At 42.1% G+C, this 144,179-nt stretch overlaps 1 protein-coding gene and 1 non-coding gene across 2 annotated transcripts; one reads left to right on the forward strand and one right to left on the reverse strand.

Moving 5' to 3' along the window:
- Positions 1–15,769: 15,769 nt before the first annotated feature.
- Positions 15,770–112,156, forward strand: FOXO1 (forkhead box O1). The gene is made up of 3 exons (XM_013049291.2): positions 15,770–16,870; positions 107,022–108,376; positions 108,828–112,156. The coding sequence occupies exons 1-2, from the start codon at positions 16,220–16,222 to the stop codon at positions 108,357–108,359; spliced, it is 1,989 nt and encodes a 662-aa protein (XP_012904745.2). The 5' UTR covers positions 15,770–16,219; the 3' UTR covers positions 108,360–108,376; positions 108,828–112,156.
- LOC123389775 lies at positions 78,910–79,016 on the reverse strand. Its single transcript, XR_006604409.1, has one exon. It is a non-coding gene; the product is annotated as a U6 spliceosomal RNA (small nuclear RNA).
- Positions 112,157–144,179: the final 32,023 nt, after the last annotated feature.

Consider the following 144,179-nt stretch of genomic DNA (forward strand, 5'->3'; position numbering starts at 1 on the left):
TCTAGAATAAGCCACTTCGGAAAATACTAGATTGTAGTAGCCTTCAGATAAATGATAGCTTAGGCTTGGAACATTTAGCTGTCCACTTGAAGTGTGGGAAGAGTCCATGGTGAAGAATGACCAAATGGCCTTCTTGGGTGGGGTGTTGTATTCACCTGGGAAGGCTGGGCTGCTGGGGGCCTTGACTACTGGCTTGGACAACCAACAGTGGGAGGTAAATGACCATTAGATCTTTAAACAGTGAGTGAAACACTTACTTTCTTGGAGTGTTTATTTCCATGAGAACAGAGGGAAAAGTAAGCCCATGCACTTCCCTTTGGCTGTGCCACAGAGCTAGAGAATGTGCACAGCATTTAGCCCAGCCTGTGGCATTTTTGTCCTTTGTTTTGCAAATGTTTGTAGTATAGAAAGAAGCCAACAGCACAGGGAAAAAATTCCTATGGCTCTGAATATGTGAAGATTTATCTTCAATATGGGCCCCAGCCCAGCTAGTCTCTTGTGGGGTAAGCTTGATGCTCTGTCCCTGCCAAGATTTACAGGGCTTTCTCCGAAAGGTAAATTAGCTGCTCCACACATGGGATGAGCTGGATTTGGATCCTGACATGGGAGCAGCAGCAGGAATGGAGCTGAGGGGAATGCAAGCTTCGGTGGGGAGTGTCGATTTCAAAAGCCGGTTCTTGAAAGAGTCTTTCTCTTGAAAGAGGCTTGTGCTAAGATCAAGAGTAGGCAGGAAATTAATGAAATGTTGTCATTTAATTAATTATTGCACCCCAACAGGTGCATGGCAAGGCATGGACACCGCTGCCGAGGCCGAGTGTCACGGATGGGGGTGACTGACAACTTACGAAGTGTGATTCCAGAAGGCCCAAGCTGTGGGGGGGGGCCTGGGAGGAAGCGACAGGTATTAACCTGGAGGGCCAGGGTTTACAATTGGTGTGAACCGAGTCTAACACGGACATCTGAGGCCTGTCCCAGGGAAGACTGGTGGCCTTCCCATGCCTCACAGCCACAGGCACCATAGCGGGCAATGAGTGTGAGTGCACTGAGGACGGCTGGCGGTGGGAGGGAGGAGGTTTCCCGCGGGCCTGCAGGGAGCTGTGGTCAGATCTGGTCTTGTGTTTGCCTTATTCAATAGGCTGGCTTTCCCTTTCTTTCTTTTTTATTTTTTAAAGAATTTATTGGGCGCCTGGGTGGCTCAGTGGGTTAAGCCGCTGCCTTCGGCTCGGGTCATGATCTCAGGGTCCTGGGATGGAGTCCCACATCAGGCTCTCTGCTCAACAGGGGCCTGCTTCCCTTCCTCTCTCTCTGCCTACTTGTGATCTCTCTCTCTGTCAAATAAATAAATAAAATCTTAAAAAAAAAAAAAAAGAATTTATTTATTTATTTGTTTTTAAATTTTTATTTATTTATATTTTAGAGAATGAAAGAAAGAGAGAACACAAGCAAGAGGAGCAGCGGGTAGGGGGAGAGGAAGAAGCAGATTCCCTGCTGAGCAGGGAGATCAACCCTGGGCTCGATCCCAGGGTCCCAGGATCACAACCTGAGCCAAAGGCAGACACTCAACTGAATGAGTCACCCGGGCACCCCAATATTTTATTTTTAAATAAATTCTACACCCAAGGTGGGGCCCGAGCTCACAACCCCGAGATCAAGAGTCCCATGCTGTACTGACTGAGCCAGCCAGGGGCCCGGCCTTCCCTTTAGTCCAGAGCCCCACTCACATATGTTTTTCATCTAAAGACTCTGCATGTCCTAAACACGGTGTTTCTAAGGGCTCTGGGAAAACTTGGAAGGCAGGAGAGAAAGCTCCAGAGGCTAGGGGAAGTGAGTGGGGATCTCTCTTTTCTCCCATGCTTACTTGTCCACAGAATGGTTTACAGAAGGCAGGGTTGGAGCTGTGTGGACGGCATTGAAGAGCCCTCACGGACTGTAGATACAAGACCGACTGGGGGCACCTGGCTGGCCCAGTTGGAGGACTCTTGATCTTGGGGTCCTGAGTTCGAGCCCCACGTTGGTTATAGAGATTATTAAAACATAAATAAACTTAAAAAAAAAAAAAAAAGGAACCATCAGTGGGGAATATACGGCCCTGATGGAACTAAGGCCATGGTAGATTCCCACTCTTCTGAGAACCCCTCTAAATGTTTCCAGAAGGGGGGGCGCCTGGGTGGCTCAGGCTGTTAAGGGGGTTAAGGTCATGGTCTCAGGGTCCTGGGATCAAGCCCCGCATTGGGCTCCCTGCTCAGCGGGAAGGCTGCTTCCTCCTCTCTCTCTGTTTGTCTCTCTGCCTACTTGTGATCTCTCTCTGTGTATCAAATAAACAAATAAAATCCTTTTTTAAAAAAAGGACTATAAAAAAAAATTTCCAGAAGGAATCTCAGCCCCTTTAATCAAGCCTACAATGCCTGGGGCTAATCCCACCTGCAAAGCACCTTTCTGTGATCAGCTCAGTTGGCCCCCACAGTGGATAGGCATTATCAGGCCCATAAGAAGTACTATTATCATTCAGATAAGGAAGGTACCGAGAGGGCTAAGGGGTAGAGTGAGAATTTGAATTCAGGTCTTTTTTTTTTTTTTTTAAAGATTTAAAAAAATTTATTTACTTGACAAAAAGAGAGATCACAAGTAGGCAGAGTGGCAAGCAAAGGGTGAGGGAGAAGCGGGCAACTCTCCCAGGACCCTGGGATCAGGACCTGAGCCAAAGGCAGACACCCAACTGTCTGAGCCACCCAGGCGTCCCAAGTAGTAGACTTACTAATTAAGGATGCCACATGGCTTAATGGTCAAGGGCAAAGACTCTGGACTCCCTCAGTTAGTATCCCAGCTCTCATACTTGCTAGCAGGTGGCCTTGTGCAAGTGACTCTACCTTCTGGACTCACCTGTAAGACAGTCAAACCTCCCCGCAAGGCGGTGAAGATGAAATGAGTTTGTACAGTCCAGTGCTTAGAACAACACCTAGGGCTTGATTTCCCTCTAACGCTGGCTGTGCCACTTGATAATAACCCCAGCATTAGCAGGTGGGTTCGGATGAAACTCTGGCTCTCAAATTAGTGTTTTATTTGCTTAACTGTCTTTCTGGGTTAGGGCCTTTAGTTCCTCAATGGAATATTAAAAATCTAACTTATGCTCTGCAAAAACATAGCTGATCATTTAGTCAGTGTATTCGTTTGCTTGGGCTTCCACAGCACAGACGGCGGTGGGAGTGTGAGGGGTGTTGGGGTGAATAGGTCCTAGGGAGGGGACTGGGGAGGGCTTCAACAGCTTTAATTTTCTCATAGATCTGGAGGCTGAAGTCCAAGATGATCAAGGCGCCCTCAGGATTGTTTGCATGTTTGTTTGTGTTTGTGTTTTTGTTTTAAGGCCTCTTTCCTGTGCTGGCAGAAGGCCTGCTTCTCTCAGTGTCCTCATATCATATGCCTCTGGGGTCTCTCCTGTGTCCAAATTTCCAATTCTTAGAAGAAAACTAATCAGATTGGATCTGGACCCACCATAATGACTGGATTTAACTTTATTGCCTCTTTAAAGACATTATCTCCAAATGCAGTCACATTCTGAGGTTCTGGGGGCTTCAATACATGGGAGAGGGGGGCTTAATTCAGTCCATAATAGATTCCTCAAGCAAAAAAAAAAAAAAAAGAAATCCAGATGTGTTAACATCAATCAAAGAATGAGATAGGTGCCATCTAAAGGGAGAAGTTGAGAGCTTGGTATCTGATGGTTGGTGAATGCTAGCAGGAGTACCATCCCATGACCAGGAGAATGTTCAGGCATCAAAGTAGACTCCAGATTGTGGACTAGGTAGGATATCATGATTTAGAATTTTCCCCTAGCTTCTCTCTTCTCTCTCTCTCAGCTGGCCACCAGAAGCAAAGTGGTCAGGGATAGCAGAGGGAAATTCGTGATGACTGAGGAGAGCTTCTTCAGGAAAACTGACGTCCTGTCCTTGTTACCACCTGCCCCCATGCACACACACCTGTCCTACTCAAGAAAGGCCTGGGACTTACTGAGAGATAAGGGAGAGTGCTTTACCCATTACTACTATTTTTTAAAAGATTTATTTTTAAGCAATCTCTACACCTAACATGGGGCTCAAACTCACAACCCCAAGGTTAAGAATTGTACACTTTATTTTTATTTTATTTTATTTTATTAAGATTTTATTTATTTGACAGAGAGAGGTCACAAGTAGGCAGAGAGGCAGGCAGAGAGAGAGGAGGAAGCAGGCACCCTGCCAAGCAGAGAGCCCGATATGGGACTTGATCCCAGGACCCTGAGATCATGACCTGAGCCGAAGCAGAGGCTTATCCCACTGAGCCACCCAGGCGCCCCAAGAATTGCACACTTTAACCACTGAGCCAGACAGGCACCCCTACCTGGGGTATTAAAATTACTATTTTAATAATTTCTCCATCCTGACCCATTTAAAAATAATTTTTCCATCACGATCAGTTTAAGAGTTTATTAGCAAAGGCCCTTGCTAATAAAAAACGTCCACATCTTTAAATGTTTTGGGATAACATTCTTACCTTGACTGCTTAATTTTCTCAAAAAAATCTTTTTTTTGTCTTTCAGGTCCACCTGATTTCTAAATTAGGAGGTTTCCATGGTTCTCACCAACTTTTATTAGTGACTAAATTTGCTGTATGTTTTCATTTGACTGTAAAAATAAGGTGGCGATTTGTGATCTTTTAATAGAATCCTGGTGTGTACACATAGGAACGTGCGTGCGCACACACACTAGTATACATACACACACACTGACACGTGATTTTACAGCACAGCTGCCAATAATAACTTATCTAGGAATAACTGCAAAATCTCATAATACAGGTGGTGTTTCTTGTTAGAAATAATTTGTCTACGTGAGCAGACATGAGTCCTTTTTAATTTTAAAAGTGAATATTAGATGACTCCTTTCTCAATAAACTATAAAAATAGTTTAAAAAAAATTATACCTTAAAAAAGAAAATCCAGGGCGCCTGGGTGGCTCAGTGGGTTAAGCCACTGCCTTCGGCTCGGGTCATGATCTCAGGGTCCGGGGATCGAGGCCCGCATCGGGCTCTCTGCTCGGCGGGGAGTCAGCTTCCCTCTCTCTCTCTCTCTGCCTGCCTCTCCATCTACTTGTGATTTCTCTCTGTCAAATAAATAAATAAAATCTTAAAAAAAAAAAATATCCAGGACTTAGAAGCAGCTATATTCTATTTCCATTTAAGTAGAATACTTGTTGTCACTCTTGTTCTGTAGGATTCCTTTTCTTTTTTTGAGAGAAGTATTTTGAGAGAGGTATTTTTTTTGAGAGAGGTATTTTGTTTGTTTGTTTGTTTGTTTTTTCTTCATGAGAAAGTCACTGGTCTTCAGTTTCTATGTTTCTTAGAAGCACATCTACCTGTTATAAAATATGTTGGAATGTCTGAGTGGGTTTCATTTTTAAGAATTTTACCTTAAGGTGCCTGGTTGGCTCAGTGGGTTAAGCCTCTGCCTTTGGCTCAGGTCATGATCTCAGGGTCCTGGGATCAAGCCCCGCATTGGGCTCTCTGCTCGGCGGGGAGCCTGCTTCCCCCCCTCTCTCTACCTGCCTCTCTGCCTACTTGTGATCTCTGTCAAATGAATAAATAAAATCTTAAAAAAAAAAAAAAGAATTTTACCCTAAAGAACCACAGAAAACCAAAGAATAAATTGTATCAGTTCTCTGTTGAAATTATTTTAGAAAAATCTTCTCTATTGTTAAGTTGGGCTGCCTTCTGTGATAACATTATCTGTTGAAGTTGAAGCTGCCAGTAACATCATCAACTACACTCCGCAAATGAGTCAGCTAACTTTATTTTTAACTGCTTTTTAATAGTCTACTGAGACTGTCAAGAATAATAGGATTTTTAAGGTCTTTATAGCAAAGCTTTGATATTATCAGACCATATGAAGGTTTAGAATTCTCAAGTCCTTTTTATGTACTGCTTTCTTTTTAACCTCAGCTGTGGGCCATTGATAGGTAGTGAAGATCCCTAATTTGAGACTTCTCCTAAATGCTTGCTATGATATTCCATGGATATTACACACATTACTTCTGAATTCACAAAGAATCAGCTGGAATTAGCAAGCCATGTTCATAACGCTTGAATACGAAGGAGCCATGGTAGGATTTAGTGATTTAGAAATCATATGTTTACCTTCCTTAAAGTAATTCATAGTGTAACAAAAACCTACCCACGAGGTTGTACCAATGTCAAAGAACAAACATTTTATCCCTGCTTCAAAGCGTTTTAAGACATTATTTTAATCCTTATAATACCTTATTGAGGTATGTAGGTGGCAAGTCATACCGAAATAAAAATTCATAATGCAGAATAAATTGAACATTGCATAGGGAAGAAAAGAGCTCCTCGTTGATCATGCCTTGTTGATTTTCAGCTTTTCTTGGAAGATCCATTGGTGATTTCCCTTTATCATATTTTGCATGTGGGGCCAACAAACATCAGGGTGGCATTCTTGATAAAAAGGCTGTCAAATCCATGTCACTGTGGTTTCCTACTCCCTCAGGCCCTGCCTTGGAAACAACCCCAGGGACACAGCCTGGAGGGCTTTCAGATTCAAGAGGAGGCATTCTGTTCCTTGCTCCCCCTGAAATGTTTCCCCAGGCCCTGTCAGCCTTCTCATACGGCCCTATCTATAATGAAAAGTGAAAACTCAGACCCAAACTCGGATATACGGCTATTGAAGAAAAGAGATGATATATTTGGATGATTGACTGACCTAACTTAATTATCACACAAAGGCTGGCCTTCATCTTCAAATTTGCAGACTCCTACAGCAACTGGATGGATTGGGGACAGTTCAGTGGGTGACTAAAATGAGGCCATCTCCTGGAGATTAGAAAGCACTGAGGAGTGATTTTCCTTTTTGTGATTCATTGGCAATTGAAATGATTCCTGGCTGAAAGGAAGGTAGCCACAGATAAGTTCTTCTGACTAATACTGACCGGGAGTCTGTGGTTTGTAGAGGTTGCCTATACTTCCTTGGGTTGTGAGGCAAAAGGCAAGAGAACACACCCTAAACCCTTAGCTGAAGAGAACTGGGGAGATGAAGATATGCCCCTGTACATTCCCACAGTCACTTTCTTTTCTTTTTTTTAAGATTTTATTTATTTGACAGACAGAGATCACAAGTAGGCAGAGAGAGAGAGAGAGAGAGAGAGAGAGAGGGACTCAGACTCCCTGCTGAGCAGAGAGCCTGATATGGACCTCGATCCTAGGACCCTGGGATCATGACCTGAGCCTAAGGCAGAGGCTTAACCCTCTAAGCCACCCTGGTGCCTCTCCACAGTCGTTTTCTAAAGGTGCTTTAAAAATGTTTCTGATAGCAGAGGTAGCACCTTCCGATTCCTTTTGAGGTTGACTTAAAAATAGAAGGGAACACAGGATTTTATTTGTTTGACTTGTAGTTTTGTTTACTGTCTCCAGAAAGGAGACCTGAAGGCTCTCACCAGCCCCCAGCAGGTTCAGCAATAGAGCTGGGTTTTAAATACTATAGGAGTAAGGCTTCCTTGAACTGTAAAGTAGACGTTCATGTGTTCTCATCTAAACCCAAGCTTCTGAAACTCATATGAAGGAAGGCTTTAAGGTAAAAATCCAATGCAAATAACCTTCTTTGGTGGGGAGAGAGCTCGAGCTAGAACTAGCCGTTCAATTTGTCTTCATGTGCTTTTCTTCAGCATAGGACAAGCTGTGGAAAGAGTTCCAGAGAAACCAACCGTTCCGGAAGGGCAGGTTGCTCTTACTGTATATGGTTGGTTCAAATAAGCAAGTGTTAATGGCTTGACATCCCCCACATCATTTGCGTTATACAAATGCAAATATCAGCATTATTATTGTTATTTATGGTCTATCTCTAGGCTTCTTCTTTAACATAAACTGAACTGGTTTCAGGCAGAGCTGGCTGCAAGTAACCACCCCCACCGCCCTCCCCCCCTCCCCCCACCCAGAATCACCAGAAAAAGTCCAAAAGTCAATTTTCTGGGGGAAAAAAATGGAATCATTGAATTAATCTCTGGCTAATTTCTATTTCTCTTTTTAAAATCTTCAACATTTTATGGAGGCAGAAAGTTAGTGTTAAACAGGAGACAAACTCTGGATTTTGATCATGGTAGGCTCAAGTCTGCCCAGAAGTGGATAAACTTGTAAGGTAAGCCCTTGGGTCAATTGCTTAGGTCTTTGTACCTCAGTTTCAATTTCTGTAAAATGCGAATCATACTATCTCCCACCTTATTTGGGTGGTTTGAGGGCTAATTCAGATGACAGCCATAAAATGCTTAGTCCATAATAGTTGAAAAAATAGTTGTTTTTATTAATCCTGGGGCACAAAGAAAATAACTTTCATGTATATGTTTGATTCTGGGTAAATAGTGATCTGTGGTTTATAACTGAAAACATTTTGAAATAAGAAGTATATACTTACATTTGTCAATTTATGTAACATCTTGTTTCAGATCATACATAAATCTGAAAAACAGGAGGAAGGGATTTCACCAAGCCTAGTCTTGGACTGTGAAAAGAGTTTTTCCAGGTTGGGTTCTTCCAGAGTGCAGGCATGCAATATAGCTGTCAAATGTTCTGTTTTTAGTTTGTTGTTCAAACACAAAATTATTTAAAGCACACTGGCATCCTATGAGACAAATCAATTCTTCCTCCAGCATGATATCAGCGATCAGCTAATTAGAAATTCCATTTTTAAATGTTAAACCTTAGAATATAGAATATTTCAGTGTGTTTTAAAAGGCTGTATTTACCACCAAATAGAAACCTGATTTCCTGCAGAAATACTCACTATCCATCTATGTTTACTCTTTGGCACAGCCGACTTTGCAGATGGGTGGGCCCTGTGAGTCAGCCAAATCTGAAATTTGATAAAACTCTTACCTCCTGTTTTCACACCGTAACTGACACAGTCGGTGACTATACGTATCATTAAAAGCACATGTACTCTACACAGTCATTACCTCTTGTTACTGATTTTTATCAACCAATGACAAGCAACATGGTTATTTACCATAAAACGCAAATAGTTTCTTCTTCATTCTTTTATTGCTGTCACAACTCTCTTGGGGGTTGCTTTCCAATCACATTTGACTCCCTTTCCTTACTAATGGTATGGAAATAGGGTGATTGGATTTGGAAAAAAAAATTTGTTGTAAAACAGCAATTAATTCTTACTGCTTAACTTGAACATTCATACATATTAGTTTTCCAAGTAAATAAGTAAAATGCCTCGTTAAACTTCCTTTCTGCCAAAAATGTACTACCATCTGTGTTCTACATGGCAGCATTTTCTTATTTAATACATATGTCCCCCCTTTTTGGGAAGCATGTTAAGAGTTTTAATATGACATGAAACAGAAATAAAATAGTGAAAACACATTGTGTTTAAGCAGGGATGCAAAATTCAGATTTGTGACATTCAAAGATTTTGGGATTTCATGTGCCATCCATGAATCGTATGGCAATTCCATGAGTTCTTAATGTCAGAAAAAAATTTAATGGTAACATTTGTACAGTTTGGAGTTTGGGAGAGTTATTTTATCGTCTCAAAGATAAAGACCTAGTGTTTAAAATAGGTTGAATTTGAGGGGCAGTTGGCTCAGTTGGTAAAGCATGCAACTCTTGATCTCTGGGTGGTCAGGTCAAGCCCCACATTGGGTGTAGAGCTTATTTAAAAAAAAAAAAAAAGTTGATTGCAAATAAATAAATAAATAAATAAAATAAAGTAGGTTGAATGTGTCATCAAATAGTCTGAAAATCCCAGTTAGGAAAAGTCCTGCCATGAGAAGCAATGCGATAGACCTCAGTTATGGCCCGAATGTTAATATGTCCGCGTTCTGGTCCCAGTGCTTCACTAACTATACAGCCTTGGGCCAGTCATTTAAGTTCTTTTTTTTTTTTTTTTTTAATTTTATTTATTTATTTGACAGACAGAGATCACAAGTAGGCAGAGAGGCAGGCAGAGAGAGAGGAGAAAGCAGGCTCCCCGCTGAGCAAAGAGCCCGATGTGGGGCTTGATCCCAGGACCCTGGGATCATGACCTGAGCCAAAGGCAGAGGCTTTAACCCACTGAGCCACCCAGGTGCCCCCATTTAAGTTCTTAGTGTCTCTGTTTTCTGACCTGTAAAAGGAAGAGTTTGTGTTAGACCAATAATGATCACCTATAAATCCATCACCCAGATACAACCACTGCTAACATTTTTAGCTGACAGGAGTGCCTTCTAATCTTTTAAGTATTGTTATCATCAGCATCGTTGCAATGCCACTACAAATGCTTTGTCCACTTTATTTGAAATGATCCCCTAAGTTTCTACCTTACAGATAATCATTATTTATTTAACCATTCTCTATAATTGGTCATTTAAATTACCTTCAAATATATTTCAGTATTCCTGTAGAGACCCACAAGCAGTCTCTTACTAACACTTCAAGTGAGGGAACAGAATATGTGGAAGGAGACAAACATTAGCTCTTTACTGGGGCGCCTGGGTGGCTCAATGGGTTAAGCCTCTGCCTTTGGCTCAGGTCATGATCTCAGGGTCCTGGGATGAAGCCCCGCATCAGGCTCTCTCCTTAGTGGGGAGCCTGCTTCCCCCTCTTCTCTCTGCCTGCCTCTCTGCCTACCTGTGATCTTTCTCTGTAAGTATATAAATAAAATCTTTTTTTTAAAAAATTGGCTCTTTGTAACTGAAAATATTGATCACCTGGTTCATGACTGGCCCAATGCCTCTCTCTTCAGTTATAGGTTAGTAAGCATTGTCTTTCTTTGCGATAGGCAAATAGACTAATGTAGTTTGTGTCTTTTGTCATCTAAACTCCAAGGGCTGGTAACCAGAGCTCATACTCCCAATGCCTGTGAATTGCACATTTATTTACCTTTTCGACCTCACCTTATAATTTTTCTTCAAAATCGGTAATATTCCAGTTTTTCCCTGACTTAGCATTCTTTGTACCAAATGCTGTGTGTGTGTGTGTGTTGGTGTGTGTGTGTGTGTGTGTGTGTGTGTGATTCCTCCACATAAATATTGTTAATATGCATTGGTTATTTAAGAGTATCATTGGCCCCGGGGTGCCAGGGTGGTTCAGTCCTTGGGTGTCTGCCCTCCACTCATGTCATGATCCTGGGTCCTGGGATCGAGTCCTACATTGGGCTCTCTACTCAGTGGGAAGCCTGCTTCTCCCTCTCCCACTCTCCCTGCTTGTGTTTCCTCTCTCCCTGCCTCTGTCTTTCTGTCAGATAAATAAATAAATGAATAAAAAATAAGAGTATCATCATCCTAAGTCTGACATCAAAATCATATAAAGGAAAGTACAAAAAAAAAAAAAAGTCATTTGTGAACTCAAGCAATTTGCCATCAAAACTTAGTACCCTGAGAAGCACAATACCTGGCATATGTATAACAGGTGCTCTATACATTTTTGTTGAAAGGATATTCAAATCCCATGGAATTTATCCCTCAAGAAAAATGAGTGACTCCTTTTACTATTGTTAGAGCTACCACTTAATATGTCAGGTTTCCGGATATTGGCTTAAGAACCTGAAGCTGTGGTTTTTCAGATTATTTTCTAGGGGCAAAGTAAAGAAAGGCCAATTTAGGCTGAAAGCAGTACCCATAATAATTCAGACAGAATATCAGAATCGGGCAGTTCTTGAGGAAAGGGAAGGCAAAGTATGAAGCGAAATGTCATAACTAAAAAATAGATGTTCTACTTTTTACTTACTCATTAAATTGGACTTAAAGGGGTGCCTGGGTGGCTCAGTGGGTTAAAGCCTCTGCCTTTGGTTCAGGTCATGATCCCAGGGTCCTGGGATGGAGCCCCATGTGGGGCTCTCTGCTCGGCACAGGGCCTTCTTCCTCCTCTCTGCCTACTTGTGATCTCTGTCTGTCAAATAAATGGGTAAAATCTTAAAAAATAATAATAATAAAATAAATAAATTGGACTTAAGTTACTTATTTTGACAAGTAAGAATTTAAACCAGAGATCAGTATGCTGGTAGTGAGGGGCAAATGCAGAAGTTTCTGCCAAGGAACTGATGGAAAGGAACCATCCCTCAGTCTTCCTGTCAAGGGTGGTGTGATAACTACTCTGAAAAGCAGGCAGAGGAAAGAACACCATATAGGTTTGTGAGATGGAGTCTGTGAGGATAAATTTCCTCTTTCAGTTTAGTTGTTCTTACCTGACATGAAACATTTTTCTTCCCAGTTGGGATATATGCACCAGCTAGTAAGCGATAATCATTAGAATCTGCCTTCCAAGCAAACAGGTACCACAAAAAATACTAAAGAAATGAACTTCTTTCTCTTAAGCAGAGCGAGTGCCAATCTAAATACTTTGGCAATCTTTAAAGAGAGAAAACATTTGTATTTTTGACTAAAAAAAAACCCAAATCACTTCTTTTGTAATCTTTTTTCTTTCATTTTCTTACTGTCACTCTCATCTTTTTTATGTCTGCTTTTTCAGTCTCCCAAATCCAAACTTCGATTAGTTCAGTGGAGTTCATCCAGCTAAAATTTACTAAAATCCGTGTGGTGGACTGGAAGGAAATATACGATCAAGTTTTAGAGTGGTTATTACTATATAGGAATAGCAGATATTTCTTATTTTCTGTTTGTGTTTTGAAGCGATTATTGATGGGAAAGCAGAAAATTCCAGCCATGGCAGCAGCACTCGCTACTTTGTGACGTTGGGCAAATCAGCCTCTCTGTGCTCCGATTTCCTTATGGAGAAATTAAAGGAGGCCACCAAGGTGATCTCTGTCTATTTTCAATTTTAACATTAATTTAACAAATTTAACATCAATTTTAACATTAACATTCTGCAGATCTAGCTGAAAAGAACCTTTAGGGATTAGCTTGATACAACTCTTATGGAATGCAATTTGACAGTGTGTCTCAAAATTGCAAATGCATTTAACTGCTGACCCAGTGATCTCTTTTCTGGAAATTCCTCCTGTGTATATACTTACACAGATGCGAAATGAGTTATGTATGGTTATTCATTACAGAATAGCTTGTGCAAGCTGAAGATTGGAAAGAGGCTAAATGTTCACCAGCACCCTAAGGTTCAGTAAGTAGAGTAGGCAGCTGGAAGCTAGAAACACCTTAAACATACGTTCAGTGTTTTTGGAACTGTTGTTTCAGGGACGTTGGCCCTCTAGGTACTCTGTGCCTACTTTGAGTCAAATTTCATAACAAGGCCAACGAAAAGCAAACTACAACAATTAAAACAATTAGGCAGGACAGTTCAGATTTCAAGGGCCTGAGTAAAGTCTGTAAGAAAACTTCCTTCACCAAGTACTGTCCTCTCATTGAAGCCATGAAAAACCGGAATTGAAAGGAAGGCAAAGCCAAATTTGCAGCTGGTTTCCTTTGCCAAGAATGATCCACTAGGGCACCGCCTATTTGCAGGGTGCGGCCATCTGAATGGGGGCTGCCTCTGCAGAGCTTGATTGGCGAGGTGGAGGGTATCAACAGTTCCACATTAACCTCCTTCCTTTGAGCTAATCATCTGGGTTACTGAGGTCCCCTAGCGGCTGGCAGAGGAGGCCCAAACTGTCCAAGTTTGATAGTACATACAGAGACCACAGGTGGAGGAGGGTGGGAACTAACCTGATCCTTCATCCATCAGGCTCAGGACCTTCTCCCCCAGGCCCCCATTATCCGTGGGAAGCTCTTGCGATAAGTGTATTATGAAGAAATAGGGGTCTGAACTAGGGAGATGATAGTGAGAAGGTAAAGGAAGAAATAAATCTCTAAGTTCTTTCAAACTTTTGTAAAGGAGGCCCAAGTTGTTTTAGACACGACTTTTTTTTTTTTTAATTTTATTTATTTATTTGACAGAGAGAAATCACAAGTAGATGGAGAGGCAGGCAGAGAGAGAGAGAGAGAGGGAAGCAGGCTCCCTGCTGAGCAGAGAGCCCGATGCGGGACTGGATCCCAGGCCCCTGAGATCCTGACCTGAGCTGAAGGCAGCGGCTTAACCCACTGAGCCACCCAGGCGCCCCTAGACACGACTTTTTTAATTGAAGAATTAAACCTGTAAGGAAAAGGGGATTTTAAAAGTAATTGGGAGCTGTCATTTTGCTTTTCTTTCTTTCTTTTTTAAAAAAAATATTTTATTTATTTATTTGACAGAGAGATCACAAGTAGGCAAAGAGGCAGGCAGAGGCAGAGCGGGAAGCAGGCTCCTTGCCTAGCAGAGAGCCCCAAATCGGACTCATCCCATGACCCTAAGACCATGACCCCAGCGGAAGGCAGAGGTTTAATCCACTGAGCCCTCATTTTGCACAAGATATTTAAGACTCTGTCAATCTTCCAACCTGAGGGATCCCATCCCGAGGAAAGGAAATGCCTTCCATATTCTTCCTAAAAAACCAAACCAAACCAACCAAACAAAAAAAAAACCCTGTTTCTTGAAAACTGCTTCTTTTGCTCCGTAGCACACAGGAACACTGTCTTCCTACTTTTGGCCCCACTGATCTCCACAGGACCGGGAGCCCAAACGTGGGGTTGGGTGAGTGATGGGCTTACTGACACTCGAGGCGAACAGTTTAGAGGAAACTGGGTTTGGGGCAGGGCTGAGCCCCAAGGCTTTCGTCTTACCCTTTGGGCGCTTTTACTTCTCGACCGACACCTTGCCAATTCCATCTTCCACAGCAAGGAAATAACAAGCAAATAGTGGAAGTGTATTAGGGGTAAGTAATAAAGTGACGAGGTTCTGTCTACATGCTCTTCTCTGATTCCTCCCCCGCCGCCCCTGGATTATTAGAGTCTGAGGTTCCCGCCGAGGGGAAGATGTTCCCACAGAGGGAATGAGGTCTAGGATGCTTGAGTCTGGGTGTGCATGTGAAATAGGATTGTCTTCGGCCGCGCTGAGTCCCCTCTCCCTCATTTCTAGCCTTTTAGGTCAAGAATGGAGTGAACCCAGCTGGCGGCTGGTGGGCTGGACGCCTGGCCCTCGGCCAGAGGAAACCGCAGAGGCTCCGCTTGGGGTCGCGGACAGGTGGGTTCCGGGCTCGGAGGCGTGGGGAGGGCGGCCGCCGCGCGGACTCCACCGCCGGGACCCTGGTGCGGGGGGAGGTTTGCTGTGCAGCCCGCGTGGGGGCTGGAGAATTTGACAGGTCGCAGGGAAAGAGAACAAAAAACAAACACAAAACCCACCGATTTCCCCACGTTTCTCTGCAAAAGAATCGTGGGTGGAGCCGAAAAGGGGGGCGACTGAATAGAATTCCGCGAGGCCACCTCCGCCGCCCACCTAGCGCCTGGCGGAGCGAGGAGCGTTCCCCCGGCCCCCGCCCCGCCCCACGCTGGGCCCCGAGAGGAGGTCGAGGCGAAGCAAGACACTCGTTCCACTCGAGCTTCCCGAGTACTCGGCTTTGCTCCTCAGTAGTAAACAAAGTGTCGCCGCCGCCTCCACGCTGGTTTGCCTCCTAGCAATCAAAACACTGAGAGGGCGAGAGACTCACAGAAACACTTGAGAATTACCAGAAAATAAACACAGAGATCCAAAAAAAAAAAAAAGAAAAAGGAGAGAGAGAGAAAGAAAGAGAGAGAGAGAGAGAGAGAGAGAGAGTGAAAGAGAAAAACACCCCACTACCCCCCACCAAACCACTGCCGCCTCCCGGTGGAAAACCGGCCCCCGCCCAGGCGGGCGACCATTGGCTGCCTGGGCGGCGGCGCCGCGCGCTCATTGGTAGCGCGCGCTGTCCGTCAGGGGCGGGCCGGCGCGCGCGCCGCCGCGGGCGGGGGGCGGCGGCAGATCCCGTAAGTCGGGCGGCAGCGTAGTCGCTGCAGCCGCCGCCGCCGCCGCCGCCACATTCAACAGGCAGCAGCGCCGCGGTCGCGCCGCGGGGAGAGCGAGCGGCCCGCTGCGTCCGTCCGTCCTCCTGTCTGCGGGCCCTGTCAGCAGGAGTACGACGCCGACCGCTGTCCGGCCCAGTGACTCTGGCCTGCAGTCCTGCGGGTGCAGCGGACCTGGAAGAGCCTAGATGTTGATGGACCCGCGAAGTTAAGTTCTGGGCTCGCGCTTCCACTCCGTCGCGCCTTCCTCCCGGTTTTCGTCGGCCCGAGGCACGGACCTCGCCCCCCCAAATCTCGGACCGGCTCTTCGCACCCCCTCCCCCTCGGCCCCGTGTGGTGCGCTCGACCCCTTTGGTTCTCCCGCGGCTGGGGGAGGGGTGGGGGTCACCATGGCCGAAGCGCCCCAGGTGGTGGAGATCGACCCGGACTTCGAGCCGCTGCCGCGGCCGCGCTCGTGCACCTGGCCGCTGCCCAGGCCGGAGTTTAGCCAGTCCAACTCGGCCACCTCCAGCCCGGCGCCGTCGGGCGGCGCGGCCGCGAACCCCGACGCCGCCGCGGGCCTGCCCTCGGCCTCGGCGGCCGCTGTCAACGCTGACTTCATGAGCAACCTGAGCCTGCTGGAGGAGCCCGGGGACTTCCCGCAGGCGCCCGGCTCCGTGGCGGCGGCCGCAGCGGCGGCCGCAGCGGTGGCGGCGGCGGCGGCCGCTGCTGCTGCCACCGGGGGTCTTTGCGGGGACTTCCAGAGCCCGGAGGCGGGCTGCCTGCACCCGGCGCCGCCGCAGCCTCCGCCGCCTGGGCCGCTGTCTCAGCACCCGCCGGTGCCCCCAGCCGCCGCCGGGCCGCTTGCCGGGCAGCCGCGAAAGAGCAGCTCGTCCCGCCGCAACGCGTGGGGCAACCTGTCCTACGCCGACCTCATCACCAAGGCCATCGAGAGCTCAGCGGAGAAGCGGCTCACGCTGTCGCAGATCTACGAGTGGATGGTCAAGAGCGTGCCCTACTTCAAGGATAAGGGTGACAGCAACAGCTCGGCGGGCTGGAAGGTGAGTGGCCTCGGGGCGCAAGGCTGGACGGAGCGAGGGGGCGCGGGGAGCCCTGCCTCCACCCGAGGTCGTGGTGGGGCACATGACGGGGCGACTGTGGAAGTTTGCTTGCCCTCAAAGTGCAAGGCATGCGGGCGGCGCGTGCAGAGAGAGCGCGAGAAGTGGCAGAAGTGAGTGGTGGGCTTGCCCGGGACCCGTCGGGGGACAGGAGTAAGTGTGTGTGAGCGCGCTCAAGTGAGAGTTCGAGTGGGACGGGGAAGGGGGCTCACTTGGGAATTAGGAGTGAAAAAAGTACAGTAAGAAGTGGACATCAGAGAAGGCAGAAAAGTTCGCCGGTGGGGGGAGGAAGGGGTTCACTGGGGTCTGCTCCCCCACGACTGGAGGGGACTCGTGCCATTACTCCTTTTCCTCCAGGACCTTGGGGGGTGAGGGCGGCTCCTCTCGGTCTCCTGCGGTGCGCGTCCCACCAGCTTTGGGCTACGCAGCAGAGCAGTTTCCGCCGCGCTGGGCGGAGGAGGGTGCGGCGGGGCTCTTCGGGGGCCCCGCCGCCCAAGCACCGAGCTGTAGGTGGAGGGGACAGACAGGTCGCCAGCCGGCCCCTGGGGGCAGGCAGCGCAGTTTTTGGAGGCCGGTGTGCATTTTGCTTTGTTTTTATTTTATCCGAAGTGGCCGCGAGTGCAGGGGGCCAGGCGAGCCGAGCTGGAGGTAGTGCATCCGACACGTGCGAAGAGGCGGCCACCGCTTGCGGAGCGCGGGCGCTGGGCCGCGCGGGGAGAGCTAAAGTTCAAGTGTGACCCTCGGCGGGGGCGGGGGCGGGGGCGGGAGCTGGAGCTGCGACGGAGAGGGAGGGGCCGCAGGCGTAGGAAGAGAGCGCCTTTAAAGGGCCAGCGCGCGCCCCGCGGCGGTGCGCAGCTCCCGGCCCGGCCGCGGGGCTGCGTGGCCGGCGCTCCTCTGCGCAAGAAATGCCCCCAAACTTGGCCTCGCCCCTGCTCCGAGGCCTTTAATTAGGCATGGAGAGGCTGCTCTGGGTGACGAGAGTTGGAGATGTGTGTACCTTCTCTCTCGCTTTGCCACCTCAGTGTTACCGAGCGTGGAAGTACAGACGTGGCAGGGGTCTTTGTGACAAGTGTTTCGGGCGAGTGGGAGTGGAGGTGCGCGTGAAAGGAATGTGTGGGGACGTCCTGCTTCAATAGAGGACTATAGATGAGGCGCCTCTGGTTCTTTTTTAGTTTTCAGAGAGAGGAGACTCAGGTTCTCAGGGCCGGGACAGGTACTTCCCTACTTGCGGGTCGAAAAGACCCGGGGGCTCTCAGGACAGGCTGTGGGCAGGCTTACCGGTGGTCCGTTCGCAGTGTGGCCTTCTGAAGCTGACGGTTTCTCAGTGTCGCAGGTGAAGGGATCGATACGAAAGTTAAGTTGAGAACTTCCTCATCCCTTATCCTGACTGTGTAGCATAATCAAGATTGATCTTTGCTACGCAGTTGGTTACAACACGATGGTTTTACATATGCTGTCATGTTTGTGGTTAATGTGTGTCAAAAAGGTTAACTTACTCATATCTCATTGAAGTTCCTGGAGGAGGAGCCAGGATTTTATTTTTTTCCAACGTGTGTTTTAGAGTAAAAGTAACCACTTACAATCTCATTCCTAGGCATTACGTGCAGTTTTACTGTTTCAAAAAGCTTGGTATGTATTCTTTCAAGTCACAAAATCCAGATCCAGTTTTACTTAACATTTGAGTTTAAGTATTTGACTTGCTCATCTGGCAACCCTGCTTGAGCTATTTATTATAAAGTATTTGCCATTAAATTTTTTTTTTTTTTTGAACATTGAAAGTACCGTGTGTACTTAAACCATTCTTTTATGTCCTTGGAAATGGATACAATCTACTTAAGTTTGCTGGAGTGCTTTCCTTCAAAGATGGAGAAGGGCATTGTTTGGGGATTATATTTAGTTTTGCCTCTCATAGGGTCTTAAATCAGAGTATTCTTCTTAAACTAGGAGTATAACCTAGACTTTTAAGATTAAGTGCTTTTTTAAAAAAAATAGATATTAAGGCCAAATCAAAGCCCCAAACTTTTTTTTATTAGGTTCTTTCTTGTTATAATTTTTTTTTTTTACCTAAATGGAATTCTAATTTTTTCTTTAAAAATATACTTATTGTAGGTAGAAGATCCATCAAGTGATAGTAAGAATTGTTACTATCTGTTCAGAATTGGAGGCCCAGTGACAGCTCCTGGTGGAAACCAAGTGGGGCATTGGGAGGGAGTGGGCTGCTGTTCTCAAGTTTCAGGTGTAGTGAGAGTCCGTTGGTACAAGTCAGATTACAGCAAGTGCATTTTCACTTTGAGTAAAAGGATATTTTAAGAAGAAAAGAAACAACCTTAAGTATTCTAACTCATAACTGGTCTTCTGGTTAGAGTTTTCATAAAAATGAGTTAGTTGTTAAAACCAAGTTTCTCAGATTTGAAAGACTCATCTGTTACAGATTCATAAAAGGGACACATTTTACTATGACTTTTAGCTTAAAAAAGAAATCGAATTCTAAAATGCAAATCAACCCAAACCTAACTTTTAGAACTGAGGAGAGGCTGGTTTGGAACTAAATATTTCCTGTGATTTACTACTGGGAATTAGACTGAATCTTTAATTAAATGCAGTTTCTTGTGCTTTAACTTCCTGGGGCCTGCCAGAGATTTTGAAAGCCATTTGCATAGGACAGAATAGTTGAAAAGCTGATAAAGAGTTCATAAACTTCTAGTTCCTTAGACACTAGTTGTATTTGTGGGATGTGCATTTTATGTTTGTAGGGATGGTATATTACATCTGTTTTACACTTGCTTTGTTATTGGCCATAAGTGTCATAAGGTTACATCAAAGTGGAAGCTAAAACTTGGAAAACCCGGGATCTTTTAAAGCATGTACAGTATTTATAAATAGTGAAACTTCATTTCCATGACCTGTCCCCCTCCCCCACCCTCCCACCCACAGAGAGCTTTCTAGAGCTTGGGAAGTAGTATTGTGAGCTCTGGTTCCACTTCCCCTCCCCCCTTTTAATGGCAGTTTTAAGTTGACTCTTGTTTTTTGTTTTGACATTATTTGGAACACCTGGGTTAAAAGAATGTTTCAACAATAAGACTTGATACCTAAAGAAAATTTTAAATTGTTTTATATATCTCAGATATTTGGTTTGGAATGACTTTTCTTAATTTAGCCTATGAACTGACAGTACTTTAAAAAAATTTTTTTATTTTAAAATTCACATTTTGGAGGTGAGTGATTTAAATCCTACAGAGTCCTTGGCACAGGGATGACAGATGTTTTCTTGCTGCATACTCACATTTGACTTAAAGAATGGCCTCTTGGTGAGGCTAATTTCAGCTTATTACTGAAGTTACCTTAAAGAAAACCTTGTTTTACAGTGGAGTGACAATTTCCGTATATGTATTTGGGGAAGGGAGCATGAGGTAAGAGAATTAAAAATGAGTAGGGGAATTAATGCAGCAAAATTGATAAGCATATTTGCTGAAGACTGAAAAAGGTGTGTGGGACTAATGGGACAGTTCTTACGGCTGGTACTTTTTTCCCAGAAATTCCAAAATTGGTGTCGGTGTCAAGTGTGAATCCCTTCATTGGTGATTATCAGAATTTTATTTTTATTTTACCTATGTTTTTATGGCAGGTCCTTGGGAGAGATGTGGCCAGAGTGGCGACTTCTATTTTTGTTTGTGCCCCCCCCCCCATTTTATTTTCTCAGAGTGGCAAATATTTGGATACTGGAAAGAAGACATTTTTAATTCTCATGTAAATTTTTAAAAAAGGTTAAAGTACATTGAGACCCTTTTCCCCCTGCCCCACAATAACTTAGAAGCTATTACATTAGCAGTGGGCACAAATACGGCTAGATACCATATACTGCACAGAGAATCTTTTAAGGGACATATAAACTGGGGGGTGGGGATGGAATACTCAGTGGTGAGTTAGAATCCCTGATAGCTTGAAAGTGTTTTGCCTATTTTTGTGCGTTACCATCCGAGCTCCCTAAACTACTATTCTGTATGATTTTCTAAGACAGCAGCTGTCTGTATTTGCCTGGAATTTCTTTGGAGAGCCTGAATTATTTGCATTTTTCTAGAACACTCTGCCCTTGGAAACTACCCAGTAAACTGGCATCATGGGAATTTAATCAGCTGTTTTTTTTTTCCTCCCCCCGTATGTGCCATAACTTTGGGGCTTCCTGGAATCCTTTTGGAGAAGCACTGTAAACCCAGTGGTGACTGGCGAGGGCAAAGGAGTATTTAGTTGTACAGAGCATTGGAACATTGAGTAGAGTGGATCTAGCCTTGGTTCTTTCAACATTTGCCTTGGCCTTCATAATAACAACTTGTAGAGACCTGCCCTTGGCCCAGCGTCGAGGACCTCCTTTGGGTCAGATAACTACCTTTTCTTGCTGTGTACAAGATTCTGAAGTTAGTATGGGTTCCTTCTCAGTTGTCAGAGGATTGGATGAACTTGGAAAGTTTTTATTTTGTTGTCTAAGGGGTGAGGGCTTGTGTTCCAATGAATATGCTGTATATAAGAGCACTAAAGTTTGGAGGAATTCACCCTTTTTGCTAAATTCCTGATAAGGACTAACAGAACTCATGTCAGTGGTGCAGAAATTCTTTGCAGAGAATTACTGCTTGTTATCTGTGGTCTTCTAAGGAACATATGAAATGTGAAAATGGATTTTTATATATTAGTGATTTCACATGGTTCAGGTTTTTAATAAACCACCCTCTTCATGGCATCCCACTTTATTCCACTCAGTCTATGTATGGTTTATAAACTTGTGGGGTAAGCACTGCAATTACTGAGACTTGATTTGAATTATTCTTGCCACTTGGAAGGCTTTTTGGGGGGATGCTTTTCTCCCCCCTCTTTTTCTTTTTTATTCATCCTTGTATAGCTTTGACATAAGCTCTTAAGAAGAGCGAACTAGTTTTGATATTATGCCAAATAAGATCAGAAAGCTAAATTTGCTGTCCCTTTCCAGTTTATTATGTAGTGAATTTTCACCTTAATGCATTACTTTAAATAAGGACAGAAATTCAACAAGTGTCCTTTATTTCAGGCTGTATTTATTACAGGAAAAAAAAAAAGTGAGGTAGAGCTGTGTGATGAGCTTCTGTAGCCCCCAGTTTTTGGTTTCTGATGATTGCTGAAGCTTGCCGTCTTTTTATGGTCAGAGGTCACTAAAGCTGACAGGGGAGTGTCCAGGTCTTCCCCTTTTGCAGTTTTCCATTGACCACCCAGTCCATTCTGACTGGGCACTCAGTTATATGGACAGTATGGCTTCTCCTCCAGTTGGTTCACTTATTTATAATTTTTTTCTTCTATGCTCAAACCTAAAGATACCCCAGGACAAGGTGCAGACTTTTTCTCATTTTTTCCCCCCTAGATAATTTAACCCCTCTATTGTCCTGGTCTCCAGTTACTTAAAGGCCATAAATGTCCCACTTTCACCTCAAATTGAACATTTAAACCCAAGCATGCTGTATTTCCTCTTACTCTGAGATGAGGTTCCCATCTTGAGTTTCCGGATTTGGTTAGTGGTCTAGTTAGTTAACCATTTACCTAGTTTTCAGACTTGGACGTCCTCTTCAGCACACTTTTTTCATGCTGTTCAGTGCCCAGAGTATCTCCCCTCTTCTTTCTTAGTCTGCTGAGACATTGACTTCCTGATCCCTACCTGTTACAGGTTAGGTCTCTTCTTTAAGTTCTAAAAAACCATCATGTCCCCAGGACTTGGATCATTTTGTGCCTTTACTGGAGGTTTTGAAAATTTTGCTTAGTATGCAAAGTTCACACATCTGTTTGCCAACTTCCAGTCTTGGTTCCTGCCTGAAGGCATTTTTGCCTTCTCATAGTGAATGCCTGGTGATCTCTTGATTTCATGCTGCTTTGTATTATAACTTAACTTTAATGCCTGCAGTTATATTGTAAATATATGGTTGGGAAAAAGTTTTTCTTGAACTACGGATCTTTTCTATTTTAGCTTTCTGTGTTTTCACAATGTGATAATGTTTATATTAGTATAACTATAAAGTTCTGTGATGGTTTTATTTTCTGGAGATGGTCACAGTATCTTATTTTTTCTCCATTTGTTGTATGATTATTGGATTATTGGTGTAACGAATGTTTACAGGATGTTGTATTAGATGTATCTGAATGATAGAAAAATGATTTAAACATGGATCCTGTAGGGATATATGAGGTATGACAAGTAAGTAACTATATAATACACTGTAGAAAGGGTTATGTGCCTTCAAGAAAAACTGAGTTCTGTGTTGGCTATTGAGATGGACCTTGAAAATGGGATGTTAGTCTCCCATGATTTCATTATAAAATTTTCAAATGTTAAGCAAAGTTGAAAGAATTCTACATTGAACACCTGTATACCTGCCATCTAGTTTCTATGACTAACATTTTATTGTACTTGCTTCACTGTGTATCTGTTGTTGGCACATCCATTTTTCTATCCATCATGTTATTATGCTTTTAAAGATTCCATTTATTTATTAGAGCACAAGAAGAGGGAGAAGCAGGCTTGCCAGTGAGTGGGGAGCCCGATGTGGGGCTCAGTCCCAGGTCTCTGGGACCATAACCTGAGCTGAAGGCAGACACTTAGCTGACGGAGCCACCTGGGTGCCTCCCATCAGATTATTTTTTAAATTGATTTTCTAAATGATGGTTTGGCATTCATAAAGGCATGCAAATAGGGGAGCATCAGTTTCTCTGAGTGATATGTAAAACCTAGGAAGTTTGAAAAAGTATAGGTAGACTATTGTCAGATTGAAATTGGACTTGGTATATAGTATGAAAATAATGTTACAGAGGTGCCTGGGTGGCTCAGTCATTAAGTGTCTGCCTTTGGCTCAGGTCGTGACCCCAGAGTCCTGGGATAGAGCCCCACATTGGCATTGGGCTCCCTGCTCAGCAGGAAGCCTGCTTCTTCCTCTCCCACTCACCCTGCTTGTGTTCCCTCTCTCACCGTGTCTTCTATCAAATAAATAAATAAAATATTAAAAAAAAAATCCTCTTGGGGCCCCTGGGTGACTCAGTGGGTTAAGGCCTCAGCCTTTGGCTCAGGTCATGATCTCAGGGTCCTGGGATTGAGCCCTGCATCGGGCTTTCTGCTCAGCAGGGAGCCTGCTTCCTCCTTTCTCTCTTCGCCTGCCTCTCTGCCTATTTGTGATTTGTCAAATAAATAAATAGAATCTTTAAAAAAAAATCCTCTTAAAAAAGTTATAGATTAAATTTTTCTATGAAATTATATTTTTTAATAAAATAAGAAATTATGAAAATATGGTCACATTTTTAGTTCTTAAAATTCAATTTCTTCGGGGGCACCTGGGCGGCTCAGTCGTTAAGTGTCTGCTTCAGCTTGGGTCATGATTCCAGAGTCCTGCTATGGAGCCCTGCATCTGGCTCCCTGCATAGAAGGAAGCCTGCTTCTTCCTCTCCCGCTCCTGCTGTTTTGTGTTCCTTCTCTTGCTGTGTCTTTGTCAAATAAATAAATAAAAACTTTTAAAAAATCCAATTTCTTAGAGATGCTCATATAAATATAGAAACCCATGGAATGCAAATAAAGACAAGGTATTACATTTGGTTTAAAATTCATACATAGAATTTGGTGATGGAACACATTATATAATTAATTTAATATGAATAGTAGGCATGGGACTCCTGGGTGGTACAGTCAGTTAAGTGTCTGACTCTTGGTTTTTGTTTGTTTTTTTAATATTTTATTTATTTATTTGACAGAGAGAGACCTTGAGAGGGGGAACACAAGCAGGGGGTGAGGGCGAGGGAGAAGCAGACTCACAGTGGAGCAGGGAGCTCACTGCCAGGCTCAATCCCAGGATCTTGGATCACAACCCGAGGCAAAGACAGATGCTTAACAACTGAGCCACCCAGGTGCCCCAAGTGTCTGACTCTTGAAACAGACTCTTGGTTTCAGCTGGGTTCATAATTTGAGGAGAAATCTTAGGCTCTCAGGATCGTGTCTGTCTGGCTCTGTGCTCAGGGCAGAGTCTGTTTGGGATTCTCTTCTTCTGTACCCCTTCCCTGTGCCCCCCGCTAAAAAAATAAGAAAAGTATATGAACAGTAGGCATTTACATAATATTTAGCTTTTTGTTTGGTCTGCTCTTTAAAACTAATATTTAGGGGCTGCCTGGCTGGCTCAGTATGGTGGAGCGTGTAATTCCTGATCTCATGGTGGTGAATTTGCGCCCCACCTTGGGGGTAGAGTTTATTTAAAACAAAAAAACAAAAACCTGAACTTCATACTTTTGTGTCCTGGGAGAGTGATTTAAACAAGGAAAGCTCATTGTTGTTGGTTTTATCTTTTTAAAATATTTTACTTACTTAATAGAGAGAGTGAGAGAGAGAAGACGAGCGGTGGCAAAGGCAGAGGGAGAAGCAGATTCCCAGGTCATGGGATCATGACTGGAGCCAAAGGCAGATGCCCAGCTGATTGAGCCAACTAGGTACACCGCACCCCCCACCTCTTTTTCAAAGATTTTACTCATCCATTTCAGAGAGAGCAAGAATGAGGAGGGGGGGAAGGGTTAGAGAGAGAGAGAACCATACACCCCCCACCCCCCACCTTGTGCTGAGCAGGAAGCCCAACACAGGCCTCAGGCCTCACCCCGCCCTGATCCCAGGACCCAGAGATAATGATCTGAGCTGAAGGCAGATGCCCAACTGACTGAGCCACCCAGGTGCTCCAGAAAGCTCATTGTTACATATTATTATTATTATTATTTTAAATGAGAAATCCTAAAGCTGGAGTTAGCAATCTCAAAATATACCTAGGGCAATTGTGAGGCAAAGTTATATTGGCTTAAAAAGATGCCTTAAAATTTACATCAGTTCTAGTATTGCATTAGCGAAATACTAGAAATTCTTGAGAGCTTTCTCATTTTAATATGTTTATCCCCGGGGGAGGGGGGGGCTGGGTGGCTCAGTGGATTAAAGCCTCTACCTTTGGCTCAGGTAGTGATCCTGCTTCCTCTGCTCTCTCTGCCTGCCTCTCTGCCTCTCTGCCTACTTGTGATCTCTGTCAAATAAATAAATAAAATCTTAAAAAAAAAAAAAGTCTTTACCCACTGACCTTAGTATAGGATGAAGGTAATAATGAGAGACTTCAGTGGGTCCAAAGGGAGTTAAATTTTGATGTGCTAAACCTAAAAGTGATATCAGGCAGACAGACATGGAACTGAGTGCATCCTGAATCCTTGTGTGAGTGAGCCTGGCTAGCTCATGGAGAACTTAAAGATCTATGCAGTATAAAATGTACTCAGTTATAGCAATTGGCACAAATTTACACCTATTAGAACTTATTAGCCATGTTAGAAATAACAAGTGTTGAAGAAATGCAGAAGGCTATTTTAGTATTATATACATACCTGTGGTAGCAGACAGCATATCATTTAAAAGGTACCTTGCTTTGGGGAGTGAGGGACAGGGAATCAAAAACAAAGAGCTCACTACTATGAGGTTTTATTAAATGTGTAAGTTACATTCCACGTGGACAAAATAGCTTTCGTAGCACACCAGGATACACTTGTGAGATCAAGTGAGGTTCAGAATTGTAGCTCATCTTTGGTCTTTTCATTCTGTAAGTTGAGAGAGATGTAAAATACCTTCATCCTTTAACTTGTGTCTTATCTTAGTTGTGATCACGAAGGACAGCAATGTGGGGTCTTAGCTCCTAAGAGGAGAGGCAGAGTCAATTTGTAGATCTGTGGGAGGGCAGGTCATTTTTTTCCAAGGTAGCTTATCCCTACTGACACTAAGTCACAGGAGTTCTTGAATTCTTAGGGATGGTGGATGGCACATTTCTCCAGAAGAGAATGCCACTTCTAAAGCCTGTGGTGCATTGGTGTGCAACTGTAGTGATGTTGGGATGTGTGCTCTTATCTCCTACAACCCATGCTCCTTGTACACTCTCCTGTTGGCCATGTATGTGGGAGTCCCCAGGCTGCCACCTTTGTGAGTGTGGCTGGTTCCCACATCTCTGTATGGACTTTTGAGACCTGAAAACAGAATCTTTTTCAGCCTTGAAAAAGATTTCAGCCTTACCTTCTCCCCCTAGTTGATGCTGGTTTTAATTACAGTGTGTCACTTTGTGTGGCTTAAGTTAGGAACTGATCCTGATGCTAAATCCTGTGACCTTAATGGCTGTGGAGATGCTGCTTACCTCTTCTGATTAAAGGAGAGCTGTTATGCAAAAGAGGGTGGGAAGAAGGGGTGGCCTGTATTCTTTTGTTGGATTAAACACATTTCTTGGATAAACAGAGTTTTCTTAATTGCCATTCCTCATGAATCTAGAAAATGGGTCATAGTTTCCTGAATCTCTTCTTTTTATTGTACCAACTCTGATAAACATCAGAGTTGAGAAAAAATGTTTTTCTCCTTATAACGGGGATCCCGAAGTTGTTACAGAGCTGCCTGTGCACTGCTGGTGAGAGGCCTCCAATTACTGGTTTTCTGAGTTAACAGTCTGAAAGTAGCTCAAGGAACCTGACTTCAGGAAGGGGAGGGGACCTCAGTGGTTGCATTTTATAACTGCAGTAGAAAAGTCTTGAAGAGCAGGATTAACCCTCTCAGTTTTACTTGGACTCCAGCTAAGAGAGAGGCCTAATGAAGGAAGGAGGAAGAGGAGAACCAGCATGGATTCTTTGGGCAGATAAAGATCTTTTCATTTCAGTATCTCGCAAATGGTTATCTGAGGCCGGGAGGCACCTACCATTTAGCTTTGCTTCCCTTGTTCCTCCCTGTGCAACACCCTCCACCCCACAAGTTTTCCTTTTTTTTTTTTTTTTTGTAGTCTTTGTGCCCACCATGGATGGGGCTTGGGCTCACAAACCCTAGTTCAAGAGTCGCATGCTCTACTGACTGAGCCATATAGGCGCCCCCAGTTTTCCTTTTTTTAATCTAGAAAATTAGTGCTTTTCCTCTACCAGTTTCATGCTGCAGAAAGCCTGCCATGCAGGTGTCTTTAGAGAGGAATCTTGTTGTCTAGGTGAGAAATCCCTGCATATAGAATGGGAGAATACATACAGCCTGCATACAGAATGGATTTCAGATCCAGTTTGAAGAGAAATTAAAATGAATTGCATAATTCCTAGGGTTGTAAATATTGTGTCCTTCAAAGCTTGAAAACAAAATAACCACATATGTATTTGGGAATGGTCTGTACAAGTACATATCAAATACCTTAGACAGTTTGGTTGCTTGGAAGCAAGGTCAAAGGAAATGGTTTGCATATGGTTTAGCTAGAGGCTCTTATTTTGGCAGATTCTTGAGGTAGTGATAAGTCAAAATGTGGATGTTATTGTACTATTTTGACATGAAAGGAATTTTTTTTACCTGTTGTTCTCATATAACCTTAAATGTAGGGTTGCATCAGGATAAATCAGTCAAATTTTTTTTCAGAGATGATGTAGTTTCTTGAATTTGGGACTTGTAATTTGCAGAATCATCAATTTGTCACACCAGTGAAGTTTCAATGTCCAGTTCAGCCCACCATACTGTGATTTGAATGTAGGAGAAACCCACCTACCTGAAGGCAATTGTTACATCACCTGTCTGCATCTGGAACCTCTCTGTCTCTCAGTCTGAGGGGCCAGCTCTGAAGTGGGGGGAGGAGAACTTGCCAAACTTGTAAATACTACCTAAGGTTGTTTGTGTACTGGGTACCAAGCTGGTTGCATCTCTCTAAATTTGAATGTAAACCTTTTTTCTCTGGATGGGTAGATATGCATGCCATCTTGAAATTTACATGCAGTGAATGTGAAAGCTTCCTGTGGACATCCTGCTGACTTTTATGTAATCTGTGGCACTGAATTGGTTTCTCCTTTCTTTTTAATGTCCCATTATAACATTTGCATATACTGAATGTGAAAGATTCCTACACCTCTGTTACTGGTTTGTCTTAAATGGCTTCTTAAACCTCTTAGAATTCATAAAATAGAATTGATTATATAGAGCCTAGATTTATGTCTATTATATATATTTGCATTAACAGGTGGCAAATTTGTGTATTTGGCGGGGAGGGGGGGGAATGGTATGTATATGACACTGATTTCAAACACAGTATTTGATGGCTTTACATTTTAGAAGAGATCACCAAATGGTTTTTATTGCTATTTTCTGAAGTATTGGGGAAAGTTAAAAAAATAAACACTAAGGAAAGGTGTTAGGGTTAAAAATTCCGGTAATTAGTTGTGTCTTGATGTGATTTACATCATCTTTTTTGGTTCTGTAATGGGTACTTCCCCAGCTATGATCTCAGTGCTTTCTAGTAGCACTGTAATACTATATCCTAGTATTCCTGGATATTTCCTTAAGGTGCTTTGTATTTCATGAAATGCTGTTTGATATCTTTGAATAGTTACATAGAGGACATTCTAAAAACAAACAAACAAACCCTCCACAAAACCCCCAGAGCACAAGAAAGCAGATTTAGAATTACCAAAAAAGAAATTTTAGAATCATGGCTGCATGGTTGTAACAGCTTTCATAAGCTTACACTTTGATGTTTAGATGGGTCCTGTGTATTTGGGGGCTAGTCCCCACACTGTCTGTTTTCACTTTTTCAGAGACAGACCTTCTGTATGATCCTTTTAGCCTGTGATGTTTAACTCAGAAGTAAATATTCTGGAATCATCTTTCCAGGTTAGTTGGGTTTCAAGCCATTTAATAAGAAGTTTGAATATTGTCATTGCATTCCTTAGTGTAATTGCTTTATTTTTGCTTTATTTTGAGCTAAAGGTAGAGGTTGTGGGAGAGAGATACAGGATAAAATGGAGAGAATATTATAGTGATACATATGTAGCTCACATTACTTGTTCATTCTGCTCTGCAGACTAAGGGAAGGTGCATGTTTGTGAGTCAGTTTCAGAATTCATTACCATTGGATGGCATGGTTTATAAATTATATTTCTAAGAAATATAAAATTATATTTTCTTTAAAAACACTAAAATAATGGCTATTGTGCCATGTGATTCTGTTGAACAGTGTAAATGACCTTGGGTTATATCATTTGCTGAATTCATTCGTAGAAAGACCCTTTTTAATTTCTTTTGCGATGAAATTTTGGAGACATTTTAATCAAAGACAAGCTGTTGAAGGCTATGGTTCTTAGACTAACCATGACTTCCGCCTGTGTTTGTATAAAAGGAAAGAAGAGAAAAAAGGAAAACCTCTGTAGTCACGGAAGTCAAGAGCTGAGGTCATTCTCCTTCGATTGACAGCTCGGGGCCTCCAGTTAAGCTCTTTCACACTTCCCACCCCCATTTGTGTTTCAGATAACTTTTAAAGAGGACCGGGAGAAAGAGTAAAGGTGTCAGAGGCATAAAGTGAAAACTTTAAACATCTCAGATTTTAAGGTACTGCATCAGAGGAATTCCTTTCCTGATAAAATTCTTTTTGTGATCCTTAACTGTGAATATTACATCTGGGATTTGAAATGGAGAGCCCTCCTTTAGTTACATGCCTTTTTAAGCTGAGACTGTTTTAGGGACTCACTTAAATAAAAAAAAAAATGACATTGAATTTTATTAAACAAACTTTGGAGTCTTGTGACTTGCCTTTTGCACAAAGCGCATCTCTCCTGGTGAGGTCGGCCTGCTCCCTCAGGCTATTTTGTTACTCTGGCTTGAAACAAGTGAGCAGCGGCTTTCCTGCAGACCTTCGCAGGGCTAGTCCTGTCAGGGGCACACTGATAAGAGCTTAATGACTTGTTAGACCGTATTTATTTTGCAGATGAGCTTGGAGGTCGCCAGGACTGCATGCGCGTGTAGGCTTAAAAACTTCTGAATTTAATGCCTCTTCCATCTTTACTCAGGTTATAGTTTTTGAATTTTAGTTATTCGTTCTAGCTATAAATATATTAGTAGTATTTTTCTTTGGCCAAATATGGGGTATGACCTTTGACATCCTGCTTGGCTGTGCCTGGGAATTTAACATCCTTCAGTTTAGATGGAATTCCCTTGCTTTGTTTCCTGTGATAGTGTGGGGAATACACATTTTGGCTCTTTCAACCAGTGGTGGAGGAAGACAGGAAAAAAATAAAAATTGAACCACACAAAGAGGATCTTAATTATTTCTGCTGGGTGTGGTTCAAAAACAAGCGTGCTCTTTACAGGAGTTTGAGCCTACAAAATTATTTAGTGCAGAATATTAGGAAAATATTATAATGATATTTAGTTTTATTTATTTTTTTGATCTGGCTTTAATTTTTTGACTAGTTAGATATTTTAGGGTCTTTGAAATCTTGTATTTATAGTAGTATATAAACTATATAGTATATTATATATACTGTATATATATAATATGTATATATTATATATATTATACTATACTGTATTATATAGTCTTGGGGTGCCTGGGTGGCTCAGTGGGTTAAAGCCTCTGCCTTGGGCTCAGGTCATGATCCCAGGGTCCTGGGATCGAGCCCCAAATCGGCCTCCCTGCTCAACAGGGAGCCTGTTTCCTTTCTAACCTCTCTGCCTACTTGTGATCTCTTTCTTTCAAATAAATAAATAAAATCTTTAAAAAAGGAGAAAGGAAGAAAGAAAATCTCTTTTTGTGATGCTTTTATATGTCTTAAGTATGCTATCAATAGCAGAGAAAGCTGCAAAAGGGAACATATCTCTCCTCTCCCCTGAGCAGGAGAGCGTTTTGCTGTTACTAAGTTTACATGTGTGATTGTTTTCCTGAACCACTGTTAGAGCCTCCATCAAAAATTATTCCTTCCGAATTGTCATAAAATTCAGTACCTAAAATTTGTTGAGGTAAAGAGAAGTGTTGAAGCCAGACTTTTGCAGTATTCCCTTTTTAGAAGTCACAGAATTCCACTTTTGCCTTAAGTGCTTTAAACAGAAAATCATGACACCCTGTTTATGACACCCTTCTTGGCTACTGCCCTCCCACCCCCCAGCCCCTGCATTAAAAGGCTTTTTGTTCATTAATTTTCTCGTGGCCCATCTAAGGCTGATACCTGGGGTAGATTAGTTAAAAATGTGGGATGTAGGGAATCTTATCTGATCTGGTCTCAATTAATTCACTAAGTGAAGAATGCCACATAATCTTCTGAACTTTTGAGGGTACAGATCTAAATGGCTTATATTAAAAGGGTCTTTTTGATCATCTCCTACTTCTCCCCTCCTTATATTTTCATTTCCTTTTTGCATTCTTATTTTCAGTCCCCTAATTTATTTAATTTGAATAAATTTCTCCAACCTATTAATGTAAATCGGGTGAAACATTTATTCCAAGGTTATTGCTGGTTACTGGTACATTTTTACTTCGTTAAAACAACCCTATTGTATCAATTACTGCCATGGGAAATGGTCACTAAATTATTAATAGATCTAATCCCATTCAAAAGTATTTATAAGTAGAATATTTAATGTCTGACAAATTCTATAGGAGTTAGGTTAAAGTGTTTGGATTCTCATTTATTTCCTAGTTCTTGAATTTTGGCTTGGGCTTTCAAGTTCCTTTCAAGTTTGTGTAATGAAGGTATGAAGAATCATGGAGACTATTTTTTTTTAAAGTAATCTCTATATCTGATGTGGGGTTCAGACTCCCAACCCCGAGATCAAGAGTTGCATGCTCTGCTGATGGAGCCAGCCAGGTGCCCCTGAAGTTTCTTTTCGAACAAATTCTAGAACTACCCATCTGAAACAGAAGCCTCTCTTCGACCTTTTGCGGATTTTGAGTATCTTTTACTTCCCACACTGCTATAAGCCTAGGTGTTTGCCTATAATTCCTCCCTCCCCTACCCCTGGCTTGCTTCTGGTTCTGGATTTGGGAGCCATCTTGAATTAGCTTAATTTATTTTCCCTCTGGAACAGGAAGCCAGTTCCTATAATTATTCTTTTCCCAGCTAACTAGTTCTAACTCTTTAATAAGGCTTTCAGAAGACTTAGATTTCTATGTGTTGACAAAACAGAATCCCAAACCTAGTCTTCTGTTGTGGGTGGGGAATGACCAGTGAAGTACACAGCAGGGTTTCTGGTGCCCTTGTTTGGGCACCATGCTTCTGGGAGGGTGGCTTGAGCCTGTGCTAGTTTTTATATGCTGTCGCCATTTGACATAGAAGAACTGTAGTAGACTGTAGGGGCGTAGGGACGTGTGCTTCTAACCTGTGTTTGGAGGGTGGTAGTACGGTGCCTCATCAGAGCATGTTCCACATTAAGCAAGGCCTATAAAGAGGAGAGTAACTGAGAGGGGTAAGCTAAATGGGAAAAACTCAGTGTACTGTAGTCTTTAAGCTAAAAAAATCTGTAATTGTGTGTTTACCTGTCTTGAAAATACATATATTTTTTAAAGAGGTTTTTTTTTTTCCCCCCTTAAGATATTTATTTATTTATTTAGCAGAGACACAGTGAGACAAGGAACACAAGCAGGGGGAGGGGGAGAGGGAGAAGCGGGCTTCTTGTGGGGTAGGGAGCCTGATGTGGGGCTCTATCCCAGGACGCCAGGATCATGACCTGAGCCAAAAGCAGACATTTAATGACTGAGCCACCCAGGTGCCCCCCCTTTTAAATATTTTTATTTTATGTATTTGATAGAGAAGGGAGTACAAGCAGGGAGAGGGAGAAGCAGGCTCTTGCTGAGCAGAGAGCCGGATGAGCAGAGAGCCCAATGTGGGGCTCTATCCCAGGACTGACCTGAGCTAAAGGCAGATGCTTAACCAACTGAGCCACCCAGGTGCCCCAAAAGATAGTTTTACTAAAATTCAGCTTGTACCGGTAGATAGGCAGGGAAAGGAAGGGAACAGCTTTTCTGGCATCAGATAGTCTAGTTGTATAGATGTCAATTTCCATTGAATCTGCACTATCAAATCCATCCTGTTATGTGATGTGTAGTTAACCTGTATTTGACACTTGGAAAGAGAGAACCAACAAAGGTGCAAGATAATAAGTAAATACAGCTGTATCAGTGTTAATTCTGGGTGCATTTTTTTTTTTTTTTTTTTTAAGATCTTAAAGTAACCTCTACCATTGTGGGGTTTGAACTCACAACCCCAAAAGAGTCACATGCTCTTCTGACGGAGCCAGCCAGGTGTCCCTTTAGGTGCATACTGTTACTACTTGTCCTCGTGGAGTTAAAAGTGTATCTTCATGCTGTGCATTGGTGACTCCTAAACTGTGGAGCCATAATCTGGTTTAGCAGACTTTGCAGCCTTCCCATCCCATCTGTGTTAAATCCAGAAATTATTAATTTGGAGATGGATGGTGTTGGTTGACTTCACAGTCTGATATATCTCTGTGTTACCATAGTCTGTACATTAGTAAAAGGAGTTAAAAATCGCAGGGTTGTATGGTTTTTGTGCTTTAATGAGTATGAGCAAGAATGCTGTCCCTGTTTTGCTTTAATACTTGGCATGGACATTTTTGTCTGTTGATTACAGAGATTTGACCGTATCAAACCAGGCAGGCTTTATGGAGTTGGCATCTCCAGTGCTAAGGGCTCCAAGCTCCTGTAAACTGCTTGGGAAGTGCCTGAGCCAGCATTGCATGTGTGACCTGTTACATGCCTTGGGATGACCCATGTACATATACTGTGCTATGAATATTTCTTCAGCTGCATTGGATTGGGTGTTCATTTCGTCTCTGCCTTCATCATCATCTCCCTACCCCTCCTAATAGTTCCCTTTCTGTTAGAAGCGGTGAAGTTCCCACGTTCCTCTGTTAGTCGATGTGGAAATTTTGCCTACTTGGCTTCATTTGAGGTGAGCTGAGGTGGGAGAGGAATACTAGTCTTAATCAGAGGTTGTTGGGATTGTGTGTTTTAATTTCCTTCTGTCTCCATTTTCCCATCTGTGATTTTAGATAGTCTAATTGGCTGGCCAGTGCCAGCGCCTGCAAAACATGCTCGGAGGTCTTTAGTCAGATCAGTTTTCTTACACCTCTGGAAGGATGTCCTTAGATTACCAAGGTGTTCCTGAACTGATGTTGGGACCATTGCAGAGCCTTCAGAATTCCTAACATTTGTGTTTTATCAAATGACCTCAAGAGCCTCACCCAGATCTGTAATATTGCGGTAAATATTAGGAATCCTGGATTCTGTTTTCAGATTGGTAACCAGATAATTTATATTTAGATAAATCACATCACTGATGTACTAGTTTCTTGATCTGTAAAATGGGGTTAACAATTCCACCGGGAAGAACTTGATAGGACAAATGGAAGTGTTTAGAGCAGGAGCTGTATAATTACGCCATATTACACACTTCAGCATTAATCAGAACAGTTGGACTTAAAATTCAGAGTAGCTGAGAGTTTGGGGCTTTCATTTTTCCGTTTATGGGCTTCTGGATTATATGGAATATTCTTGTTTATTTATTAAATAGGTTTTATTTAATTATTTATTCATGAGAGACAGAGATAGGCAGAGGCAAAGGGAGAAGCAGTCTCCCTGCAGAGCAGGGAGCCCAATGTGGGACTTGATCTCAGGACCCTTGGATCATGATGTGAGCCCTAAGGCAGACACCCAACCAACTGAGCCACCCAGATGCCCTGGGATATTTATATTTATTTATTTAAATTTATATATTTAAAAAAAAACTTTATTTGACAAAGCATGTATAAGCAGGGGGATTTGCAGGCAGAGGGAGGCTCTCCCCCTGGCCCCCCATCTGGGTCTCTTCTATGGAATATTTTCAGGTAAAAAGCACAGATCAGAACCAAAGAAAGAGCCAAAATACCTAGCTATCTTTCCTAATAGTACAGCATTGAGTTTGATAGGGACATTCTGGAAGACTTGTTTTGTATTTTGGAAGAGCTTCTGATGGCATGGGAAAATACCTAGCAACATGAAAAAGCAGAATATAAAATGGTATATAAACTGATCTGACTGTATGAAATACCTTTCAATTTCCGGTTGTGTCAAAAATCTGAAGGAAGTAATACCCAAATGTTAATGGTGGAAAGTATTTGGATTGTATAAATATGGGTAATTTATTTTTCCTTTATATTTTGACTGCCTTTTCACATTTTAAGCACCAAACACATTAGAAGCATGTAAGCTTTTTGAAATGAAAATTAAGTTTATGGTTTTCCATTCCTCTTTGAGAGAGTATATTGGATTCAAGCAAGTGTTGATTAGTTTTACTGTTAAAGGAAGGAGAAGAGGATGGGAATTAGACTGCATATTTATTATTCAATCACATAAGCATACCAGGTAGATATTGTTACTATCCCCATTTTTAATTATTTTTCCTTTTGTTTTTACTATTTTTTTAAGTATTTATTCGTTTAAGCAATTTCTTTCTTTTTTTTTTTTTTAAAGATTTTGTTTATTTATTTGTCAGAGTGAATGAGCATAGACAGACAGAGTGGCAGGCAGAGGCAGAGGGAGAAGCAGGCTTCCTGCTGGGCAAGGAGCCTGACGTGCGACTGGATCCCAGGACGCTGGGATCACGACCTGAGCCGAAGGCAGCCGCTTAACCAACTGAGCCACCCAGGTGCCCCGTTTAAGCAATTTCTACACCCGAGGGGCTTGTACTCATGACCCCACGATCAAGAGTCTCATGCTTCTCTGACTGAGCCAGCCAGGTGCCCTCTATCCCCATTTTTTAGTTGAGGAAACTGAGGCACAAAATGAATTGCCCAATGTTATGTAGTAAGTAATGGTACCAAGCAAGATGTCAGTGGTTATTTATTATAAAACTCAGGCTTTCAACCACTTCACTGTGCTACATCAGAGAGAATGATTATCTTTGGACTCTTGGAGAACAAAACTAGAACTCAAGGGATACCTGGGTGGCTCAGTGGGTTAAGCCTCTGCCTTCAGCTCAAGTCATGATCTCAGAGTCCTGGGATAGAGCCCTACATCGGGCTCTCTGTTCAGTGGGGAGCCTGCTTCCCCCTCTCTCTCTGCCTACTTGTGATCTCTCTGTCAAATAAATAAATTAAAATCTTTAAAAAAAAAACCCACAAAAAACAGAACTAGAACTTAAATTTAAAATTGGAAATACAAGGGTAAAATAATATTAATGGATAATAATCAGTTAATTAACAGAATCTAAACTGTTAATGCAGAAACTGGCAATCTCAAGACAAATTTTTGTTGACTCTTCCAATTGGTTAACTTTTTTGTTTTTTTTAAATTTTATTTATTTTATTGGCAGAGAGAGACACAGTGAGACGGAGCAGGGATCCTGGTGCTGGGCTTGATCCCAGGACCCTGGGATCATGACCTGAGCTGAAGGCAGCTGCTTAATGACTGAGCCACCCAGGCTCCTCAAGCTGGTTAACTCTTGAGGATGACAAAGTACTTTGGTGGAAAGAACCTTTGGGTTAGTGGGTTTTTTCCTCTTCTGAGGAGAGGAAAGAGTGCATTTGTGGTGATGATTAATGAGTGGTTGGGAAGAGATGACCAGGTGACCCCACATGGCTCACAGTGTGGCCAGAAGGAGTTGCCCGGTGTTTTCCTTTGTAGGTGAATGGGTGGACTTTACTCCTTTGTGCTGTGGACTCTGTCATTCCCTCCACATACTGCTTAAAAGAAGGAAAGTAGTTCCTTTCACAGATGGACTTGGCTTGCTGATGCTCTATGGTTGACAAATAGAACAAGCACTGACCCATTTGGACAGAAAAGACTTTGTTCTTGGGGTGAGCTTAAGCTTCAGAAAGCTTACTGAGTCCTCATTTGAAGGGCAAGGATGAGGTAAAATTCTCAAGCTATTAACCAAACTTCGCTAAGTGCTAGTCAGTCTTCCTTACCATTTGGCAGTGTCTCCAATGCATGGATAGGAAACTGAGGCCAAGGGAGGCCTTGGGGCTTGCTCCAGACCACCCTCCCGGCAACTCGTAGGAGTTGTGGATTGCCAAGCCTTCTTACTAGATCATCAGTTGGCCTTTATAACTACTGGGATTTCCCTTGTTTAGAGAAATTGTTTCGGTGTTGCTTTGCAATATGTATGAAGAGAGTTGTGTGGTTCAGAGGCAGTGAGTACCTACTTGCCTTTAGATCTTGCTTCCAAATAATGTTCATTCCCATATAACTTTTAAGAAATCATGTTAGCTCAACAGTGGTTCTTTCTTTTCACTGCTTCTGTATGTTGCTTGTGTGAAGAGGTGGTATTTTAGATGTTCCTAAACAAGTAGTTCATAATAGATGGACAGGATTTGTGCCAGTGTAGCATGAGATTATGTAGGTTATTAATATTTGTTTTTTTTAAGATTTTATTGTTTATTTATTTGACAGAGAGATCACAAGTAGGCAGAAAGGCAGGCAGAGAGAGAGGGGAAAGCAGGCTCCCCACTGAGCAGAGAGCGGAATGCAGGGCTCTATCCCAGGACCCTGAGATCATGACCTGATCTGAAGGCAGAGGCTTAATCCACTGAGCTACCCAGGTGCTCTGTAATACTTGTTTTATTAAAAAAATTTCTTCTTTTTTAACAAGATTTTATTTATTTGACACAGAGAGCGAGATGACAAGTAGGTAGAGAGGCAAGCAGAAAGAGAGGGAAGCTGGCTCCCCACTGAGCAGACCCTCTGAGCCACCCAGGCGACCCAAAGTGATAGAATTTCTATTTACCTATGTAAAAGGGCTCCTTGGGGGCAGTAAGTAGTGTTTAGAACCTTGAGTATTGTCACCAAATTTATTCAAGGTTGTTGAACTTAGTTGAACTTATTCATTAAGTATGGTTTCTTCATCTCTGAAATGAGAATAATACTTCCTGGGATTGTTGTGAGGGCTGAGATTGGGGTTGCCACATAAGGAGGCAGAATTTGCTGTCTCCCCTGTCCTCTATCCATTTTATCCACAGAGATTTTTTCAGATAGAGGGAGAAAGGAAAAAATTCTAAGTATTTTTGCATTCTTGTATAAAAGCCTAGGCTAGTTGTTCTCAACTGGGAAGGAGTTTGCCCCCCAGGGCACATTTGGCAATTGGGGAAAAACTTTTGGTTGTGGAAATGGGGCAGGAGGGGCTCACTACTGGCATATCTAGAGGCAGAAGGCCAGAGTTATTGCTAAACATCAAAACATCCAGCAGTGCTCTGGACAGCCCCTCAACAAAGAATGATCTGGTCTCAAATGGCTAATACTGCTGAGATTGAGAAACCTTGCTCTGTGCAAAATTACCCTATATATTTTCCCTATACTAAAATCCCTTTATTTATTGATTTTGTCTGCAAAACTCAGAATGGCATGGATATAGAGTTAGCTTCAGTTCTTCTCCTCATCGTCCTAAGAGGTCAATAGATATTCAGGACCCTTGCTGCCTTCTGAGACCTTGGGTTCCCCAGGTGTGTGTTAGCAAAATGCTCATCCCAGGCCTGGTTCTTCACAGAATGGGCATTGCTCTCACTGTGCTTCCTTCCTCCTCCCACACAACCTCTTTTACCACCTCCTTTATAAGCTTTTTTTGATTTCCTCAATGGAATTTCTCCCTTGGATTCCTCATAACAGGTGTGCTTTCTCATGGAGATTCTCCTGGATTTGTCTCTTGCTTCCTGTGTCTCATTAGGCTCTGAGCTCTGTAGGGCAATACTCTTCCTTCTCTTTCCTGGTTCTGGAAACACCTGAGTTTAGTTCCTCACACATAATGGCCGTGAAACAGACATTTAAAAAATAACACTTTATGTTTTTCTTGATGAGGATGTGAAACTGTTTTATTCTTTAAAGTTTTGTCTTCCTCCTATTTCTTTACTGTTCCTCTGTAAGTTACATGATGATGATGATGATGATGAGAATGATGATGTCATCAGAGGTTCTCATCTGACTTCACATGTTTTTCTAGAGTAACCATTTAAATTATCAGGTCCACTGTTGCTCTTGGACTAACCTAACCTAACCTAACCCAGTCTATATGATTCTTACATGTAGAAAGGAAGAGAGTATTTCAATCTTTTCTGCCACTGTACTGTGCTGGTAGAAAAAGAAATTTCAAGAATTTTTTTTAAAAAAAGTACAGTTAAAGTAGGCAGACATACCATTGTTAAGGAAGCAGGTAGACTCTAGATAAACATGTGTATTGTAGCTTGGAAATAACTCTAAAGTGCTTAAAAATTTTAGTTTCGCCTATAATTGATTTATAGAGAAACAGAATGTTCTGAAATTCTGTAGTATTGGTTATCTAAACCATAGATTGAAGTTATTCTCATAAAGTTACTAGTTGCTGAGAAGTCGGTGGACTAGAGTGGCCAAAATCTTGGTTTCTGCTGGTCACACTGCTTGGCTCAACTTCTGCCTTTAGTACTTTGTTACTTGGGCAAGCCACCTCACTGTGCTGTAGCTTCTCATCTGAAAATGTGAATAGTAATTCTCCTCTGAGTTGTGAGAATTCAGTAAAATGTAGAATGTCCTAGTGAGGTGTTTGGTATGTAGGAAGTGTTTTATAAATGGTAGCTATTGTCATTACTTTAGCATAGAAGAGATTATAGAAGGGAGAAAATAGGAAGGGCATTGACATATTTTGAGTTTGGAAGACTCACGTCAAGGGTGAGCTCGACATGTGGAACTGCTGCGAGGATTTATACTAATGTTATTAGCCATTCCATACCTCCGTTGCTGCAGGGCGAGCAGTGTAAATAGTTTCTCCCATTCCGTGGATTGTCTTTTCACTTCCTTGGTATTTTTATCTTTTTTTTTTTTGAATTATGGTAAACTACATATAAAGTCACCATTGTAACCATGTTTAAGTGTGTAGTCCATGGCGTTCAGTAGTGTCATATTGTTGAGCAGCCATCACCATCTTTCTCCAGTGTTCTTTTCATCTTGCAAAAGTGAAACTCTTTACCCATTAAACAGTAACTCCCCATACCCACCTATCGTCAGCCCCTGGCCACCAGCATTCTACTGTTTCTGAATTTGAATACGCTTATTTCACTTAATATAAGGTCTTCAAGCATATACTATAGCATGTAACAGACTGTCCTTTTAAAATGCCAAATAATATTCCATTGCATATACTACATTTCCATTCATCTGCCAATGGACACTTGGGTTCCTTCCATTTTTTTGCTCCTGCTGCCATGAACATGGATGTAGAATATGTGGTGGTGTTCTTGGAAATAAAAAAGGGGTTTTGTTTTTGTTTTTTTTTTGGTTGTTGTTATTTTAAGATTTTATTTATTTATTTGAGAAAGACACAGTGAGAGAGGAAACACAAGCCAGGAGGGAAGGAGAGGGAGAAGCAGGCTTCCTGCTGATCAGGGAGCTCTGTGCGGGGCTTGATCCCAGGACCCTCTAATCATGACCAGAGCCGAAGGCAGATGCTTAATGACTGAGCCACCCAGGCACCCCGGAAATAAAAAAGGTTTTAAGAGTTTTTGGTGGAGGCCTATTTATCTATATTTTTGTGGTTGTTGCTTATGCTTTTGATGTTGTATCTGAGAAACTCATTGCCTAATCCAAGGTCACAAAGATTTCTGCTTATATTTTCTTTTAAGAGTTCAATAGCGTTAGTTCTTATATTTAAGTCTGATACTTTTGAGTTAATTTCAGTATATAGTATGAGTTCCCATTCATATTTTTATGGACTGTTGACTTTAAATGTGTTCTCCTGTTGTCCAGTCTGCTTTGGTTATGCTGCAAGTTTGGAGCATAAACACTTCTGACGGGGACCCTTCTTCACCACCTGCTTCAGGACCCCGAGACCCCCCTCTCCTAGCCCCAGAGGACTGAGAAGTGTGGAGCAGAGACTTTGGCAGTTACTTATTTTTGCACCGTCTTCATGTTTCTTTATTCATCATAATAGCTTCATTCTTTCTCACTTACCTCCACAGCATACTTTATGTTAGGTAGAAGACTCCCCCCTCCATGTAAGCCTCTTTGGGACTCGGAAATCCCACCTGTGTGAATGCACGTCCCTTTTCTCTTCTGACCACACTCCAGCATAGTGGTGTGCCAAGAGGAATCTTAGTGTTGTACCTCAAGGGAGCTTCCCTCCCTCCCATTTAAGAAATTTAAAACAAAATGACAGTGGTGTTGCCAAAGGATGTAGCCTTTATAGTACTTCAGTAGATTGTTTTAGGCCCTTTTCTTGTTTACCAGACCAGTCATTAGATGACAAGCCTCTCCTGGTTTTTCCAGTGTCGACAAGTAAGTTTTGCTCTTCAGTAGGAACAAAAATAGCCCAGGACTGTTTTTGAAGGATTCCCCCTGGCTTGTGTGTGTATAAACTACATGCAGAGTTTCTATACAATAGAGATTTTCAGGGTTTCAGTTCCCCTTGCATAGTATTTGAATTCCAAGAACAAAGTGCCTAGCATTTTGGAGGTCTGGGGTTCCTGGTTTTAGCTAATTATGTTTTAAAACCTCTTTCCCTGGGTGCCTGGGTGGCTCAGTCAGTTAAACATCTTCCTTCAGCCCAGGTCATGATCCCAAGGTTCTGCTCAGTTGGGAATCTGGTTCTCCCTCTGCCTGCCACTCCCCCCTGCTTGTGCTCGCTCTCTTTCTCTCTGTCAAATAAATAAATAAAATCTTAAAAACAAAAACAAAAACTCAAACACAGAAAGCCAAAAACCTTCCCTTAGTTTTTGGAGGTAGATAGCCAATTTTTAAGTGGTGAGCATTCTTTAGTAAGTTAAAAATACTAAATGAAACCTAACTAAAGGTTCTTATTGCACCATATGTTGATGGGCTTGAGTTGCTGAGCATGAGAAAATCTTGGTGACCACCAGTTCCTATCTGCCTTCTAGGTCCTCTGGTTTCAGAATGATGCACATTCATTTCATTGTCCTGAATCCTGTCATCTGTAGCTTCCTCTTGAGAACAGTGTTCCCCGGGGAGCCATGTGGAGGCCAGTGCCCCATAGGGCAACTGGATCTGTGGTCTTTTTTCAGGCCCACCCACAGCCCAGTATGTGAAAGGAGGGTCTGTGGTGGATGGGCCCCACATCCAGCCACTTTATACACCCACAGACTGCGAATGAAGTTGAGGCAGTCTGTGGGTGTTGCCACTTACTGCCTGGGGCTGTTCACTGACCACAGTTGGATCACTGCAGTTCATTATGTTCCTGAATTTAGACATGGAGCTCTTAGGAAGCGCACAAGCCATAGGAAGCATAGGAAGATGAGGTATAGAGGGAACAGGGGGAAAGGGAGAAGCAGGCTCCCTGCTGAGCAGGACCCTGGGATCATGACCAACTGAGCCACCCAGGCACCCCCATGTGGTATTGTGATGAATGTGGTAGACCACAGATGGTCTACCAGAGGATCAGGGACAGTTCTGTTTTAATTCAGGGGAGAGGGGAGTCTGTTTCCAGGCAGGCACCGGGGGGTAAACTTTGGGCTTTCAATATATGGAGGTAATGATGCTCAACATTATTTTGTATTATTTCAGTTTACACAGTACTGTCATACTTTCAACCTCAGTTTCTTGGACCTTAGCCACTCTGCCAGTTGCCAACTGCATCTTGTCAGTAGGTGGCCATAATCCCCATTTCACAGATCAGAAAGTGGGCTTCTCATTGCGCATTTGACACATCTTCGATTTGCATCTGGCTGCGAGTCCAAATTCCACTATTCCTTTTCCAGAAAGTAGTAGTAGAATGAGCAAAACAGCAGAAGAAAGACAAGCTCAGATAGTACAGTGAGTCCTTCAGGATTGTGGAAAGGAGGGGTGAAGAGTAAAGGGAACAGAGGCCCATGTGATCATAAGGTACGGTGAGACAAGTTGTCAGCCCAGGAAGACTGAAACCCTCAGGCTTTGAGTGTGTGTGTTTTTAAGAAACCGCTTTTTGAGGTGTAACTCAGTACATAAACTGCACATATTTTAAGTACACAATTTGATAAGTTTTGATGTACAGATGCACATGCGAAACATTACCACAGTCAAGATAATGAACATATCTATCACTGAAAAGCTTCCTTATGCCCCCTCAAAGGGCTTTTTAAAAAACAAAACAGCCTTTTGTTTAGAAATATTTTCGAGGGGCGCCTGGGTGGCTCAGTGGGTTAAAGCCTCTGCCTTTGGCTCAGGTCATGATCACAGGGTCCTGGGATCAAGCCCCATGTCAGGCTCTCTGCTCGGCAGGGAGCCTGCTTCCCCCTCTCTGACTGCCTCTCTGCCTACTTGTGATCTCTCTCTGTATGTCAAATAAATAAATAAATAAAATCTTAAAAAAAATATTTTCGAAAGGTAAGCTTAAAAATATAAAGAATTTATGTGCACCCTTTATCCAGATTCACCAATTTTTAACATCTGCCACATTTGTTTGCATTCCTATGTATATATACATGTATGTGTAAATTTATATGGACATATGCACACATTTTTCCCTGACCCATTCAGGAGTAGCTTACATAAAATGGTGTTGCTTCATTCATCCCTTAATGTTTCAGTGTGTATTTCCAAATATATAGTATTTCCTATATATCCATGGTACAGCTGGCACATTTAGGAAATTTACTACTTTTTCTTCCTACTTTAATTTATTTTTAAATTTATGTTTTTGGGATGCCTGGGTGGTTCAGTGGTTTAGTTTAAGTGTCTGCCTGAGGCACAGGTCATGATCCCAGGATCCTGGGATCAAGTCCTTGCTCAGTGGGGAGCTGTCTTCTCCTCCTAGCTGCAGCTCCCTCTGATTGTGCTTGCACACTGTCTCTCTCAAATAAACAAATAAAATCTTTAAAAAAAATAAAAATAAATCATCTATTTAAAAATCTTATTTTCTGGGACGCCTGGGTGGCTCAGTTTGTTAAGCAGCTGCTTTCGGCTCAGGTTGTGATCCCAGGGTCCTGGGATCGAGTCCCACATCTGGCTCCTGACTCAGCAGAGAGCCTGCTTCTCCCTCCCACTCTGCCTGCTGCTCTCCCTGCTTGTACACTCCCTTTCTGTTAAATGAATAATTAAAACCTTAAAAACAATTCTTAAAAAAAAAGTTATTTTCTTTAGACTTTATTCATTTTTTAAACATTTTATTTATTTATTTTAGAGGGTATGGGGGGCAGGGCAGAGGGAAAGAGAGTGGAAGAAAGAAAGAAAGAATCCTAAGCAGATGCCTCCCTGAGCCAGTTCCATGCAAGGCTGGTCTCACCACCCTGAGATCACAGCCCCAGCTCAAACCAAGAGCTGGAAGCTCAACCACAGAGCCACCCAGACACCCCTAGATTTCTTTCTTTCTTTCTTATTATTTTTCCAAAGAGTAATCTCTATCCCCAATGTGGGATTTAAACTCACAACCCCAGGATCAAGAGTTGCATGCTTAACCGACTAAGCCAGGTGCCCCCAAAATTTATTAATACAGTGCTTTTCATTCCTTTTTTTTTTTTTTTTAAGATTTTATTTATTATTTGACAGAGACACAGTGAGAGAGGGAACACAAGCAGGGGGAGTGGGAGAAGGAGAAGCAGGCTTCCCACTGAGCAGAGAGCCCGATGCTGGGCTTGATCCCAGGACCCTGGGATCATGACCTGAGCCGAAGGCAGACGCCTAACGACTGAGCCACCCAGGCGCCCCTTCATTCCATTTTTTAATTCCATGTTCCACATTTGTCAGCTTCCCAGTAGCATCCTTACTAGTGGTGTGCTTTTTCTCTTGGTACAGGATCCAGTGCCTGGTTGCACCGTGCACTGAAGCATTACTTTCTTCAGTAATGCCTTTGAACAGTTTCTCAGTTTCATCTCTCATGCAGTTGACAGTTGAAGGGACACACAGCAGTTAGATTAAAGAGTGTTAGGCTTTTGAGCAGGTGGTTGAAGTGATCCCTCTGGGTCCAGAGAACTTGAACAGGGTCAGGATGGGCAAAGAGAGCGTCTGGGGCAACGGTCTTGTTGAGATTCAGAGAGGTCTGGGTTAGGCTAGAGGAAGTGCTGATAAAATTGCTTGACTGTGGGCAGAACTGGGGAAGTGCAGAGGAGATTGCAGGGTTCTAGTGATGCTCATGATTTAGCAAATTGAAGAAATAAAGAGGAGGGAGGAGTAAAGAAAAATCGGACAAGGGCAGATTCGTGTCCCCGAGTCATATACATATGTTTCTTAATTCTTGACATCATGACACCTCTGGCTGGTGTTAACTTTGTTTAGAGGTGGTGAAATGTTAGGAGTTCTGGATCTTGTGGCAAGATAGATAGAAGTTTGTTACACAAAGGGCAATTGTCAGCAAAGTCTCCCTTGGGCGCGTTTTGATAGCTGGTCGTCCTTCAGCTTTGGATGGAGGGAAGTTGGTCCTCTGACTCTAAGGAATCACGGCTAATGTCATTTTGGGTAGCAGAGTCTGGCTACCCAGTTTTAGGGAAGTTCATGAGCCCCTTGTCAGCTGTGAAACCACAACTCAGTACACATTTGGAAAGGAGAGAGGTGTAGGTGGAGTTTACAACTTTCTAATATAGACTACTTTAACTTCCTTTCGGTATTTAACACTGCACTAAGGGTAAGGAGTTACCTCTAGGTTTTCTGTGTAATACAGTTGAGTCAAGAAAATTTGGGAATCTAAACTGACATGGGAGGCACCTGGCTGGCTCAGTTGGTAGAGCATGCTATTCTTGATAATCCGGGTGGTGAGTTGAAGCCCCACTTAGGGATTACTTAAAAAAAAAAAAAGTATTAAACGGACTAGGAATTATTTTTATAACCCTTCTATAACCCTTGAGAAACCCTTGCGGGGTTTGGGGCAGGTCTCTCACTGATAGGACAGCTTTAGAAACAGTGTTACATTTCCAATTTTATAAAAGCTTATTGCTTTGTATTGAACTGTTATAACCATCTAAGATCAGTGAACTTATTTGGTTCCTTTGTCAGGAGATTGGGAGTATCTTTGAAAGTTTTTACAGTATCTTAGTAGTGGGATTAGATAAAAATATATCCTGTTGCTACTAGAATGCCTGTTGGTGGGATTTCTTTTTTTATTTGATTTTAGTTGAATATAGACTGCCCCTGATACATAATGGTTTGACTTAAACGATTTTCCAACTTTACAGTGGTGCAGAAGCCATACGCATTCAGTAGAAACCCATACTTTGAATTTTGAATTTGGATCCTTTCCCAGCTGGGCAGCAACGCCTCCCAGTCAGCCACGTGATGACGGGGGTAAACAATAGATACACTTATAGTCATCTGTACCCATATGACCACTCTTTTTCACTTTCAGTACAGTATTCAATAAACTACCCGAGATATTCAACACTGTTTTAAGATAAGCTTTATGTTAGATGACTTTGCCCAACTGTAGCCTAATGTCCATGTTCTGAGTGCATTTAAGGTAGGCAAGGCTAAACTGTGATGTTCATAAGCTGGGTGTATAAATGCATTTTCGGCTTAGGGTATTTACTTTTACTTTTTTTTTTTTTTTAAGATTTTATTTGACACAGAGAGAGAGAGACAGTGAGAGGGGACACAAGCAAGGGAAGTGGGAGAGGGAGAAGCAGGCTCCCCACTGAGCAGGGAACCCAATATGATCTCAGGATCCTGGGATCATGACCTGAGCCAAAGGCAGATGCTTATCAACTGAGCTACCCAGGCATCCCTCAACTTAGGATATTTTCAGTTTACAGAAGGTTTAATCAGGATGTAACCCCATCGTAAGTTGGGGGAGGATTTATATTTCTTAGAACAGGTATTTGCTCTTTCTTTTCTCCTTCCTTCCTTCCTTCCTTCCTTCCTTCCTTCCAAACAGGTATTTTCTAAAATAGAGAGTAGTAAAGATGAAAAAAGCTTTCCATCCAGATCCCAGGTGCCCTCGTTTAAACTCTCTTGTTTCAGTTTCAGCATATATAAAATAGAGCTGATAATCCATACTGTCCTGGATTGCTCTTAAAAGTATACACGTGATGTCTTCAGGTAGCAGTAGGGAAGGTAGCTATCTATGTAACATCCCTACCATGAGCCACATTTTCCTTTAATTTGCACTTTAAATATATATATATATTTTAGATTTTATTTATTTATTTGACAGAGAGAGAACACAAGTAGGCAAAGAGGAAGGCAGAGAGAGAGAGGAGGGGAAGCAGGCTCCCCACCAAGCAGAGAGCCCGATGCAGGGCTTGATCCCAGGACCCTGAAATCATGACCTGAGCTGGAGGCAGAAGCTTAACCCACAGGCGTCCTGATACCATTCTTTTTGATGGCTGAGTAATATGCCATTATATACTTACCACATCTTTAGCCATTCATCTTTCAGTGGGCACTTGGGCTGCTTCCATAGTTTGGCTATTGTAAATAATGCTGCAATAAACATAAGGGTGTATGTATCCTTTTGAATGAGTGTTTTTGTATTTTGGGGGGTAAATGCCTGGTGGTAGGATTGCTGGATTGTAGGGTAGTTCTACTTTTAACTTTCTGAGGATCCTCCGTACAGTTTTCCATGGTGGCTGCACTGGTGTGCACTCCCACCTGCAGTGCAGTGGGGTTCTTTTTTTTTTTTTTTTTTCCCTATCTTCACCAACACTTATTGTTTCTTGTGTTTTTGATTGTGTTGCCAGTAGCTTTGATAACACTACTGTTCTGCTTTCTGTTGACGGCACTACCAGGCTGCGATGTGGTAACACTCCAGGGGCACGACATCTTAGAATTGAGACTAGGTTATATCTCCTTTCAGCCTCTCCTGCAGAAGTCACTTAGTCCCTGTTTATCTGCAGAAATGAGGGCTTTTTTGACCATAGTTTGCACTTTCAGCCTCCATTCCTTTTATGAGATGCACTCTCATTTACCAGTGTCCTTGGGGTGTGCCAGTCAAGAGCTCACCTATCCTCTGGCTATGATGTGGTTAGTTTTGAGCACAGTGGGACTTTAATTTCCTGTGATCTCCCTTTGATTAATGCAGCCTGAGACCCTAACAGAACCTAACTGATGGTTCAATTGAAGCTTGCAGTCAGCAAGTGTTTCTGTTTCTCACATCTTTGTTTTATAATTCTGTTGAACTTTCAATTTCATCTTGATTTTTAACCCAGCATTCTAACTTGTCAGTGTAATTTAATTCTGTTGTTGGTTTTCTTGCATGTCTCATTTTACTTCTTGTCAAGTTTGCTGGTCTTCTAGATTATCATGTGATACACAGAGGTATACACATGGAATAAGAAAAGGTTTATTAGTAAGAGTCAGCAGTAAGAACTAATGCCCCAGGTGTTCCCCAGGGTCACGTTAAAAAGCCTGTGTTCATTGAGTGGCCTACCAATGGATTAATGTTTTATGGTCATGTTTTTGATAGAGAAATGTATTTCAGTATGATTGTGTAGTTTTTCAGAAGTCAGTTTACCATCTTCATTGTTCTCTTCCCCTTTATCTACATTTCATTGTTTTTTTTTTTTTAACTTTACCATTGGAGGATTAAAGGAAAGGTGAATAAATGCAAATGAGGTTTGTTTTGATTTAGTAGGACTCTTGATAAAAGGTATTCTTTCAGCTGAGAATTTGTGTGAATGTGTTAACCATTAGCATACTTAAAGCCAAATAAAATGATTGGCATAGGCTTAAATCTCCCAAGTCTGAGCCTGGAAGCAGGGAGTGCCCTAGTGCGTCTTCTCCTGTGTGAAGGTTAGTAATGAGTAGAGCACTCTTCCTCTTCCATGCTTAGCTCTAGTAATTTTTGGGAAATGGGCAGTATAGGAGTAAATTGGGAAATAATTTTTAAAGGATTGGAATTTTTCAGATGCCTGGGTGGGTGGCTCAGTTAGTTAAGCGTCTGCCTTGGGTTCAGGTTATGATCCCAGGGTCCTGGGATCAAGTCCTACCCACGTCCTTGCTCTGCAGGGAGCCTGCTTCTCCCTCTACCTGCCAATCCGCATGCTTGTGCTCTTTTTCTCTGACAAATAAATAAATAGAATCTTAAAAAAATATAAATAGAATCTTAAAAAATATTTTTTTAAGGATTGAAATATTTCAGTAAATAATAAAAGAGCTGACATTTTTTTTTAAGATTTTATTTATTTATTTTTCAGAGAGATAGCACAAACAGCGGGAGCAGCAGGCAGAGCAGGCAGAGGGAGAAGCAGGCTCCCCGCTGAGCAGGGAGCTTGATGTGACTCAATCCCAGGACCCCAGCATCATGACCTGAGCTGAAGGCAGACACCTAACTGACTGAGCCACCCAGGCGTCCCAAGCTAACTTTTTTTTTTTAAATTGCTTTATCTGTCACTAGGTACTTCGTGTATATTATTTTATTTAATCATTAAACAACACTGAAATAACTACCTGCTGTTAACCCTGTTTTGTAGTTGTGGAAATGGGCTTAGGGAATAGTGGGATTATGTGGAATTGGCAGAAAGTTTGGTTACTTTTGTGGAGATAAATCTTGGATTTGAGAAAGGCAGATTGCCTTTTGCCAGAAAAGAAAGAAACTCCATGGGTGAGCTGTTATCCAGGAGTGATATCTCATGGTGTCATGTTGAGGCTTAGTCATTTGAATCAGAGATTTTTTTGTTTTTTTAATAAAACTCCCATTTATTTTTTAATTTTGTATTTAGTTATTCTTAAAGATTTTATTTATTTATTTATTTGACAGAGAGAGAGAGTGAGAGTGAGTGTGCACGCACGGGAGCACAAGCAGGGGGAGTGGCAGGCAGAGGGAGGAGGAGAAGAAGCAGGGTCCCTGCAGGGCAGGGGGAACCCGACTTGGGACTTGAACTTGATCATGACCTGAGCTGAAGGCAGTTGCCCAACCAACTGAGTCACCCAGGAGTCCACACACCCCCTTTATAAGTGTAGCATTTTCCACAACTGTGAAATTTGAGATTTTAATTTTAGAATGAAGAAGTCTTTAATGGAATATAGTCTGTACCTAAGAGAGAAGTGTCAAGCTCGTTAGTTAGGATACAAATCTTTTAAAAATAACTGTATATAAATAATTACATAATACTGAGGAATAATATTAATACATCAGATCTCTTTTGAGGAACCTCAAGTCATATACAGAGTACTTTAGGGTTTTAAGGATTTGGAGGAACCCCAGTTTTGTACTGCTTTCTACTGCTGGAATGCTGATGGAAATAAAAATTGAGCTTAATGGGGCACCTGGGTGGCTCAGTTGTTAAGCGTGCCATTCACTTGGGTCATGCTCCCAGAGTCCTGGGATCCAGCCCCACATCGGGCTCCCTGCTCAGCGGGAAGTCTGCTCCTCCCTCTCCCACTCCCCCTGCTTGTGTTCCCTCTCTCACTGTGTCTCTATCAAATAAATAAATAAAATCTTAAAAAAAAAAATGGAGCTTAAGCCATAGATGAGCTAATGACATAGCTGCTTTTTATTTGATACTTCTTTTGTACTAAGGGCATCAGTAGTTCTAATTCTTACTCCAGCCTTACAAAGTAGATGATGTTGCTATTCCCCTTCTTTGAAGTGGAAATCAAGGCTTAGATAATTCATGCAATAATGCAGTTAATAGAAAGAACAGACTGGGATCAAATCTAGGTCTGTCGGTCTCCAAGGCTCTTAGTTTCTATTATTGTACTACCATCAGTTTTGTAGTTCTGGTCTTCAATAAAATGAAAGTACTCCTCTCTCTGCCTTTATCATCGATTTGAGCAGAATCATCCACCATAACATAATCCCGCAACATGGAACACAGCTCTTGGGAGCTTAGAAAAACGAAGTGTTTATTTTATTTTGAACTGTATTTACACGTGTACTTTTAAAGTTCTTAAATCTTGAACTGATCTGGAAGGAATGTTTGGAAATGTGGATAATATCATTTTGACAGGTGTTGTTACTTGTTGGTTTCTGTTTTGTCAATGAGAGGATGGGGTTGAAGTGGCAATTACTTGTTCAGTGGTCCAAAATGTGTGAGAGGACTTGACCTCTACATTTCTTATTTATGATAATCTTAGGCTTACACTCTAGTTTCCATTCTCTCCAGATATTTTCACATATAGTACACCTCCTTTGTCGTACCGTGTGCCATGTTGTGCCGTGTGGGGTGTAGTCTACTCATGCTTTCCTTGCTTTAGAAAAACTGAAATTAAAAATTAAATACTCTTTGGTTTTTGCTTTCTTCTTATTCAGCATTGTTCACGTGTCTCTTTCCGTTTTTACATCGTGATTTCTTTCTTCTTTTCTTTTCTTTTTCTTTTTTTTTTTTTAAAGATTTTATGTATTTATTTGGCAAAGAGGGAGAGATTGCAAGTAGGCAGAGCAGCAGGCAGAGAGAGAAGGGAAAGCAGGCTCCTGCTGGGCAGAGAGCCTGATGCAGGGATTGATCCCAGGATGCTGAGATCATGACCTGAGCCAAAGGCAGACCCACTGAGCCACCCAGGCGCCCCCAGATCGTGATTTCTTTTCCTCCTAACAACTCATTTGATAGATATTTTTTGTTCCTTCATCCAAATACAAGTTAGGATCGCAGAGATGCTGGCCTCTTGAGGCTTGTGTGCTGGGGCTCCTTGTCTCTACTAGGCTTGGACTGTATTTCCCACCTGGCCCTTGCATACCGAGGACATGTTATTTGGTCGTCTTTTCTATCAGAAGATTCTGTGGTCTGCGGTGATGTCACCTTTCTTTCTTTTTGTGGTAAATGTTTTTAAAAACCTTTCACCTTTTCCAGTTCCCTTATTCATTAGGGATAGTTGGTTCCCTAAAATATACTTTCTCTTCCTATTATCCCATTTGGATTCCATGCAGAAATTCTAATTAAAGTATCCACGTAAAGATGAATATTTTTGTATAATATTTTAAAAATCTGTTTAGTTTTTTCTTTTTAATTGAAAATTGTTTGGATGCAGCAAGGTGGGTAAGGGATGTCATTGTATGTATTTGTGTGTTAGGGTTCTAGAGCAGAAGGGATGTAACTTGGAAAATGAACACCTGAAAAACTTGGAATTTGTCTTGTGTTTCCTGTATCAAGCAACCAACCACTACCAGTTAATTGCAGTTTGAACTGGGGGTTAGTTGCTACTTTTCCCACATACCTGCCCCCCACCACCCCCATCCAGACTACCAAGTACTGCCAGTTTATCTGAATTCTTGGGTCTCTTTTAGGTCTTAATTTTACTGTGCTTCTTTGCCTTTGCATCCACCCTAACTTATCGGTCTATTCTGTCCTTCAGCACAGAAACAAAGCTTCATCTCTCTCCTCTGTATTTCAGGTGGGTTCCATTCCCGTGGTAGCTTTTAAGACTTAACCTCTTGCAACCTCTTACAGAGTAACATTGCTGATCACAGGCTTTTTGTACATCAGGTGTCTCTCTGTTATGAAGTGCCCTTTCTGCTACTCCTGTTTACGATTTTACTGATAGACCTCTTGTCCTAACCGGTGTGTTTTGCCCTTTGAACCTCTTCATCTGAAATACTGTTTCCCTGTCTCTTCATTAGACCTACATTGTCTCATCCTCAAGACTCATTTCCTTCTTAAGAACTTTCTAGAGGTACCTGTTTTGATTCTTATTTCTGTCAATTAGTATTTCCATCTCTCTCCTTCGTACTTCTTCAAACATTAGTGTCTTTGTAGAGCTCTTCTGGGAGAGCTCAGTGTGGTCTACTAAAGATATTTGTGTTCCATTCAAGTAAATATTCCAGATAATACTTTTGAATTCAGAAAGACCTTATTCTTTTCCCTCTCCATCCCATGTGCGATTTTATCAGCAAATTCTGCTCTCTCTAACCTTAGAGTGTTCAGATTTCCTTCCCACGTCTCACCTCCTCTATCCCTGGCCCTTGGTCCAAGCCGTATGATTTTTCACCGGTTGCTTGCTGTGTCTCCTAACTGGTTTCCTGCCTGTGCCTTTGCCTCTCGTCAGCCTGGCCCTCTCAGTGTAAACGCTGAGATTCCTCCAATGGCCTGTGAGGCTCCCGTGGCCTGATCCCGCAGTCATTTCTCTGACGTCCTTTTGCTCTCCTTGGTAACCTTCTGATCACATTGACCGCCTTGCAGGCTGGCGTCTTCCTTCCCTTAGGCCTTTGGCACCATCCTTTGCCTCTGTTTGTAATGCTCTTCTCCAGGTATTCCCAGCATTCTCCTCTTTACTCTATTTTTCATGGTGGCATGTATTGTCACCTGACCCACTGCATGTATTCTGCTTGTCTGTCTCCCTTCTAGAGCCAGATGCCACGAAGACCAGCATTTTCTGTTATGCTCATTCCTTTGAACCTGGCACATAGTAGGTGTTTGCAACTGTTTGTTGCATGAATATACCTTTTTCTGTACCTCCAAGTTCACTGTGCCTTCTGTCTTACTGGGGAGGATTGGGATGGTCTTTGGGAACATCCACTTGTTTTGTGTTGTATTCTAATGCTTTCTGGAGCTTTTGAAACCCCTCTTTACTTGTGCATTGATTGATCCCTCACTCCTTAAAGTGGTCGTCAAATTAGCAAGGAATGAGGTTCTCAGGAGAACCTGTATAAACAGTGTTAAATAACTGAACTTACTTTATACAAAGTTTAAGCAAGCTCCAGATGATGGTTTGAGAGGGTCTTTGTGCTTTGTAGGTTAGTAGTCGGTTTTCATTCTTTCCTTTCTGTCCTGAGTTTCTGGTTCATGTTTGTCCAAATAGTCTGAACGTTTTCTGCTGGAAGGCTGCCTCCAGAGAAGGGGGCTGTTGCTGTGCTTTGTAGTCTGCCTCTCCAGGGCCTAGGGCATGGGTCTTCCACTGAGTGCACTGCACTGGAATTCCTCTAGCATCATTCTCAGTAACAAAACCCTCTACGTGAAGATTTGCTCTCAGAAGCCGTCTGTGCCTTGGTTTTAGAAAAGTGAGGGGGGCCTGACTGTGTTTTTAAGTCTTTTACAATTCCAGTGACCTTGAGTCACTTAGGCCACTCTCTAGGTGGCGATTTCAGATGAATTACACGTACTGCCATCCTGCCTCAGGATTGTGCTCTGAAATGGAGGGCCACATTCCTAGCAGTGCTCTCCTCTTTCTAAAGTAGCCTTAGCTGGTGGTCAGCACATATTCTGATGGGTAGAGATGTCTAGCCTCGGAATTTCAGCCACTGGAGGAGGTGGGGACAGTAGGGCCCAAGTGTACAGCCCTCGGTTTGGTATTCAGAAGCACCCTGGCATGGCTGGGCGCACACGCATGTAACGAACCACTGACGCTAAGTCAGTTCCCGGGGACTTTTCCAATACTTGTCTCCGTATTGAATTTTGTTCTTATTCCTGAAACAGAGTGGCCACTGAAATCAGGAACTAGATTGTTGGAAAATACCTTTGGAAACCACTGTGTTACATGGTAGAGGAAAGGTAACCACCAGCTGGTCAAATGCTGGGTTGGATGCTAGGACTTTTTTGTTTTTGTCCACCGCCCCCACCCCCTTCAGAGAGGGGCTTTGATTTGCTTTCTCTTCTGTCTGCTAAAGCTCTTCACAGACTTTTTTAAAAAATGAGCCATTTAATGGTGCCAGCCATTAGGGTGCAGCTTGAAATGCTGTGAGCGCCATCCTGGCGGTCCTGGTCACTGGGCTCTGAGGAAGACTGCAGAACTGAAAAAGGGGGGCTGCTAGGCGGTCAGGCAGATGGTTCTGGTGTGGCCTACACTCATGTTTGTTCAAGTGACCTGAATGTGCTTCCTCTTTGGGGACCTGCTTTAAATGCAGATGCTAACACCCCATAATCACCCACTAAACTCAGCCAAGTGAGAGCCAGGAAATTCAAATTCATAGTGCCTGTGACTTGGCCGCATTGCCCACACACATATCAGGGTCTTAAATCAGAGAGACTACCATATACAGTAACACTCAAATTGCAGATGGGAGTAGAGTTGCTGTTGCTGTGGGAACTGCAACTTTGAAGTTCCAGACTTTGATGTGATTAAAGTCTCAGACTTAAAGTCCCTCTGTGTGTGGTAATCCTTTTTTTTTTTTTAAACACCAAACTGAAAATAAAAATTGATTTAGATTGGGGATGGGTTGGCGAAGCAGCTTGTAAAGGGAGGAGGCCTCTTGCAAACCACATGTAACTGTCACATCCTTATGTGCCTAAGGAAGAGTGAGGTGACAGGCCACTGACCTTTTCACTGTCTCTTTCTGCTTCTAGCCATTTGTTCCTCACACCCTGCCCCCAACACACAGGCCCCTTCCTGCCAAAAGGAGGACACTTTGGACTTTGCTGTGTTTCACTGACCTGCTGATCATCCTGATGGAGACATAAGAGTTTATATGCATTAGGTGTTTGTTTTAACAAAGATCCCAGGGTTCAGGTACTTGGGATCAATCTGGCGAGTTTCTTAAAATTCTGGCTGGTAAAAGTTTACTTCTTTGACTTCATGTTGCTGAGGAAAGAAGTATGGGAAAGCAGAGTTTGTGGATCATTTCCTTTTGAAGACGTTGCCATTAAAATTCTAGACCTTGATACCAGTAATGGAACTGACTTTAACAAAACAAGAAATTTTTGTGCCTAGGATTTTAAAATACCTTGGCCGCAGAAATTGTGGGGTGAGCTTTGTTTTGAAAAGAAGTCTTGGGTATTCTTGCTCTTGTGTATGTATTTGTGTGTGTTTGTATGTGGAACATGCGCACATATATATATCAAAATCCCTTCTATTTTTTAAGGTTGGAACCCTGAGGTGTCATCCTCATACTTAATTTCGCAGACTCACAGACACCCTATAGCATTAATGGCACGTTCCCTTAATATTTCAGTGTCTGCCGTGTGCTGTGCACCTGTGCTGCTCTTTCCCTTTCTTTATAGAACCGCATGCGAGAGGTGATGAAGCCTAGATTTTGTGGAGGAGACTCAAGGTCTCCACAGTTGTGACTACTAGAAAATGCAGGATGAAGAGTGGGAACTCTGCAGGGCAGTTCTTGGCCAGGCCTCTACGAATCTGTTGTCTCTGTCCTTGGTAATTCCTGCAGGGAGGTAGGGCAAAGTTTAGTCCCCTAGTTCTTGAGTTTTGTATTGATAATACTAGCTGTGATAGGAGTGAGGTAACAGGGCTTATGAGAGAGCATAGTTTGTGCCTTTTAAAACTCTTGAAAATGAGAACAGCACTCCAAAATGTGCCTTCTGCTATTTGCCTTTCTTCATTCCCCCATTCGTGGTTAGGGACACAAGGAGAGTCAGGTGAGAAGGGTAAGGCATTAGGAACATTCGCAGGTTTTTCTCTCTCTTAGCACCTTTCAAGGGACATCTGGGTGGCTCAGACGTTAAGTGTGTGCCTTCGGCTTGGGTTGTGCTCCTGGGGTCCTGGAATCCAGGCCCCACATCGGGCTCCCTGTTCAACAGGAAGCCTGCTTCTCCCTCTGCACCCCCCCTTGCCCCCACTCCCCTGCTCGTGTTCCTTCTCTCACTCTATCTCTCTCTGTCAAATAAAAAGCATTAAAAAAAAAAAAGGAGATGGAATGATGGCTTAAGTCTCTCAATGTGAACGTTCAGCAGAGCTATGGATTCTTTGTATTCAAATGTATTACGCACTGAGAGCCATATATAATTCTAAGTTAGTCATACCATGAAGTATACCTAATATTGGCTGCCATTTTGGATAACAAACAAGATTGCATTCTGAAGTGTTATCATCAGAGGTCTCTAGAACCCATAAGGTTCCCACAGAATGAATTTAAGTAGCAGGACGGAACAAACTCATTGTTCCTAGAATGCCCTTCTCACTCACTGTGGTTATTTTATCTGCAGCCATGATGGTCTTAACGGTTTTGTATGCACTGTAGATGTCATTGGATAAGCATTTATTATGGCAAAGGTGTCCTTTTCCCCCTGACTTTAGTTGGGAGGTTGTGGTAGCCAAGACTTTGGGTTCTGGAATGTATGTATATATTTGTGTATACATAAATGTAGTTTTATCAAACCTGGCAACCTTAACAAGTGGTGGCGAAATTTTTTGGTCATCTTTTAACAGTATTATCATGTGGTTGACAGTTTAAATAAGCAGCACTTTATCTTGATAAAAGCGAATGCTTTTGATTGGTTATCTTGGCCCTCCAGGGTGTTTGTTGGTCAAAAATTTAATTTTCTTTCTGGGTGTTTATATTATTTTTCCTTCTAGATGTTTGCAAGGTATTGTTTTTATAGCTTATGTGGAAAACATGCTTTTTCTTTTTAAAGTGGATTGTAGTATAGAGCTTTGTTAATAAAACTAAAATAAAAATGGTAAGGCGGAATGACTTAGTTATTTTTATATTTTCCTGTAAAAACAGCCTCAGTGAAGTGAGCCACAATGAGCCATGATGTATTTCCTCCATCAGGATGGAAAATAAGCCATTTATTATTTCAGGTCTGACTCACAGTGAACCTGCTGACACTGGGATGTTTTAAAATCATAATCATAAGGAACAGGTTAGGGCAGAAACTTGGACGCTGGGCCTAGGATTACCTGCTTATTACAGTGTTTTACAACTTGGATGCTTTAGGTTTTCTGGCACAATGTCCTAAACCTCACACACTAAACACCCCCTTGTTGTACAATTATTGCTTGCTGATTTTAGATGGTGCCAAACAGACAGATGCCTCATCATAATTACCCTTTTTTAATTTCACTGTTTTACACACACACACACACACACTGTTCTCTCCTCTCCCTTCCTCCAGTGTGCTCATCTCTCTCCGCATTCAGGATATCCTCAGTTAATAAGGACTGGAGAGTCAGAGTTGGGGCCCAGGGTGCAGCACAAGTGATAGTGGGTACATTTATTGTAGGGCAGTAGATGTGTTTCTTTATCAGTATATTAAAATAACAGGATCTTTTGGTGAGTCATCGTAATTCTGAGGTAACTCATTACAAATAAATATTTTGAATTTTTGATAGCAATTCTAATGTGGAGATACCAAACTTCCATTGGTGCCAAAGTCGCAGGAACTGCTAATACTATGTTGTATTGCAAGTAATGCTAAATCGCAGTGCGAGGTTAGCTTGAAAGAAAGTGTATGTTGTTTGTTGCCCCCCAGTTACTACATCCCTTGAGTTTTGCTCTGTGTTAGGAAATTTGGCTTCGAGGGATTTCCCCCACACCCTGAAGAATATCTTTATCACTTTGAATATATGTAAGTAAGTAGTCTTTCATGAAGACTGTGCCATTTTCCTGGTCTTGATTCAGAAATGGGGAGCAGTGTTTAACTTGGTTTTCCTGGCCAAATTTTAATGAACCATCTGTAGACCACAATGGACTTCATTTTTTTAAAGGAGAGCACCAATTCGTTTGACATTTAAAAAAAAAAAAAAGATGCCTTCAAACTTGTATCCTTTTTTTTTTTTAAAGATTTTATTTATTTATTTGACAGACAAAGGTCACAAGTAGGCAGAGAGGCAGGCGGGTGAGGGGGAGCGGGCTCCCCAATGCGGAGCTTGGTCCTAGGACCCTGAGATCATGACCTGGGCCAAAGGCAGAGGCTTAACCCGCTGAGCCACCCAGGCACACCCAAACCTGTATTTTTTTGTGCTATTACATGAATGGACTCACAGGTGCCTGGACTCCTGTGTAATTCTTTACATAGTCCAGGCATATAATACAGTGTATACTGTTGGATGAACTTGGAAGTTACGTCCTTTCGAAGGGAAGTATGTCCTCATTTTGTATACAGAAGAACAAAGAGAGGTGACACATTAACCTTGTCATGGCAACCAGAAGGAGAAATCAGCAGTAGGTTTCTCGTTTGGTATTTTACCCTGCAGATGACATAGAGTGTTCTGTGGGTCGAGATGTAGTCTTATTTCAAGTCTACTCAGCTTAAAAAATTACAGATGATAACTATAATTAATTAAGCTGTAGTAGTTTTAACAACATTGAACTATGTGCTGGAATAAGAGATGGCTACATTGAAGGACATTTACATAGGCCTTATCGTTTTAATATTACCCTGATTTGAGGCCCTTTAAAAATACCAGAATTAATTCAGTGTATTTTAACATTAATCGTAGTTGAGGGTTTTAAAGCAGCCTTTTAAAAGTCTTTAAGTACCTGTGCTGAAAGATGCATGTACTCCCTTTCTATCATATGAGCTGAGAATTATTTTTAATAAATTAGCTGTGAGGGTGACAAATCTTACTGCTTTGAAGGGGAAAGAAGACATTTTATGAGATGATACTGACAGAATATGTTTTCCCCCACTCTCACAATGCCTACCTTAAGAATCTGTAAAACATCTGGAGATGACACTGTAATTTGGAGACTCGTTCTTTCTGCAGGTAATTCAAATAAAAGATGGCCCTGAGGAATTAGTAAAATGGAAATAAAAAAGAGTAAAGTAATTGCTACTTTAACAGCAAGCTGATATTCTAAGAAGATATAGCCCTGACAGGTTACCCTAAGTATGCATTTTTTACTTGATGGTTAAGACAGTGTATCAGGCATCTTTTTCTGCATAACAAACCACCTCAAAATCTCTGTGGCATGCACCTGCCAAGCATTTATTTCTTGTTCATGTGTATGCAGTTGCCTGGGGCTGCTCTGTTTCTCACTTTGAGGGCCACACATGAAGGTCAGTAACTCTGGGATAAGTTCCTCTCACGATGATGATAGATGCTCAGGAGAGGGAGGGAACCTTACTGTGTAAATCATTTCAAGCCTGTTAGTGCCAGGTTCACTACCATCCCCACTGGCCAAAATAAGTCATGGCCAAGTCTGAAATCAAGGAGTGGGGAAATGTACTTCAGCCAGCAAGAGGCCATAGAAATAGCCACATGGGAACAATTGGGATCAACAATTCTATTTACCACAAATGCTAAAAATGTTAGCAGCTGAGAAAGCATTTGGTTATGAGATTATATGGTGCTACCTTGTTGTCTTTGGCTTTTACCATTTCCCATGCTCCAAGAAATACCAGTTAAGTTTTCATGTGACTGTGGACTGAATTTAACACATCACAGAGGACATGTTACTATCAGGTAAGGGGTGAGCTGAGATTTAGAGATTTGGATTCTAAATCTGGTTTAGCCATTGACCTGTTGGAGGACCCTAGGCAGTTCTTGAAATTTGTCTCTGCCTTGGGCCGTTTGTTTGTAAAATGAAGATGTTGGGCTATTCTGTCTCTGTAGTTCTTCTACCAGGAGCATTTAAATTCCATTCTTTTATCTGTACGTGCAGGTTTCATTTATTGTCACCTCCTGTCCACCCTTGTTGCCAGGTATGGGAAGGGTGTAAAGCTTTAGGAAATGCTCAAGAGCAACAGTTAGGATTTTATGGCCAAAGGAAGTTCAGTAGCGGACAAGAATAAAAGCATTAAACGTGTGGGGATTGATCATTTGTGTGTATTGTACTAAGTAGTGTGGAATAGTGACGGCTGTATGCTGTATTTGGGGTTGTAGAAGGCCCCAGTAGGATCTAAACTCCCTGAGAGTGGAGACAGTGCTGTTTACTTTATCATTCATTCATAGTGCCTAGTACAGTGCCTGACATGTAGTAGAGCACATTGGAACAAATGAAGGTTGTAAGAAGCCCCAAATAGGAAATTAATGGAATTATATCTTAAAAGTGTTTCCAAGAAGAATCAGGGTTTTCTGGTGTTCCTGTTTAGTTGTTTATCTCTGGGGATTTGTGGTGTTACAGTAGTCCAAGATTGCAACACCGATGTGGACACATACACTCTTTGGTTTCTTGCTGTGTCTGCAGTATTTTGTTAAGTACTGAGGATGCAGAAGAAGGAAGCAGTCCCTGTCCTGCAGTTTCCCAGGTGTTGAGACTTTCTGTACCATGTGCCTCTTTCTGTAGCAGAGGCCTGGACAAGGCACAGGGAGAGACATGGCCAGAGGCAGCAGTGACCTCTGGTCAGGAGGAACCAAGAGACCTCCTCACTCAGAAGAAACTTGAGGGGTTTATGGAGAGCTTCTGGGAAGCACGAAATCTCACAGTATGTTTTGGTGGCCCATACAAAGTCAGGAGGGTGAGACAAGGCTGCAGAGAGGCAGGCAGGGTCAGATCTGAGAACCTTGCATGAACTTGATCTTTACCTGGTGGTACCTGTACCTTGATCTTCACCTTTCTAATCTGGGAAAAGAAAGGCACGAAGGGGTTTTAAGCAGGGTCAGGATGTGATCAGATTTTAGAAAGTGGGGAATAGCAGCGAAGTTGGATGGTGGTGACACAGGACCCTCAGATGATAGTATGTCTGAGGAGAGTGGAGGGACCGAGTAGACACCTGACACAGGTAGTTCGGGATGAACAGCCACTTCCATAGCCCTGCCCTTCTAAAAAACGAACACACAATGTGCAATCATTTAAGACCCCTTTTTCATAAGCTGACAGTAGCTAGTGTACTATTCTGAAATATTACTAGTTCTTGAAATAGTCTGTTTTAAGTTAGTTTCAGGTGACAGGATGGGTGTGGTATAGTCTCAGTATTGAAGGATGTTAAAACCTCACTTTGGTAAATTGTCAACTTGGTATGTTTGAAACCACCTTGGTACTAGAGTAATGGATTTTTTTTTTTTTTTTTTGATCTTCAGTTTTTACTTTGTTTTATCTTGCTATCAGACATTTGGAAAACTTGTTTTTTGTAGTATTTTGGTTAAGTAGACATGCCTTTCAGTCAGTTCCACTGTATTATTGTGTCAGGGTATCTTTTTTCTGTTGCAGATTTGTTGATATTTTTATTTTTTATTATTGATATTTTTATTATTTATCATGTATCTCTTCTATTAGGTTCATGCTCAACTAGCTTTAAACACTTGTCAACTGATATAAGAGGCATCTTTTAGTGGTTAGTGTTGGCAGTATTATTGGTATAATTTGTGGTATCCTTCCACATTAGTAGGTTGCATTGCTAGCCCTGTGTCTTCACTGATCACCAGTGGTGTCCCTTCCCTCTGTGATGTTACTGATGACACAGCCTCTTCCATGAGAGGCTACCACTGGTCAGGACTCCTGTAGCTACTGGCCTGCAGGTATGGTGGGCATGTGACTAGAGAGAAATGTAAAAGGGAATGCCATGGGGCTCCAGGGACTGGAAAGGTCATGTTGGTGGAAGCACCAGGAAAAGTACTGCCCTCCCCCTCTTAAATGGGTGCTGAAGTAAGGGTAGAATTTCAACAGGCTGAGGCAGTATTTGGGCCAGAAAGGAGGAAATACTGGGTAGTAGGAGTGGGCGTGACCAAAGGGATGCTTGTGGTAGAGGATGAGAGTGATAAAGTAATTGAGAAGTAGTTGGAATTGGGTATACTAGAGATGAAGCTGGAAAAGTGAGGGCCATGTCCCCATCATATCTATTTGAGAGTAGGGTGTTTTGGGGAGTATGTGTATCGTTGACAATAATACTGTTAAAGTTTTAGATTTTTTCTTTTTTCTTCTTATTTTAAAGACTTAAGTTTTTATTTGACGGAGAGAGAGAGAGAGAGAGAGCGAGCTTACAAGCAGGCAGAGAGGCAGGCAGAAATAGGTGGAAGCAGGCTCCCAGCTGAGCAGAGAGCCTGATGCAGAGCTTGATCCCAGGACCCTGAGATCATGACCTGAGCCGAAGGTAGAGGCTTAACCCACTGGGCCACCCAGGCGCTCCTAGATTTTTTCTTTATTTAAGGGGGGGGCACAAGCAGTGGGGAGGGACAAAGAGAGAAGCAGGCTCCCCGCTAAGCAGGGAGCCGGACACAGGGCTCCAGCCCAGGACCCTGAGATCATGACCTGAGCCGAAGGCAGCGGCTTAACCCACTGAGCCACCCAGGCGCCCCTACTATTAGTTTTAAGCACCAGCTGTGACACGCTGGACTTCGTAGAATTGTAATGCAGCATCTACAGACAGATGGAAATTTACCTCAGAATATCCTGGAAGTTACTCACTTACTTCTTAATAAGGGAATTAAATGATATGATTAAGTGGTGGATTTTAAGAGTATTTTTCTGTTTTAGTTACTTCTTTTAATATTGACTTTTTCTACAGCATGTGGTTTTGCAGGCTGAGAAAAAGGACTGGATTACAGTTAATCAAAAGTGTGTGTGTGTGTGCTTGCATGCATTTTGAATAAGTTGCAGTTTTTTGTTAATCTGAAAGCATACTTAAAAGGACTTTAACATAGGACTCATGGGTGGCTCAGTCGGTTAAGCATCTGGTTTTGGCTCAGTCTTGATGTCAGGGTGCTGGGATTGAGCCCTGCTCTGGGTTCCCTACTCAGTGGGGAGTCCGCTTCTCCCTCGCCCTCTGACCCTCCCCTCCCACTCATGTTCTCCTTTTCTCTCTTTCAAATAAATAAATAAATAAATAACATCTTTTTTTCTTTTTTAAGGACTTTAACATAACTAAGCATAATTAGTTTTCCTAGGAATGCCCTTTCTTTTGCTGTTAGAAACTTCAAAGTTTTAGAAAATGTTAAATCATATTTTTTTGAGTAAACAATGAGAAACAGCACTACCCAGTATTATTTGTTGGGTTTTTAGTGAATCACAAAATATGTACCAGTTTTTAAATTCTGGAAACAAAGAGTTCAGGTTTCTATGGCATTTAACAAATGTGATTATTCATAGCAAAATTTGCATTCCTGAAGCAGTTTAGAGGGAAAGAATTTCTGTCAAAGAGGAACCAGTTGGATTTTAGGAGGAATTAAACATAGAGCTGGTTAACTCTCTATAATGTTAAATACATATACTTTCAGTGTCTGTCTGGGGGGGAAAATATTTTGACCCAGTGGCTTGTGGTTTATTCTTCCACATAGAACTGTATTTAGGGATGGCAGTAATATTTACAAATATGTGAACAAATACAGAGCTGTCTGGTTTAGAGCCATATTGCCTGTTAGGACATTTTCAGAGAAACCTTCCTGCAGGAAAGGGCTGTGATGATTAGCCTCACCTTTCAGTCCTCTGCATATGGGTTGTGTGTCTCCCCTTTCATTGATGCTGGTGGCTTGGTGTCGTTGCCTAGTACTGCTCTGATACTGGGCTGAAAGCATCCTACTCAGTTCTAGTAGAGATATGTAGAACACCCAGGAGGGTGAACATATGAAGAGAACCACATACGGAAAATAACTATGTATTCCAAAGTTTAGGAGAATTAGAAAAAAAATTATCTGGTCAAGGTAATTATGAAATATTGGGAGTTACATGTCGTCATAGGTGCACATGAACACACGCGCACACGTGCGCGCGCACACACACACACACACACACACAGTACCACTGTTCAGATTTTCCAGAAGGTGGACTTGCAGGAACAAGTAACATGCAACTCTTACACACTTAAAAAGTGTTCATATAAAGTGCTTCTTATTCTTGGGTGGCAAGTTTTTTGTTTTTTGGTCCCCCCCCCCCCCATAATTGAGCTCGAAACAATTCAGGCTAATTCTATCAGTTTAAACCTAAATCAGACATTAAAAAAACAAAACAAAACACCTTTTTATCCCCGTTTGGCACAAAAGTGTTTAAGGTATGTCTTGGTGGCCACACCAGCATCTACTGTTAAAAGCTCCTCTAGTTGGCTTTCACTGGTCAAGGTAATTATGGTAATAATTACCTTGGTAATAATCCATGCTCTCCATTCCCTCCCCATAAAACCCCTTACTGCTTGAGCTACTCTCTGCCTTAGTTGATTTTCTTTTGAAACTTCGTTGAGCTTTTTCAGACATGTTTGTGCAGCTTTACTTGTTTTCCCAATTAATAAAAATTATTGAATGAACCCATTAAATACAAATGAAATAATGGTTTTTAGGAAAACTGCATTGAACATTTTGGGAAGACTTAAGTTGCTATTAAGTTAGGTGTGATCCGACCCTATAAAAGATTGGGGGGAAAGCATGCAGAATTCTGTAGTTGGATTGCTATGCTAGGGGCAGATTCCTTCTCTACTTTAGAGAAATAAAAAATGCAAGTATTTGATGACAGTGCATTGTAGATTGATAAAGAAAGACTAGAAATCCAACCAGAGGAACTTGCCTCAAAGAAACTTTTTGTTGCTGTTATTTTGTTTTTTTACTTTATCTCAAGCACTTTTACATGTATATTTTTAAGTTAAATGTTTAAATCCTATATTCCTTTAAATAAAATTCTGTACTTTTCTTTGTGGGGGGGATTAATTGACCAAGAAGGGTTTTGATCTAGTTTGGATTTGATTGGATAACAGACCTGTTTGACCTAAGGGTCAGTGTTACTAAGAATATCAACTACTGGGATGCTTGAGTGGATCACTGGGTTGAGTGTCTGACTTGTGGTTTCAGCTCAGGTCATGATCTCAGGGTCATGAAATCAAGCCCCATGTTTGGCTCTGTACTCTGCAGGGAGTCTACTTGAGGTTCTCTCTCTGCCTATCCTCCTGCTTGTGTATTCTTGCCCCCCCCCAATAAATAAATCTTAAGAAAGCAAAAAACACAAACTACTAAAAAGCCACATCACCTACTTCGTGATATGTCTTGTTTCACCTTATCACCGTGTATTGAAATGGTAGATTTATCTTTTAAGATGTGCTGAGAGATGTAACATACAAATAAAAGGCATAGGCATAGTAAATTGAAAGAGACTTGAAAGATTATTAGCAGGGTCTTCAGTGAAATGACCAAGGAGATGGCCCTAACAGTGGTGTAGCTGTTGAGTGACCAAGACAGTGAGTGGGTGAGTTGAATGTATTGTGTTCACATTCATCCCTTACTCATCCCGCACAAGATTGCCTCTAGATTGGGACCTTGAACTCTGCGCCGATTTTATGGTAGTATGAGTAACATGCAGAAAATTGTGCTCATCAAGTCGACAAGCTTGGTAGTATGGTTTGGTAGTTGGTAGTATGCTGTTTTTTATTGCATTTGGGACTATCTTACATGTGTCAGCTCAAAAGAATATGTTGTTAATCTCTGGTACAAATCCTGGAAAAGCCTTAAAATGATTGGCAGTTACTAGCCAGAGATGGTAAATTATGCCTGCTAGATGGGATGCATTGTGTTGGGATGAAATTAAAGTAACAGGGTTTTTTTGTTTTTTTTTGTTTGTTTGTTTGTTTTTTAAAATTTTTGGTGATTTAAAAAATTTATTTATTTTTATTTTTTGGAAAGATTTTATTTGAGAGACAGAGAGCGAGTTCATGAGCACACGAGCAGGGGGAAGGGGAGAGGGAGAAGATTTCCTAGTATGCTGGGAGTCTGTCAGGACTCAATCCCCGGACCCTAGGATCATGACCTAAGCGGAAGACAGTTGCTTAACTGACTGAGCCACTCAGGTGCCCTATTTTTATATTTTTTTAAAGTAACTGTAGGACCAACGTGGGGCTTGAATTTAGAACCCCAAGATCAAGAGTCTTTTACTCTTATTAACTGAGGCAGCCAGATGCCCCTCTAAATGATTTTGTCTAGAAAAACATGGGCTTTAAAAAAAACTGTAGTCTCAATTGAAGGTAAATACCTCTCTGTTGGTATTTGAAATAATCTTTTATATTGCTTCTGTGAATTTCATTCTCTCTTACATTAAACATGTACATTTATTATGCATCTTCCCATATTCTTCTCATTGAACCCCAAGAGATCTGTATTAATGAGTTTTATGCTTTGAACTTAAACTTTTTTTCTTGTCCTCATAAGAGACTGGGTAGAAAAAGGAAGAGGGTTTTTCATATTTCCTTTGAGAGCTTTTTTTAAATCTTATGAACCTATTTCTTTTGAGAATTTTTCAATTGCACAGCAGGCCTAATTTTTTTTGCAGATGACTAGTTTAAATACCTGAAAATAGATCCACTGTCCCTTGGTTGTTTACTTCCCAGTTCCTTCACTAATCCTAGATGTAAGTTCATTATTAAATCTGAAGCTGGTTAAAAAAATTTTTTTAAAACTTAATTTGTTCCTATGATGATGGAACTGAAAATAAAAAGAAAACCAGAATGCTTGTCTTTTGTGAAAGTTTACATGAGTTTTTTTCTGTGTGTGATTTTAACCAGTGCCTGTTCACTTGAAAATTTATATATATAATAATTTCATTAACAACATACGTCCTTCCAGGGATGTCTGGGTGGCTCAGTTGGTTAAGTGTCTGACTTAAGCTCAGGTCAGGAGCCCAGGGTGCTGGGATCGAGCCCTGCATTGGGCTCCTTGCTCCGTAGGGAACCTGCTTCCCCTTCTGCCTGCTGCTCCCCCTACTTGTGCATGCTTTCTCTCTCTCTCTGACAAATAAATAAAATTTTTTTAAAAAATGGACTTCCATAGAGTACCAGTTACCTTTTTTTTTTTTTAATGATTTTATTTTTAAGTGAAATCTGCATCTTATGTGGGACTTGAATTCATAACCCTGAGATCAGGAGTTGCATGCTGTGTGGGCTGAGCCAGCCAGGCACCCACCTTATTTTTTTTAACCATAAACCTTACAGTTTGTTTGTTTTTGGATTACCTAACAGGTCTGGACTGAGGATCTTTGATGATATGTCCATTTCAAGGTATTTATCTAGTCAAGATTAAAAAATTTTTTTTTTATTCACTTGAGAGTGTGCCCACATGGGGGGGGGAGAGGGAGAAGTGGACTCCCCACTGAGCAAGGAGCCCAGGAGGGGGATGCAGGGCTTTATCCCAGGACCTGGGGTCATGACCTGAGCTGAAGGCAGACATTTAACCATCTGAGTCTCCCAGGGACCCCTCAAGTCAAGATGTTAATGATTAAAAACTGTGTTTGTACAAAGATATAGTTAGTTACTGCTTTATCATTTTCAGAAGAATAACATAGCACGAGTAACATCTTATAAAACATACACCAAAAAGTGCCAGTCTGACCAAAAAGAGCCATTTAACCACTGAGAATTTTTATAAGTATTCTGAAATGGGGTTATAGTGAAGTGTCCGTGTTTAGCGTATTGGGCAGTTCAGAGGATTAATTTGTTCAGATTTGCTTGGAGACTTGATGAGAACAAATTTGGCTTTAAATTTTTGTTTATAATTATAAAAATGATTTAAAGAAAATTTGAAAAATAAGAGTCTGCTTTATTTCTTTAATGAAACACCTGAATGTTTTAGCTAATGCTTCTGCTTTCTGTGCATTGTCTTTTAAAAATCACTGCTTAATGCCATGTATAAAACTTGCCAACTTGCTTTTGATTAATAGAGTAAGTTCACTGAGGGAATGAATAATGTAAAATATCATTGGCAGCGTGACTGGAAGTGGCTTGAGCAAGTAAAACTTAGCTTCAAGTCAACAGCTAAATAAACAGAAAAGAAGCATGCCTCATTGTAGGGATTCTTATTTAATATCTCCTAAAGGCTGGACTTTAAGCAAACCAATTTATTATTTGTCATTTGGTAGAAGTTAGAGTCTGGTGAAGGGGGAGATGAGTGCAGAGCAGGCAAACAGAGGGCGGGGGTGCATTATAATTAGTGCCTGTGGGATAATTTTACACACAGACTGGATATGGCTCAGGCTCATGTTTTCAGGCATTGTTTCTGTGCAGGCATTGATCTTGGATTTTCTTTTTTAGCTTTTATTTGTAGCGGATTTCTTGAAGAAGGGCCACTGTTTGATTGGTTGTTAATCATCTAGAATTTGTGGGGCAACTAGATAGCTCATTTGGTTAAGTGGCTGCCTTCAGCTCAGGTCATGATCTCCAGGTCTTGGGGTCCTGTGATCCTGGGATCAAGCCCCGAATAGGGCTTCCTGCTCAGCGGGGAGTCTGCTTGTCTGCTTCTCCCTCTCTCTCTGCCCCTCCCCCAGCTTGTGCTCTCTCTCTGTCACACTCTCTCAAATAAATAAATAAAATCATTAAAAAATTATCTAGACTTTGTTATGATTAGGAAGTCTAAATAAAATATTGGGTCTGTTTGATTTGGTCAGAAATTTGAATGCTTGGTTTCATGGATTGCCTTTTAATCATCATTGGTGATATGCAGATTGAGCTACAGTGTTAAATATGAACAGTACCTTAGGAGTAAATTAGACAGTTTGGAAGCTCCATTAACTCTTTCGGAGTACTAGGCTGCTGTTCAGTCTACCCAAACAGTAATTTACTAAGTTTAGCATACCCAGACAGTAATTTGCAAAGTAATATCTTAAAGATGCTAGAAAGAGTTAATGAAGCTTCTGAAGTACCTAGGGTTTGCTTGGAGAGCCTGCTTCAGCATTTACAGTGGTTGTACTTGAGAAAAAATGTCTTTAAATTGAATGCCTATTGCAGGAATTGTTGCTAAATTTATGCTCCCATCTTTCCATTTTTATCTAGTTCCTACCCTGTCCTCCGCCCTTTTTTGCAAGACTCCTTTTCCTTATTCTGAGTAAGGGTTCCCCAGGGTTCAGTCCTGTGGTTTCTCTCCTCACTGGGGTTAGCCAGGTGAGAACAAACACATGGTTTCTGGAGATCCATTTAGTTCTTGCTGTCTGGTTCACCTCCTGTATTCTCCTGTATCTGCGTCTTTCCATCTCTGTCCCGAGGTTTAGTCTGAGTTTTCAGCCAGCTGGTGGCCACATGGTGTTGAACTCACCTTCCTCCCTGAAACCAGTTTCCCCTACTGCCTACATTATATTTTCAGTTGCACTTACCACCATTCTTTCAAGAGTCTCATCCTGGAGCTCTGGAAAACAACTCCTCCCGTCAACTGCAGCCCCTCTGTCAAGTGTCAGGATGGAACTCTCTTGGGGTTTTGTGTCTCTCCTTCCCAGAGGTGCTCACCATCTCCTATCTGGACCTCTACACCCCAGACTTTAACTGGGCTTGCTGCCTCCAGTTTCCTTCTTCCCTCTACCCTGGACTGGCTACCAGAACGGATTTCTTTACATGTCACTTTAATCATATCATTTATCTCAAACACCTTGAGACACTGCTGGCATTCCAGGCTACTCACCATTTGAAAGGCCCAGCTTTCCAGCTTCCTTTCCTACAGACTCTTCTACTAGCCCACCTTGCATGCTGTAAGACACTCACCTGTCCCCTACAGTTTTACAGGTACTCATTCTCCACTCCCAGCTGGACATGCCCTTTTCCTTGTCCACGCTGATCTGTCTGGAACTGTTCACTGGAAGAAGTCAGGCTCAGGAAGGTGTATTCTGCAAGATTCCGTGTGTTTGAATTTCAGTAAAGAAAACTGGTTTGTTTGTGTGGTAGAAGGCAGAACACTGGGGAAGGGGCTGCTGAGTAAGAGAGCCTCCTGCTAGGGTTCTGGAATTGCTTGCGGGGGTGCGGGGGGGGGGATTGCATGGGGATAAACATGTAAAAATTCGTATAGCTGTACCCAGCAGGTATTAGCTCTTAGCTTAATGTAAATTAACCTCAGTGAAACAGACTAGAACAGTGCCCACCTTCTGTGGGCTGTGATGGGCTTAGATTAGTTAATGGGTTTAAAATGCCAGGCATAGAGACTGGCACATGGGAAAAATTACCCATGCTGCAGTTCCATGGTTGTTTTTCTCCTTCTGATGTGTGGAACAGCTATTCCCCAACAAGACTAATTTGCAAATAATTTGACCTTGAAGACCTTTTTTGGGTATTCTTTTCTTCACTTGAATCTTTTATTGCCATGTTTATTGCTTAGTTGATATTGTTGATTTAATGCGGATACCTGCTTGTATTTTTTAGCATACACTTCTGATGGTCAATAGAAAGAGTGGCAAGTGTGGTGTGTTATGGAATGCTTGCAATAGTTTTAATGTTTCTTATCCCCCAAAACATTGTGCACATCAAAAGAAGAATTTTGGTTTTGTTTTAAAAGTATTTTATGCAAACTTAACTTTTATTTCCCCGAGTATTCTCATTACTAGGGAAGCATAAATGGGACTTAGGGGAAGGCATATTATATAGCTCAATGTAGGGAAGACTTTCTTAGAAGAGCTGTTAAAATGGGCTTAAATGATTTTTAAATAATAAATGTCTTGCAAGATGGTGTTAGCAAACTTCAGTGTGTATGAATTGCCTGGGGATCGTGTACAAATGTAGGTTCTGACTCATTAGGTCTGAGGTGAAGCCTAAGGTCATGCATTTGCAACCAGCTTTCAGGTGCTGCTGCGGGTCTCTGGACCACACTTTGAGTAGCAGGGAGTGAGTGACATTATGGAGGGCAAAGCAAGAACAACTTAGAACTTAGCTCATGAAAACCACCCCACCAGTTTGGGTGGATAGTGACCGGGTGAGCCATATTTGTGTAAATATTCCTGAAAGAACCCATTCAAGAAAGTACTAACTCTTTTAAAGTTTTAATGTCAAGTGCATTTTTTTTCATACTGGTGGCCCAAACTGGTTTATTTCATCAATTTGTTTTTGTTCCCTCTTGAAAATAATGTTGTATTAGTTGAAAGGGTCATGAATTCAATCAGAACTTTTAGGGAAAGAAATTTAAAAATAACTTGGAATCATTTGTGACTGCCTCTCCTTAAAAATAAAATTAAAAAACCAGACAAACTGAACTAAATACCAGTGGCAAGACACAGTCCTTCCCCATTTGTCACCATATTCCGTGAACAAAACTTGACAAAATCACTACCACTCTGCGGTATGCCATTTAAAGAGCCAATTTCACTACTTTGTGTTTTCTCTCTTATGGCGGGGTAAATTTCCATTCCCCTTCTCTGAATTGGGACCTCTTTTATTCTGTTGTTCCCTCTTGCTTATCATATTCTTGACTCAGTAGAGGATGATTCTATACCCTGTCAGACTTCAACATCTGTCAGGCTATGATTTGAGAAAAATCCAAGTTACAAATTGACGATGAGCTCCAACCCTTTGATGTTGGGAAAGCAGTGCTGTGAGAGGACTTGTCCCCAGAGCAGCGCCTGCCAGGCCGCTGCTAGCCTGCCTGCTGTTACAGGGTAACAGGAAGAACGTGGCTCTGCCTGCTGGCTCTTGGGCACATTCCTTTCTGTTTGGGACTGAGGTACCAGACACACACATTATTAAATTACTTAATGAAGATTTTCTAGCACATCTCTAATACTTTTGAGAGGCCTTCTCAGCACAAGAAGGGTGTGTGGGCAGAGGGCTTGAGAGCAAAGGGAGAGAGGGGAGATGTCACACTGGTGAACAGGGTCCTCCCGGATTCTCAGGGTGCATGTGAGTGCTCCAAGGCTGGCTGTTTCTTTTCATCCCTGAATTGGCAGAAGGGACTGATGCATGCTCAAGGGAAGGTTCTTTATAGGGCAGGACCCATTACCGGGGTTTTGGCTTCAACCTTGATATAGCGTTGCCATTTATAGTCTGACACAGGAGACTTTGTTCAAAATTTTTTTAAAGGGGGCATCTGGGTGGCTCCCTGGGTTTAAGCCTCTGCCTTCAAGTCAGGTCATGATCTCAGGGTCCTGGGATCGAGCCCCACATTGGGCTCTCAGCTCAGTGGGGAGCCTGCTTCCCCTCTCTCTCTGCCTACGTCTCTGCCTACTTGTGACCTCTGTCAAATGAATAAATAAAATCTTTTTTAAAAATGTGTATTTTTTTTTTTAAGAAGACTTTATTTACTTACTTGACACAGAGAGCACAGCAGGGGGAGAGTAGAGGGAGAAGCAGGCTCCCCACCCAGCAGGGAGCCAGATGAGCATGAGGAGGGGGGCTTGATCCCAGGACTCCAGGATCATGACTTGAGTGGAAGGCAGATGTTTAACTGACTTAGCCACCAAGGCGCCCAGGAGACCTTGTTTAAACTATGATTAAGGGCCTCCACGTGGTGGGCTGTGGTTTACAGGCCCTGATAACTTAGAGGGATGCAGCTCACACTGATAAAAGTGGGCTCCAGTGGTCTCTGTCAGAATCAGATGTAATTGAATTATGTAGATGGTTCCAGTAACAGGTGGTTCACCTCCCTTTCACCTTACTGGGGAGATCTCTGTCTTAGAGACCAAGAACATACAGAAAGACTGGGTGGCCATGAACTTGTCTCTTACATTAAACTCTGAGATTTTTCTGTAATAATAAGAATAGTGATCCTAAATACACAAGGTTATTGTTAGGATTCATTGAGATAATAATGTATAGAAGACTGGAACTTAAAGTTTTAATCTCACACACATATTTGTAATAATGGTCTTCCAGGGTTTTGCTTTGTGTAATTAGTCCTCCCGATGTGATCAGTACTAAATTGGGAGAAAAAAGGCAACCCATTCCTGCTTACACAGTGCTGGTGGAGATATGGAGTATTTTGGGATGCTGTGCTGTCTTCAGACAGAATGAGGCTAACATGAGGGAAGACAGAGGAGGATTAGTGAGATGGCATTGGGGACAGTGAAGAGAACGGTTGTGTGTATTGCAGACTTCCTTTTCTAAATACCATAGTGCTTAGTAGATTATGAAGAAATCAAGAACTATGTGATATTTAAGAAGTGAGAGGGACTTCCATGTGTTGTTGGCTTAGAATGTAAGCCAACTGAGAACAGAGCCCACCAGTGATGTGTGTGTGTATTTAGCACCATGTAAATTTGGGATTGGTTGGTTCAGTTGGAGAAGGTGGCCCTGAACCTAACAGTGATAATCCTGCCCTTGAACCTCACTGAGCCAGCCCCTGAGCTGCTAAGGAGCTCAAAGTACGTGATCTATTGTCCTCATTTTATAGTGGAAGAAACAGAAGGGTTAAATAATTTATCTAAGGTCATACAGCTTGCAACTGGCAGGCATTTGAGTAAAGATCTCTAAAGAAAGCCATGTTGCTTCCTAAGGCTAGGTTTTAAAATTTTATTCCTCAAATATGGATTAGCCCACAAAGACTTGAGGATAGTCTTCAGAAGGCTTATGTTTTCACTAAGGCACCATGAGACCAGGGACAGAAATGGTAGTACTGTTAATAATTTTGTACCTGGATTAGAACAACCCAGCTCCATTGTCTCGGCCCAGGCAGCTGGGCTGTCAGAATGAAAGCCTCAGGACTCCTAGAAAACAACAGAGTGCCCATTTGAGAGCAGATGGGTGTTATTTTCTTTTCTGTAAGGAAAGATGAGCTTTCATGCAAATGAATAGTAGGTCCATTTGGCCACTCAAGAGGACTTAAATCAGATTCCATAACTATCAACCTTGACTGTCTCTTTGTCATATGACAAAACACATAGACTGTGTTACTCCCTGCTGAGCCCAGAGCAAATTCTGTTGTATTAAATAATCACACTGCTTTTTTATTCTTAATTGGACTGAAACTCCTTCCTTCCCTCTGAAAAGTTATATTCACATTTCTACAGACCCAGTCAATCACCAAAAGGAGAACTCAAATGTCAGTGTTTTGGGGGAACCTGCCTACACTGTGGTGAGAATGCAAGCTGGTGCAACCACTCTGGAAAACAGCAGGGAAGTTCCTCAAAAACTTGAAAATAGAGCTATCCTATGACCCAGCAATAGCACTACTAGTTATTTACCCTAAAAATACAAATGTAGTGATCTGAAGGGGCACGTGCACCCGAATGTTTATAGCAGCAATGCCCACAATAGCCAAACTATGGAAAGAACCTAGATGTCCATCAACAGATGAGTGGATAAAGAAGATGTGGCATATATACACAATGGAATACTATGCAGCCATCAAAAGAAATGAAATCTTGCCATTTGTGACGAGGTGGATGGAACTAGAGGGTATTATGCTAAGCGAAATAAGTCAATCAGAGAAGGACAATTATCATATATGAACTCCCTGATATGAGGAAGTTGAGAGGCGACGTAGAGGGTTTTGGGGGGTAGGAAAAGAATAAATGAAACAAGATGGGATCAGGAGGGAGACAGACCATAAGAGACTCTTAATCTCACAAAACAAACTGAGGGTTGCCTGGGGGTGAGGGGTAGGGAGAGGGTGGTGGGGTTATGGACATTGGGAAGGGTATGTGCTCTGGTGAGTGCTGTGAAGTATAAACCTGGTGATGCACAGACCTGTACCCCTGGGGCTAATAATACACTATATGTTGATTTAAAAAAAAAAAAAGAAAGGAAAGAAAAATGTCACTGTTTTGTAGCTAGCAGACCAAGATGTGAAATAAATATACCTTGAAATGTAACTTTCATACTTCGTGTTTTTTATGCCTTGATACTTGAAGTATGGTTCATGGATTGGGTTGATGGCATCAGCATCACCAGAGAGCTTGTTAGAATCTAAGGCTTGATCCCAGGCATACTGAATCAGCCTGTCTTTTGACAAGATCCTGGGTGATTCCTATGCATGTTCAAGTATGAGAGGCACTGGTTTTTATGGTATTCAACCCCCTCCAAGTTAAGGGTTAAGCTTACTGAATGGAAGCTTTCTTCTTCTCTACAAAGTTCATTTCAAGGATAAAATTTTGTATTTTGAGCCCTAAAGAATAGAAATGTCAGGTTTGGCTGTTTAGCATCAAGGGGCATCTTTCCATTTCTAACATAGTCTGAATTATTTATTAAACCTCTTAATCTCAGTTTTTCTATACTGTCTTTGTATTCTGTTTGTAATGTAAAGCTAGTAGGGTGTTTCTTTATTTGGGGGGAGAAGAGTTAATCTTGGCCTCTTGAGAGTATACAAATCTCAACCAAATTACAGACATATCTCCTGTCCATCCCACTCAAGAGGGAAGCTGGTAACCACTCATCGTATCCCGCTGGCTTCTCCAGCAGCACATCTTTTCTCTGGGCTCCCACCTCTTGGTTTATTGTCTATGCATCCTCCCCTCTTAGCAGGTGACCTGGGCCTGACTCCTGTCACTTACTGCCTTTGTGACCAGGGCCTCAGTTTCCTCACCCCCACAATGAAGTTGTTGGATTCCTACACTCTGGAGAGCCTCACCAGCCCATTTTTGCCCTCTCCAGCCAGCTCTTCCATGACCTGTGGCCACGTCTGCCTGAACTCCTGACACCTCTTCTTTCTTCTCTTACCTTCCTTCTCCAATCGTACTGCCCTGCCTTCTGCTAGGCTCTTCCTGCTCTCACACATCTCCTTAAACTCCAGAATAGCCTAGAAGTGATCAATATGTGGTTTTTCTGTACTGTCAAGGAGGAGGGAGATTCCATGTTCAAGGACTCAGAGTTAACTTGTGAATTTATTTGAATTCATATTAAGTCTCCACTTGATGATTGTACAGTTCTCTCGGAAGTGCTTCAAGCAGAAGCACCCCTTTATGAAATAATGCCTCTCCCCCACCCATTTTTAGGGAGGAGTCTCACTTAAGTTTTTTAAATTCAGAGAAAGTAGGAAATCTTGGATCATTTTAGTATTAGCTGTGGGTTGTTGTCAAGCCAGCTCTTGTCTAAGGGGACCTCATTAGGCAGTGCTCTATAATGGTGACAGGGCAGCTTAAAATGTCTAAGTAAATGTAAATGATCTCAGAGCCAGTAGTTGAGTTTCACTTGAAAGCCAATGAAACATCTAATTAAGGAGCAAAGAAGGATGTCAGAAGGATCCAAAGGCCTGCATTTTTGTTATATTGTGGTAGATTTTACTGGAAGACAGAGGATTCTTTATATAATAAATCTGAAAAAAAAAAGAAGCAAATAACAAAAAATTTCCCTTTTCTTTACTTGTGGTGTAAACAGAAACAGCTCATAGATGGGAATGTCCAGTAGTTTGTATTACTTATTATCAGGTTCAAATTTGAACTTGAAATATTTTTTAAGATACGGGAGGAGTAGGGAGAGAGAGAGAGAGGATCTTAAGTAGGCTCCATGCTCAGCACGGAGTTCCACAGGGCTAGATCCAAGGACCCTGAGATCATGACCTGAGCTGAAATCAAGAGTTGGACAGTTAATTGACTGAGCCACCCAGGTGCCTGAAACATTCTACAGTGGTAAAAGCTTTTCTTTACAACATGTATAATTAATTACCTTGCTAAGCTTTTTTAACATTACATAAGGAGAAAACAGTAACATCTTGGAATGATTGTAAACTGGCACTTAAGACCCTGGAAGTGAACTGTTTTCTAATTACTGTATTATATGTGTGACTCGATTCCGTACTCCTCCTCCTTGGATCTTAGGTTTTTAAATAGTCTTATTCAAAATGCTTCCTTCTATTCTTGAGGCATAGTTGATATTTTAGCAGTGTTCAGTTTTATATACATAATTGTGTGTAGGCTGTGAAATTATTGCTTATTAGATTGGTAATATCATAAGCTATGTACCTTTTAATTATGTTTAATAGTGTGAGACCCAGAAATGCCCCCTGTGTACTCCTTTAATACTTCATGGCAGGACAGTAGGGGCGTACCATCACTGTAATGTAGTAAAAGGAACTGGGAACTGGGAATTGGGGTTATTGAGCCTGGAAAACATGAGAAAGTTACTTGTAGATTCTTTCTGGTGATGAAGGGTTTGGTTTCCTGACTCTGTTGAGTCCTGCAGAAGGACGAACAAGGGTAAGGCAGAGTTTTAGTCCTTCAGGAGCTCACAAACCAGGCAGAGCTCAGTTGATGTTACAGTTCTAGCTGTTGGATTGGAGCTATTCAGAAAATATTCTGAGGCATGTAGAAATCCAGGCATTCTTCTGTCTTGCTTTTACTGCTGTTCAAAAAGCATATGTTCTTTGTTCTGGATCTGTGAAATATGGATTGATCTGTTGCTTTTCAAAATTTAAGATAACTCCCTGAAAGCTAGGGAGTAGGCCTGATTCACTAAGCAAATTGTGGACAGGAAGAACTTTATCTGTATCCTGAGTTTTGATGGTCTGTCCCCACCCATCACCCCCAGAGGACTAGGTACACAGGTTCTCAAATTAATTTGTTTGGTGTTGTCATCTGAGAGCTTTTGGAGGAGGAGGTGAGAATAGCATGAGATTTAAATAAGATGGGCATTGCACATTATGGTGTCTCCAACTTGGAAGAGTAAGATGTATATAGCATTGTTGGATGAAGACGTCAGTCTGTGAGTATTCAGCACGCCTAATCATTTATTTCATTTAATCTACTTGTAAAGGGTTAACTTATTTATTGACCTATAGCAACCAAGAATTTTGAATCGTCTTTGCTCTAGTTTTAAGTTATGTGCATCCCCCAGGAGATACATAACCAGCAGCTTGTGGGGAAGGGATGAGGAGGAAGAGAGATTGAGTAACACCAGCCATATTACAGTGGTGTGCACAACCTTTTGGGTTTTGTTTTTTAGTGGTGTTAACCCTGTTTTTTTTTTTTTTTTTAACTATAACCGTTTTTGTGCAGCTTTGTTTTTTGTTTTTAAAGTATGTGACCATTTATGTGCCATTCTAGAACTGTGAAAATAAGCTATGGTGAATAAAATCATAATCGAGGGTGCCATTGTTGGAGGAGTGGAGTTGGCAGAATGCTGCTGAATCAACAGGAAAAGAACACAAGGAAACATTCAGGAGTGACAGAAGTGTCCTTTTCTTGATTGGGCTGGTGGGCCACGGGGTATGTAGTTGTCAAACTCAATCGTCTGTTAAGATCTGTGCATTTAATTTACTATAAATTGTACCTTCTCCCATAGGGCACACTTCATGAATTTGTGTGTTATCCTTGCACAGGGGCCGTGTTAATCTTCTCTGTATCGTTCCACTATTAGTATATGTACTGCTGAAGCAAGTAGAGTATAACCTCTCTTGTTACTTGAAATTTTAAAGTTTTTTTTTCCGCCCATATGAGATTTAAACAATACAGTGATTGGAAAGATGATGCAGCCACACTTTGAAATATCTGTAATGATTTCGACGTAACATAAAATAATGCATTGGAACTTCTTATCAAAAGTAGAATTTCACAAAAGTCATTGAAGGAAAAAGCCTTTGTTATCACATGTCTTCCTTCTGAGATATACGAGGGCAAGATTCAGTGTTTCTGTAGAAAAGTCCTGTTTCTCTTGGAGCTCTTGAAAAGGTAAAAAGTAACACATGCAAGATGAAAAGTATTTTAAATTTAGTATCATATCAGTGACCTTGTCAAGAATATGCAGAGACTTTTCTCACCATACCTCCTTATTCATGGCGTCACTGTGTACTATAACACATAGCCGGGGGGCTGGTAACCGAGCAGTACACAGCACTCACAAAATTCATACCCATGTGGAGTTTACAGTCCCAGCAGGAGAGATAGATAATGATTAGATAAGTATAATGTGAAGTAAATTATGGTGGTAAGTGCTTTGGAAAAAATTATGCAAGTGGGGCATCTGGGTGGCTCAGTTGGTTAAGTGTCTGTCTCTTGATCTCAGCTCATATCTTGATTGTGAGTTCAAGCCCCATGGTGGGCTCCACAGTGGGCATGGAGCCTCCAAAAAAAAAATGTTAAGCAAGGAAAGTGGGGTTTGGGGCAACCCTGGATTTGAGGATGGCCTTAATTGGGGTACATTTATGTAGAGACCTGAAATGGTGAGGTCTTCTTTCAAATCTTGAACCACATACATAGATTTCTTCTTCACAAATATATATTTTTAAAGATTTATTTACTTGAGAGGGAGAGGGAGAGAACATCTTTTTTTTTTTTTTAAAGATTTTATTTATTTATTTGACAGACAGAGATCACAAGTAGGCAGAGAAGCAGGCAGAGAGAGGAGGAAGCAGGCTCCCTGATGAGCAGAGAGCTGGATGCAGGACTGAATCCCAGGACCCTGGGATCATGACCCGAGCCGAAGGCAGAGGCTTTAACCCACTGAGCCACCCAGGCGCCCCTTGAGTGTGTCTTTTTTTTTTTTTTTTTTTTTTTAAGATTTTAAAAATTTATTTGAGAGAGAGAGTGAGAGAGAGCATGAGCTGGGGAGAAGCAGAGAGAGAGCGAGAGTTAGACTCCCCACTAAGCAGGGATCCTAACGCAGGGCTCAATACCAGGACCCTGGGATCATGACATGACCCTAAGGGGGACACTTAACCTACTGAGTCACCCAGGTGCCTGTGAGAGAGAGTCTTAAGCAGACTGCATGCTGAGTGCAGAGCCCAGCATGGGGCTCAATCCCATGATACTGAGATCATGACCTAAGCCCAAACCAAGAGTCAGATGCTTAACTGACTCTGCCATTCATGTGCCCTATCAGAAGTAAATATTAAGAAAAAACGTAGTAAAAAAAAAAAAAAAGAAAAAGAAAAAAACATAGTATACCAGCTCTTGAGGGCGATGTCATTCTCTCAGGATCCTGCACCCTCATGAAGTTTTTGAGCCCAAAGATGAGAGTAGCTGCTATTGAGTTGTTTGGCTTTGTTCCTAAGGAAACTGTAATTTCAGTTGCTTAATTTTATATTGAAGACTTCAATGAAATGGGATATTTTTGCTATCAATTACTGAATAACAGCATATTCTGAAACTTAGAAAAGCTAAGCAACACAGTCTTTATTTCAGTTTCTGTGTGGTCAGGAATCTGGGTCCTAGCTCAGCTGAGCGCCTGGAGGAGAGGAGATGACAGAGGGCCTGAATATCACGAGTAGAACCTGAGGGTGTCTTAAGAGGCTGTCTCCTGTGTGATGTCGTTCAGTAGTGACTCTCTATCTCTGCGGGTTGGCCTTGAGAGTTAACAGTTCTTCTTGGCGCCCCAAGGAAGGAGAAGAAACTATTTCCTGACTTTGTATCCAGTTATCCAATCAAATACAGCATACACCACGAGGAAATAAGAGTTGGCAAAAATAAAACAGTAGTAAAAATTACAAAATGACTGGCCTTGAATGGTTTTACACTTTCTCTGTTCATGGGACCCATTGGGTGCTTTCTCTCGCAGCCTCCACTCTGCTTTCTGTCCTTTCCGGCACCTGGTTGGCCTGCTGGGTAAGGACAGCACTGGGATTCCTGTTCTGGGCCTTGGGCTACCTTGTGCACTAACCTACTAGTCACTCCCTCCATTACCAGCTGTCTCTGGAGCTTCAGTTTCTCAGAATTGCTGTTTGGCTGAAGCTCCTTGCCAATGATGGTTTCTTTGGTGGGGTTTTCCTTGTCCATGAGCGGCTGTCTGTCTGGACCATGTCTGGACCTAGTTCTGGTGCTCTGTGTCTGGAAGTAGGGAAGCACGAGGAAACAGTCTTAAGTCACTGCCATCCTTCAGCAGCAAGGTGCCACTGTTCCCTCTTCTGAAGTGTGCATTCCCTCTTGGATTTCTCAGAGCTCCCCCTTCCTCCTCAGTTGTTGGCAGAAGGACCTCCTTATTTCTCTGTTGGCAGAGCAGAAATGATGGACTTCTGGTGAATCTTGCCATTTCAGTTTGAGACTGCTAGTCCTCTTGGCCTCTGCTCATTTTATATCCATTAGTCATGCTCTGGACCTCCAGAGGTCTTGCAGAACCTGTGCCTTGTGTTTTAGGCAATACCTGCCACCTTAAAAATCAGAAAGGGATGAAAGGAAGTGGACTGTAGACATTATGTAGAAGAGGATTTTGCTGGCCAGTATATAAAATGGAATGTTAAATGAAAAATTGTCAGGTGCCACGTGAAATGTTTAGTTAAATTAAGCTCACTCCCTTTCCCAAGCAATTTGATTTTCTTGAAGAAGACTGCGCAGAAGGCATCAGTGCAGCTCTTGGTATGTTACTGAAGCTGGAATGACATTTCAGCGTATCTGTCTACTTCCTCATCGTGCCTCTGCTCCCAGCAAGTCTGAGCCATCGGAGCAAGTTCTGGACTTTGAGACTGCTGGACGACCTGTGCTGTGGAGATGGAAAGCTAACCTTTATCTGTTGCATTTTCTGGATTTGTGCTGTGTTTGGTTCATCTTTGATGTCACTGGTTCTGGATCTAAGTTGACATAATTCTTGCTGGGCTACCCCTGGGGATAGTTAGTATCCGTCCTGCAGAGTGTTCTTAGGTCCCTCCCTCTGTTTCCTCAGACTGGGGGGATTACTAAAGTGGGGTCCTATTTTTTTAGACTGACTTTTACAGGAGTTGAAGGGTCTTGGGAGGCCATCTATTTACTCGAGGGACAGACTGAGTAGCAGAGAGGCTAAGGCACATTATGTCCAAGGTCGCCAGGCTGGTTAATGACACCAGGCAGAGTAGGATTTCTTGGCTGCCTGCACAGTATCCTCTCCTACACTTCTTTCCAGCTGTGTTGCCTTGAAAGCAGGCTGAAGGAAATCTCAGTTTCCATTTTGCACCCTTGACAGATGAACACTTCTCTAAAACTTGAGTTAGTTTAACTCTGGAAGGAGTGGGCTTTTGGATAATGGGCATTTTGGAGAGAAAGCTATTTGAGGAACGGTAACGGCCAGGATTCATTATGTAAGAAGGGACCCAAGAGTCTCAGCAAGGAGAGGATTTCCCTGTTCGTGGTATTTAAGTTGTGGTATGAATTCCTCCCATGGTGTTTGGTTTGCATCATTTGGCTTAGATATTGTTAGATGTTACTGATCTAATCCAATTCCTTGTTTTATGAAAATAGGTTTTTTGTTTCTCTAAGTGGACTTCTCTTTGTCAGTGTGCTGGAATAGTCATTCTTGGACCGAATTGATGACTTTTGAATCTCTCTGTTATGTTTTCAGGCATGCCTTAAGGGTCCTGAGATAATACTGTTGTTACTGGGAGGAGTTGGGTAAGGGCCGTAAACACTCCGAAGAGGTAGGAGACAGGCTGCTATAGGACAAAATTGCAGACTTCTGCTAAAACTTCTTGATTGCAAGTTATGGCAAAAGAGTATGACTTCTGTAGCTCAGATTCTAGTCCTTAGGTCCTCACATTGCTGTTTCCAAGCCCCCCTCAAACATCTGCTTTGGGCTTTGTGCAGTCCTGCTCTAGTGGCCAGCCCCAGAAGTCTGACACCTCTTCCTGTCTCAGCTCACGGCAGCCCCGAACAGCTGGGCTCCCGACACACAGAACAATGGGGCTCCTGAAGACATTCCTGCTGTTGACCTACAGAAGCACTTTTCCTCTTCTGAACTTCCAAGGGTTCTCTGTTAACCTATTCTGACTTATTTAGGAGGCAGGAACGTTCATTATTTATGTTAGTGGTTAGTTAACCAAACTAGAATATGTTTTCTTTTTATACCTGAACGCTGAGAGAGTAACAAAAACCAAATATTTTATAACACAGATCCTTGAATTTGCTCTGATAATACTGTATTTTATTTTGCAGCAACTTCCGGTTTTAGGGACAATTAAATATTTCTCTTATTGGGGAGTTTCACATTTTAAGTAAATTGAAATGGAAATGAAAGTTTTCTAAAAATAATGCTGGTTGTGTTTATGTGAGTTTTTCTTTCTCTCTCTCTCCCTCTTTCTCTCTCTTTTTTTTCTGTTTGAAATTCCATGTCACTGGTGGGGAAAGCCTTGATTGTGTAGAAAATGTAAATTTCATGCCAGTCTCTTTTTGTTTAGAATTGATGAGAATTAGATTGAACGGTTTGTGAGAATCGATGGAAGTCTATGAGGTTTCGTTTACTGTTGAACACTCTAACAGTCATTGCTTGATGATCTACCTTTACTGTCCTGTGGATACATCAAAGGCACTTCTGAGTCATTGTCGTCTTGTTGACTCTGAAGGACCGGCCCTTTATTCTACCAAGGAAGCTTCCATAGCTGCTCATTCTGAATTCTCTAGAGACAATTTGGTTGATCAGGGTGATCAGGCTGGTACCTTCTACCAGTGTGGCTTAGGAGATTAGGAGGATAAAAGGGAAATCATCATATTGCTTCCCAGGCCTTTTTTAAGTGTGTGGGGGAGTGTCGTAGGGTGATTGGGGGGGGGGCGGCTTGGGAATAAATCCTTTCCCCCCTTGACCTCAGTCTTATACACTCATTCAAATAGAAGGGTGAAGATGTATTCCAAAGGTTAATGTTGGCTGTGGTTGGGGGCGGGGGTGGGGGGGGATATCTGGATTTTGGGATTCTGTGAGCATTTGGCGATTGTAGAGGGTTTAACACCCTTGTTTTAATTAGCTAACTCAGTGGAAGGTGACAGGTTGGTCGGGAATTTAGTTTCACTTGTGACATCACTTGGCTTATTCAGATCAGGTGAATCAGGGGTGGTAATGAAAGAGCTCTGTTCTCCAGATTCACCTGACCTTGCTGAGAAGTGTAGTTCAGGGAATTACAGCCAGAGCCTGTCCTAGGAACACACTGTGATCAGCTGGAGAGGAAAGGTTGGGGAGGAGGAGAGGGTTCAGCCTACCTTAATCCTCCTTTCTCAGCTTCTTTAGGGTTAAATTATTTAAATGTGGGATTCTGTTTCCCAAACCCCTAAACTTCTGTTCCTTGAATTTAATCTGTGAGATTATAGGCATTCTGTGTATACCACAGGAGATGTGGGGATATGGAGCATAAATGTAGTATTCTGTAGTCTGCATTATGTAATTTGAAGGTAGTTTAGAAAGCACTGTTATATCATGAAACAGTTTGTGCATTGATTCTCTTGTCTAATGGACAACCCTATGGTCTGTGCAGAGGCGGAGACCAATTTCCATTACCAAACTGCTAGCGGTTTTCAAAGGCAGGCAAAGGATACTGTGCATGCCTAAGACAACACTCTAAATTGGGTGAGCTTCATAATTAATGTCTCCTTAAGTGAAGACTTTTGTTAATTTGTCTTTCTCGACCATTTGGTAGAAATTGCAGAGGAACAGGGGAACAACAGCACATCTCAGTGGGCAGTTGGTAAGAGCAGACGTGGAAGTGCCAGCTCCTTTGTTTAAAGGTGTCTGTTTCCTTCGAGCATTTGAAGGAGATTGGGTTTTCATCTACTGAGCTGTGCTGTGGGTGTTGACTGACAGCCTTTGGGAACATCCTAGTAATTATTATGGGTGGTACCAGGTTCTCCCTCAGTTCTTGTGTTGTCTTTTAACAAAAATGACTTTTTATTTTATGAGGGTACCAAACCCTGGAGAGAAGATGAAACTTGGATAAATCTTTATTTATTTATTTATCCATTTATTTATTTATTATTTCTGTATTTGAAGGGGAAGATAAAAACTATTCATGTAAATAACTGGCTTATCTGGGTTTTTGTGTCTTGCCTCTTTGGATCATTGACCATCGGAGTATGGTTGGTGCCTGGGGAACTTCTCCCACTGGTCTTCTCTCTTCTTTTCTTCTGCGTTTTGCACCTTTCCCAGGCAGAGGAGGTCAGGTAGGTACACGTGCCTTTCAGAAGGAGGTGGTGGGAAAATATGGTATAATGAGCCCTTCTGACTTTGGATTCAGCAGTTTAGCGTTGGTGCAGTAGGTGGAGTTATTCTTGGAGCCCCAGTTTGAAGATTGCTGTGCAGAAACCCATCTGTGCCACTGGTTGCCAACATTTCTGGTACAAATATTGTCATTTGCTCTTGAGGCAATCTGCTATTTCAGTCCTAGATGCAGTTTTATAATATGCTGGGCAAAATAGTGGAGAAAAAAATATCTTAAGTGGTGGTATAATCTTCAGTTTAAAAACACTTTAGCAATGTTTCCAGTAGAGGATTGTTCAGCGTGTCTCCTTTCCTCCTTCCCTTGGCTGTAAACATAATCCAAATTTCATTTTTTTCCTCACTTGCCTGAGCCATGGTTTCCTTGTGCTGCACCTACCCAGAGAAAAGATGGAGGGAGAGATGAAAGGCTTAAGTAATAGTACTTTAAAATTGCACTCTGTGAAGGTTTAACATGCCCTGTTCCTTCTGTTGATAAGAACATAACTTGCTCAGAAGTTACTTGCTTAAAAACTGTCCAGCATGGTACTACACAGCCCTTTCCCATTGTACACCCTTCCTTGCTTCAGGGGGAGAGGAGCATATTGGCCTTGTGGGCCACGAGTACAGGACCCTTCTGTTGCCTGTGCAGAGTGGGAGCTCCCTGAAGGTTATGGGACATTGCCAGAAGCCCTGGCGTAGCTATTCTACCATTTGACTGCGCTTTGTCAATAAACCTTCTCTAGAGCGGGAAAACATGTCCTCCAGAAAGTAATACTTTTTTTCTGTTCTGTGGCTTTCTCAAAGTTTTTCCCCCAGCCCGATGTGTAGTAAGAAATCCACTTCATATTATGACTCAGTGTACATGTGCACACATATGATACAAGAGTTTTACAAAATAGTACTGTACTTGCCCTTTTGAGTGAGATATGCTCTGTTTTACTAATTTTAAAAAATTCTGGCCTCAGTCTTCAAAATTGATTTTACTGCTTTATGGATTGTGATCCAGAGTTTTTGGCCTGAGGGCTTTCCCACATTTATTCTTTTAAGTCCTTCCTGTCATGGCAGCAGTGGTGGAGTTAGGGGAGAAGAGGTGGGTGCATCTGTATGTGGAAGACTGGCCTACAGGCATGAAGCAAGGAGCAGGGAGTTCATGACTCACTAAGAAAGTAGTGCCTCTTTGAATTGGTCTCAAACATGGAACTAGTTAAAATGATGCACTAACTGAAAGACCCCAGAAGCTGTTTGATGTGATTTGAGCCCTGATGTGCCAGGATAGTTTTATACTTATCTGGATATCCTTATTATTTAGATTTTGGATTCAGTCCTTGAAAACTGGCATTTGGTTTGGATCCACTTGGCTGGATGGGGTTTCGTGCTCCTCTTCTGTATTAACCTAAATCAGGCTTATTTGACTGATGCTCAGTTGTCTGCAGGACCTTTGATCCCATGAAAAGTATGTTCCACTCTTCATTTCCTCAGAGCACATGTGAGGTCCACCTTCACCCTGGAGTCACCCAGGTTGTTGTCAATGTAAAGGAATTTTAGCTGTTATCAGTGTTTAATAAGAAATCATTACCCTTTCTCTGCGAAGCAGGAGCTATTAAAACCAGGGTCGTCAGGCTGCAGTCATGTTCCTCCCACCGAGTCCCTGACTGGCCTGCTGGTATCTGGAGCAATGATCTTGTAAGGACTCCATTGTGAAGTTGGCTGTGTGTGTGTCCAAGGGAAATATTAAAGGGGAAAGCGGGGGAGGAAAATTCCAGGAAGTTGAAAGGTGAGGTTGACACGTCCTCATTCACTAACGATGCTTCTGTTTTTCTTTCTGGAAAACAATGATGATTTAAAAATTGATCTCAGAATTAACTGGCTTTTATCCATAACCATATAATTATACTTTTAAACATCTTTTCTTAATCATTTATTAAATAACATCATACTCATAAATAACCTTTTATTATTTGGTGTAAGTGACCCAAAGTACCACTAACACCACATTTCTCAAACTCGCCTATCATACGAGATATTTAATAAGAATATATGGGATTTCATCCTCTTGCTATTGAATCAGAATTTTTATGAAATAACACAGTTGAGTTATTTTCTTAGAATATCAGAACTGAAAGGAAGGTTGGTCATTAAGCTAGTCCATTTGTTTTCAAACCTGGTGAATATTTTAATACAGGTTCCTGGTCCTGTTTCATTCTTTACCTGTTGAATCCCAGCCCCTGAGCCAAGAGGTTTAAGTGTTTCTGTTTTCACCATGCTTTCTAGACGATTCTGATTATTGGTTTGGAGTGATAACTACTCTTCTGTTCAGACTCCTTCAGGAGAGGAAAATTAATGTGCTTGGTTATTGAGCTAGATAATAGGACGAAGAATCCTCTTCTGCTTATCTGTTGATTTATTCAGATAATATTTACATCTCAGGTACCAACTAGATAGATGAGTGTTGGCAGTTTCGAGATGAGTGAGCAGCATCCCTGCCCTTGAGAGTGGATTGTTACTCAGCCTTTCTTAAGGGATGAGTTTGGGGATGGCATGAGAATCATTTGGGGAGCCTTTCAAACCCCAGCAGTCAGATGGGTGTGTGCCTGTGTGGTGGGGCCAAGAAAGTACAGGGGCCAGCTCTCCTTCGCTTGCTGGCTGCTGGCCATCCTCCATTTGTCTTGATTTTAAAACTCTATGAACTATTTTATTGATTTATTTGACAGACAGAGATTACAAGTAGGCAGAGAGGCAGGCAGAGAGAGAGGAAGGGAAGCAGGCTCCCCTGTTGAGCAGAGAGCCCAGATGTGGGGCTTGATCCCAGGACTGTGAGATCATGACCTGAGCCGAAGGCAGAGGCTTTAACCCCCTGAGCCACCCAGGCACCCCTGAACTATTTTAAACATATAGGAAAGCATAGAGGCTAACATAATTAGCACCCACGTGACCCTGCCAGGTTTTAAGAAATGTCAGCCATCTTGCCTAAGTCTTCTTGCGTTGGAGGGTCCCTTTACTTCAGGAAGTCTGCCTCCTGGCTGGGCTGATCCACCGAGGTCCATCTACCCTATAGAGGAATGGCCATTGCTGCCTCCCCCTCCCTTTACATAAATGTTATCATAACGTTGATATAAATGTTGTCAGTTAACATAGGTATCATTCTGCAACTTGATTTTTTTAAAGTCAGCATTATGTTTTTAAGATTTATCCATTGTTGTTACATGACCTGACATGACCGCATACTTAACAGTAAAATCAGGAAATTGAAGCCAGGCAGCTTGAAAACCTTCTTAATGGAAAAAATTCAAGAAGATGTGGGTGGGAGAGAGTTTCTGTTGAATTTTTAGTATAGAACATTGTTATTTATGGGAAAATAGTTGATTTGAATTATGCACTATTTTGAATAACCCAATATGAGCTTAATGAGAATTAATTGCATGTTGTATGAAAATTTAATTGCTTTTATTTACTGTGGGTATAGTTACTGCAGTTTGGTCCAAACAGGTGAAAGTTAAGATTTGTGGCATAAAACAGGAAGCAGATGGGGGCTAATTAAAGTTCTGTTGTTGATAAAAGGATGACTGATCAAGGAGCAGCTGGTTTCCCAATTTAAACTCAATTTGTACTCTCCTTTGAGAGCAGCCCTCTGCAAGCCATCATGAGTATCTTTTCAAAGGTGGAGGAATGCATTTCAGCAACAAGTGGGAAGGCTGTTGTGCTCTATTTTTGTTCACCTTTTTGCCTTCAAGCAGTGTCTCTTCAGGGTTTGTCTAAGATAAGGGAAGGGGTCACCAATCCGGCTACACTTTTCAGTGGAAAGCCTAAATCCTCTTCTGTATTCTTGTATTTTCCAAGAAAGTGCCCTAGCATTTGATTTAATGTTGTCATTCTTGTTATTTCTTCCAATATGCTCTCCGGGCCTTAGCACAGGAAGGCCCATGTCTCCTTAGCTGAAGCACTCGCTCTGTGTGCAGGAGCACTAAGAGGTGCAGGAGAGGCTGTTTTGAAGCCATGTGTGTTTGAGCTTCTGGCTGAACTTACTTTGCTTGATTGTGCCCTGGATGACTTTCACCTTGAAATGGCAGCATCTTTTGTTGCTACTGCTAATAATGGTTGGATAAACATTAAGAATCAGTACCCTGGATGTGTTTTGCCTAAAAGAACAAATCAGCACTGGGTGCTTTTTGAATTTGTTCGGGGAGGTAATGTGAGGTCAGATGAAGTGTAGCCTTTGCCTGTAGTCAGAGACTAGACATTTGCTTGACATTTTGTTCTTAACAAGTGCTTTGTGCGATTATGTAATTTTAATCCTTATAAAAAACCTGTGTTGTAGTGGCAAGTATAATGCCCACTTTGCAGATGAGGCCTTTGAAGCATGGAGAGGTTAAGTGACTTAGCCAAGGTCACACATGTGCTAAGTCCCAAGACTGGTTTAGAATCCAGGTTTGTCTGATAACAAGCCCATGTTCCTCAACCACTGTACCCTACCAGTTTTGTGTAACAGTATTGTTTTTTCTGCTTCCTGCTCAAGGAAAGAACTATTGTTTCCTGGAAAAACAAAAATCTTAGGATATGGTTTGTGAACTTCATTTTATTTGATTATGTAAGAGTGTGTGTGTGTGTGTGTGTGTGTGTGTTTATCACATTGATACAGGTCCTGGCACTTGATAGGAAATCAGTGTTAACATGGTATTTTTATTTTTTGAATGAATGCCTGAAAGAGGGCCCAAGTATTTTATTTGGCCTCCACTTTCACCCCCCAAAGGAAATAGCTTTATTCCGATTATAAAAGTTATACAGGCTCTTTCTTTTAACAGTGGCAAAAATGATAACATGTAAAGGTAAACTAGAAAGTGAAAATCCCCATAACCTTGCCCATCCAGAGACAACATCATTATATTCATTAAAATATCTTGTAAAAGAAATAATTGATAATGCAGATCTTAAGTAACTGGCAATGAAGAGCACCATTTGTATTAGCTACAGATTCTAATAATCTGTAGTCCCTGCACTAGAGGTTTCAGGGACGTCATAATTGACATTCCTTGTCAAATGTTGTATGCAGACTTTCCAATTCTAATCACTATTTTTGCCCAGTCTGGTTCAATACTAGTTCTACTACTCTCTGTGCTCGTAGGAGAGACCATGTGCAGGTTCTGTTCCCCTCTGCTCACATCAGAGTTCTTACAGTGTGAGGAATGGTGTCACAGCCAAAAGAGTGTTTTCCTGACCCAGGAGAACTCTCAGGATTCTTTGCTATTTGTTTAATTCAGCTGTCTTCCAAGCAAATCAGCCTGCTACAGTTCTCCCATGTTTCCTCTTCCTTTCTCTTCTGCTTCCTGTATCTTGTCTGTCTCTTCCTCTCACAAAAGCATTTAGGGAGATGGAAGAGATTTGGAAATGAAATGAGAGTGGGCCCATTCTTCTTCCCTGGTAGCTCTGCCTTGTGTATTTTTTAAAGATTTAATTATGAGAGAGAGAAAAGAGAGAGAGAGAGAATGTGCAGGGGGAGGGGAGGCAGACTCCCTGCTGAGCAGGGATACCAACATGGGTATGACCTGACCTGACCATGACTTGAGCCAAAGGCAGACACTCAACCGACTGAGTCACCCAGGCGCCCCTGCCTTGTGTATTTTGAAGGCACTGTTGCTGACTGTTAACTGTGTGATGTTTGGGAAGGGTTCTATGGAAGACCTGCTGCATACAGAGCAATCTGACCTGGTAGGACAGTCAGTGTCTCCTTCATTCCTCCAGGAATAAGAGGTATGGTTCACAGTGCACCTGGGCTTTCCAGGGTAACTGGGAGAGCTGGTTCTTTGGTAGGAAGTTTGGGGGCAGCTCTCCAGCTTCATATTAGTGTCCCCTTCTGCCCTGGGCACAATCCTAAAATCTCACAAATGCGTAGTACTTGGTTTATGCTTTTTGAAGCAGTGGTATCCATTATGCCTTTTCATAATGGATAGTTATGAAAGGCAGTTAGGAAAAGCATTATTTTTTCCACTTTGTAGACAAGAAAGCTGAGACACAGGATATAAAATGTGTTCAAAGTGCTACATACAAAGACAGAGTTAGACTTAGGTCTTCCTTTTCACCACCGTCTTGCCATTGGGGCAGCATTTTTCAAAGTGTGTGCCACTAAACATTGGTTTCACAGCAGAGTCTGTCAAGAATCACTGGGGTGGGGGTGGGGTGTGTGTGTGTGTGTGTGTGTGTGTGTGTGTGTGTGTAGGGCAGGGTATGTATTACTGCATCTACCAAACAAAAAGTATACTAGAGGGTGTTTTTTGCTTTGCTTTGTGTATTAGTGTGAAGAATTTTTGTGACCACACATCCGGACTGTATGTCCTCAATGAGCTCTTTTCACCTTGAGAGGAGTCATGGTTGTTCGGAGCTCATGTTCAGGATGTTTCACTGTACTGTGAATGTGCTTCTCAGTCCTGGGCTTACTTTAGAAGTGTGCCAGGAGACCTCACTGGTTAGAGGAAAATTTAATCTGCAGGGATCTGGAGGGAAAATCCAGGGGATGCTGTTACATGGGCAGTGATTGGGGATGATGGTGGGGAGTGAACACTGCCCTGGGGGTGGAGTAGGAGGCTGGCCACGGGGAATCCTTGTGATCACGTCCTGGTCAGCAGTTCTGGAGGAGCTTCACGGAGGAGGGTTCTTAATCAACGGGATCAGCATTCTGGGACCAGTTGTCTGCGTTGTCAGGTAAAGATCTATGAACTGTAACCTACCTGACAGCTGCACTGTTGGCATGGATGGACTTAAGAAATCTGGACCAGAACAGCATGCTGCTTGCTGCATCTTGGCACACGTTTGACAAGGCACATTCCCTGTATGAAGCGAACTGCATCAACACACCTACCCCCAGCTTTCTTTAATATTTAATAGTCAACTTTGCACTTGTTACTCTTACTAGATTGGCTATAATGTTGGGGGTGATGATAAAGGTGCAAGTGGCAGATTCTGCAGACATCTCATTAATCAGCTTTGCTCCTTCCTTTCAGCAGAAGCAGAACTTCTAACAAAACTCCTTTATTTTGAAGTGAATTGTTCCAACCAGCAAGGAATGATGGATTATTTTGCATTGAAATCTCAGACCAAGGAAGCAAGTCCAGCTTCTTAGAACTGATCTTGGATATCATACTTGACTTTTTTCTTTAAAAATTTTATTTATTTATGCATTTATTTGACAGAGATCACAAGTAGGCAGAGAGGTGAGGAGGTAGGGGGTGGAGAGGGTGGGAAGAAGGTTCCCTGCTGAGCAGAGAGCCCAATGTGGGAATGCAGGACTCTATCCCAGGACCCTGAGATCATGACCTGAGCTGAAGGCAGAGGCTCATTAACCCACTGAGCTACCTAGGTGCCCCTGATTTTTTTCCCCCCTTTTCTGTTTCCTTCCTAATAGCAGAGAATCTACCCACTTTCATCCTAAACTGTTCCAGGAATTGAGTGTAGATCAAAAGTTATAGTACAGTAGTATTTTTAAGTCAGAAAATAGAAACTTTGAATTAATTGCAAGTGTTTTGTTTGGTTTTGTTTTGGTGTGGATAGTAAAATGATCCAGTGGGAGGACTGACTGGGAGAAGGCGCGTTAACAACCTAAGGTGTGACCTTCTTCCCAGCAAGTGGTCTTTAGCTGTCCCTCTGGAAAAGTGATGAGAGAACACAAGACACTGTGTGACCTACATTTTATAAAATATTTCCACTGTCTGCTGTTGTTTCTTAGTTTACTAGTGAAGTTGTGACTTGTCAACCTGATTGCAAATTGGGTGGCACTAATTTACTTTGGGACAGAAAGGAAAGGAGGCAGGAAGCAGGTAGAGGCTTGGGCATCTTTGTCGTGGAAGAAGAAAAAGTCTGTGGGGTTGGCCCAGGGTGGTAGGGTTTATGCCCACCATCATGTGCTTTTACAATCAAATTCTGATGGGATAATCAGCTAATAAATAATAAGTTCCCCAAATTTAGACCTCTTTCCTTTGTGCGTGTGTGTGCGGTGCCTTCCATGAAGGTGGGAGGCAGTGTTGTGTGGGGGACAGTTGGGGAGCCAGATGCCATCTGGGCTTACCCTCCCATCACTGTGGTCAGCTGTAGTGGGCCATTTTGGGCCCTGGATTTCATGTACCCGCACCAGAATACTGACTTAACTAGTGAATAATTTGTTGTAGTTTTATCCATGTTTATGTCAAACAGTTCGTGGTTACATTGTAGGGCATTATTTCCTTTAATTTCCTTTAGCAGTTCAAAACAACCTGAAAGATGTTATGGTTGAGCCCAGACAATGACCTCAAGAAACAAAAATAAATCTTTGAAAAAGTGAGAATGGAATTTGAATGCCAAATGTTGTGAATGATGGATGAAAGTATGAAAACACACTGGACTTCAGGAGGGGAGAGTTTTAAAATTTGTTTTGAAAACAAATGTTCTTGCCCCCCCAGATCCTGCCCTCCTGTGACTAGGAAAAAAATCAGAGATTATGCCATGAGTTCTAGAACAACCAAGTCGTATTCAAGTCATGAGACAAAAGCCACATAGCTGCTTGATTGTAAAACTTCATCATTTTCCGATAGATTGGGTCCCAAGGATGACAGCTGTAATGCTGGCTCTGTGCACGGGTCTCTGCACGAGAGCTGTGGCCGTGTCCTCTTAGCGGGTGGAACCATGGACACCTCTTGGGGTGGGGAAGAATGGTGCCGAAATAGCACCTCCCTGAGAGGCTTCTGCTTAGCAAGAAAAGTGTATATGCATATTAAAGTACAGGCACCCACACATATTTACGTTTTTGGACAAAGAAGCCTCTACTTTCCAAGCAGGACACAGACTCTTTCCTCCCACCATCTTGTAGGGAGGTAGGTTGGTACTTTACTCCAGGTCCCACGTCATACTTCATTCTGATCTTTTGTCTGCTCTTTATTACATGTTGGATGCAATACAGCAAGCTCCTGGCTCCTAGTTTTTTGTTTTTGTTTTTTTAAAGATTTTACTTACTTATTTGACAGAGAGACACAGTGAGAGAAGGAACAGAAGCAGGGGAGGGAGAAGCAAGCTTCCTTCTGAGCAGGGAGCTGGATGTGGGGGCTCCATCGGAGGACCTTGGGATCGTGACCTGAGCCTAACAACTGAGCCATATCGTGTCCTGCTCCTAGTCTTTTTAAAAAGTAATTTCCCACCATTTTCCCCTCTCTCTGTGTTTGAACTCATTCTTCTGACTTCTATAGACATGTTCTGTTAGTGCTTTAAGATACTTTTTCTCAAAAATATTACTTAGCTTATATTTATTGGGCACTTTGCACATACTGAACAATCAGTATAGTGAATCAATAAGATAAATACTGTAAGATGTGTGTCACTTGCATAGGAGTCTACATGCAGTATATGGTGGCAACTGGCTCGAGTCCAGGTTTCTGGTTTTAGAACACATGCTCTTAGCTACCACACAGTATGCTGTCAACTTTGATTCATGCTCTGCCCTCACATTAAGAATCCCTTTCCCTTTTTATTCAGCAATCCGAATCTTCCTCTGTTGTGCTGTCGCCCATATATACATACACATACACATACTATACACATACACATATACATATATATACGCGTATACATATACAGGAAACAGGAAAGCTCATGCTTGGTTGCTTTTTAGTTTGGCCAAGTTTCAAACAGAAATATGAATGTAAAATTAATTTCTTATTTTAGTAAGATTGTCAGTAGATTTAAATGCTTTGCATTAGACTGATTTCAACTAGGCTTTGCTCAATTTCTTGATTAATTTTGGATGGATTTCCCAACTTCAAAACAATGGTAAATAAAAGTGACTGGCATCTGGTCCTTTGAGATCCTTCCTTCTTGGTACACAGTGCCCCTCCTCCCCTGACAGTGGGCTGGGATTGACTGAGCATGTTCTATTCCAACCCTCATTCATCCTATGGTCTTTTTAGAACAGTCAGGTGTGTTTGTGTGCAAACACACACATAACCCAATCTAGAAAATTAGGTTTTGTTCTAAAATTATATGATACTCTGGCTTAATTTATAGCTACTTTGAGGACTGAAATGGTTATCCAATATATTGGTGTCTATCTCCATGAATTCTTTAATAGAAATGTATTGTGGACTTTAAAATGGTTAAGATGAAATCTTTATCTTCTGGGGCTAGGGTTGCACTGAAGAGTGATTATTTCAAACTTTGTTCAATTCGGTAACAATTCTAAGCTATCCATTACAATCTTAAATAGGTGTTCAGAATTTGACTCAGTTGGGATGCTGGGTGGCTCAGGCAGTTAAGCGTCTGCATTTAGATCAGGTCATGATCCCAGGATCCTGCATCAAGCTCCTTGCTTGGTGGGTGGCCTGCTTTTTCCTCTGCCCCGTCCCCCCGCATGCACTCTTCTCTCTCTCTCTCTCTCTCTCTGACAAATAAAACATTTTAAAAAAGAGAATTTGACTGAATTGCTTTTCTCAGTAATAAAAAATTAATACCAAAGAGACTGCCATTGGTTTAGAGAAGAATGACTTTGAGAGGAGGTGACATGCTGAAGCTGTCTCTTAGATGGATGTCACTGCTTGTAGTTAAATATCCGTGATAACAGGAGTGACAACTTTTAGAAAACCTTATTACTTCTGTTCTAGAATATCAAGTTACAGAAGAATTCTCTTGTGCGGTGGAAGTTGTTAGTATCTTTTACATTTTGAATATTCTCCATGGTTTCTAAACATGTGCTCAGTCATCACGATGCTCCTTTGGGTGATATGGTGGCGAGGCCCTGGGGCACCATCTGACCGGTCATGTCAGATCAACCTTTGGAGTCCGTGACCTAACTTGGCCCCGGTTACAGGACCTGCCTTGTGAGAAGACCCTTAATACTGACTCTTATGGGCAAATACGTAATTCTTAAAGATTAAGTGGAGGAAAGGGCATCCCTGAATATACTACATAAATAATTTGTGGTATAGATCCTAGCCGTGGTTCAGTATCCTTAAGTACAGTAGCTTGGGAGAGATGCAAAGCATTTGTACTGTGTGCAAGATTCCAGGCATGATGAGACCCAGAACAGGGAGCAATGAGTTCCAAAGAGGAGTTTAAGGTGTATCACCAACTTTGGGCTCAGGTGAGAAGTTCTAACTTACCATTGGTTTGAATCATCCTAGGAAGTGGTTCATTTATTCATTTGTCTTTGCTGGTTTCTCTCTAAGTGTTTAAGATAGAGCTAACTGTACAAAATTCTTCCTTTGCTTTTTCAGCTAAAAACAACAAATGAGCATTATGGGTAGTTAGTGCATTTTAAAAGATAATGCCTTCCTAAACACTATTTATTACTACTAGAGGTATCTGTGAGGTTTTTGTCTTTGGCGATTTATAAACACAGTCTTGTATTTTTAATTCTTAGCTGCAGTGTTCGTGTTTCCAAAGAGGACATGAGTTGAAAGTGCAGCATTAGAGTAAAAAATTAATTGCAAGGAAAACTTTGCAGATGTAAAGGTTTGCTGATTGCTCAGGTGGGAGTCCTCAGGTGGTTTGGGATCCTTTTTATCTTGCCTGGATTTCTCTCCTCTCTCTGGAATATGGACCTGCCTAGCCTTGCAGCTGAGCTCAAAAACTAAGAAACACAAAGGATTCATAGTGGGATGTCCCGAGGTCATCTAAATCTGTTTCCAGGGCAGACTCAACTTGAAGGCTAGGGTCTTCCAGCATCCCCTGAACCCAAGGATGAACTTGGCCAAGTCCTTTCTCCCAGGACTTCTCCCAGGATTGACCTTCATCTTGACCGGAGACCTGACAGGTCAGGTGCCCAGAGCCAGTGGGCACCACTAACCTTAAATGCACTTAACTTCTGGTAGCGTGTCCATGACTATGCAGGGGTGAGGCAACTGCTGCTCATAGCATGGGGGCTTACGATGGGGAAGAAAGCCAGTGCTACAAGTAAGCACAGTACTGTATTGCCCGGAGAGCCCTCTGTACAAATGCTGTTTGAGAGGTGGTTAGAGGATCTGTGCTGGTGGGCAGGTGTGGTTTTGGGGTGGACACATTGTGGGAGGCCTTGAAGGTTATATTTGGAGGCCTTTAGGTAACAATGAAGGCTGCATTTCTGAAACATTTGGGGTTCTTTTGGACTGCTGGTGGTGCTGAAGGAGCCTCATTTGGTTGGAAAGAAGGTGTGGAGAGTAGGGCTGTTATGCAGCATGTGGTCTGCTTGCTGAATTGGATCTGGGTATCTACAGGATGCTTGGGAAACAGCCCTGGCTTGGGCCCAGGCTCCCATGGCAGGGGAGATTTTATTTTATCATGAAGCAGAAGGGCCCAAATGGTTTTGCTGTTATGTTAGGTTTTGGTGTTAAGTCAGCCAGTGACTTTTTTTTTTTTTTTTTTTAGCTATTTGATTTGGGACAAGAGTTTTTGGGAGGTGGCCCCAAACAAAAAATAATGTATGCTTAACATTCATAACTCATTGTTGCTTTAGGCCCCTTAGCCAGAGTATTGGGCAAGCAAGCTATTTTCAAGATCTGTATAACTAAGGAAACTATTTTGTAGATAGTATATAATTCAGAATATTATTTTTGCAGTTTCTTTCCATTTTTTTTTGTAATCTGGATTTGTGATATTTGAGTTCCAAAATAGAAAAAAGACACTTTGACTTCATACTTCTAAATTCTGTGCACTAAGAGTAGCAGTTCTTGGGTAGATAGATTATGCATTCAGTGGATTCATTTTCCCCTAGATTTTCCAGGCAGTGAACATATTTAGGGTAAAAAATAATTCTAGATCATATATTCTATGGATGGGTTGTTGTCCTAGAGATTTGATTTTATTTTGAAGATTTTAATTATTTATTTGACAGAGCAGAAGCAGGGGGAGCAGCAGGAAGAGGGAGAAGTGGGCTTCCCACCGAGCAGGGAGCCCGATGTGGGGCTCGATCCCAGGACCCTGAGATCATGATCTGAGCTGAAGGCAGACGCTTAACTGGCTGAGCCACCCAGGTGCCCCTATTCTAGAGATTTTAATCCATCAAAGTTTTGATGTTCTTGCCTTTGAATTTATATTCAGTTCATAAAGTTTTTCACCAGCTCTTGCCAAGAGTTGGGGCACATAACCAGAATAAACATTTCACCTAACATGAACAAATTGGATGGACTCCTCACTATCCTCAACCATATATTTTAATGTTCACTTTGGTCCTTTAATAACTTTAGAAAACTTGAAAATTGATCAAACTGTGCTGTTTTCATTTTATGCCTAATCTGTGTTACTCATCAGAAGAAAATAACTTCTAAATTGTTCTTTTTTTAAAAAAATTAAATTAATGTATTTATTTTCAGAAAAACAGTATTCATTATTTTTTTTTTACCACACCCAGTATTCCATGCAATCTGTGCCCTCTATAATACCCACCACCTGGTAACCCAGCCTCTCCCGCCCGCCACTTCAAACTGTTCTTTGTTTTTATTTTACCTTACTCTGGTAGCCAAATACAGAGGTAGTTAATTGCATTGCAAAGCAGAGCATTTGTAGAGCCATTGAGGATGCGAAAAATGGTATAGCCTACAAAGTGGACAAAAAGTTTAATTAGGAAACAGCAGGATCACTTCAGCAACAAATGAATTTCCTCTTAACATTATGCTGTGGTGCGGCCTTATGTGTCTGAGGCATTCATAGGCAGCAGCAGCAAGAAGTCCGTATTCTGAGCAGAACAATTAAATTGGAGTTTCAGGAGCACCTGGATGGCTCAGTCAGTTAAGCATCTGACTCTAGATTTCTGCTCAGGTCATAATCTCAGGGTCATTAGACTGAGCCCCTGGTTGAGCTCCACACTGCGCTCAGAGACCAATCTTGAAAATAGAAAAGTTTGAGAAAGGATGGGCTCCTTTAGGTCACCTAAATGGGCAGGGTGGCGAGTTGAAACTCTCGCTTGCCAAAGCCTGGTCTGTATGTCTCCCTGAGGAAGGAGGTGGGTTAGAGGTTTGCCAGGTATGCCTACACGCTGCACAGAAACAAAATTAATCCTGAGAGAAACAAGTTCTATGTTGAAATCCTTAGTTAGCCTATAGATCCCTTAAAGACACACACACGTTTAAGAGAATTCTAGCTAAATGAAATTTAGTCTCTCTCTGTCCACCACTGGGACCTAATTAGCCAGGATTGATGACACTCACTTGAGAGTGGCCTTGTTGGATTTTGTGGTGATCTGGCCTAAGTGTATGACAGCCTGAGGTAATTTCTGTTTTCTAGACTTAAAACAGGGGTCCACATTAGCAACATTTATGGAAGTCCTAGAAGGAGAGTGATTAAGATAAACACTCCATGATCTGGAACATGAGAAAAGATGCTTGTATCTATAGCTATAGCTAAGGTTTCAATCTTACCTGAATTTTTTGGAGTTTTGTATTTTGGTGTTCCTAGTTTCTTATGGTATGTAAGACATGGACGTTAAATGGTACAGGAAAGACTTTCCTTTCATGTTCTGAAAATTAAGGGCTTTACCCTTTCTTCCTAAGACAGTAACTTTCTTTGATACAGGGTTTTGCTGTAGGACACAGCAAGGGGAAGCACTTGCTTCTTTTTGATCATGACCTTCTGAAAAATCAAAGCTTATGAGAGTTTTGTTATCATTAAGTAAATTTTCTGTTCTATCCCTGAAGATTTGTTCTTAAATCCTAAACCATTGAGGTTATTGGCTGGCATGTTATTCTGAAATATTTAGGCTTTTGACTAATATGAGAGCTTGTCAAAGATCAGGCAAGCATCGTCTTACATCCTCAGATGGTCATCTGTTTTCTGCATTGCAAAGTTTCTTCTTGTCCTTCTTTCAAGGCTGGGAGTGCCTGTCTTCCCTCATTGTTTACTAATACTGTGGTCCCATTCACGTGTAGCTTACCTTTTTACAGATATTTTGTTCTGCAGTGTGTTTGTGAAATCCCCCACCTCTGAAGGGCTGTTATAGGGTTTCTTCTCAGCAAAGTAAATGGTGGTGAGTGACCTCTGTGAGAAGAAACGAGAAAGAGCACTGTTCTAATAATTGCCCTCCTGAATATAATCTGTCATCAATCAGCTGGTCTGTCTCCTTGAACAACCCCATGGGCACACATGTGTTCTGACATAGGTTATCCAAAAAGCCAACAGAACAGACTAGTTAAAGAATCACATTTTTGCATTTAAAATCTTAAGGGGCGAAAACAGTTTTTCTGTAAGAGAAGGATTATAGTTCAGTTGTGAGGACATGGAAACAAGTCTGAGGAAGGCTGGCAGCCTGTTAAACAGGAAGTTTGTGATGAATGGTTTTTAATCAAGTTGTAGCCATTCACGATAGCTTTAAAATTCCTGTTTATATATCCCTTTGCTTCCTATCACAAAATAGCCAACCTTTATTTCCTCAGCTTTGTGTCCAGGGGTGCACTAAGTGCTTTCTATACACATGCTGCTGTTCAGTCCCTAAGCATCCTGTGTGACAATCCTGTGTAATCACTTTTTCACAAATGGCAAGACTGAGACTGAAGCTTAGTGAGATCAAGGCACTCACTCAGGGTGGGCTGGTAGTCAGCCTGACCCTGGGTTCTGCCTCTCTGTGTGCTTCCCCGCAAACGTGAAACTTCTAAGGGTACCCATGAGTTCTTACATTTGTCTTTTTGGTGGTGTTTTACATGAGAGCATAATCTCCCACATGCTTTTTTTTTGCTGGAGCTTCTCTAATGTAGTCATATTTTCCTTCTTTGGAATGATTTGAGTCAGAGAAAGCTGTTTAGAGCTAAATGTGTATCTGTAGCCATTTGAGAATCTATAGCTAAGAATTGGCTTGGCTAGGGGAAGGACGGTGCACGTTCTTCATACTTGTTCTACATTTCTTCTCGGAATAAAGCCCCATGTGCTTCTGCTTTTTGTAAATGAACATTCATAAATTTTTCATCTGCATTTTAATCTTTCCGAACTCTCTTTTCCCTAATGTGAAATGGGGATGTTAGGCCGGATGATCTTCCCAGTGCCTTCTAGTTTGCAAATACTATGAGGCTGTGAGTCCTTTCTTCACAGCCCTGGGCTCACTGGAGACACCTGAGTCCTCCTCAGTGCAGACCCCGGGGGAGAGTGGCTTATGGGAGCATTGGTGTCCAGACAAGAAGGATAGGTTCCTGGGCAGTGATATCAGCCTTTTGGAAGAAGAGCTGAATGCTGCTGGAGCCTAATGTGTGAGCATGTAGATTAGCTATTCACAGCAAATCTTTTATTACAACACTTTTCAAAGTCGAATCTATATGCTGGCTATTGATAGCATGTCTATTGACGTCACTTGTAAAAAGAACAGTTGGCAAATGGTCACGTGTTTTCCCTCTGTTTGCAGGCAAAATGGATTATTTTACAAAGTTGTTTTATTAGCAACTCTAATGGGAACTCTGTTGAATACAGATTATTCCGACTTTCTCCTTAGTTTGTTTTCACTCGTAGAAGTGCAGGAAGAGATGGTGTAAAAGAGAGGAAGCAGGAGGAGGGAGGCAAGTCTGTGCTGGGAGTCTACAGAACAATTACATGCAATGGCAGAGTTCACAGAAATTAGATAAAATGCTTTTGGAAAAATCTGGTTTGTCTAGCATTTTGAAAGAATTTCTAGAATTTCTAGAACAACAAGTTCATTTAGTCATGTGTTCCAGTGTCTCAGTTTGAAGTTCTTTTTGTTTGACTTGGTGACTGTCGCTCACACCCACCCTGTGGCAGGGTGATGGGCAGTTCTGGGCTGCAGGGGCCCCTGGGGCCTTTCCATTTTCCTTTGGGTCCCCACAGCCTCTTTACACACGCTTTCCCCAGGGTGCTGCTGGTACCTGAAGTTCACACTTAGCTGCTATGCTTTTCTGCCATAAAGTGTAACCCATTAGAATTAAAGCAAATCATAGTTTGTAAATTTATTATCCAGTGAGGCAGAAAATTAGTTTTGGAAACTAGTCTTTGTAAGCAGAATTATTTCCACTCCCTCAAGATGCATTCATATAACCTTAGTCTTAAGTATGTTCTTTTGCTTCTTCTTACTGATGGAGGAGCCAGGGAGGTGGGTTTTCTAGCTGGCAGCACTGCTACATGCAGACTCATGAAACCTTGGTCTGAATCCTGGTTGGACAGTTCATTTTCTGAGCCTCAGTTTTCCCATTTCTAAAACGGGTTCAGTAATATCTGCTTTATAATGATCTTCCAAGTGTGGGATCAGATGAGGACTTTTTTTTTTTTTTTTAAGATTTTATTTATTTGACAGAAAAAAGAGAGAGTGAGCACAAGTAGACAGAGAGGCAGGCAGTGGGGGGTGAGTAGCAGGCTCCCTGCTGAGTAGAGAGCCCGATGAATCCCAGGACCCTGAGATCATGACCTGAGCCGAAGGCAGAGGCTTAAACCACTGAGCTACCCAGGCACCCCCCTGTGCATCATTTTTTGTCCCAAGTGGCTGTTCAGGTGGACTTGTTCTTGCCCCAGGTAGATCATAGATCATAAAACACCTAGAGGGCAGACTCTGCCCAATGCCTTCTCTTGCCCTTCCTTGCACCTAGCACAACATAGGTCCCAACAAATGTTATTTGCCATGAATCGGTGCATGCACAGATGGGTAAAGACGTGTAAGACATTACGTCTTCCCTGTGATGAGTTTGGGACAACTGTCAACAGACATGCGTTGAGTTTGTCTTGTGTGCAAAGCGTGTGTATTTGTGCGCGCACACGCACGGAGCATCTGCTAGGAGCTTTCAGGTTAGGAAAGAAAGCCGTCCTTCAGCCCTTGGCCTTTAAGCAGCTTGGAATCCATAGAGCTCATGAAATCAAGCACCTGGGTGTTAGAAGCAGGCCAAACAGTGAACACATACCTTGTGCAGCTGCTCCTGCCCCCAACACGACCCACTGGGTTCCTCAGGTCTCAGGTGGGACTTCCCAAGAAGAACATGCTGCCTTGTTTGGGGGCACACTCTGGGGAGCAGGCTGCGGAGAGGGTATGTGCAGAGGAAATCCAGCTCAGCATTAGTAAAAAGCCCAGGCTGCAGGGAAATACAGCTGGTGGAGAGGAAATTTGCTGATGTGTCTTTTTGTGGGGGGAAAAAACCTGAATGGCGTCATGTTAAAAACTCAGGATTTGGGTAAGTGGCTTGCAGTGCCCGAGTTTTCTGTTTCCACAGCTTGCCTCGTTCCTCGGGTACTGTTTCGTTCATCAAGAGCTGAGTAGCTCCAAGCACCAGCAGTCATGTGTGGCTGTGCTGCATGGTTCACGGGAGCACTATGGTTCCCACAGCCATGGCTGTGTCCCACAGGGATCTGCAGACATAATACCGTTAATAGCAGCACACATTTTTACAAGCTTTACCTACTGGCTGCCCCTGCCCCCTCCACCAGAGCCCCGCTGACTGTATGAAAAACAGGAATTTTTGTAACAAGCCCTGCACAGCAAACCTTTTCCTGTTTGGAAAAAAAATTTTTCTAATTGTTGGCAAAGTTAGAAGACAGCTCTGTTACTCAAAGAGCGACCTGAAATGTCCTCTTAGAAAAATATGGAGCGTGATGTTTTGATAAGTAAGGGATTGCTGTGGACCCCCTTTTTGGCGGGGGGAAGTAGGTTAGAGTCTTAGTAGTGAGTTAGTTAGTGTATGTGCCACCTGAGTTAGTTGAATGCTTTCTAAACTTTTTAAAGATTTCATCATTACGCATTCTGCAGTCTTGTTAAAAATGTCCCCTAATTGCAGTCCCAATGACCTGATGTAATTATCGTGTGTTGGAGAGCTGCACCACCCTCTCAGGCAGTGCAGACAGCCAGGAAGCCGTTATCTGGGAGGATCTTCCCCCTTTATCATTAACTAAATGTGACAAGGACAGGAGTCAAGCTTCCTCTCCTCCAGAGATTTCGTGTGGCTTATCTGTGTGTCTGTTGTGTTCCAAGAACAAGATAGTCATGATGGAATATTGTGCAAACGTCCAGACTTCCACTCTATAGAACATGTCACAGGGGCGGAGCGCTTGGCTCCCTTCCAGGTCCACCCCCCCCCACCCCAATCCCCAGCCCTGCTTCCTTCAGGACAGATTTAGAACTTGGTGTGCTGGTCGTGTTAGTGGGCCCTGGAGATGAGGCTGTGGCTCTTGGAGCATACATAGGTGTGTGTGTTTAAGATACCTCTGCAGGGTTTGGAGACTCTTTGGGAATAAAATAGACCATTGTAGAAATGTAGTCCTTTTAGGGGTTCTTATGTACTTAAAGTCTTCCTCAGAGCTTGACTGGAGTTGGGGATAGGTCAGGAGATGGGAAGGAAGGGGAAAGTTTAGAGAACAAAAGAGAATGGCTGCCACCCACTTGCACACCTACCCCGGCAGCGTCCAGCCCAGAAGCCCCGTGTCTGCCCCACACTGACGGTATGCACTGGCAGAAGGGCTTGTCATGTCGCTGCTCTGTTGCAATTCTTAGGTGGAATGTAGTACAGAGGGTCAGAGGGCATTTTGAAATAGGGATATCTCAGCCCTGGCTGTCTGGCCTTACTCTACTCAAACTTCGCATCTCTTTTTAGAAAGGGAGATTTATGGGCACCTAGTGGCTCAGTGGGTTAAAGCCGCTGCCTTCGGCTCGGGTCATGGTCTCAGGGTCCTGGGATCGAGTCCCACATCGGGCTCTCTGCTCAGCAGGGAGCCTGCTTCCCTCTCTCTCTCTCTGCCTGCTTCTCCATCTACTTGTGATCTCTCTCTGTCAAATAAATAAATAAAATCTTTTAAAAAAAAAAAAAGGAAAGGGAGATTTATTTTTCTTTTCTGTTTCCAGTTTCTTTTTAATAAGAAAGAACTTGAATTCATCATTTTTGTTGAAGCCTTGCCTCATCCTGCTGTGCAAAGGCTTTTCGGCACAGCGATGGGTACTCAAGCATCTACATCCCACATGGGTGGCAGAAGGATGTGGACATTGTGGCTGCATCCCCAGCTGACCACGATCCAGCCAGAGCCTTCTTGTGGCCAGGGAGAGAGGCCAGAAGAGGTCCAGGGGGCTCCGTCTGCTAAGCCTTGTTCCCGGTTGGCAGAGGGTGCCAGGGAAGCCTTGGAAGTCATGCACCAGGCCCTGCTCCCAGGTGTCTAGGACCCCCAGAATCCTCCTGGACCTGGACTCAGGGCCCTGATAACAGAGGCTGCTGAATGAGCAGCTAGGAAGGGTCTGCTGTGTGCCCTGTTCCATATGGGGAACAAAAAGCTACAAGAAAAGGGACAGGAGACCCTTGGAATCCTTCCTTTGGAACCCATTGTTTCTTTTCCGTATGTCCCAGGAGCTCCCCAGGTGCTGGCAGTCTCACCACCCATCCATTAGAGGAATCAGATTGGGTCTTCATTGTTTGCAGCCTGGCTTTGCTGCTTTTGCCCAAGCTTGAAACTGTCTCTGGCCTCCTGTATGTTTGGAGTTGTGGGGGTGTATGCTTGCCTTACCGCTAAGCTCCAACCCACACTCCCAGTGAATTGGAAGAGGGGAGCAGGGTTCAGATTGGCAATATCCTTGAGCCCCCAAAGTTGGGATCTGGTACCTACTTCTTGGGAACTGCTTACTATGTGCCAGACACCATCGGACATTTTATAAACTCTTGTCATTCAATCTCTCGCATAAACCCTAAGTGGGTTTATTATTTATCTCTGTTTTATAGCTAAGGAAGCCTAAGACATCTAGGGGCCAAGCAGTCTCCTAAAGTCAAGTTGATTTTCTTTACTAATTGTGTTAGGCATACCCGTGGCACGATTTAACCATGGAGCCCCTGTACTTAGTGGCTAAAGCATGGCACTTTGTACTGCCGACGCTGCTTCTTCCTGACCCAGGGGATCTTTTTGGACAGAGCTTGACCTCTGATGCAGTGACTGACGTTCATTTAGTTGGCATGTACTACTGGTTGTTTTGGGGAGGAGGGGGGGTGGTGAACAACACTGGCATTTAAATTCTCCCCCTTTTTGGCAGTTCAACTTTCTAAAATAAGAAATACAATCCTGTTTGTCTTATGTTCACCTGTATTTGCCTAATGGATTTGAAAAATAGAAAGGAATTTAGGTCTAACTGGTTTTTAGGCTTTTAATTCTTAACTAAGAATATACCCTGCTTCACTTCTTTCTTTTCCATAATCATGTGGGCTCAGTAATATAAAACTTCTCACTTGTGTAAATGGCATATGTGCAGTCTGAAGAGAACTGGCAGTAGTTTTAGGGACGGTAGAACGGGAAGGGTTTTTGATAGCACTTAGTTACGGAGTGCTGTTTGCATAGCATTGTAGCCAAGCAGAAACTTAAGTGGCTTTAAAACCAGTTCGTGTAATTGCCTTATAAAATACAGCTATATAAAAGATGCCTATAATAGTGCTTATTTAATTTTGTCCCCTCATTACAGTAAGATGCACATGCTGTTTTTAAGATACTGTTTCTCTTGTACTGGTTTGAGCTCTTTCATAGTGAAGTTCAGAACCCATATGATTGTATGGATTGAAATCTGTACCACACACTTAAAATTTTTTTTTTACTTGTCTACCTATACTGAATAGTAGGTATTCCAACTGGAGAAGTATTGTGTTTCTAACGTAATGTTTTGCTTTACAGAATTCAATTCGCCATAATCTGTCCCTACACAGCAAGTTCATTCGTGTGCAGAATGAAGGAACTGGAAAAAGTTCTTGGTGGATGCTCAATCCAGAGGGAGGCAAGAGTGGAAAATCCCCCCGGAGAAGAGCTGCTTCCATGGACAACAACAGTAAATTTGCTAAGAGCCGGGGGCGGGCTGCTAAGAAGAAAGCATCCCTCCAGTCTGGCCAGGAGGGTGCTGGGGACAGCCCAGGATCTCAGTTTTCTAAGTGGCCCGCAAGCCCTGGCTCTCACAGCAACGATGACTTTGATAACTGGAGTACATTTCGCCCTCGAACTAGCTCAAATGCTAGTACTATTAGTGGGAGACTTTCTCCCATTATGACCGAACAGGATGATCTTGGAGATGGGGATGTGCATTCTATGGTGTACCCGCCATCTGCTGCAAAGATGGCGTCTACTCTACCGAGTCTGTCTGAGATAAGCAACCCTGAAAATATGGAAAATCTTTTGGATAATCTCAACCTTCTCTCATCACCAACGCCATTAACTGTTTCCACCCAGTCTTCACCTGGCACCATGATGCAGCAGACACCATGCTACTCATTCGCACCGCCAAACACCAGTCTGAATTCACCTAGCCCAAACTACCAAAAATACACATACGGCCAGTCCAGCATGAGCCCTTTGCCCCAAATGCCTATGCAAACACTTCAGGACAACAAATCGAGCTATGGAGGTATGAATCAGTATAACTGTGCGCCGGGACTCTTGAAGGAGTTGCTTACTTCTGACTCTCCTCCTCATAATGACATTATGACAGCAGTTGATCCTGGGGTCGCCCAGCCCAACAGCCGGGTCCTTGGTCAGAATGTGTTGATGGGCCCTAATTCGGTCATGTCAACCTATGGCAGCCAGGCCTCTCACAACAAAATGATGAACCCCAGCTCCCACACTCACCCTGGACATAGCCAGCCAACATCTGCAGTTAATGGGCGTGCCTTGCCCCACGCGGTCAACACCATGCCCCACACCTCGGGTATGAACCGTTTGGCCCCAGTGAAGACAGCTTTACCAGTGCCTCTGTCCCACCCCATGCAGATGAACACCCTGGGGGCCTACTCCTCTATGAGCAGCTGCAATGGCTATGGCAGGATGGGCATTCTCCACCAGGAGAAGCTCCCCAGTGACTTGGACGGCATGTTTATTGAGCGCCTGGACTGTGACATGGAGTCCATCATTCGGAACGACCTCATGGATGGAGATACTTTGGATTTTAACTTTGACAATGTGTTGCCTAACCAAAGCTTCCCACACAGCGTCAAGACGACGACACATAGCTGGGTGTCAGGCTAAGAGTGAGTTATGAACAGGTAAGATCACCCCACTATCAAAAGACCTTCTGAAGCCAGAGCTTGAAAGAGAGGAACACAGTAACTTGCCATGTATCTTCCACAGTTGGGCCTCCTCTGATGTCAGCTGGCTATTCCTTGCAGAGAGGCATCTTTTAGCCTGCGCTCTCTGCCCTTTTTACAGCTCAAAATTTTTATTTTTTTTTTAAAGCATAAGGAAGCTTCCCTTGACTGCTTTAAAGATTTTCTTCTGACAGTTAGATGGCTGCATCTTTTTAGTAGCTCTTCCATAAGTGAATATGTTTGATGAAAATCAACTACTACAGTTTTTTCTTAAGTTGAATGCCCCCCCCAAATGATGTTGGAGCTGTTGAGAAAGCTCTAGCTTCACCCCCAAGCATGTCTGTCACTCTAATATGTTAAATTGAATTGATTTTAATTTGGCTGTATTTTCATTGTGTGTTTTTTCTAGGCTACACTTAAAAGTACTTCAGAGTGTCTGACAGCAGGAACTGAGAGAAGCAGTCCAAAGATGTCCTTCACCCCTCCTTTTCATTTCTTGATTTAAAAAAAAAAAAAAAAAAGTTTCTTTTTTCCTTTCGTCAGACTTGGCAGCGAAGACACTTTTCCTGTACAGGATGTCTGCCCGATGTTTGCAGGTTCTGTGCTGCTGTAGATAAGGACTGTGCCATTGGAAATTTCATTACAATGAAGTGCCAAACTCACTACACCATATAACTGCAGAAAAGACGTTTGAATCCTGGTGTGCTTTCAAGTTTTGTACATAAGCAGTAGCTACAGAATTGTATTTGTGTATTTTTTGTTTGTTTTGTTTTTGTTTTTGTTTTTTAATATATCCATTTGGTCCAAGGAAAGTTTATACTCTTTTTGTAATACTGTGATGGTCTCATGTCTTTGATAAGTTAGACTTTCATTTGTACTACCTGTGTTCCGCTGAACAGATGAACCACAGAGAACCAAGCTCTCCATCCTGGGCCTCCGTGGAATAGCTTTGGGCCTGTTCACACAGCCACACAATTCACATGAGAACCGATAGCCTGTTATCAGTCTGCTGAATTCATGGACTTGTCAAACACGTTTTGGGGGGGGGGTAGATTAAATGCCAGCCTTGTACAGGTCTTTTCTATTTTTTTTTGTTTGTTATTTTGTTATTTGCAAATTTGTACAAACATTTAAATGGTTCTAATTTCCAGATAAATGATTTTTGATGTTATCGTTGGGACTTGAGATCATTTTGGAATAGATATCGAACTGTAATGTTTTCTTAAAACTAGAGTCTACTTTGTTACATAGTCTGCTTGTAAATTTGTGGAATCCCAGATATTTGAGGCAGCATCCATAATTTTCATTTTGTATTTCTAACTGGATTAGTACTAATTTTATACATGTTTAACTGGTTTGTACACTTTGGGATGCTACACGGTGTTTCTGACTAATCTTAAAATCATTGTAATTAGTACTTGCATACTCAACGTTTCGGGCTCTGTTTTGGCAGGAGAGTGATGTATAGTTACAGACATTTTGCGTTTCATGTCTAGGAGAACTTAATACTTTTTTTAAATGTATGTATTTGAAAAAACTCCCATCTGCTCCTGTTTTCCCGTGAACTCTGATAGATGTATTCCTTCAGTTGCTCCCGAGGGGCCTCGTGATGATGTCTGTGGCTCAGAAAGGGAGTCTTGCGTCTAAAACCGTGCTCATACTCCTCTCTCAGAACCGGGAGTTGGGGTCAACCTAACCTTTCTGCACTGAGCTTCAGCAAATGTTTCCCCTCATCCTTCTGTGCTTTTATTTTGGTGTAGGTGGAGGTTGGTTTTGTAGCTCTGCCTCTTAAGGATTATGTTAAAACTCACACACTTTTATCCTTCCCTCCCTTCTGTCCTGCAGATTACATAGCGCACTGTGGAAATTTAGGTAGAAGGAGGAAAATTTAAAATAGGACTTTACTGATGTGCAGAACACATCAGTGTCCCTGAGTGCAGATGGCTACCAAAGGGACTAGAGCTTGTTAAAAAAAATTGGGGCAGTTAATTGGAAAACCCGACAAACCAGCTGTAAGTTGTTCTTGAATTTATTTGCAAAGCTCTTAGTGTAAGTTAGAAATTGGGGAATTTCTTTAGCCTTTAGCAACCTCAGCTATAATTTTTTGTCATTATGTTTTAATATTTTGCAGTTTACCTATAACTGACAGACCAGGATAATTGGCTTTGCATCCCATCAGTATTTTCAAGTCATGTGGAATGCCCTTAATCAGCACAATAAAAGGAGCAGGTGTACAAAAGTGTTCCTCTTGCATTTTTGAGAGGGCTCTGATCTCTTTCTGTGTACTTCGCCTGGATCTCGCTTGCTTTGTCTTGCATGTGAATTTCGGATCTGTTGGCTTGGTTTTTCCTACATGTTTAACAAGAACACAATTGTTCCTGAAAGATTTCCTATACGAGGCCAGCTCTATTGTAAGCTTCCCACTGTGACTTCTGCTATTTTGAAAATTCATTGAATAACCTCCTCTCCAGCCATCTTCACCGTTGGCCACTCCAAAATATGTCTGGTTTTGGAAACCATCGTTCCTCTAAGCAGTGCCTTCTGCATATGTGATAGAACTCGTTGGTGCCAGAGTCCTTGGGTTCCCAATCCTGTTTCTGTGTCCACCTTCTCTCCTCCTCTTGTGCCCTCATACAACGAGCCTTAGAATCCCCCATTTGTTCATTAAAGAGGCAACTACAGCTGAAATCACTCTTAAAATCTTACATCCTAGAGTAGCTTTTAAAAAGATGTTTCTTCCTCCTGAGTCTATGTAAATATCTTTTTTTCCTTCCTTCCAATTCTTTCTTTGTGTCGAGATTCTGACATAAGTCTTGGGTATCTCTCTGGGGTACAGTGAAGTCCAGTGAAAGGCACCTTGTCTATTTTGAAAACATACATCATGTGACCTCTGGTAATTCTTTTTCTGTACGAATACTGACTTTCTGGAGTAATTAGTATATCAGTTATTGTACATGATTGCTTTGTGAAATGTGCAAATGATATCACCTATGCAGCCTTGTTTGATTTATTTCCTCTGGTTTGTACTGTTATTAAAAGCATATTGTATTATAGAGCTATTCTGATATTTTAAATATAAAGTATTGTTTCCGTAATATAGACGTATGGAATATATTTAGGTAATAGATGCATTACTTGCAAAATTCTGCTTCAACAAACTGACAGTCTAAATTAATTAGCAAATGTTGTATCCCAGTGGGCAGTAAATCAATGGAACGTACCAAGAAGAGGAGAAGGACACTTAAAATGGGAAAGAAAAAAAAGTTTCCAAAAGTTATACAATTTGGACTTGTTCAACAACTGCTGGGTATATGTCACCAACACCCCTCTCCCTCCCCCAGACTTACTTGAAATTCTCACATTCAGCTCTTAAGAGTGCTTAATTTATAACTGACTTCTAAATGAGAAGTTTCTCTTGTGGTTTTGGTTTGGGAGTAATCATTCATTAAAAAATGCTATGTGGTTTATGCAAACAAAACAGCCTTGCATTACTCTTGGCCTCCTCCTCTAGGGCGGTGCGCACAGCCTGGCATGGTGGCCAGGTGGCCAGAGGAGTCCGTCAGGATGCGGCCACGCCCTCCCGCATTTCACTACTCGAGTTCAGTAACAGTGCGGATTCCATGTTCCTGTTCCGAGACTCTCTGAGAAGTGCCTGATGATGCTGATGTACTTACAGACACAAGAACAATCTTTGCTATTATTGTATAAAGCCATAAATGTACATAAATTATGTTTAAATTGTTTGGTGTCTTTCTTTACTAATTGTGCAGAATAAGCTCTGTTATTAGTGGGTTTTTGTTGTTTTTTTGTTTGTTTTTGTTTTTTGTTTTTTTGCTTGAGTTAAACCTTGTGAGCCCCAGTGCCATGGTGTCTTCAAATCTGGTATTTCCTTGGTGTGGGGGGTGGGGTGAGGGGATGCCAGCAGGAAATCGTCCCCCTAAGAGTTGAAGCCCCAAGAGTCAAACAAGTAAAAATTCTTGATAATCAGTGGCCCTGGAGTACTTTGTCTTTGGAATGTCTGAAACTACATTTTGTATAGTAATTCCTAGGCATATTAAATCTCGTGTCGAAACAGAGTGTGCTAAAGGTAAAAGGGCAAGTTAGAAGGGTCCTGGCTGGGAGGGCACCGAGCAGACGTTAGCTGGTGTGGAGGGGGCAGTGGCTTTCTGGGGCCACATGTGGCTCCTGTCCCTACTTCGCACCCCTTGCTGAAGGCGGAGGATTTTGTCCTTGAAGTGGCCACAGACTGGAGGTTTATATGATTGTTTTATTCAGAAAATGCCTGAGGAATGAGCTAGATTAATACGGTTACAATTTTGAAACCAGGACAAAGCGCTATCTCCTTGCTCCTGACTCATTTACAAGGCAAGTGAATGAATGAGTTAGAGTAGCAACAAGGAGATAGGTTATTCTAATGTATATAATGTTTTAGCACCAGAAGGTCAGTCCAGCTTTCAGGTTTGGTTGGTTGGTTTTCCTTGCTTCTAGCAAATAGAACCCTTCAAAACACATGATAGCCGGAAAGGTCGGAATGTAGAACAGATAAAAAGCATTTACTCCCAGACTCTGGGGATCACACACAGATCACTTTGAAAACTGATTTAGCCCAAATGCAGAGAAGTGCCCTGATCATACCGTCAGAACACAAGCCGGCAGGCTCCTCTCATAACCCTCCGTGCGTATACACAGAATACTGCCTCTTGTGTCATTTATGGAGACCAGTTCCCAAGTTCTAAAATCACTTAATGAGAGGATGCAGGGCAGCAGGAAGATTTCCTGACAGCCCAGGGCTGGAGCTTGGTGCTTAAGGTGAAAGGAGAAACTTCTTGGGCCGTACCCCGTTCCCTCTGCGAGCAGACTGCTGACGGTAGAACCAGGAAGCGTACCTAGGATTGTTTCCTGACCAGTGGACCTGCCGCCCTGAAGGGCTCTGCGTCAGCTCTTGTCTGGTATTTGAGTTGGCCCCCAAGAGTGATGGGCTCATTAAAGGCATGCTGGTTGGAGTGGTTGGGTAGGCGGAGGACGGCCCTGAGACCTGTATCGAGACCTGTATCGCACTAAGTGGCAGTCTCCGAAGTAGACGCATTGCATGCGCATTGAGCTTTGATCTTTTAGTGCTCATTATGCTGTGAGCCTGTAGCCCGGTAGGGCCATGACCTCCACAATGAGGGTGTGGTCATGCCAGGTGCCTTACTCCAATTTGCTCTTGTATTATTTTGGTGTAAAACACTGATGGAGGAACCTGGATCGCTCAGTCAGTGAAGCATCTGATTCTTGGTTTCGGCTCAGGTCATTATCTCAGGGTCGTGGGGTCAGGCTCTACACTCAGGGCAGAGTCTGCTGGAGAGTCTTTTCCCCCTCCTTCACCCTTCCCGTCTACTCTTCTCCCTGCTCTTTCTCTCTAAATAAAATCTTTATTTTTGTTTATTTATTTAGATTTTATTTGACATAGCACAAGTAAGCAGAGTGGCAGGCAGAGGGAATGGGAGAAAGCAGGCTCCCCGACTTGGGGCTTGATCCCAGGACCCTGGGATCATGACCTTAGCCATAGGCTGCCAGCTGCTTACCTGACTAAGCCATCCAGGAGCCCCCAAATAAAATCTTTCTAAAAAGTTTACACTGTGATAAATGACATACATGGAATCTAGGATGTTTTTCCATTTCCTTAAGCTGGAAAATGATATTTCTGTGGAATGGAAAGGAAGATAATGTTTGGTGGTGTGAGAGAAGAAAGAAGGCAGGGAGTCCCATTGGCAGTGGGTGACACATGAGGAAACCAGATGTGAAATGAGGACAGCTGTGGTGTGAGCTGAAGGTGTCTGGGTCCTTTGGAGGAAGGTACAAAGTGGCACAAGCATCCAGAAGTTCAAGAGAACTGCTAGTTACTACAGGTGGCTGGTGGTGCGGACGCCTGGCTTTGACAGTATGGCTGTGAAGGGGGAGGCTCCACACTGAGAAGATGTGGGCCACCTTTTCTTAACTGATTGGTGGCGGGATATAGTCTTCTCCCCTACCCCAGCCCCCCAGTCCACTGTGAACTCAAAGGCCAAATGAAATTTCTTGGCCTTAGTACCTTTGCCATCTTTCTGCCTTCCAAAAGTGCAAGTCTTGTTTGCACCAGAAACCACCGGTGGAAAATAAGGATTTACATCCTCCAGGAAGAAAGAGGGCAGCTTTGTGAGCTCAGCTACTCATTCTTCACCTCTCATTCCTTCCATGAGCTCCAGTCGCCCACCAGCCAGTTTTTCAGAATTCGCAGAGAACTCACAAGTTGTGGATGGTAGCCTGGGAACCATGTTGGGCACCTGTACTGGTAGAGTTTGTGCAAACATGTTTGGGGTTGTAACCATAGGAAAATGCCTGGCCCATGGAGATAACCTTTGTTGAGACCGCTGCTTGGAGTAGAGCTCACAGGGGAGCATTTTAAGCTGGAGTTTTCTCTTTGTCTGATGCATTGGGGCAAAAGGGAGGTCTGTCCTGCACTTAAGTGCTCAGTTGCAGAATGAGAGCAGAGCTTCCCATTGGTGTCCGGGACGCTCAGTAGGCTTGAAGAGTGTGATCTGCTCTGATGCCTGCAAAGTGATTGCCGCACAGATAAGCAAAGTGGAGGCTACCTTCTACCACCTGCCTCCCAGGTTTGATGCGAGGATTAGGGGATGAGGTAATGTCTGCAGATGGCTTCCTGTGTCGGGGAGAAAGACCTTGTACATGTAAGTACCAACTTACATGTAGGTGTCAGTGTAGGTAATAGTAGGCTTTGGGGATGTGTTTCCTTAATGGGGCTTTTGGACAGTCAGCGTTAACTGCGGGATGAGTGGGAGAGCCACTTGGTTCCTTTCCATCTTCTCTCTGCATTCTTTACTTGCACTCTTCCATCTCTCAGGCAGGGTGGGTGCAGACAGTTGGCCAGATCCATACTCCCAAGGGAGTCGGTAGGCCTTTCTTTCCTTGGTAACTTGAGAAGGGAGCACTTGGTAAGTAGTAAGTTGTAAACCTGTTAAGTGCCCAATACAGACTAGTGATACTGGTCTTCAAGAAGATTCGCATGTACCCATACTAAGAAAATTGAGAGACCTTTTAGGCTGCTTGACCTTAACTTCACTTCAGTCATGTTTTCCCAGTAGACTGTGGAGGACGCCAATTCCATGTGTTCTTTTCAGACCATCTGTGTGATAGCAGGGGAAAGCCCAATGTTGTGGAGGCCGCAGTGAGGTATTAGAGCCTGACCCTCCAGTTCATGAGAAGTGGGGCTTAAATTTGCAGGGATTTTGAGAGCTGATTTTTTTTTTTCTTGTTCTTTTAAGGAGTGGGGGGAGGGGCAGAGGGAGAAGGGGAAAGAGAATCTTAAGCAGGGTCCAGGCCCAGAGATCATGACCTGAGCCGAAATCAAGAGTAAGATGCTCAATTGACTGAGCCACCCAGGCACCCCATTGAGAGCTGATTTTAAATACTATCATTATTTACAATTAAATAAACTTAGTAGTATACGTTATATTAAGAACAACAAGAGTAATAAATGCTCAAAACTCATCACTAAAGAGTTTTGTCCTAATGTACTACATTGTACTCTTGTCTGCCCTTGAGGTGTGTATGTGGCCCGTGTCTGTCTGGTGGGAATACCATTTCCTGGTGTGCTTCTGCTCTGCTGAAGCCGAACAGTTTCAGTTGAATGAATATAATTTGAATGGGGGTAAGAAATAGTTTAACAGTAAATCGTATCAGTTAAGTTTACTGGGGAAATACATTTATTGAGAAGAGAGTCTGTTGAGATGCAAGTCCACTCACCTAATCCGGGCTGACATCGCTGTCCTATGTTGGCACCAGATGAAAGAGTTGGGCGGATGTCAATGAAAGCATTTTGTGAGAATCAGTTGGCCTGACAGAATTTACACCAGAGAGTATGGTATATCATGTTGTTTGTAAATTGTATGCTACACATCCTTCATGGCAGTAAATTCACAATAAACTTCTGTATATCCAGGCATCCAAAGAGCAGGTTAAATATTGACAGCGTAATGAAGACACTAGAGGACTGGCAGTTTGGGTTATCTAGAACAAACAGGTAGAGTGGGAATAGGGCAGACAGAACAGGAAGTGGTGGCAAGGCCCAGGGTGTGGTCGGGGCACTGGGTGACTGAGCTGCTGTGAGGTACAGGTACGGGCCCTAGGGGGGATGAGGTCAGGGGAAGGTGAGGCCTGGCAGTCGCGTGGGGTGTGCACATTAGACTTACTTCAGAGCCAACGAAAGGGACAGCAGCAACACCTGGGGTGCAGAGGAAGTCTCAAATTCAAGTGCCAAAGCCTTTAATTTGGGGAAGAAACCAGGAGGCACGTGGCAGCTGGTTATCAGTGGCCAGGAAGGGCACACAGGAGGGTAGCTGGATGCCCTAAGCATCAACAGAGGCTTTGAAACTTGCTGGTGGAAGAAAAAGTTTCCGGAGTTGGAAGTGGAATGCAAAAGGATGCCAGTTCTGCTTTTGACTCAAGGTGTGTCACTTAGGGACCTACTTACTGGAGTGAGTGGGGGAATTACATGACCCGAGTCAAGACCCCCTCACAACGCCTGGCACACAGGGCTCCAGAAATTGGGGTGACCAAACATTCTAGTTTGCCCAAGACAGGCTTGGGCAACTTGTACCCGGCATAATTGTTACTGTTGCTCTTATCACTCTGAAGGTTTCAGGTTTGGGTGGTTAATTACATGTTCACTCTACCCATGAATAACTGCTGTTCGGTTTCTGCTTCCCGGAGTCCTCCCTTCGCAGTGGATGTACTCAGAGCTCCAGTGGGTGAGCGCAATGAGGGCCCCCTGGAAGAAGCTGCCTTGGGCTGGAGGGTCGAAGTGTAATCCCAGGCAGATGAGGTCCTTTCCAGCCTTCTTTCCAGCCTTTTCATCTGCTGGACCATTTGTTTTGGGGGGAATGTCTTTCTCCTTTCCTTAAGCAAGGTACAGCTCAAAGCCTTCCCTACCGTTCAGCCTCCCCTCTCAGGGGGTTTACTTGAACAGGTGGGTTAGCTGAGTTTCAGGGCTCTTTCCCCACACACAAGTGTGGCTGTGATGAGCTCTAGCTAAATAATAATAATCCTTCGTAGTCCAAGGCAGCCCCGTAGCCATCTTAAAAAGAAGTTCGGAGCCAGGCCTGACTCACTTGGGTCATCACCAAGCTCCCAGGGAGCCGAAAGCAACTGGCCGGTACACTTGACCACCAGACACAGCCAAAGGCATTCTTTGATGAGCCAGTGTGCGTCTGCCAACATTCCAACAAATTAAAAACAGACCAAGAAGCCCAAGGTATTTTGACAGGTCTGGAACTGCTATTTGCTTTCTTCAACCAAGGAAAAGCTCAAAAAGACGGGAGAGGGGAAAGGGCCCATGATGAAATATCTATAAGAGATCATCAGCCTTCTTTCTAGCTGGTGGTCCCTATGGGTTGCAAAACCCTGCCTTTCCATATGGCTTTACTCTGGGCTCAGGGGACAGAGCCAGTTCCTTGTATTTATCACCTACCTCCAAAGTTGCCATTAAGAACATAATGCCCATGCATCCGCTTACCACCACCCCGGGAAAGGAAGCTGCGTGTCTGTAGCTACGGGTTGTGCCAATCCCGTGTCAGTTTAGAAAACAGGTTGGGGTGGCGGGGGGGCGGGCAACTGTTCAGCCTTAGTTGCTGATGTGTTTTCATAGAACCTCCCCTGAAAAAGACGTAAAAGCTGTCATTTGTAATTTTTGTCTTAAAAATTGTTGCTGTGGCATTGGGTGGTCTCCACTTCTCCCCCTACCAAGTGGAATTAGATAAAATACGTGGACTTTTGCATCCTGATTTTTAAGAATATTATTTTGAAATTAATTTGAAGTCTTCAAATATTTCTTGAAATAAAATATTTTGAAAGGGAGGTGATTTTCTCCTTTGAAAAACAAGAAGTTTTTCCTACTTCAGTTCACCGCACCTACCAAACCCAGGACTTGGTAAAAAGGAGACATTTCCTGAGGTCTGGCCATTTTGTTTAGAAATACTGTTGAAGCTGTTATAAGACATAACCTGAATAGAAAATGTCATTGATCCCTTTAAATGTATCTTAGGAGATCTCAAAATTCTTCGAGCCCTATGGGCTATACTTTAAATTAGTGTTATCTAAGGTTCCAGTTCCCTTCTGACTCTGTTTTCTGTCTTGAATAATTGATACTCCGTTAAAAGCATGAATAATTTTCAAAACCCTGGCTAGGACAGGCTGGAAGCATTTAACAGCTGTATGGAATCTCATGTAACCATCATGTGCCTTTCTTTTTTTTTTTTTTTTTTTTTTTTTGGAAACAACAATTGTCCTTGTCTTTTGTAAGAAAATCACATGATTAAAAAAATAGATGACTAGCAATAATTCTGCTGTCACTTGGTTACTGGCAGAAGTAGGGATAGGGAGGAAGACATAAGAAAAATGCATTCTTGGATCTCGCAGCCACACCAATCTGCAAACCTTCCTGGAGTAAATAATTTCCTTTGTCATTTCTGGGGAACTAAAAAAAGGCTTCGGAATGTTTCCAGGACTGGGCATTCTGTTGTGTAATACTTTTGGAGTCTGAGTTTACCTTCCTTTGCTCAAAGAGTTGGCTCCAAACCCAACCATCTTCCCCCCTCCTGGATCTGAGTGTTGGAGAAACTGATAGGAATTGAGTGAATGAAAATTCAGTCTTTCATTTATGGACAATGATACTCCCTCTGGGGTTAGAATTTCTTAATGTATTTGACAGCAAAAGAAGTTTGAATCAGCTACGGATCCCAGAGATGCTGGTTGACCCAAGTGTCTTGGAATGAAGTGTGCCTTTGTTTCAATTGTTCCTGCTTGGGAAGAGAGCTGCAGGGTACCTGTGCCTCAACTTGAGTGACAGGGGAGATCTTCCTCGATTCCTGAGTATAAAAGTCCCAAATGTGAAATGTTTGAAAGCAGCAGGGCTGCTCACTGACCTACACAAGGAAGGTGCTGGAATTGAGTATTTCTTGGTGAAATGAGCCCATATTTTTTTTCCAGGACAGTTCTAAGACTTCTGGATGGAAAACTATAATTAAGAAAAGTGCATGGGTTATTAGTAAAGGCCTCCTGTTCAGGTTTCGTGAGTTCGGTAGCGCTTAGCATTTTGTAATGCCCTCTGTCAAAGGATCCCAAGCATCTGCTAATATAAGGTCCTCCTCTTCCCTTTGAATTAAAAAGAGCAGAACAGTACCTGACTGGCTCAGTCAGTAGAGTGTGCAACTCTTGATCAGTTCAAGTCTCCCTGTTGGGTGTAGAGATTACTTGAAAATAAAACTAAATAAAGAGAGCAGAGCAAACCCACTCTAGGTGGACCACAGACTAGGGGAAAATGTCCCCTGGGCAGGGGACTTGTGTTACTGGAGACCTGAGGGAACCTCGAAGTAGGAGTTACTCACTGTGGGCAATAAGATTATTTGGGGGGGGGGATCTGTAGACATGCCCCTTCCAGGGCTTCTCCAAGACCTTCAGGCTCGGAATCTGCAATAAGAGTTACAGTGGCTGAGAAATTCGTATTTTAACTATTCTGGGTGATTTTTATGAATGGTGCTGTTTGAGAACCGCCCCTCCTACCCCTGCCCTGGTCTATGGGGGGTACTAATAACATTAACTGCCATTCATTCATCCGTCCAATGATTAAATGTCTATTGAGCACCTGTTGTGTCCCAGGCCTTCTGCAGAGGGCTAGGGTTACCCTGTGTGGTCGACAGGACAGGGGTAGACCCGTCAGCCACCCTCCTGAGGCTCCACGTCTCCTACTCTCTTCAGCTGTGGAGGGAGGTTTGCTCAACCAGAAAGACCTCATGAAGTATTCTTTAAAAATAGGCGACTTGAGGGGCGCCTGGGTGGCTCGGTTGGTTGGGTGACTACCTTCTGCTTGGGTCATGATCCCAGGGTCCAGGGATCGAGTCCCACATCGGGCTCCAGGCTCTGCAGGGAGCCTGCTTCTCCCTCAGACCCTTTCCTCTCTCATGCTGTTTCTCTCTCTCTCTCACTCAAATAAATAAAATCTTAAAAATAGGCTACTTGGATCAGATAAATCCTGGGCTGATAACTGACCCTGAAACTCCAAAATTTCTGTTAGCCATCAAAGGCTTTTCTCTGCCTACCATGCTGGTGAGTGCTGAGTAAGTGGGCTGACTAGAGCGGACCCCTGTCCTCCAGGTGCTTACGAGTTGAGGCTTGGTTTGGCTTCTCACCAGCACGAGGCTCAATCCCTGAATAATGCTGTGGAGTGACTTTTAAGCGGCTTGAGCCCCAGAGGCAGACCTGGAAACACAGCCGATTTGATCTAGAGTGACCACAAGGCTGAGCTAAATGCTTCCAGGTCTAAGGAAAATAACCCAGCCCGTGAAGGATCTGTTTTCCATTGGAAATGAGGCTTAAAAAAAAAAAATAGTAATAATAATAAAGCTGTAGGAGAGAAGGAACTCATCTTGTAAAATCTTTGAAGGAACGTAAGCTGGACCTGGTTGTTCTGGCTGAGATGAGTTTACCATACAGACCTCTGTGGCCCAGGCTGGGCAAGTGTCTTTTTGCTCCCCGGCCAAGCCTGCTGCAGCTCCAGGGTGGGGAGCCTCTGTTCCAAGGCCCTGGTGAGGAGCAACAGCCACAGTGCGAACGCCTTGGGGAGGATCAGACACTTGGTTGTGATAATGCATTGACACCTCATTTGGGTGTCCTCAGGCTGAGCTCTGTTCCACGCAAGGGAACGTTCCGGATTACAGGAAGTCGCTGCCCCTATGGCTGCCTAGATTTTTTCTTTTGTTTGAAAAGTGTCCCCCAAAGTAGGATGTAAATCTTGGTTGCAAAAAGAATCTTACCCAGTTCAACTTGACCTTTTTGGATGACATGACAGAATATCTGCAACTGAGCCAAGTTGGGGTTCAGAGATGTCCTCGCGCCTTGACACAGATCTCAGTGTTGGGCCTTCTCTCCCTTCAACTCTCTTGCTGGGTCCCTCACTCTCCCTACTCTTTATCGTGGAAAATTTCCGACCTACACAAAAGCAGGGAGAATAGAAAATACAGTGGTCCTCCATGTCCTCATCCCCTGGGTTGAACAGTTATCAATTCATGACCAAACTTGTTTTATATATACCGACCCTTCACCCTGAATTATTTTGAAAAAACTCCATATAGCACGTGATATCACCTGTTTAAAAGGTTTATCTGTATAATTATGTAGAGAAGAATCCTTTTAAGTGTTAAAATATTTTTGACATGTAGAACTGACATACGTTCAGACCCTCAGAACACAAGTGTACCTACCATTCAGTGAATTTGGAAACTCCATCTCAAGGTAAATCACGTTTTCAGCATCTTGTCCCTTCGTGCCCTCCTCAGTCAGTTCCCTGCGTTGAGAAGCAACCACTGATCTGATTTTTATTGCTGCTGGTTATTTTTGCCTATTTGAGAATTTCATATAATGAGATCATCGTTCTGAACTCCTGGCTTCCTCTGGTATACTATTTTTGCGATTCGGCCATGTCATTGCTTGTATTAGTGGTTTGACCCCTCTATTTTTGAGTAGTATTCCATTGAATAGATAGGTGAGTTGGTTGATCCATTCTTCTGTTGATGGATACCTGTGCTGTTTTCAGCTTTTGATTAGTATGAATGAAGCTGCTATAAACAGTCCTATCCAAGGCTTGTGTGTATGCACATACAGTTTTATTTCTCTTGAGTAAATACCTAGGCTTGGGATTGCAGAGTCATAGGTATATTTATCTTTTTAAGAAAATGCTGAATGGTTTCCCAAAGTGGTTGTCCCATTTTACACTCCCACCAGCAATGTTTGAGAGTTCTGGTTGTCCTACATCCTCTCCAAAATTTTGCATTTTTCATCTTCTTAACTTTAGCCATTCTGTTGCTTATAGTGGTATCTCATTATGATTTTAATTTGCATTTCTCTGGTGATTAATGTTGTTGAACCCCTTTTCATAGGCTTATTGGCCATTTGTACATCCTCTTTCATGAAGTGTCTATTCAAGTATTTTACTCATTTTTTTGATTGGGTTGTTTGTCTTTTTATTATTGAGTTTTGGAAGTTTTTATATATTGTGGGTACAAGATATGGGTGTTGTACTGTTTGTCTTATCTATCTTTTCAGATCTAGGTGTTGCACATATATTCTCACAATGTGCTATCGATTTTCTTGACAGTGTCTTTTGATAAATAGTACTTTTAAGTCCACTTTGTTAACATTTTTCCTTTAAGATTTGTGCTTTCTGTGTTTTCACCAAGAAATCTTTATCCACCCCTGTGTTCTTTTATGTTTTCATCTAATCATTTTTTTTTTGTTTATCTATGGGATCAAGAACAAAAACAACAACAAAAATATAATCATAATACCATTATCACACATAAGGAGTAAGAAAAATCTTAATATTATTAAGGATCCAGTGAACACAATGTTAAAATTTTCTGTTATTTTCTAAATTTTCCTTAGAGTTTGTTTATTCAAATTAGAATCCCAATGACATTCTATATTGCTATTTTCATACGTCTCTAAGAGTCTTTCTTAATCTGTATATCTTGCCTTTTTTCTTTTTTTGCATTCTGTTGAAGAAACTGGATCATTGGTCTTGTAGACTACCCTATGATTTGGATTTCAGGTTGTATCTTCATGGGACCATTTAGTCTATTTCTCATCCCCTGGATGTCCTGAAAATTACTGGTTAGATCTCAAGCTATGATCATATCTATGTTCATTTTTTGTAAAGAATGTATCACAGTGTTCTGTGAATACATAGGAAGAGAAGTACATGACATTTGTGTCTCTTTTTCATGATTTTAGCAGCCACTGATGATCATTGTTGTCATGATTATTTTATTACGGGATATAAAATGAGGATATTCTATCATTTCTTTTAAATTCATTAGCTGAAAACTTCTGTGAAGCGACCTTCCTGTAAGAACTATTTGGGTGCCCTATGGACTTTACCTTGAATAGTTCCCAGGACATCATTGATTTCAGCAGATCGCTAACCTGCTTTGTACCACCTGTTTTAAGTTCTCCCCACAGCGTTAGTCTGAAGTTGTTGCTTATTAGTATTTACAGCAACAGCAATAATAATCACTGTCTGCTGAGCACTTTTCGGGGCAGGTTCTAACCTAACTATTCAATGTAGGTCACTCATCAGATACTCTGAGGTGGAAATGATTACTCATAGATCCTCATGGCTTTCACCATAAGATAATGAATTTATTTATTTATTTGCAGATGGCTTTTTTTTTTTTTAAGATTTTATTTATTTATTTGACAGAGAGAAAGATCACAAGTAGACAGAGAGGCAGGCAGAGAGAGAGGGGGTAGCAGGCTCCCTGCTGAGCAGAGAGCCTGATGCGGGGCTTGATCCCAGAACCCTGAGATCATGACCTGAGCCGAAGGCAGAGGCTTAACCCACTGAGTCACCCAGGCGCCCCCCGATAATGAATTTATTTTATCATCCCTGATCTTCCCTGTGGGTTTCTTGTAGGCCATTGCTTCCACTATGGATATGTGGAAGGCTTCCCTCCTCCCTTAACTTTTTAGGTTGAAAAGATTGATACCATGAAATGCCTTTCCCTGCATGGAAAAAATAAGACCTCAGGATAAACACTTCTATAACAGGATGTTGACTATCCCCATGAAAGGTGAAAGACTGTGGCTCCAGCATGCGTAATCCCAACTCTGGCTGCTTACTGACTCAAGCCAGAAATTTAACCAAGTCATGCCACCCTGACAAAGGCTCCATTTCCTCCTCGGTAGAATGGGAAAAATAATACCGGATTGTGACTTGTTGCCAAAGAGGTGTTTCCCACTACAGACCACATGGAGACAAGTTGGGTAGGTAGTGGAGTTTGTGACTGCTTGCTTCCAAATAAACATAGGAGAGCAACGTCCCAGAGAACATACTCTCCCTGATGAGAGTCCCCATTTTTCCATCCTTGTGGCTTCATGTCTTAAAAGGAAATGACCTAAGTGACGAGATGTTTGAAGGAAATTATTAAACCGAATACTTGACTTTGACTTGAAAGAAGAAAGTGGTCAAGATTTGAAAGACGAATGAGCTTGTGCTACAGAGCAGTCCATTTTGCCAGGAGACATACCATTCACCTAGGGGATAGGCTGAGGTTTGCACTCTGTCTTGATTGGAGGAGGGGGATGATTTTTGTCTCTTAAGCACCTTGTGCCTCCCTGTGCTTCCTAGCCCTCGATGCCCTTCCACAAATATAGCTTAGGCACACCCAGCCAAGTTGCCATCCCCTTGGACATTTAACTCAGTTATGAAACAATTTATTTTCCCTTAAAACCTCAACCAAGGATTGCTGTGATCTTTCCTGAAGATATACATATGTTCAGAAAAAGTTTACCAGTCTCCACTGTTTTTGTTTTGTTTTGTTTTTCTTTCTTTCTTTCTTTCTTATTTTTTATTTATTTTTTTTTTTAAAGAGGGGAGCTGGGGGAGAGGCAGAGGAAGAGGGTGAGAGAGAATCTCAAGCAGGCTCCACACCCAGGGCAGACCTTGTTGCCAGACTCGATCTCACAACCCCGAGATCATGACCTGAACTAAAATCAAGAGTCAGATGCTTAACTGACTGAGCCACCCAGGCACCCCCAGTCTCCATTGTTTTAAGCTAGGATTCTGTTTTATATAGAATGATTATTCATACCAGTTTTCTCAGGACAGCTTCAACTTCTACTTGTTGGCCTCTGGCAGTTAATAATAGTATCCTCTTTCACTTTCAGAAGTGTTCTGGTTTGGGTATGTCATATGGACACCCTACTTACACACAATAGTTTACCCGATACTTTTCTTCCGGCTCAGGTATGAAGTGGTGGACTTGAGCATGTCCTCTTGGCTCCTCCTGGAGGAGGGACTCACTGGCGTTTCCTGACTGTCCCCCTCTGATATAGCCCATGAGACCAAGAGTGCCCCCCCTAGTCTTACTCAGCCTTCCTACTTCTAAATAACTGGAAATACTGTTTTTCCATTGAAGCCACTCCAAGTCTCCACCTTGCAGCTCATTCCAAGAGAGCATAGCAAGTATGTAGCAACTGCCATGTTTCATGTTAGCCTGTCCACGAGGATCTGAGCTGCAGTCTTACAGAATGAGGCCAGGTTCTCATGGCTGGGCATCATACTCCTGAAGCTTTTGCTCAACGAATGAGAACCACATTAAGAGTATGCTGTTCACTTCATTATTTTATTTTATTTTTTAAGAAAGATTATATTTATTTATTCAAGAGAGAGAGTGTACAAGTTGGGGTGGCAGAGGGGGCGGATGGAGAGGGTCCCTGACGCTGGGCTCGATCCCAGAACCCTGGGATCATGGTCTGAGCTGAAGGTAGACGCTTCACCAACTGAGCCACCCAGGAGCCCCAAGGTTGCTGTTCACATCAGACAGCTACCTCAGTGTACGGTAATAGACCAGCACTGTCCAGGCCAGACAGAGGAGAGGCAAGGGAAATTCAGCTGGGTCTGAAACACAAACACTCAAACAAAAACAACCTAAGATCTACCCATCAGAGTCCTATGCATAATCAGGCTGAGTCAAAAGTGGCAACTAGGGGCACCTCGGTGGTTCAGTCAGTTAAGCGTCTAACTTTTGATTTGGACTCGGGTCATGATCCCAGAGTCTGCTGAAGGTTCTCTCTCTCCCTCTCCTTCTGCCCGTCCCCCCGTCATGTCCTGTCTCACTCTCAAGAAAAAAAGTCAACTATATAAAAATCAGAAACTTAAAAAAAAAGGGGAGGCAACTAGACATAGCTAAAATAATCAAGTATCTTGCCTGATGGGGGCCCCAGACTCAACTAAGAGAAGATAGATAAGATTTGAATTCCTAAGTGAGTTCAACTTGGGTGCCTCTTTGGGATATACACTGAAGCCACTCATGAATTACCCTGGTCGTTATTCATGTGTACATCCTTCTAACAATGTAACAATCAAGATAATAGATCTGAAAACACTTTAAAAACTGAAATGTGTGTAAATATTAAGTAGTATGATCCACTATATTTGTGGCATTGTGTTGAAGGCCTCTGGGAACAAACAACCAGTAAGACATGATTCTTACCTTCAAAAGCTTGTAATTCAGTAAAGCAAATCATTGCAACACAAATAAGGCTCCCAGCAGCCAAAGCTAGAACGATCTGGGCAACAAAATAAGTAATGGTAGTATTTATATTTAATATAATTTAATTCCTGAATAATATAAAATCTACAATGATAGAAGAGTATAATTATATATTCTGTGATGTAATACATAGTATAATTTTTTTTTCATAGTATAATTTAATGTTAATTTTAAATAGTACAAATGCTTTGCAACTAATACTGAGAAGTGTAATGAAATAAATAAGTATGTGAGGAGGAGACACAAGCTTTCTTTACAGAAAAGTTCTAATGAATAAATACAGATGGAATGAGGGAAGTAAATGTCACCATTCGAGTATCCGAGTAATGATTGTTGTAGGAAGATCCACTGATGAAGGGTAAATTAGTGAAAGTTTAAGGAGAAACAGAATATCTGCATAGCCTCAAAGTGTCTCCCCCACATATTTTCTTTTCAAATTTTAAAAAATTAACATATAATGTATTAGCCCCAGGAGTACAGGTCTGTTCTCTCGTGTATTTCTAACTGTGAAGGGTGTACATAATGAGACCAGAGTGGAGAACTCTGGCAGGTGCCACCTTGGCCAAGCGATCAAGGTCAGCATCAACGGTAGTAAGACTCAGCATCACCATGCACTTGCTGATGTGATGTCCTGAGAAGACACATCCTGTCTGTGGTATTCTTGCCGAGAATGAACAACCTCAGTCTAGTGGTGAGAAGGCATCAGACCAACCCAAGTTAAGAGACATTTTATAAAATACTTGATCAGTCCGTCTCTCAAAGTGTCTGGCTCACATCACAGATTTGGGGAGAGTAAGGAGACTTGATAACTGAATGCAGTGAGGGATCCTAGATTGGATCTCGTTACAGAGAAAAGGACACTGGTAGAAAAAAAAATCCAAAAAACCCCTGTAGTTTAGGTAATAGTATTGTTCCAGTGTTAACTTCCTGGTTTGGACTGTTGTACAGTGGCTATATAGGTGTTAACACCGAGGGAAGTTGGATGAAATGTGTGCAAAAACCCTTTGTATTATTTTTATAACTCTTCTGTGTGTCTATAATTATCGTTAAAAATCAGTATATGTGCATGATAGCTAGGGGTAAACAGTTAGTGTCCTCACTCTGTCTCTCCCCTGTGGTACAAGCAAGATTCCTGGCATGTCCAGGAACCTCGCCTGCTCAGAATGAAAATAATCTCCTTGTCGGACTCTTCCGCACTCTGGAAACCGGCTTGTCGGCATGTTGGGGTCGCTGGGCCCAGCATGTCCGGGAAGCCTCTGTGGGGTGGTTGGATGCCTGAAGTGTCCTACAGGGTTGCGTGGTGCTTGGTTCCATTCCTGTCGCTCCTGGGGGCCATGCTGTCTCTGGAGCTGCTTCCCCCAGGCCTGTGTAAGGTTGGGATTTTGGCATGAAGGCTCCTCCAGAGAAACGTGCTGGAATCTTCTGTCATGGCTAGACAGCCCCCACTGGGCCTGTTTGCTATCCCTTTCCCTTTGCTCCCAAGTGGTGTCAGGAGATTTGGGGAACTTCTGACTCATTTTAGCGAGTGACTGTGGCCATTCTGCTGAGACGCTGTGTCCCCAAGGGAAGAGGCAAGTGCTGCCCGGGAAGGTGTCTGCAGTCGCGTGGCTCCTTGGGACGACAAGCTCAAATAGGACTTTATGGCCACATGTCATGGAAACCATAACATGATTTTTGGGAGCAGGGCGGTGCTGGTGGAGGGGGTATTTTGCTCTGCTTCTGTTTGAATGGTCTGTCAGCAGCTCCAAAGTGTAGCAGCGTGACGTCTGTCATGCATGGCATGACTTTTAGATCTGCAGACTTGAGGCCAGAACATGAGCTTTAAAGAATTCAAGCAATGAGAAAGCATGTACTCAGGGAAACTCTCATCTCTGCATATTCGGTTCTGGAAACTCTGCCGAGAGAGAGAGAAGCCCTTCCGTTAATTAATTTTCTGAAAAAAATGAACTTTAAATGTATTGTCATATTTTTTCTTCCAGGAGTTGGTCCCTAGATGCCAAATAAATATCCCCTTGATCTTGGGGTATGTGTGTGTGTAGGGAGAGGGTGATGCTTTTACTTGGTTCCACTGGATGCAGTGCAGCTAGGTCCTGCTTGGAGGGCTGGTAGCAAAGCTAGGGATGGGGGTTAGCCCGGTCCCACTACCCCCTCCTCTCTGTAACTGTGATAGAGGTTCATGAAACCACAGGGCTTAGGGGACACCTAAGATATTAAGTCCCACAGGAAGGCAGTCTCTGGGCCTTTCTGCGTCCAAAGTGGGGAGCCGAGTGAGAAGGTAGAGAGGAATGGTTGGAGGGTTGGAATCTGTTCTGAGAATCAGTGTCAAATCCTGGCTCTTTTGCCCAACAGTTATGTAACCCTGGGCAGGCACCTTCACCGACCTGAGCCCTTCTTTCCTCCCTGACGAAACAGGATAAAAAGTAATGCCTTCTTTTCGCGAGTGTTGTGAGGCTTACATAACACAGTGCTTGTAAGCCGCCCGCCGGGCACGGGGCACAGAGGATGGGCTCTTAGCTCCTGCCGTCCCTCCTGTGGGGCTTCCCTCTCACCCTCCCTCTCATCCAGGTGGATGTTTGCATCTTCATCTCCGGGGAGGGGGCCAGGGATGCACACAGGTCTGTCTGACTCCCTGGGCCAGTGTGCCTTCTCTCCATCACCAGGCTCACTCTGGAGCCCAATGGGGCGGGCGGTGTGGGCTCCGAGAGACTGCTGCCGACCTTTGAAGCCTTTTAAACAGCTTTGCCTATGCAGAATCATCCTTGGAAAAATCTGTTCATCAGCCATGTGCCCTGCCAGGTCGGCCAGCAGCCCAAGTGCTTTATTTTCAATTTTTTTTTCCCGCCAGTGAAACAGGCTACAAGGCCCACCTCCAGTTCAGACACCCACAAATCTCAGTGCTAGAAAGCATCATGGTGAGTGGCTTCGGTGAACATGTCTTCTGTGCTGCCACCGTGCTCAAAGCATTCCCTACGTTATCTCATTTAAGCCCTGTGTCAGTCCTGAGAGGAAGGGGTTTTATTTCTATTTTCCTGATGAGGAGTCTGAGGATTAGAAAGGTTTAAGAATTGACTCCAGCTTGTGGAGCGGAGCTGGTCTACCTACAAGGCCATGTTCTTTACCACCATGCTGTGTTGTCCAACTCAGACCAATCCAGACGGAACGTTCAAGGTTTTCCTAAGCCGAGTGTCAAGGGCAAGTGACTGGATGCTCATATTTGGATACGGAAAAGCAGGGGTGCCTGGGTGGCTCAGTCGGTGAAGCGTCTGTCTTTGGCTCAGGTCATGATCTCAGAGGGTCCTGGGATCGAGTCCCACATCCAGCTTCTCGCTCATTGGGGAGCCTGCTTCTCCCTCTGCCTGCTGCTCCCTATGCTTGTCTTCTCTCTCTCTTCCTGGCAAATAAATAAATAAAATCTTAAAAAAAAAAAAAGATATGGAAAAGCCCATTATACACCTGACAGGTATAACCCAGCCAGGGCCACGCCTTCTGCACTCCTGGCCCGTGAAGATGAACTTAGGACTTTAACAGTGTTCTTCTACACGGAATGCCATCCCCTAACGTCTGGACTGATGATTCTGGAACGCATAATCCAGGATTCAGGGGGTTGGGTTGGAACAAACTGTATAAACCAACAAGCAGCCATTATGCAGGGCTGTGGTGAGAGCTTTGGACTCCGCAGGGCTGGTTTACCAAATTTGGCAGGGAAAGCTCACCTCTACTCAGAATCTTCCTGCTGAGATGTTACTCCTGGACGTGTACGCTCCGACTTCTGTGAGACAATGTAAAATATTTAAGAAGAATGCATTTGTTGGGTCCGGAGATCTTACTTCACCAGCTAGACTCTGGTAGATAATAGGACATCTGTGTGTGGCACCGGGAGCTTGTAAACCACGACGAAACCATGATCATATCATTGCTCAGCCGCGCGGCTCCCCTCATGGGGTCAAACCCACACATTGGCGGTTGGTTTCCATTCTTGTTGCGACATCCCTGGGGTGGGAGGCAGCAGTCCCACACTTCATATAGTTTTGAAGATGTGGGACTTGAGTTACAGTGTTATTTTTTATATGCCATCCATTGCCACAAGGTATTTGCATTAATATCAAAGGTGTAAAGAGGAGAAATAATTAAGCAACAGAGCACTGATTCATTAAGAGACTCTCGTACTCACTGTTTCTCTTTGTCAAATCATCCTGTTATACCTCAGTCTTTTTATTATAGATAGAACATTTCTACCAGGCACAAATGTACACTAGTATAATGGCCCCACGTGCTTACTACCCAGCTGTAACACGTACAGTCCCCATTTACCCTACAGCAGAGTATTCTGAAAGCAATGCTTCCAATTCTCTGGATCTGTAAATACTTCAGTATTAATCTCTAAACGATAAAGGGCTCTTTAAAAACAAAACAAAACAAAAAAACACCACAATCTGATTATCATGCCTTAAAAAAACCAACAATAATTGTTTATTATCCATTAGCGTTCTTATTTTCCTGACATCTGACACACTTTTTTTTTTCAGTTTTATTGGGGGATAATTTACAAACTATAAACTTCACTGATCATAAATGTACAGCTTGATCCTTAGTGAATGTAAACAGTTGTGCAAACATGAACACAGTCCAGTCTTAAGGCATACATTTTTTTTTTTAAGATTTTATTTATTTGAGAGAGATCACAAGCAGGCAGAGAGGCAGGCAGAGAGAGAGGAGAGGAAGCAGACTCCCCACTGAGCAGAGAGCCCGACCTGGGGCTCAATCCCAGGACCTTGGGATCATGACCTGAGCTGAAGGCAGAGGCTTTAACCCACTGAGCCACCCAGGCGCCCCTTAAAGCATACATTCTTAATGGTTCGTTTGAGTCATAATTTTATTAGGGCTCCTAATTGCAAAAAAAAAAAAAAATTGAAAACTGAAAATAAGGCATTTGGGCTGCTGGACAATACCTATACATGAAAAGAGACTTAAAACACATCATTTAACATAAATGTTCACCTTTCCTGTACTTCCCGTACGTTGGGTTTGGAGACTCACTGAGATTCAGGTTCCATTTCAAGGCGACATTATAGATGGTGTAGTATCCTTCCAATGGAACAGCATAGTGTGTGATTATCTTTTTTCTTGATTTTAGCAACCCTCGATAATTATTGCCTAAATCCCTTATTTCATGACGACTGTAAAATGATGGTTTGCTCATTTCATTTTCCTTCTGCCTTTATTATCTAGAAGGCTTCTGTAAGATAACCTTGCCCTTTTAAACTGCTTGGTATCCCAAGTTTGAATTCGAATATGAAAGCAGCATAAATGCCTCATCCTTTGCTTTATTTACCGTTTTTCTTTTTTTTTTTTTTAATTCTTATGAAGTTTAATGGATTAACATGAATTTTGTTGAATTTTTTAAAATTTTTATTTTTTTTCAGTGTTCCAAAATTCATTGTTTAGGTACCACACCCAGTGCTCCATGCAATTCATGCCCTCCATAATAATTACCATTTTTTCAAAATAATGGGTTGATTCGCCAACAGGCTCCAAAGCAACCACTGAGTTTTGTTTGTTTTTTTAGTGTCTAATTAATGAAGTCAGAGATTCAGACGCACTGGAAGTGTTTCCGTTTATGGTGTGGATATTGTCCTCTTTAATACTCAGTCATTCCACGTGGACAGTTGGAATCAAATCAACTTGGCACTTCCTTCTTTTGGACACAACTTAGTCGTTTTTGGTAGCTTCTTTTCTTTGTGGTATGACAAAAATTTTGGGCTCCTCTGGTACATTTTGTGCCACAGATCTGGAATCAGTCATTTCTTCAAAGAGTACTTGTTCTTTAAAGTGGAAACTTTTTTATATGCAGAGACCATAGTCTGGGTGCTAGGAGACTCATTACTACTGAACAGGTTATTTTTCACTAGGATTTTTAGTGGAAGAAGCTAGAAAAAAAGGCTTGAGGTAAAATACATCATTAATTCCAATTCAAACTCAGGACCACAATATTTTTTTTTATTTGACCTAATTGATTGTGCATTTGTAATCTTCCTCCACTGACAATTCTCATTTTCAACTACCGCGGTCTCTGAAAAACAGTTTTGAAATATGCAGGTCCACTTACATGTGGCTTTTTTGGGGATACGGTACAGTACTGAAAATGTATTTTCTCATCCTTATGTTTTTCTTAATAACATTTTCTTTTCTCTAGCTTTCTTTATTGTAAGAACACAGTATATAATACATATACAAAATATGTAATAATGTTCATGTTATCGGTAAGTCTTCTGGTCAACAGTAGGTTATTAGTAGCTAACTTTTGGGGGAGTCAAAAGTTATACATGAATTTTTGACTCTTCAGGTGCTCAGATCCCTAACCCCAGCATTGTTCAAGGGTCAATTTTATAACAATATAATCATTTATTTGCATTATCAGCCCAAATTGCTGTCTTAGAACTATACCAACACTATTACAAACAATATGCTTACTAAAAAACAGTTTAAATTTTTTAAAAAAAGTTTATTTATTTCTTTATGTAATCTATACACCCAACAGAGGACTTGAACTCACGACCTTGTGATCAAGAGTTGCATGCTCTTCTGACTGCGCCCCAAGAGTGCAACTTTTTTTTAAATGTTAGTCACCATACAGTACATCATTAGTTCAAGTTTTTAAAAATATTTTGTCCTTTGTTTGTTTTCCTTTTCAGGGATGTTCTACTAAGGAGTATACAATAATATCACAGAATTTTAAAGTCACTTGGAAATCATCTCTGTGTGATTACTCTACTAAAACATACAAATTTGAGTTTATTTGCTTTTTAAAATTTCATTTTTAGGTCATCCTTTTTTTAACAGCTTCATTGAGGTATAATTTACATATCATAAATTCACCCATTTTAAGTGTACAATTACATAATTTTTAGGAAATTTATAGAATTGTACAACCACCACTAAAATCCAATTTTGAACTTTTTTTTTTAATCACCCCCAAAGGATTCTTTGTACTAGTTTGCACTTACCTGTGCCCCCCGGCCCACACAAACATGATTTTGCTTTCTGGCTTTATAGATTGCTCTCACCTGGACATTCCATATGAACAGAGTCATCAGTAAGTAATTTTTTTTCATTTCTTCCACACTGGATTTTATTGCTTCGTTAATACAGAGAGGGAAAACTGGTGACAACAGAGTGTTCTGTTCTTTGTTCTCCATTTCTTTTCCTAATTTCTCCATGTTGATCCATTCCATAATAAACTAGCTCACAGAAACAATAGTAAACTCCTAGAAGCTTAGAGGGGTAAATTTAAACATCAGATATATGAATGCTATATTTTGCTGGCATTTGGGTAAATATTTTTTTAATTAACATATAATGTATTATTTGCCCCAGGGGTATAGGTCTGTGAATCATCAGTCTTAGACATTTCACAGCACTCACCATGGCACATACCCTCCCCAGTGTCCATAACCCAGCCACCCAATGCCTCCTCCCCCACCCCCAGGCACCTTCAGTTTATTTCCTGAGATTAAGAGTCTCTCTGCTGGTTTGTCTCCCTCCTGATCCAATCTTGTTTCATTTTTTCCCCTCCCCTCACCCCATGGCCCCCTGCCCTGCCTCTCAAATTCCTCATATCAGAGAGATCACATGATAATTGTTTTTCTCTGATTGACTTCTTTCGCTTAGCATAATACCCTCTAGTTCCATCCACGTTGTTGCAAATGGCAAGATTTCATTTTTTGATGGCTGCATAGTATTCCATTGTGTGTGTGTGTGTATCTCACATCTTCGTTATCCATTCATCTGTTGATGGACATCTAGGGTCTTTCTGTAGTTTGGCTATTGTGGACATTGCTGCTATAAACGTTTGGGTGCATGTGCCTCTTTGGATCATTACATTTGTATCTTTGGGGTAAATACAAGTAGAGCAATTGCTGGGTCGTAGGGTAGCTCCATTTTCAACTTTTTGAAGAAACTCCATACTGTTTTCCAGAGTGGCTGCACCAGTTTGCATTCTCACCAACAGTGTAGGAAGGTTCCCCTCTCTCCGCATCCTCGCCAACATCTGTCATTCTGACTTGTTAATTTTAGCCATTCTGACTGGTGTGGGGTGTTAGTTCACTGTGATGTTGATTTGTATTTCCCTGATGCCAAGTGATGTGGAGCACTTTTTCATGTGTCTGTTGGCTATTTGGATGTCTTCTTTGCAGAAGTGTCTATTCACATCTTCTGCCCATTTCTTGATTGGATTATTTGTTCTTTGGGTGTTGAGTGTGATAACTTCTTTATAGAATTTGGCTACTAGCCCTTTATCTGATATGTCCTTTGCAAATATCTTCTCCCATTCTGTTGGTTGTCTTTTGGTTTTGTTGACTGTTTCGTTTGCTGTGCAAAAGCTTTTGATCTTGATGGAATCCCAATAGTTCATTTGTGCCCTTGCTTTCCTTGCCTTTGGTGATGTTTCTAGGAAGAAGTTGTTGCAGCTGAGGTCGAAGAGGTTGCTGCCTGTGTTCTCCTCAAGGATTTTTATGGATTCCTGTCTCACATTGAGGTCTTTTATCCATTTTGAGTCTATTTTTGTATGTGGTGTAAGGAAATGGTCCAATTTCATTCTTCTGCATGTGGCTGTCCAATTTTCCCAACACCATTTGTTGAAGACATGGTCTTTTTTTCCATTAGACATTCTTTCCTGCTTTGTCAAAGATTAGTTGATCTTAGAGTGGAGGGTCCATGTCTGGGCTCTCTATTCTGTTCCATTGATCTATGTGTCTGTTTTTGTGCCAGTACCATACTGTCATGATGATGACAGCTTTGTAATAGAGCTTGAACTCTGAAATTGTGATGCTGCCAACTTTTGTTTTCTTTTTCAACTTTCCTCTGGCTATTGGGGTCTTTTCTGGTTACATATAAATTTTAGGATTATTTGTTTCATTTCTTTGAGAAACATTGATGGTATTTTGATAGGGATTGCATTAAATGTGTAGATTGCTTTAGGTAGCATAGATGTTTTCACAATATTTGTTCCTCCAATCCATGAGCATGGAACATTTTTCCATTTCTTTGTGTCTTCCTCATTTCTTTCATTAGTATTCAATAGTTTTTTGAGTACAGATTCTTTGCATCTTTGGTTATGTTTATTCCTAGGTATCTTATTGTTTTGGGTGCCATTGTAAATGGGATCGACTCCTTAATTTCTCTTTCTTCTGTCTTGCTATTGGTGTATAGAAATGCAACTGATTTCTGTGCATTGATTTTATATCCTGACACTTTACAGAATTCCTGTATGAGTTCTAGCAGTTTTGGAATGTAGTCTTTTGGGTTTTCCACTTAAAGTATATTATCTGTAGAGAGTGAGAGTTTGACTTCTTTGCCAGTTCAAGTGCCTTTTATTTCTTTTTGTTGTCTGATTGCTGAGGCTAGGACTTCTAGTACTATGTTGAATAGTAATCATGATAGTGGACAGCCCTGCCATGTACCTGGCCTTAGGGTGAAAGCTCTCAGTTTTTCTACATTGAGAATGATATTTCCTGTGGGTTTTTCATAGATGGCTTTGATGATATTGAGGTATGTACCCTCAATCCCTACACTGTGAAGAGTTTTGACCAAGAAAGGATGCTGTATTTTGACAAATACTTTTCCAGCATCTATTGAGAGTATCATATGGTTCTTGTTCTTTCTTTTATTAATGTATTATATCACATTGATTGATTTGCAGATATTGAACCAACCTTGCAGCCCAGGAATAAATCCCATTTGGTCGTGGTGAATAATCCTTTTAATATACTGTTGGATCCTATTGGCTAGTATTTTGGTGAGAATTTTTGCATCCACGTTCATCAAGGATATTGGTCTGTAATTCTTCTTTTTGGTGGTGTCTTTGTCTGGTTTTGGGATCAAGGTAATACTGGCCTCATAAAATGAGTTTGGCAGTTGTCCTTCCATTTCTATTTTTTGGAACAGTTTCAGGAGAATAGGTATTAATTCTTCTTTAAACGTTTGGTAGAATTACTCTGGGAAGCCCTCTGGCCCTGGGCTTTTGTTTGTTGGGAGATTTTTGATGACTGCTTCAATTTTCCTGCTGGCAATGGGTCTGCTTAGGTCTTCTACTATTTCTTCCTGGTTTGGTTTTGGTAGTTTGTATGTCTCTTGGAATGCATTAATTTTTTCCAGATTGTCAAATTTGCTGGCTTATAGTTGTTCATGGTATGTTCTTATAATTGTTTGTATTTCTATGGTGCTGGTTGTGACCTTTCCTGTTTCATTCATGATTTTATTAATTTGGGTCCTTTCCCTTTTCTTTTTGATAAGTCTGACCAGGGGTTTATCAATCTTATTAATTCTTTCAAAGAACCAGCTCCTAATTTCATTGATTTGTTCTACTGTTCTTTTGGTTTCTATTTCATTGATTTCTGCTCTGTTCTTTATTCTTTTTCTTCTCCTGCTGGTTTTAGGCTGTCTTTGCTGTTCTTTCTCCAGCTCCGTTAGGTGTAGAGTTAGGTTGTGTACTTGAGACCTTTCTTGTTTCTTGAGAAAGGCTTGCATTGCTTTTTACTCTCCTCTCAGGACCGCCTTTGTTGTGTCCCAAAGATTTGGACAGTTGTGTTTTCATTTTCATTTGTTTCCATGAATTTTTAAAAATTTTTCTTTAATTTCCTGGTTGACCCAGTCGTTCTTTAGTAGGATGCTCTTTATCCTCCATGTATTTGAGTTCCTTTCAACTTTCTTCCTGTGGTTGACTTCTAGTTTGAAAATATGTGGTCTGAAAATATGCAGAGAATGATCCCGATCTTTTGGTACCGGTTGAGATCTGATTTGTGGCCCAGGATGTGATCTATTCTGGAGAATGTTCCTTAGCACTAGAGAAGAATGTGTATTCTGTTCCTTTGGGATAGAATGTTCTGAATATATCTGTGATGTCCATCTGGTCCAGTATGTCATTTAAAGTCTTTATATCCTTGTTGATCTTTTGCTTAGATGATCTGTCCATTTCAGTATGGGGGGTGGTGTTAAAATCCCCTACTATTATTATATTATTGTCAATGTGTTTCTTTGATTTTATTATTAATTGGTTCATATAATTGGCTGCTCCCATGTTAAGGGCATAGATATTTAAAATTATTAGATCTTCTTACTGGACAGACCCTTTAAGTATGATACAGTATCCTTCTTCATCTCTTATTATAGTCTTCAACTTAAAATCTAATTTAACTGATGTAAGGATTGCCACCCAGCTTTCTTTTGGTGTCCATTAGCATGGTAAATTGTTTTCCACTCCCTCACTTTAAATCTGGAGGTGTCTTTGGGTATAAAAAGAGTTTCTTGCTGACAGCATATCAATGGGTATTGTTTTTTTATCCATTCTGATACCCTGTGTCTTTTGATTGGGGCATTTAGCCCATTAACATTCAGGGTAACTATTTAAAGATATGAATTTAGTGCCATTGTATTGCCTGTAAGGTGACTGTTACTGTATATTGTTTCTGTTCCTTTTCAGTCTGTTACTTTTAGGCTCTCTCTTTGCTTAGAGGACCCCTTTCAATATTTCCTTTAGGGTTGGTTTGGTGTTTGCAAATTCTTTTAGTTTTTTTTTTGTCCTGGAAGCTTTTTATCTCTTCTTCTATTTTCAATGGCAGCCTAGCTAGATATAGTATTCTTGGCTGCATATTTTTCTCATTTAGTGCTCTGAATATATCATACCAGTTCTTTCTGGCTTGCCAGGTCCCTGTGGATAGGTCTGCTGCCAATCTAGTATTTTTACCATTGCATGTTACCGACCTCTTGTCACAAGCTGCTTTCAGGATTTTCTCTTTGTCACTGAGACTTGTAAGTTTTACTATTAGATGATGGTGTGTTGACCTAGTTTTATTGATTTTGAGGGGGTTCTCTGTGCCTCCTGGATCTTGATGCTTGTTCCCTTTGCCTTATTAGGGAAATTCTCTGCTGTAATTTGCTCCCATATACCTTCTGCCCCCTCTTTCTCTTTCATCTTCTTCTGGAATCCCAATTATTCTAATATTGTTTTGTCTTATGGTATCACTTATCTCTCAAATTCTCCCCTTGTGGTCCAGTAGTTGTTTGTCTCTCTTTTGCTCAGCTTCTTTATTCTCCATCATTTGGTCTTTTATATTACTAATTCTCTCTTCTATTTCATTTATCCTAAGAGTAAGAACCTCCATTTTTTTATTGCACCTCATTATAGCTTTTTTGTTCAACTTGGTTAGATTTTAGTTCTTTTATTTCTCCAGAAAGGGAAGTCGTTTCTCCAGAAAGGGTTTCTCTAGTATCTTACATGCTTTTTCTGAGCCCAGCTAGCACCTTGATAATTGTCATTCTGTCATTGATAAATGTCATTCTGACATCTTACTAATATTTGTATTGATTAAGTCCTGAGCCATTGGTACTACCTCTTGTTCTTTTTTTGAGGTGATCTTTCTGCCTTGTCATTTTATCCAGATAAGAATAGATGTATGAGAGAACAAAATACTACAAGGGTAGCAAGAACCCCAGAAAAATACACACTAACCAAATTGGAAGAGACCTGAAACTGGGGTGAGGGGGAGGAAGGGAGGAAAAAAATATATGTGTGTATGTGTATACATACATATATGTATATATGTGTGTATGTGTATACATACATATATGTATATATGTGTGTATGTGTATACATACATATATGTATATATGTGTGTATGTGTATACACACATATATTAGACTGGTGAATAGAACTGAGCCACACACTTGATTTTGGGTTATTTTGGTTTGCTAGAAGAAACTGCCTCCCAAAATTTTAAAGAATGAAAAAAATATATATAGAAAAATAAGGGAAACACAATGAAGCGATGGAATATGACTGCAAAGATGAACATTTAAAAAGTTCTAAATGAGTTGATAAGATAGGAAGTTGGTTGAAAAAAAGAAATAAAAAGAGGAAAGAATGTAATCAGGCTCGAGACTAGAACAAAACCGTGTGCTAGATTTAGAGTATATTTTGATCTGTTAGAAGAAATTGTATCCCAAAATTTTAAAGAAAGAGTAACACATATGTAGACCAAAAAAAAAAAAAATGTTTAAATACAATGAAGGGATAGAATATGACTATAAGAAAAAAATTTAAAAAGATTTTGTAAAAAGATATTGATGAGATAAAATAATTTAAAAGGTTAATATAGTAAAGAGAAAAAAATAGAATAAGAAAAAAATGAAATTAAAAAAATTTAAGTTTGAAAGACTAAGGAATCATGGGAAAACAGCCATGAATTTTATGCCTTGCTTTCCCCTAGCTCTGAAGTTCCACTGTTCTCCTTGATCAGTGAGCTTGGACTTGGCTGGATGTTCTTGCTGATCTTCTGTAGGAGAGGCCTATTGCCATAATTTTCAAATGTCTTTGCCCGAGGTAGAATTGCACCACCCTTGCCAGGGGCCTGGCTAAGCAATGTGCTTGGGTTCATTCTTGGTAGCTTTTGTTCCCTGAATGCTTTGCACAGAGCTTTGGAGGGTGGGAATGAAAATAGCGGTCTCCAAATCTCCAGCCCAGAGGAGCCGAGAACTGGGGCCACACTCCTCAGTGCACCCTCAGAGAAAAGCAGTCAATCCCTCCCGTCTCCCTGGTCTCCGACTGCACTTTGAGCTCTCCCAGCCTGTGACAGAGCATTTCTATATCTGGTGCACGGAGTCTCCAAAACCAGCAGATTCCTGCCATGCACTCCCGCACCACTCCTCCTGGAGAAGTAAGGAGCAGGTCTCCCCAGATCTGCCACTTGTGAGGTCCCTGCTCAAAGAGTAGTGCCTGACTGTGCCACGGATCATGGTTTAAGGTAAACCCCAAGCTGAGAGGTCACTCCTCAGCTCTGTCTCTGTAGCCAGCTTCCCTGCTGTGGTACCTGGGAGTTCTGCATTCAGACATCTGTCCCCGCGAGGGCTCCACTCCCTGCTTAGCTTCTGGAGCGATGTCCCTCAGTGTAGCACGAATTTAAAAGTTACAATTTTGTGTTCCACTGCTCCATGGCTTGCTGGGAGCCAGCCCCTCCCACCGCAATCTCTCTTTCTGTATGCCTTGGATTCACTTCGCTGCACATCCTACATTCCAGAAAGTGGTCATTTTTCTGTTCCTAGAATTGCTGCTCTTCTTCTCTTCAGTCTCCTCTTGAGTTTGTAGGTGTTCAGAATGTTTTGATGACTATCTAGCTGAATTCCTGGGACCCAATGATATTTAGGTCTCCTACTCCTCTGCCACCTTGCTCCCCTCAATAGGTAATTTTTTGCATCTGGCTCCTTTCACTTAAAATAATGTTTTTGAGGTTTATCCATTTTGTAGCACCTCCCAGCAGTATGAAACTTTTTCTTGACAAGTGGTGTTCCATTGTATGGATATAATGTATTTTGTGTATCCCTTTGCCAGCTTATAGACATTTGGGTAATTTTCATACTTTGGCCATTTTGAATAATGTAGCTATCAACATTCTTATACAAGTCTTTCTATGAACATATGTTTTAATTTCTCTTTGGCGGACACCTAAGTGTGGAATTCCTAGGTCACATAAGTTTATATTTAAAATTTTAAGCAACTCTTTTGAGAAGCTGTCCAACAGTTTTCCAAAATGGCTGTACCATTTCACACTCCCACAAGGTATATGAATTCCAGTTTCTCCACACCCTTGCCAACATTTCTTTGCCTTGTTCCCCATCTCTCATTTTGATTATAGCCATTTCCATGAATGTAACGTGCTTTCTCATTTTGGTTTTAACTTGCATTTCTCCAATGTTGAACATTTTTTTCAAGTGCTTAACTGGCCATTTGCACATTTTCTTTGGCAAAATATGTATTTAAATCTTTTGCCTAATTTTAAAAATTGGGTCTTTGTCTCATTATTGAGTTCTATAAGTTCTTTATATGTTCTGGATATTGACCCATCGTCAGAAATATGATTTGCAAATATTTTCTCCCATACTGAGGATTGTCTTTTCTTTTCCTTAATGGTGTTTTTTGAAGTACAGACATTTTTAATTTTTGATAAATTCAACTTTAATAATTCTTTTATGGATCCTATTTTTGGTGTGATTTCTAAATTTTTACCTACCCGAGGGTTATGTAGGTTTTCTATTATGCTTTCTTTCAGAACTTTTAAATTTTTTAGCTTTTATTTTTTAATATATCATTTTTAAAATTTTTATTTCTTCAACAAAGAGAGAGCACAAACAGACAGAGTGGCAGGCAGAGGGAGAGGGAGAAGCAGGCTTCCTGCTGAGCAGGGAGCCTGATATGGGGCACCTGACTAAGAGACTTGATCCCAGGACCCCATGATTGTGACCTGAGCGGGAGGCAGATGCTTAACAAGGCACCCCCAATTTTAGCTTTAAATTTATCGCTTGGATCTGTTTTTTTTTTTTAAGTTAATTTTTGTGTATGGTGTGAGGTAAGGGTTTTTACTATGGTATAATTGACATATAACATTATATTAGTTTCACATGTACAACATAATGATTTGGTATTTATATGTATTGCAAAATGATCACAATAAGTCTAGTTAACTTCTGTCACCATATGTAGCTACACATTTTTTTCTTATGATTACAATGGAATATTATTCAACCTTAAAATAGAAGGAAATACTGCTATTAGTGACAACATGAAGGGCATATGCTAAGTGAAATTAGCCAAAGGCAGATACTGCATAGTATCACTTATCTGTAGAATCTTAAGCTGAATGAAGTCAAACTCACAGAAGCAGAGAATAGAAAAGTGGTTGCCAGGGGATGGGAGCTAGAGGAAACAGGAAGAATTTGGTAAAATATTACAAACATTCAGTTATAAGATGAATATGACCTGAGGATCTAATGTATCACATGGTGACTGTAATTGATATCCCTGTATTGTATAATTGAGATTCTCTGAGTGAGTAGAAAAATATTCTCACCACAAAGGAAAAAAAGGGACACAAAATGTGTGAGGAAGTGTTAATTGGCTCAGTGAGGGGGAATTCCTTTCATATTTTATATATATATATATATATATATATATGTACATATATATATATATATACCAAATCATTACATTGTATACTTCAAATATTTTACAATTTATTTGTCAGTTATACTTTAATGTTTTAAAAAATGAAGCCAGGATCTGGGCATTTGCTGTACTTGTATGTCGTTACTTCTCTCAGGTGATAGAGAAGGGAAATATATGTGTGTATATTAGTCAGTGTATGTAAACATACCAATAAACAATTCTCTATAAACCATATATGTCCAGATTAAACCCAACATGAATTCCTGTTGAAATCTCCAGTTGTAGTCCATTACCACATGTGTCACTCCCCTTGCTTGTCTGTAACCTCCCACTCTAACAGACCTGTCTCCCACCATCCACCATTCATTTACTTAGTTGTTTAGTTCTAGTATACGTGTATAGCAGTATCAAATTTGTTAACTTTTACCCCTGTGGGAAACAGCTTTAACCATTAGAGTACTGTGCTTTCATGCAATTTCTTTTGTCTTTAGTCTTTAGTCTTATAGATTCCATTCATTTCCAAAGTTACTAGAACAACAACATCTTCCCACATCCCCTTCAATAAGGTCATTTTATATATTCATGGTACAGTTAGATTGTTTTGTCACATTCTGTATTCCATTCTGTTGTCCCCCAACCTCCTAAATGATGTTTTTAAAGTTTGAATACATTAAGGCTCACTGTTTGTGCTGTTACGCTCTGTGAGTTTTGATAAATGCATAGTCATGTGTCCAGAATTACCCATATTACCCATGATACAAGTATCATACCCATAGTTTCACCACTCACATAAAATCCCTTGTGCATCACCTACCAATCCTACTTCTCTTAACCTGCGTTACTGGCAACCACTGATCTTTCTATCATTGTCATAATTTTGTCTTTTTTTTTTTTTTTCTTGAGAAAGAGATAGTGTATGTTCAGGAGCAGGGGTGGGGAGGGTCAGAGGGAGAGGAAGAGAATCCCAAGCAGGCTCCACCCTGGGCATCGAGCCCAGCATGGGGCTTGATCTCACAACTCTGAGATCATGACCTGAGCTGAAACCAAGAGTTGGATGATTAACCAACTGAGCCACCACCCAGGCTGGTTTGGTCTTTTTCAGACTGGCATATGTAGGAATATATGTTTATGAGTTGTCCATGTCTTTTTGTGATTTGGTAGCTCATTTCTTTTTGTCACTGAATAAAGTTCCATTGCATGTATATGTGAAAATTTGTTCATACATTCACCTATTGAAGGACATCCTGATTGCTTTCAGGGTTTTTTTCTTTTTCCAGTGGGCTCTAGGCCCAATGTGAAAATTGAACTCACAGCCCTGAGATCAAAAGTTGCAGGCTGGGGTCACCTGGGTGGCTCAGTGGGTTAAGCCTCTGCCTTCAGCTTGGGTCGTGATCTCAGGGTCCTGGGATTGAGCCCCACATGGAGCCCCACATTGGGCTCTCTGCTTGGCGTTGAGCCTGCTTTCCCCTCTCTCTGCCTGCCTCTCTGCCCACTTGTGATCTCTGTCAAATAAATAAATAAAATCTTTAAAAAAAAAAAAAAGTTGCAGGCTGTACTCACTGATCCAGCCAGGCACACTGTTTTTAGTTTTTGATAATTGTGAATACAGCTGATAATTGTGAA

The sequence above is a fragment of the Mustela putorius genome, unplaced genomic scaffold (genome assembly GCF_011764305.1).
Source record: "Mustela putorius furo isolate JIRA1106 unplaced genomic scaffold, ASM1176430v1.1 tig00004013_pilon_pilon_pilon, whole genome shotgun sequence".
Lineage (NCBI taxonomy): Eukaryota > Metazoa > Chordata > Mammalia > Carnivora > Mustelidae > Mustela > Mustela putorius.

Excerpts from the sequence above, each read along its gene's own strand:
- FOXO1 (XM_013049291.2), top strand. The coding sequence starts at position 16,220 with ATGGCCGAAGCGCCCCAGGTGGTGGAGATCGACCCGGACTTCGAGCCG. Across the intron at positions 16,871-107,021 it reads ACAGCTCGGCGGGCTGGAAG|AATTCAATTCGCCATAATCT; the intron begins GTGAGTGGCCTC and ends TTTGCTTTACAG.